Here is a 126,391-nt window from a genome sequence, read left to right on the forward strand (position 1 = left end):
ACGTGTATCACATCTTTCATTTGTACCCTATATCATTTTACCGTTGGGAGCTCTTCTCCACCACAAGGAAAACTCTCTTCTGCCCCCTTTGCTCCATCCATTGGTATGTTGGTCAATAATGTTTTTATAGTTTTAAATAATTCAATCATTTTTAAAGTATATGAATTATGTTTATTATTTTTTAGTTTTAAATATTAAATTTTTAATTTTTTTAATAAAATAATATTTTTATTTAAAATTTTGAATTATTTTATTATCATTTTGTTAAAATAAATATTTATTGGTTAACATTAATTTATCAATGCTTTTTCTAATTTATTTTGGATATAAAAATTAGTCATTTATGATCAACCATATAGATCACTTTATAAATTATATATAAAATGCATAGAATCAAAATGTGTGATGAGACAAGTCCATATCACATGGATAGAACACCAATGTGAGTATAGACCTATAGCATAGAGTAATTCACACTTGTCCACAGTTCAAAATAACTATAAACTGTGATATACTCTATGTCGTGGTGTGGTGTTAACCAAAGTCATACCCACCATTTTTTTAATCTGTCGCAGAACAATCCCTTAATAAACTTCTTATACTCTCTTCTCTTAGATGAGAAAAATGGTTGAAAAATGTTTTTTCATCTTGAAAAATTAGGTGCCATTAAACCTCTTTATTGCCATTAGACACCACGTAAGCTGAACAGTGAAAAATGCATGGATAAAACTTTCACATAAATCAAAACAAATATTTATTTGATAAATGATTTTAATAAACAACGTTTGAGGCTTGAGGGAAACGCTTGTGTCACTGAAATGACACCGTTTTTCAGATATACGGTAAAACCAAACACCTAGGGATTTCATGAATCCTTTCCATTCGCATCACAGGCTTAAAAAATTCCTCTACGGGATTTCCACTTCCCGAGGATCTTACGATTTACGATCCATCCCTGGTCAAGGGAGAAAAGTCTGAACTCTGCACGCAGACTATGATTTTCCTTTTTAGGAGTAAGGGCCAGGCGGAGTCAGTCACCACCTGGTCAACCTCACCATTAATACCAAAAGACCCAGAAGCAAAGCCCACGTGGCTTCCAATCCTTTCATCACGTGCCCCAATCGATGAAAGCACCAAAATTGAAATTCTTTTCTCTTTCTTTTCTCTTTGGGACCACGCTATTGATGGACACTTGCTTTTTAAACAAGTGATTGAATACCCAACCCCCTTTGCTTCATTATATTATCATTTTTATCACTTTCATCACATGTCATGCCCTTCCAAATTGTAGAATGGCCAATTAGTTCAGGGCCCATCCAAATGCTATACTAGGGCCCACTAGACAACCACTTCCCACCTAATTGTGGGTTCATTCCTTCAGCAATGGATGTAGGGCTAAGTCAGATTAATGAAACCCATCTGTCCTAATCTCATTGGTTAAATTCTTTGGATGGTGGGGCCAACTTAATTTTTGTTAAATTCATGCCGTCATGTGATGAGTTTTCTAAATTTCTCTGGTATGATTATGAAATCCTGATCAGGCCTTGGACCAGGAGGGTCAGATACAGATAGTCCTATACCAGTGTCTCTCATCCATGGTATTCCAATCCAATGGTTAAAGCAGTGAAACTACTGGTTCCTGTCTTGGAGCCAAATCTGCCCTAAAAATTGGGCTGACATCCCATCTGGGTTCTAGTTAAATATTGTTTTCCCTCAGTGGTATGTGGTCATCCTTCCATCGGAGTTGAGGCTTACTGGTCTTCCACTCAAGCTATAAAAGTGCTAAACTGCCCGTGTAGGAAATCATCTCCTTCCAAGTTTTCTCAAGTGCAAATCAATATCATGAAAGAAAGCACAAAATCAGTTGGTTTGGGCCATAGAGATCTTCGAAATGAGAAGTAGCTACAAGATTAAGATCTTCACCATGTCAAAGAATAGATTCACTCAATAATTTTAAACACTTTGTGTACATAGAAATATCAATCTATCAGCATGCCAGCACGTTCGATTAGAATCCGAGGGGATTCATGCCACTATAATGTGGGGTATTGTGTCCCATGAATTCTAGTCTGATAGTTGACAGCAAATGGCTAGTGCCCTTTGTGCCTTTCGAGTCATTTTCCTTGCACCGCACCAAAAATAGTGTAGGGCTTAGATAGTAATCACTAATTCCTTGATACACAAATGGAGTCAGTTGACTCAGTTCTTTGCTACGGGATCTCCTGCAACTAAAATGCACTTATAAGCATGCAGTCACACACTGGGAATATCTCCCTATGAATTTAATATACACATTGGAAACATCTCCCCAAGTATACATGAAGTAGTCTCTATTAATAAAAAATAGTAATCTATCACTGATTCTATTAGGGCTAAAATCCAACATAATCCAAGGAAAATAAGATTAATCTATCACTGATTCCTTTGTTTGTTTCTTTCTCAAATCTCAAGAGTAAGTTCTCATAGTATCACCGGCTTTCTTTGGCGACAACGACTGGAAGGGGATTGATGGGCGACCTGTAATACATCGCCTACTGGTTAGAATTAAAAAGAGAGGATGGGTTTAGATTTTTAGAGGAGGCTTCAGCAAAGAGTTTGTCGTTCACTTTTTCTCTTATTTTCCTTTGTCTGTCTGTACTCGCTATCAAAGGCTGTAAAAATGACCTTACACAAAGGCTGTGAAGGTGTCAAAACTCAAAAGTAAGGCTATCCATCGACAACCTCAACTTTATGCTTGGCCATTTGGGCACTCTTGGAGTCTTGGGTTTAGTTCTCTTCCAGTATTTGGCAGGTTCAAGCCCGCTTTTGGAGCTTGACTTGTCAGTTGTCAAGGAAGAAAAATTTTATGAATGCAATTTGTTTTCGTCTACTCTTGCAAACAAATCCACCATGATTCATGAACCATACGTATGGAATATTGTGTAGGTTCCACCAGATTGGGCACCCACTTGATGACATGGCATAATGCAGTGTTTTCAATTCATCCTTGATCCGGTCGGTTGAACCGCTCAAACCGTTATCCAATCAAGATTCTGGGTTCTATTTGAGTAAAGCCCGGAAAAAGGTCCAAACCTGCTGATTTGGTCAAAAACCATCCGACCCAGATGATTCGATCATTGAATCGGTTGACTCGGTGATTGGGTCACGGGTTGCATACTAATTATGTATGCAAACTTTGGAAGGCCGTAATTTTGTGTTCCGATGTCTGATTGATATCATCATTTTTTATTTTAGGTAACTTTTTGAAATCTATGCATCTCAAGGCGTCGCCCCATTACACACACATAATATTATACATACATAGCACAGTTTGACCCGTTCGACCTGGATGGTTGAACTGGTGACCCATGGCCTCCAGGTCAGTTTTTAAAACACTAGCATAATGTTCCAATTGTTTAGTGTAGTATAAGATTCAAAGTTTTGATACAATACATCTATTTTAAGGTGTTTTTAAGAATATTTTTTTTTAATTATTAAAACCAAGGTTTGAAATTCCATTACGTATCAGGCTGTATCGGTCGATATGTATCGCTTCGGGGCCTTCCCGATACACCCCTATAGGGGGTGTTTTGGGTCAATGAGTGGTTCAGAGGGTAGACTGTCCTTAAACAGGCCCCTCTAAACCAGGTTTGAGAAAAAAAATGAAAAAAAAAATAAAGAAAACATTACCAATACAGGTCGATATCAACGTATCACCCTGTATCGATAATTTAAACCTTGATTAAAACACATAAAAATAGGACCCCTCTAAAATTTCAAAAATAAAAAATCTAAAATATAAAAATGCAATGTTCAAAGCATTGATACACCCCTTTTGGCATATCAGGGTGTGTCGATATTTTGAACCTTGGTATACAATCCCATTAGATAGGGCTACAAGAAAACAAATTGGTCTTTGTTCATTTAAGAGGCGTTCCACAATGTGTATTGTTTTTCTTGTTACTGGTTCCAAAAATCAAATTAAAACCATCTGATTTGAAAACAGATTGTTTCTCAAAAACAAAAGTACAAAAAACATGTTATTGAATTTTTTGTTTCAAAAATATGTTTTCATCTAATTATATCATATTAGGTTACAAATATCATATAATTTCTATATTAGAAATGTTGTTTTTGTTTTAAAAACCATTGTTTTGATGGTTCCAAAACTATGCATTATTTTTTGAAACAAAAACCATCTTGTTTTTCCCTTTGAAAACAAAAATAGATTTCAAGAACGTGCTTTTGTTTTTTGCTGATGTGATAATTCCGAAAAAAAATATGGAAACAAACACATTCATATTGAAGCAAGGTTGGAAATTTTGTTACGTATTAGGCCGTATCGGCCGATATGTATCATTTCAAAGCCTTCCTGATACACTCATACAGGGAATGTTTCAGGTCAATGAATAGTTCAGAAGGTAGACCGACCTTAAACAAATCCCTCTTAACCAAATTTAAAAAACAAAGAAAACAATACCAATACAGGCAAATACGCCTTACCGATGTATTGCCCCATATCAATATTTTAAACCTTGTGTTGTAGAATGCCCCCTCAAGGACCAGAAATCTCATTATTCAAAGTTTAGGGTCCAAAATTAACAAATTGAAAAGAAATTAATTAATAACAAAAGTTGGTGTATATGTAGATTCATTTTAGGGCGATTATTTGGGTACATCCCAATTTTTATAACGGGGAATATATGCTGAAAAAACAATAAATTAAATCCCTCACATATAACAATAATAAAGTTGTTCTACGGGATTTTTTATCCTTTCTTAATTATTTTTTGGGTTAATTGGAGAATCTGCCCTTCTCCAAACCATCACTATTACTTCATTAATATTTTTATTATTATATAAAATAATTATTAAATACATACATATGATATCGAAACAAGTCAAACTACCCTAAAATAATCCAACCCGCTTAGATTACTTCTAAGTTCTGATTCATTCGGCTAAAATGAGCTAGCCATGATATGAATGGGCTTCTACCAAAGTTAAAATGTTGAGCTTTGGGGCATGATTATTGGAAATCTAATCTCACCAATCAACTCTCTGTTTTCTTTTCTTTTCATTTTATTTTATTTAATAGACACTCTAATTACCACTGTTTTCAAAATCGGATCGGACTGAAAAAACTGGGAACCAGTCATTTGACTGGTTTCGTTTTCTTTTAAAACCGTTTTTTCCTCAAAATTGTTGATTTTGGTCAATAAACTGCTGAATCATCTGGTTAACGGTTCGAACGATTTTGACCATTTTCCAATTATTTATTTATTTATTTATTTTTTGTCAAAAAGAGCTGGCCGTTTGGGTCAAACAATCAGACCGTTCGAAACGATAACCAAACCCCTAACCAATTCAATCACCGGTTCATTTTCAAAAACCATGTTAACTACTATCCTCGTAAGGATTTGGTGAATAGTTTCAATGACTTAGTATCGAAAATTTTGTGGTTTCATCATATTATGGACCTAAACGGATTTGGGTGCTGGTGCTGTCTATTTGTGCTCCCAGCTCCAAATAGTTAGGATAAGGTTGTCATCAATCAAGATGATGAGGATCACGACCATTAAATTAGAAAATTGCATAATGCTTTCCCCAAACGTCTCTCTCAATGAATTTGTATTTCCCTAAACGTCTCTCTCAGTGTGTTTATATTTTGCAATTTAGTCATTTGGTGAAGTGTTGCAAGGAATTCTATGGAATGAAAGCCAAAGGAATCTAGTAAACATTAAAAATAACAAAAAAATAAAATAAATAATACTACCATAGGCATGAATTCTATAATTTTTAGGTTTTAAAAATAGAAACCCTTTTCAGTTGGAGATAAAATAGTTCCATTTCTAGGGGCAACTTAGAATCTAATAAGGACTCTACCACTGAAGAAAAGAAGAGAAATGAACCTTGAGGCAAATGGGTCCGGACTGCAGCCATACATGGAGAACATCTCATCCTCTGCATAGTATTATGCAGGGGGAGATGTTCCCAATTCACAAGGGGTAGTGTATTGTGGGTAGGTGTGGGCAGGAGATCCTGACTCGAGGCGAATACCTTGTTCTTGTGGGCATTGTTTGGAAGAGTATATTCTCTTTCAAAACCTAGATTCACATTTGCCTGTTCCTATAATTATAAATAAGATGGATATTTAATATTTTCCTTTACAATAATAGCATTTAATATTGAAGTTTCTTTAAAATAAGGAAACATCCCCTACACTTGTAAAAGGAAAACTTCTACAAAAAATTAAAAAAAGAAATCTCCGATACTCTTTGAGGCGTGCAATCAAGTTCTAACTTTCTAACCAATCGAATTTAAAAATTATTCATGTTTTTTTTTTTAATTTGAGCAGGAGAAAAGTATATTAATGAACTAGAATATTAATGGAGAAAATTTCATCCTTGGCACAAGAAATGGGACTCTTTCTCCATTCATAAGATCATATCCACATATGCATTGATGCCTCCTCTTTGAGGACTATGGAGGGATGTAAATGGGGGGAGGGGAGGAGTTCATCAATTTTTGGGAAACTTTTAGTTTACCCACCTTGCTAATTTAATGAGACAAAAATGCTCATCTAACATGCTTTAAAAATAATAGGTACAAGGGTAAAGATGGTAATAAAAAAACTTATCTATCAATATATATAGATAGATAGATAGATAGATAGATAGATAGATAGAGCAAAACAGTCCACGTCGCCATGCCTCTCCTTGCTCCAATACCCCCTTCCTAATTTCCTGTTTTTTTGAATTTTTTAATTCCACATAATTACCCATTAAACCAATAAGGAAATAACATAGAATTAACTATTTCTAACAACCATAAAAAAAAGAGGGATTTGCTTTTCTAATGTTTAGCCAAGTGGCACCACTTTCCCCCACTTTCTCCTAAATTGTCTCTAATTCCTATGTATCTCTTAAATTATCTCTAACTCCTATTTATCTCTTAATTTTTCTCTAATTTAATAGAGAGATTCCTTCCTAAACTATCTAAAGAAAGTTTCAATTAAAAAAATTCAGAATTATTTAAATATTATAATGAAATTATATACTAACTTTAAAACATTTAATCAAAACACAAAAATTAATTATAATATATCTAATAATTCATATTATTAATAATTCTATATTTTTACAAAGTTCATCATGAAATTATGTAGTAACAATATAAATTATACTTTTACAAATTATTCAATTTAAATGTTATTCAAATAAAAAAAATTTAACATTAAAAAACAAAACATTATTTGAATATTTCAATAACTAAATATATTAAATAACAAAGAATTAAAATAGCTAAATAAGTATATAATAAAATATTTAATTTTATGCAATAATATAAAAATAAAAATTCAAATAATTAAAAAATTAAAAAAAAATATATATTATTTAAATATTTAAATAATAAAATCTTTAACATGACTAAATTTTGAATAGTTAAAATAAAGAAATTATGTAATAAATTAAAAAAGTCTTAAAAGTATAAAAATAATTATAATAGATTTCATGATATTCATATTAATCAAAAGTTAATATTTTACAAAATTAATAACGAATTATGTAATAACGGTACTAATTATAATTTTATAGATTATTAAATTCAATAAATAATTATTATTTTAAAAATTTAAATAACAACATTATTCAAATAACTAAATAATATTGTAAATAACTAAATTCACTTATATAAATTAATAATTATAGAAAATAAATTTCAAAAAAATATTTATTAGTAATTATTTTACAATAATATTGTATATTCATTATATATATACTGAAATTAATATTTATTTATTTATTTTCAGTAATTATTTATTGTATTTTTTGATAAATATGTTTTCAATAATTGCTTATAAATCTATTTTTGTTTTGTTATTTAACAGTAATTGTCAATAATTTTTGGATATTAAACAACTATTATTTAACTTTTGAAATTTAATTTATCGTATTTATTTTATTTTTGTTATAAATTTATTTTTATTAATTATGTATTATTTATAATTTATTGATTAATATTTATTAGAGATTAGACTATTATTTGAGATTATACCATTTATTGACTAATTTAATATATTTTTAGTATTTATTGTATTTTTATAAGATATCTATTGTATATTCATTATAAATTTATTTTAAATAATTGTGTAGTTTTGCTATAAAATTTCAATAATTATTGGAGATTAAGCTACTATTATTTATTAGAAATTAGCCTATTAATTTAGCTGAAATTATGAGTGTTCAAGGATTGGTTCAATTCGGTTGTAGGCTCTTCCGTCAACCAAATTGGTGTGGTTAGGTCGGGAGTTTGTCACCTAAAACAATTGACCATTAGTGAAAATCCAACAACTCAGGTTGTATTAGTTTGGGTCTATTTTCAGTTTGGTTTGTTTGTTCAGAAGATTTAAACTTAAAAATTTATTTAAAATCCATTAAATAATTATTAAAAATTATTGGAATATTTTCTAAATTTTAGAAAAAATTATTACACTTGATAGATTTTGGAAAACTATTGAAAAATTATGTAATTTTCATTGTAAACTATTAAAAATTATTAAAGGTAAATAAGTATGGAAAATGGAAACTTTAATTTGAACCAATAATTACGCAAATTATTAAGTAAGTTAGTATAATATTGAAAAAAGGAAATTATTGATTATTTTATATTAGAAAATATAAGATAAATTAGTTTAATTATGTCAATAAACCATTTAAAAAGAAAATAAATTATTTAACAACAATTCAAAAATAAAATTGAATAAATTTTTAAAATTACACAAATGTAATAAATTTTTCAAAATTTTCATAAAATTATATTTTTGAAAATTAAAGACAATTTAGTGTACTTTTAGAAATTTATCTTGTGACTGATAACCAATATATTCGTTTGATCATTTTTGTTATCATAATGAACATTGGGTTAATAGGGAGTGAGTGCCTTGCCTTGAGCCACCTGGCACTGAGGATGAAGTGGGGAAAATTCAAGAATTCACCATCCTTAATGAGGAGTGGGTGCCTTAATCTGAACTCGCCCAACATTGAGAACAAGGTGGGGAAATTTGAAGATTCGCCATCCCTAACAGGGAGTGGGTATTGCCCTAAATTTGCCTGACACTTGGGATGGGGCAGGGATGGGGTAGAGGTTGAGTAGAGGTTTAACTTTCTTCTTATTAACCTTAAAGCTCGGCTTTTTCAACTTTGACTCCTTGTTCCTTTCATCTTACTATTGGTATTAAAGCTTGCAAAGTGCCTGAGAATTTGTTGGTCACTCCTTTTTCACTCTTGGTAAAAATAAATGGAAATAAAGAAGAAAAATAGTAATGAGAGAGATGGCGGGAAAGAAAGGGGTGAAAGAAGTGTTCTACCAAAAAAGAAAAAAAAAAGAACATGAGAAGGGAAACCATGGGCACATTATCTTCTATTTTACAAAGCAAGCTCACTAAAAAAAGCCTATCATTTAGATTGTTTGGATATAGGAACAGAATGGATTTTACTTTTGAATCTTCCCCGATTCCATGGAATTGAAATTTGAAATGACTAGCCCTCTAAGAGGAAATTGAACTATAGCAAAGCATGGAAGTGACTGGCCTTTTTCTTTTTATTTCCTTTTGGTGCTTCTTCAAATATTAGTATATTACAACACCCAATAAAAGAATGCTCAAATAGTTGAATCATAATATTTTATGAAATATTTCACATAGGGGTGTCAATGGTATTTGAAAATCCGATTTCAAATTCAAGATTTGACATAATCAAATCGAATTCGAGTAATTTGAATATTGTAATTGATCGAATTCAGATATGACCTGATTTGATTCGATAAATATTCAAATTCGATTGATTATTTAATTCTTATATATAATAAATAAAATATTTAAATGTTTTATATAATATATTTAATTAAATTTTATGAATAATTTATATATGTATCTATTTTATACAAATAAAATATTTATTTTATATATTTATTAATTATCTAAAATAATTAATTGATTGAATTCGAATCAAGTCAAATATTCAAATATTTAATTGAGTTTGAATTCAGATATTGCCTGATTCAATTCATTTACACCCTTAATTCTAAATCCACCTATACCCAAATGGACAAATGGAACCTGAGCAACTAAAATAAGGAGGATGTACCTTTGAGTACAACTATTATCATGTGCTTTAAGTGCAACTTTACCTAAAAAAATACCCATAATTTCATTGGTAATGTAATCACTATAGGAACAGACAACTATGCTCATAAAACTTAATCAATAAAACCGACAAATCCAAGAATACCACAATCATTGATTTGGCCTAAACAACATTGATAACAGATCTAGACCACTATAATTTAAAATTTATAATTCGTATTTTATTTTTTATTTTTTGCTCTTGTTATCAATTACAAACCATCTGATTCATATTTAATGAACACATAAGAACGTCTTGAACCTGGATTTTAAAATAAGTCCAAAAAGATGAACTGCATGACTAATTCTTACAATCACATTAGAAAATGTGTCTAACAACATTTAAAACCTTTTCAACTTGAACACAAGGGCCGCTAGATAAAAATTGAAGATAAAAACCTAAATATGACTAATTCATATTTAGGTCTCTTTCATTTTTCTATACCTGGGTAATACGCTTATTTGGACAAGTGATTCCTGAACAAAAATTGTCCGAAAAACTTTGGTGCTAGTGTTTTTTCATGCTTTCACTTATTCACCCTCTACGAGAGTGAGGCAATTGGGTATCATAAGGGTGAGGTGTAAGCCTCAAGGCATTTTAAGGCCTATGCCTCAAGCAAAAAACATAAAATTAAGATGTTATATCGATTGTTTAATATACTAGGCATAAATTCAAATCTTATCAATATAGGTTTTCCCCTAAAATCTAAATACCATATGAATATCTAATTGTTCAGATAAGGATATGTAGTAATAATTTTTAAAAGCAAAGTATTCTTGTTTCTTTTTTATTTTTATCTTTATTTTTTGCATTTGTATCCATAAGCGAATAGTAACCATGTATGTGATGCATCTGCTTTAAAAAATATATATTATCAACAACTGAATAAATGGGAAAGGAGTCATAGGGCATGCCTCATACTGACTTCATAGCATGTTCTCGCTGCACATCGGAAACATCTCCCATACTTATATTTATTATTCATGGGGAGATGTTCCTAATACAAGGTGAGATTTGGTTGTGAGGCGCTCTGTGAGGAGAAGATCCCAATTCATGGGAAAGTAGGTAAGAACAAAGCATGAAAATAAAGAATGTAAACAACAAAGCAAACTATTTTTATATGTATTTATTTATTTGTGCATATACCAACACAAAATAAGTTATTATTTTTTGCCTTAAATTTCTATTTTGCCCTTGTATAAACTTCCGTTCAACATTAGTGTGCCAAATTCTTGACGCTCAAGCCCTTAACATTAAGAGGCCCAAAGGCCAAAGGTGTAAGCCTCAAACAACACATGGCCTAAGCCTTACTAGTGGGGTTTGAGGTTATTGAGGTCAGGCTTTTTTCTCTAGCATCGACTTTAGGCTTAGGCATTTGGCCTTGCCTTATTAGCCTTTTAAAACAATAAGATCCATTATAGTGGCAGGAGAATGTGAGGAAATTAGTTGATTGCCCGGTTGACTAATTTACCCCTTGCAAGATACCGGTAAACGAATGTGGCCTTAGTATAAGTTTTTAAGGAGGTTGTGGGTTCTTTAGGCCATGTTTGGTTCAACTCTCATTCTTTCTCATTCTTACTCAAGATTAAATTCTAAAATGGAAAAGAATGGATAAAAATAGGCAGAATGAGAAAAATATTGCTATGAACTAAACACTTTTTCTAAAAATGAATTCTTTTCAGACTGGCCAATATTCATAAACTACTAGCCTAGGTCTCCAAATCCAGTCCAAATCCATACAAACCAAGTCTAATACAGTCCAAATAAAATGCAAATGGATTGCATTGGGTCTAATCCAATCCAAATTGAATCAAATACCAAAATAACATGAGAAATCCATGGTAGCCAATGTTTGTCGAGGTGAGTTTCCATGGTAGTTTGCTAGTAAATATCTATGGCAATAGTTTTGTAGGAAGAGTTTCCTCGAGGAATGAAAATGAATAAGATGGCACATGATTATTTTTCATGTTGCAGGCTACCTCGACTTTTAGGCTATGAGTTGATTTTCATTTTAAAAAGAATGTGGCCCATGCACAAGAATTTTGTAACCAAACACTCTAATGTTATTGCCTATAATGAGCAAGAATTAAAAGAATAAGACCTAGAGCAGTGAACCAAACATGGTCTAATAAACACCCCTTAGTTTCACTATGTAGGAAATTACAATCAAATAGTTTCATGTGATCATGTCTCAAATCTCAATGGGATAGAGATCTTACAATGGTTAAATGTAGCCTAGGTTTCACTCCATATTTCCACATTACTTGCTTTGAATGTCCTAGTTTTGGCTCAAGATTTCTTCTTTTTTTTTTTTTTTTTTTTTTTTTCGCTTCATGGGGCTACACAACAGGGGGTAGCCCATCCCCTTTCCCTTAACCCCCCCAACCCCTGGTGGCAGCGGGATTTGATCCTAGTTTTGGCTCAAGATTTCTTCATTGTGTGGCCAAAAAAGTCCTTTTGTTTTAGAAACCCTTTAATTAGAAATATATTTTTATAAAAGAATTAATTGAAAAACTACTATAATTACCATGGCAAGAAAGAGCCTAATTTCATCTTATGAATGAAATATTATGATTTCGACATGGGATAGGAATAATCCACAAGATTTCAGCATAGAAGATGTGAAATTGCACTGTTTGTTTGGTATTATGGAAGGAGGTCCTATTTCCATTTAAAGCAGAGACAACAATAACAAAGTGAGATTCGATAATCACTTTTATATTCTGAAAGCAAGCAAAACAGCTTTGAATATTGTCATAAGCTCCGTTTCAAGAATTCCATTTCTAGAAGCAAAAAATACCACTTGAAGACAATAAGAAAACACCTTGATAAGCTATACAAATTAGACCAAAAGAGAAATTATTTGTGGTAATTGTCCCTGCATCACATTTAGTCTTGATCACTCTAAAAAAAGAGGGGATTGCCAGATACTTTCTCTTTTATGCTCTAAGATTATGCAAAGTATTTAGTGAAATTGTTTTCACAATACTTGTTCTTCCATTTTTCGGTGTGCAATTGGGTGCCATGCTCTTTAAAGTCTTCGCTTTATTTGCTTTCAAGAAATCTCATGTAACAAATAAGAAAATATAACCTTAAGCAATATTTGCCTTGTCTTTTGTGTAGGTTATATCGCATCCCACCGGAATGACTTTATCTTTTCTTCATTATTTAATGAACAAAGTTACTAAAATATACCTTTGGACAATCTTATTGGCAAAGATAAAAAGATAGTGCATCTAATGAGGGGCCAATATGGCATTCATTTGAAGGAATGCATAGGCCATATTTATGGATGGATTTGAACAAATTTTAATCGAATATATAGCTATTTAAACTCAACAAAAAAACATGAACTCAAATTTGACTTCACTAAAAGCTCATTTGTTTGAAATTAGCTTGGTTCAAGTTTGATATAGAGCTAAATTAAAAATTATACATATAAAATCTAAGCTCAATTAGGCTAGCTTGTGACTTGTGAGCTTCATGAATGAAACTTTATTGGGCTCAAATTCAATTCAATTAACAAATTGACTTATATATTGAACTTGAGTTTAGCTCGAAACCCGGTTTAAATCAAATCAAATTGAACTTTTCATGAGCCAAACTCAAAAAACTCATGAAATACTTTATATCCATCCTTCCCTAACAACGCTAAAAATGAATAGATTTTTTTTTCTTTAAGGCTAAGTTTGATAAGAGTACAAATAGAAATATGTAAAGTGCAAATATATACAAAATACAAGATTTTGCACCGTACAAATTTGTATTTACACTCCTTCCAAACTCAGCATAAGTAAATAATAATAAATAAAACAAAAAAAATCTAAAATGTCTAAATGTCTAATTCTTGATGAACCTCTCTTTATATGATCCCCACTGTATTATGGTCCCAAGTGAAACTGAAAGAATTTCTATTTTTCCTACGTAAAAGGTTTCCATCAAATCAAGTGATTTGTGAACAAAAAGATTACCTTAGCTACCATGGGGGTTATTCCATCCCATCTCATCGAAACATGTCTTAGAGAGTAAAACCCCTAAAAATTCATCACTATCTCACAACTCTACATGTTGTTGTAGTCATGAAGACTGCTAGAATGGTGAAGCATGTTTCGCCTCACGAGTTCGTGAAGGCGTATGTTGTTTATCTTAAACGATTGAGGAAGATAGAGCTTCCTTGCTCATTGGATTAATATTGTGAAACACCATCCGACTTATGCAATGCCGAATGGTATGTAACTTTGTAAAACACCATTTAGTTTCCACTATACCAGATGGTCTATACACTTTTGAGAATCATATGGACCCTTGTGGTTTATTGGGTTCTAGGTGCATTTGATAATGTAACTACAACCAAATCATTTGGGGGATAGATGTTTGTAACTATAAATGACGTTCCAGAATTGCAAACAATCATCCACTCTTTTCAATGTCGGATGGGTTTTAAGCTTAGTACACTATTCGGTCTTCTCCATATCAGATGGCTTGTATACCTATAAGAATCATATACTACCATGTGGTTTGTTTGGTTTTAAAGGAATTTGAATGTGTTAGATAACCTATGTAATTAATTATTGTAATTATAATTGATGATTCAAAATTATAAGCAACCATTCGACCTATGTAATGCCGTATGGTTTCTAAGTCTATAAAACACCATCAAATCTCCACCATATCAGATGGTTTGTGTAGTTGTAAGAATCATATAAAACCTTGTGGTCTGTTGGGTTTTACATGAATTTGATAGTGTAAATAATATTTTGTCACCTGAATGATAGATATTTGTGATCACAATTGATGATCCAAAACTACAAGGAACTATTTATTTGTTGTAAGATGATACCTAAATTTGTTGAACACCATCCGGTCTATTGTATATCAAATAGTCTAGACACTTACAAGATTCATATACAATTTGGTCCTCTCATAATTTACTTCCATGGTGGAGGTTTCATATTCTTTAGTATTACAATTTTGTCATTTCATCACTCATGTCGGGTGATTCTTTCCTAGGGGTGCAAATGGATCGGATCATGATTTGATCCAATACTATTTAATGGAATTCAGATTACTCCCTTGTTTGAATCGGAATGGATAATAGGATCCGATCAAAAATCAGATTGGATTCGAATCACCCCTATTTGATCTGATAAGATTTGATATGATATATATTATATATTTATAAAAATAAATATATAATAAATATATATGTTATTTATTTAGCTATAGATATATTTTTATAAATTTGGTATATTATTTATTTATTTAATAAAAAACATGTATTTATATAATGAAAATAATTAAAAATACTTATATTTTTGTTTTTACTTTATTTAAATTAATATATTTTAATTTTCTTTTAATAATTTATTAATTTGTAAAGAAAATAAGTCGAATTGAATCAGATTCAAAGATCCAATTTACCAATAAGATTGGAATTCAAATTGAGTTCTATTAGATCCCACATGAATAGTGCGGGATCGGATTCAAATACACCCTGATTTGAACCCGACCCGATCCGTTGCATCCCTATTCATTCCTTTTGCTATCCCAATGGGTGATGGGTCCTGGTCCTGTGTCCTGTGTCCTGGATCTTAGGCCAGCGCGTGCTTCTAGAAACGCAACGCGTTCAACGTGAACCCCACCAAACCGCGTGTGGCGCGAGCAACGTCACCTACTCGAATAAAGCCCCCTCCGTTTTCCGCTCCAGACCGTGCGGAAGGAACGGCGTTCTGCCCTTTTTAACAATTGAAGTATTGTGACAGCCGATATCCCGTTAAAGAATTCCTTTTCTTCGTACGGCCACGAAATATTAAAATGTTTCAAAATTCAAAATCAGTCCTTGTCCTTCACGGAAATTTTAACAAAATTCAAGGGCTTTTTTCAGAGCCACTGATTCCCTTATATGGTACTTGACCCAGTTTATCCATAACTCAGAACCCTATCCACTCCACTTTTTGTAGTTTCATTTCGAAAAACGGTTTAGAAAAATTAAAATTCGAAACGACAAACTGAAAATAAATAAAAAAATTGGGGCGCCATTCTTTCAGGCTACTGTAGATGCATCCATGAACCAACCTGTCTAATCTCCTCTCTATCTAGCTTTCTCCTCTCTCCTCTGAGAACTGACATTCTTTTAGACATTCTGTTTGAGCTTCTGTGAGCTACAGTCGTGGAAGACGAATTTAGCCTTGGACCTTTGTGGAAATATCTAATTTCTCCTTTCTAGATTCTCTCAACCGTCAAAGATCCTTTGTGGGTGTCGCTGACCGATTTCCGATCTTCATTTCTCTGTTCCATCTCTTTCTTGTTAAATCTTTTTTTCGGTGAAAATAATATTCAGAATCGGTTTCTTCAGCTTTTGTCAGATTTTGCTATTGTGATTCTGCTTTTGGTGATGAGGGGATTGTTTTAGTTTGATCTGAAGAAACAGAGGGAGAAAGTGATAAGAGATATGGAGTTTATTGAAGGGGTTGGGGAGAGCTCTTCGCCTCAGCGTAGTAGTTTCGGGGGTTTCAGTGGGTATGATGTAAGGACGGATGTGTATAACCGCTTGATGGAGTGCGGGAATGAGGAAGCGACGTGTAATCCCGAGTTTCGTGAGCTGTTGGATGCTCATTTTAATCGCTTGCCTTCTAGGTATCAGTCATTTACACCACATCTTTAGTGTTTTGATTCAGTTTGGTTTGTTTTGTTTAGTGATTTGAGCTCTGGGTTGGCTTTGAATTTTGCACTTAAGGTGCAGTTCTTCATTCTGTACTGTACTGGTTTTGAGTTGGTGGAGATTGAAATTTGTTGCTCCTTGTTATTTTTGGGACTATTTTTGTTTAGAGTTTCAGAATCCGGATGATATGGAAAAGCTAGGCAATGTGTCGACTGATGTATGAAGTAGTGACACTGGTTTGAACGGGAAAAAAAAGTGAACTTGCACTTTCTAATGTGTTTTCTTGATTTAAATTGGTCTTCGGGTTGTTGTTTCTTTTTTGGGTCATTAGATATAGATGCTTCTATTATGTTTTCCATTATCCTTCTTGCTGGTTCTTTGAATTACTGTTGGAAGGACCCTTGAGTTTTTGATGGGGAGACTTATTGTCATGTTCTTTGTGTTTTAGATATGCACTGGATGTGAATATGGATAGAGTGGAAGATGTTTTGTTACATCAAAAGCTTCTTGCTATGGCAAAGGACCCAGAAAAGCGACCTGTCTTCCATATCCGATCCTTGGAGGTACTACTCATTAGTTTGATTTTCTGATGGCCAAATTTTTGTCTAATTTGAATTTGAATATAACAGGGAGACCTATGTGCTTTGGTACGATTTAAAGTTGACAGTTGAGTGCAACATCATCATATCCTATCAATGAATTTGCATTCAACCTCAGAATATTACAAGAGAAGAATGAAATATATAGTTAAAATCACTTGTATCCAGATAAATGTAAGATTTTTGTGTATTCCTCCTTGGATAAGGATTACCACTGTAGACCTTATCTCTCAAAGAATGTGGCAAGACGTTCTTCAATGTCATTTAGTCTCTCATTCTTGATGTATTAAGAACATTTTCCAGGTCCAGCATTCAGGTGATATACGTACATCATGGTTTTCATTCCAGAAAAATGGAAATAGGAGACATCCAATGTTATGTAAGAGAAGGTGCCATAACCAGATAGCATGGCATTATTTTGCAGATTTGATTTTGAAACTCATTTCTAAGTTTCTGGATTGTAAATTTGTATTTATTCCTAATTTTGATGGAATCTTTTGTTTATTGATAAAAAACATTGCTAAGTTGAATCTGTGAAATATTGTCTCCAATGTAGGAAAATAAGGGAAACAGAAATAGAAAAATTCAATCAAATGGTGAAAGAACTTACTAAATAAACTTTTATGGTATTATTATAGTACCAATTAGTCAGGAAGAATTTCAACTATCATGAGCATAGCATTGCACCATTCACAATATACATCTGATAGAAAATCCTCAATTTTAATCTATTTTTTAATAAATCTTCAATATTAATCTTCGAATGCCACCTAAGAAAGAAATATTCAGCATATGTACATATACAGTTTGTAATCTCAGATTGCCTAAACCCATATAACCATTTTTGTGCTTGAGTGTATCTAAATTCTAAATCAAAGTAGAGACATAATGAAAAAGTCATAGGAGGGTTATTTGGCTATCTTTTGATTGTATTAAATTCATCTTCTCCCATTATTAATAAAACTTCTTTGATCAGTTACTGATAAAAATATTTGTTGGTTAGAGAACAAGGAATTGCCTAGGTAGTAGGCCTACTGATCCAAAAAGGGTAGGCCTAGACTGACAGCTGGGTCTTGGCTAACCAAGCCACAGCCTTCAAGAACTAAAACTGAATTGCATGGAAAGATGAGGGTCATGTAATAATTTGAACTAGAGGTTGCACTTTTGTCCAAGGGCATTGGAGAAGGAATTAGCTGCCTTTGGCATTAATTGGAATGTGATTCTAAATTAGCTTCTATATTTTGAACCTTTCACATTAAATGTGTGAATCTCCATTGACTATCTTTTAAAACTTTGGAGCCATGCTATCATTATAGAAGAGCAATCCTTCATCACCATCATCTCAAGGCTAGGAAAATAGCCTAGGTCCCTGTTGAATCTCTGGTCATCTAATTTGATACCTTATTGAAAATCAATAACTTACACTTGTGAGAATGTAATATACACTTATGCACATCTGTGGAAGTTCCATATCTAGGTCTCTGCTGAATGTCTGACCATCTAATTTGATACCCTATTGAAAATCAATAACTTATGCTTGTGAGAAAGTAATATGCACTTATGCACATCTGTGGAAGTTCCATATATAGGTCTTTAATTAATGTCTGATCATCTAATCTGATACCTTATTGAAAACTAATAACTTATGCTTGTAAGAAAGTAATATGCATGTTATCCAGAAGAGAAGGAGAAAGGAAGAGAGAAGAGAGAGCAGAGAAGAGAGATTGAGAGTCAAAAAAGATGCTGGCGGTGCCGGCTTTTTTGTATTTATACTAGGGCGACAACATAAAATAAAAGATGTGGAAAATACAATAGTACCCCTGCGATACTAAACTTAAAGAATAACAGACTTTTAACACTCCCCGTCAAGTTGGGACGTAGATGTCAATCATGCCCAACTTGTCACATAACTCATAATGTCGTAAGTAATGTAACCCTTTTGTGAAGAAGCCTGCAAGTTGGTCTTCAAAACTGACAGAGGGAGTACACACTTTCCCTGTGACAACCTTTTATCTAATAAAATGTTTATTGATTTCAATATGTTTAGTTTTATCATGCTGCACAAGATTAGCAACAATGTTTGTGGCTGCTTTGTTATCATAGTATAGAGTCAAGGTCCATCAACTGTAAATCTCAACTCACTACAAATTTTTTATCCATATAATTTCAGCCTCTCCATGAGACATTGCCCTATATTCAGCTTCAACACTAGACCTAGCCACCACATTTAGTTTTTTTGCTTCTCCAGGTAACTAGGTTCCTTCCCACAAAGGTATAGTAGCCACTGGTCGACTTCCTATCACTTAGGGATCTTGCCCAATCTACATCGGTATGCACTTCAACTTTCAAATGCCTGTGCTTTTGAAACAATAAACCTGCACTTGGAAGCTTCTTAAGATATCTGAGAACTCTTTCAGCTACTTCAAGGTGGGTGGTTTTAGGGGCATGCATAAATTAGCTAAGAACACCCACTGCATAAGCAATGTCTGGTCGGGTTATAGAAAGATATAACAATCTTTCTACAAGTCTCTGAAATTGTTTCACATCCTTGATGAATTCACATCGATAGTCACCTAATTTGTGATTATGATCAATAGGAGAATCAACAGGCTTCACTCCCAATTTTCTTGTATCTCGGAGCAGATCTAGGATATACTTTCTCCAGGAAATGAAGATACCCTTTTTTGAGCGAGCAACTTCAATCCCAAGGAAGTACCTTAAAGGACCTAAATCTTTCACTTCAAACTGGGTAGTAAGAAATCTCTTCAACTTTTGAATTTCATTTTTCCAATCACTATTGATAATTATATCATCAACATATACTATCAGGGCTGCAATTTTTCCTTCCCCTTTTTTCACAAATAATGTGTGATCAGATTGACACTACTTGTATCCTCTTTGATGAACAACTACATGAAACCTGTTGAACCAGGTTTTCGGTGATTGTTTCAGGCCATATAATGATTTTTTTAACCTGTACACTTTCTGTTCATTACCTTGAGCTCGGAAATCAGGGGGTTGTGCCATGTACACTTCCTTTTCAAGGTCACCATTTAGAAAGGCATTCTTGATATCTAGTTGAAGAAGGTCCCAATCAAGATTAGTAGCTAAAGAGAAAAGGATTCTAATGGAGTTCATCTTAGCAACATGTGCAAAAGTTTTTGCATAATCCACTCCATACACTTGTGTAAACCCTTTTGCCACTAAACGAGCTTTATACTGCTCCACTGTGCCATTAGCCCTATGTTTTATTGTGAAAACCCATTTACATCCAACTAGTTCCATCCCCTCAAGAAGATCTATCAATTTCCATGTGTCATTTTTATGCAAAGCATTAATGTATTCCTTCATGGCATCTGTTCATTCAGGCACCAAAAGAGCTTTTGCCACATTCTTAGGAATGTGAATACTGTCAATGGAAGAAAGGAAGGCCCGAAAGGAAGAGGTGAAATGTTCTCATAGGAAACAAAATGGGAAATGGGGTGTTTAGTGGTGCAAGACTTAACACCATTCCAGTGAGCAATAGGAAGGTCAAGATCATCAACAATAGAGGTGTCAATGGCAATAGGGTCAGGAACATCAATGGGAACCAAGGTACCTAGTTGGTGGTACAACTTCTAGGTACTCCACAACTCTCGAACATGGCTGGCTTTTGTGATGACGAAAGAAAACACAAAAGGGAGGAGGATTAGGAAGAGGAGGGAGTTGAACCAGTTTTTCCTCATTCCTATACTCCCCCTAAGGAGAAACAGGGAAGAAAGGCTCACTCTCAAAGAAAGAGATATCCATAGAAACATAATACCTTCGAGAGACGGGATCAAAGCACCAGTATCCCTTTTGAGTGATGGAGTACCTCAAGAATATGCAAGGAATATCACGAGGATACCATTTTCCACAGGTGGGTGACAGGTTTTGAATAAAACAACAACCAAACACATGAGGAGGAATAGAAAGAAGAGGAGCCTTAGGAAAAAGAAGTTGATGTTGGGCTTTGCACTCTAATCAGTGAAAGGACATCCAATTAATGAGGTAAGTAGCACAAAGGATAGCCTCAAGCCAAAAATGTTTCGGGACATTCATATGAATTAGTAACCCCTAGGCCACTTCAAGAAGGTGTCAGTTCTTTCTCTCAGCAACACCATTTTGTTGTGGTGTTCGGGCACATGAGCTATGGTGAAATGATCCACGTAAAGCGAAGAACTCCATGAGATCATTATGAAAATATTCTTTGGCATTATCGGATTGAAAAACTTGGATTTCAGTTTGAAATTGGGTGAAGATCATTCGGTGGAAATCTTGGATAATTTTTGGTACTTCATTCCTGGTTCGCATGGGATACACCCATGTGTATCTGGAATAATCATCAATAAAGGTAATAAAATACTTGTAGTCACTCTTAGATGGTAAAGTAACAGGACCCCAAACATCAGAATGAACAATATGGAAAGGAAATTCAGATTTATTATTCTTTGAAGGAAAATGAGTTCTACAATGCTTACTCAATTGACAAGTTTGACATGTAAACTTTGACACTGACACTGAATTAAACAACTCTGGAAACATCATTTTTAAAGACTCAAAAGATAAATGACCAAGACGATTGTGCCATAAATAGACCTGACTCTTACTAGACTAACTCTGAGACTTTGTGACTGTAAGACTAGCCTTATTCTCCAGTATGTAGAGCCCATCCACCATATGTCCTCTACCAATCGTCTTCCTTGAGGCCAAATCCTAAATCACACAATAAGAAGGGAAAAAGGTCACTGAGCTGTTTAAAGAATTAGTGATACTACTAATAGAGAACAAATTAATAGAGAATTTTGGAACACGTAAAACATTAGACAGGGTGAGGCCAAAGGGAAGAGAAATGGTTCCTTGACCAGCTATGGTAGAGTATGAACCATTAGCTAGTCTCACCTTGTCTCTTCTAGAGAGGAGGTGATAGGTATGAAAATAAGTGGATTTACCAGTCATATGTTTTGACGCTCCATAATCAATTATCCAAGGAGAGTTATGGGAATGAGACGATACATGGAAAGCTATGGTAGAATTACCTGATGTAGACGCAAATGAAGTTGAGGGAGGAGGAGGATCCATCTGAGGAATTGCTCTATCATAGAGTTTTAAATGGTCATGGTAGGAATTAATAATATTCTCCCTTGGGTCAGAACCAGAGGTATGTGTTTGAGTCACAGTAGTAGTTGGGGGCTGATTCTCCTAAGTAGCCATGTTTGCTATAGTGGGCTTTCTTGGACATTGCTATCCTGACTTCTTATTCAGATCTGAACCTTGCTTCTTAGTTAATTCATTAGCCCATTTTGGCTTCTCATGAAGATCCTAGCATGTATCACGGGTGTGTTGAGGTTTCCGGCAATGGGTGCACCATAGTTTGTCTTTGTCATCCACCATTTTGAAAGTCCTTTCTTAAAGAGATTTCCCCCACCTGTAGTAACATTCCCTTTTGTTGCCAATACAATTGCATCCCCTCCAGAACTATTCATTAAATTTCTTCTACTTCCCTCTAATTGTACTAATGCATAAACCTCCTGGACAGATGGAAGATCCTTGCTACCTAGGATATGGACTCTAATGGATTCAAACACAGGGTTCAAGCCACGGAGAGATGCAAATACTCTTTGTTGGGAAACAAATTTCTTGTACGCTTTTGCATCTTCATCACACTTCCAGTTCACACTCTGATAGTGATCTAACTCCTTCTAGACGGAGGTCAAGTCTGAATAGTATACAAAAAGATTCTTCTGTCATACTCAGCACTCCTAGAATTAGGTTGCATAGACACTAAAAGTTAGGAATATACAAAAAGATTCCTTCTCACCTGAGGTCGCATAGACACTAAAAGTTAGGACATAACCATGCTGGTTTCCTAATTCCATCCGTCATACTCAGCACTCCCAGAATTAGGTTCTTTAATTCTCCCATTTATATATCCTGTATTTCCCCTTGCAGTAATGTATAACCTGATCCCCTTCAACCATTCTAAACAATTAAACCCATCCAGGGGTATGACAGCCATAGGGAAGGATAAATCCATACCCCCACTCATTCCATTTTGCATTGAGGAAACACCAGATGTGGCAGAATCTTCACCACTCATAATCACAGCTTCAGGTTATACTCAAAGTGAGCAAAAAAAACCTTAAAAAGAGCAGTCTAACACCCCCAAAAAAAACTTTTTGCACCAGGAGACTAGAGACAACCACTCCCTTCCTTTTCCATTTTGAAACTCAGTTCTTCAAACAAAAAATAGTCACCATTACAGTACTAACAGGTTATCACGGGCCTACAAAATCAGATATGTCTGCTGTCGCAGCACATACAGGTCATCTCTTGACCTACAAATCAGATATGTCTGCTGTCGTAGCATATACAGGTCATCCCCTGACCTACAAATCTATCATAAGGCTGCTGTCGCAGCATATAAAGGTCATCACCGACCTACAGTCCATCACAAGGATCGGCCGATCCCACAAAAGAGGGAAGAAAGAGGTGCTGATCACTTAACATCAAACAAGTGAACCTATTACAGGTTCTGTCTTGGCACATGACCAAAAAAAGAAAAAAGGAGGAAGGGAGAGAGGGTACTTCAGTCTGATGCAGAAGAAAAAATATTCTGGATCTTCGATAAACCAAACTGTAGCTAGTGAAGGGAGAAGACATAAAAGAAGCTTGCTCGATCTCTCCTTTCAGATCTGACAGTCCCACTCTGATACCATGTTATCCAGAAGAGAAGGAGAAAGGAAGAGAGAAGAGAGAAGAGAGATTGAGAGTCAAAAAAGATGTTGACGGCACCAGCTTTTTTGTATTTATATTAGGGTGACACAACATAAAATAAAAGATGTGGAAAATACAATAGTACCCCTACGGTACGAAACTTAAAGAATAACAGACTTTTAACAATGCACCTATGCACATCTGTGAAAGTTTCATATCTCTATCAATAAATTGATCATGCATTTATATATATATCATTCAAAATTTTTGATGGCCTCATATTTAGTTGAAAGACACTGGATTTTGACCAGATAAATAGAATTTTCAAGTTGATAGGTATGGTAGGAGAGTTGAAGCTTTTGTTTTCAATGTTTTTTTGATAGGAAACGGTAACGTTCATTAGCTTAAAAACAGAAATTCAACTGCCACCTATAGAGATATAAGGTTACCCCTGAACATAAAATCAAATTACAACACAACCCAAAACAAAGACTCCCGATTCACTCCTTGCTTTGCTAGAATGTTAGCTAAAGCATTTGTTGACCTCCTAGTCCAAATAACATGTGCACCCAGCTCCCTTGTGAGGTTCAATAATTCCCTTACAGGTTGTCTAAGGGACCACGTTCCCAAATTATTTGTTTGCAACCATCTTACTACCATGAGTTTTCCTCCACTTTTAGCTGTTGAAAGCCTAACTGCTTAGCCAAATTGAGCCCCTAGAGGAGGGCCATTACTTCTGCTTTAAGCAAGTCCCCTAATCCTATTGCACTAGAATACATAGCTAGGATTCTTCCTCCCGCATCTCTAAACACACCCCCAATTCCAGAGAGTCCAGGGTTTCCAACAAAGTTGCAATCAAAGCTTAGTTTCACAAAACACTGCAAAGGAGGGGACCAAACTGTTTAAATGGTAGAGGATGGAATGGAAGACCTAGCTATTATACTCCAACCTCTAATTAAGTCATCTACAAAGACATCCTTAAGCAAGTCTAGAGTTTTCAACCAATGTAAGGCCTTGATGGTGATCCCTTCTATAAGTTCGGGAACTGATTTTTCTTTCCCTTGGAAAATCTTGTTGTTTCTCTCTTTCCAAACTGCCCACAAGATAGCTACCCTTGTGTTCTCCACATCACCCTTCCCCTCTTCTTTGGATGCCAGAAGAAGCTAGGGTCAAAGAGATCTGCTACACTTGAGGGAGGATTCCACATGCAACCAAAGAGAGAAGAGAACCATTCTATATAATAGCAACAAAAGGGCAAGATATTAATAGGTGATTCACCATCTCACCATTCCTCAAGCAAAAGCTATAGACGTGGGGACAAGCACCAATTTGGTCTTTTTCTTTGAAGCACTTCCAAAGTATTAATTATTTGGAGAACCATTTCCCAACAAAAAGCCCTTACCTTTGGAGGTACCAAATCACTCCAAACTTCTTTAATAGGAAAGGAGGTAACCAAGCTAGTAGGGAGCACCAAAGCATTGAAAAAGGTAGAACAAGAGAAACAACTTGAAGAGGTTTCAGCCCAAATTCTACTATTAGGACAAGATTGGTCCAAAAAAATTGAGTTGAGAAGGGAAAAAAGTTCATTTGCCAATCCCACTTCTGGGTCGCTCAAACCTCTCCTTAGCCCCAGATACCAAGAATCCTTAGAGACACAAAAAGAAGAAATAACTTGAAATTTTTCAAAGAGAGGGAATAGATGATCTGGAATCTATCCAAGTGTCCTCCCTCCGAAAGAACCTTGTTACCCAAGCAAGCATCATACCTGATGAAAGGTGAGAAAACGGGCATGACACCAATAGTGTCTTTCCCCATAGAAGAATGAGAAGCCCTAAGGTCGATACCAACATCCCATCCATTTTCTACCAATCCATGAATACTTTTTATCACCTTATGTCATAAACTTTCTTGCTCCTTAGGATATCTTCACAACCATTTATGTAACAATGTTGTGTTTCTTAATCTGATATTTTCGATCCCTAACCCCCCTTTGTCTTTCTTTCTAGACACCACTTCCCACTTTACCTGGTGGTCTTTTTAGAATCACTAGGTTCCCAAAGAAAATCTCTCATTATTTTTTCAATCTGGTCTACAATCTTTATAGACAATTTGAAGGTAGACAAGAAATCCACTAACAAGTTTTCTAGTGTTGACTTAATTAAAGTGATTATACCCCCTAAAGAGATGTAGTTTCTTTTCCATCCTGCTAATCTTTTGGAGATTCTCTCCAAAACCGGGTACCAAAAGCTTTCTGACCTCGGGTTTTCTCCCAACGATAAGCCTAGATACTTTAGACTTAGAGGCCAATCACTAACCTCACTACCTAGAGGTGTAAAGTGGGCCGTACTAGGCTGGCAAGGGCCGTGTCGTCCTCCCTAGTGGAAATTTGGGGGTCAGCTTGGTACGGCTCACGGCCCAGGCCCAAGGCAAGCGGGCCCATGTCGGACTAGGCCCACAGGGCTGGCCTTGGGCCTAGGACGAACCAGGCTGCACAGTTTTTTTATTTTTTATTTATTTTTGAAAAATTTGATTTATTTTCTAAGTAAAATTGTAAAACTAAAATATTTGACTTTCCTATGAACTTTGGGAATTGGGAACTATTTAAAAAATTAAGAAATGAGAAATCTAAGTTATTTAATACATAAATGAAAAAAACACTTAACCAATTTGAAATAAGAATGATGGAATAACAAATTGGAAGAAAAATAGGAATTTTATTTCATTTAAATTTGAATGGTACAAATTAGTGAATTGCAAATACAATGATTGGATCATTGCATACTTGGATGAATGAAATATAAAAATGGAATAAATTAATAAAATATAAAAAATACAATATGGTTACAAATTGAAAATACAAAATTACATTGTTAAAAAATTAAAAAAATATGTCAAATAAATTAAATAAAATTTAGAAATTTTACAATAATTTGAAAAAATGAAAAATTCTACAAGTAGTCAAATTCATGAGTCATCATTCATGACTTTCATCATCTGCTTCAGGTGAAATATCCGGTGTTGTATCATGCCCTCCCTTGTCTTGTAATCTATCTTTTGCATCTAGCCAATCCTTAAAGTAGATACACATCTCTATGCTCTCATCGTTCATGCAGCTTCTTTTGTCATCTAGCACCCTAGTACCTGCACTAAAACAAGATTCCGATGGAATTGTAGACATTGGAGGGGTTAGTAGATCATGTGCCATGGTAGCGAGAACCAGATAATTTTTGGAGTGTTCACTCCATCGGGCTAAAATATCAAAATTATTTGATACTTCACCTAAATTAGAAAAATTTGCTTGCAAATAAAAATTAAGTTTAGTAAATGAACTTGTTGCAGAACTAGTAGATTTCTGCCTTCTACTTATTAAATAAAATAAATTTTATCTTCTACTACTGGGTTCAAAGCCAGAAGGAGAAGAAGAAGAAGATGAACAAGTTGTAGGAATAAATTATTAATTTCCCAGATTCATACAAACTGTACATTTCAAATAATAAATTATTAATTTCTTCTTTTTTATTTCCTATATCAATATTCATATTTTCATAATATGTTTCAAGTAAAATATTTAAACCATCTTTCCTAATCCTAGGGTCTAATATTGTAGCTAAACAATAAAGGGACCATTAATTGATACGGTAAATTACAAATAGTTGGATAATAAATTCCAGATAATTCATTTGTTGCATCATAAAAATGTTTTAAAAAATCTCTTGTACAGACTGTCATTTCCCAAACTTCCCCAAATATCATATCATTAGGCATTTTTAAATTATAAAAATCAAAAGGTATTTGTTTATGAGATATACAACTTTTTAAAATAGCATAGGTAGAAGTCCACCTATGTTTTACATCTAATATAAAATGTGTATATTTTAAACCATAATTTTGGCATAAATATTTAAAATCTTGTTTTCTTGCCCCTGAACTTTTTATATATATATAATACAATTTCTAATTTTTGAAATATGATTTGAAATAATATTCAAGGCATCTTGAATACATAAATTTAAGATGTGACATGCACATCTAATATGAAATAATTTACCATTTAAGCATGGTTTTAATTGAGATTTTAAAATATTTATTGCAGAATCATTATTGCTAGCATTATCAAAACTAATAGAAGCATGCAAAGTATTTAAAATACTTGCAACAATAGCTGGGCCACTATGTTGCCATTCAAGCCTAGTAAAACTTAAAATTCTTTTTTCAAAAGCCAATTTTCATCAATGAAATGGCTGGTAAAACAAATATAACTAATATTAAATTTGGATGTCCAAACATCCGAAGTAATTGCAACTTTAGAATTAAAATTTGCTAACAAAGAAATTAAAATTTGTTTATATGAATAAAAAATTTTTAAAACATCAGTTCTTATAGTATTCCTAGAAACTTTTTTATATTGTGGGTTTATAGAACTACACAACCATTTTTCTAGCTTTGGATCTTCAGCTAACATAAATGGTTGTTCTACATGTACAATATACTTAACAAGTTCTTGTCTCATTTTTTCTTGTGAATATCTAAAAGTACCATGACTAGTCCCCCTCCCAATCTGTGTTTGGGTTGTTTCTCTCCCTTCATCTTCCTTTCGCTCATGTGTGAGCAGATGCTTACTTAAATGACCTGTACCACCCTTGCTACAATAACTAAAGTCTTTCCTACTTTTTGGAAAACGACCATTTTCCCCTTCCCCTCAATATCCTCTACTTTGAAAACTTTCCAAACTGGGCTACTCAGCTTAGAAGCCCTCCTTTTTCCCCTAGTACCACTGCTACCGGGGGTGAAAGTTCCACTTCCATTGACATCAAACGCATCAGTGCTAACACTAATACTATCGTGATGCGATTGAATGCCATCCATGGTGAACATGTTGGGGAATCGGTTTTGAGAAGGGTCGACCATTTTTTTTTAATTCTAAAAAGATAAAAATTAATCTACTTCGACTTACTCGGATTGCCAGTTCAAAATCCCAACTTGATTTCAACGGTTGAAGCCTTTCAATGTTCAAGCCTCCCGAATTGAGATACTTGAGCTGGTTGAGCAAGCCTTCTTCTTGTTGAAAGTTGAAACTTCAATAAAGTTGAGACTTGAGAATTGGAGAATGCAGAATCAGACAATCAGCTAATCAGAATTTCTCAGATTGTAGATAATTGAGAATGTATGAGTATGAGAGAGAGAGAGAGAACTAAGAGAATAGTTGAATTGGTGTGATGAGAATGAAGGATAGGGCTATTTATAGGAATTGAACATAACTCAACTGCCCAAAATACCTAAAAAACTATTTGTTATTCAGTTGTTGGGAGGGGTATTTTGGTCATTGTAAAGTTACTTATAACTTTACCCAAAATGCCCCCCTAAACTAGTTGTTATATAGTTGTTGGGGGGCATTTATGTAATTTTTTCAACCCCTCATAAGCAAAATATAGAAATACCCCCCTAATATGGCTGTTTATAGCTGTTGGGGGGGTATTTTTGTAAACACCCCCCCAAAAGCTGAAACTAGCCATTGGGCCCCTTTGGGAGGGGCGACTGATGGCTATATTCCCGAGTGGGCTGAGCGCGGCCTGTTACGGGCTTGGCGGGCCGTGCCGCGGGTTGGGCCGTGCTGGCACGCGGGCCATGGGCGGCACGACACGTGCTGTCGTGCCGTGTTGTGCCGGCCCATGGGCCTCGAACTCCCAGCCCAGCACGACACAGACCTCCTTGCCGGGCTTGGCATGGTTCGTTAGCAGTTGTGCCATGCTTGGCCGTGCGGCCCAGCCCGATTTACACCTCTATCACTACCTAGAGATTTAGCCAAAGATGCCACCTCTGATTCTTGCCTATTGACTCCAACTACACTACGTTTATTCCAATTTACTCTCATGTTGGAGATCTTTTGATTTCAATTGTCTAATTCTTGCCTATTGACTCCAGCTATATGACTTCTATTCCAATTTACTCTCAAGTTGGAGGATCTTTTCAAAATCCTCTACTAACACCTTTAGGTTTTCCATCTCCTTTGGATCTCCTTCACAAAACGGAATCAAGTCATCAGCAAATTGAAGCTTTTGTTTTCAATTGTCAAATCCAATGCAGGATTTGTTATAGAACAAGCTAACTTTGCATTCTAAGATACCAACTGATTTAGTGTGAAAAAAATTAGGCTATTTTGGTTTGATAGAAAATAAGATAGAAACAGAAAATCGAAGGAAAGTTCTTAACAAATTTTATGGAATTTCTTAAGAACTTTCCACTATCAAATCAAACATAGGGTTAGGGATTGATAATTTGTTTCAAGCATGAAGGTTTAGGGTTTTCATACTCAAATGGTTCTTAAATTTGGATGAACGCAATAGTAAAAAAAGGATCCTTTTCTAGTGAGTAACATGTGTTCTTCCCAAACTTCAAAGACTAGTAGAAGGTTGTAAGAAGATGTTAATAATAAAAACCAAGAAATAAATAGGATGAATTGGAAGGACATGTAAAATTAAGGGTTATTTCAAAAAGAGGAAGCAGGAGAAGCCCACCACTATGCATGGTTTCAAATGTCGCCAAATGTCGCTAATGTCGCCGGACATATGTCGATGTCGAGGCTCTCCGACATGAAAATGGATGGTAATATAAAAATTACATTGTGTCGGTCGACATTTCCTATATTTTGGAAATGTTGACCAAATCGGTCCAAATAACCAAAAAAAATACAGTTTTTCCTATTATGTAGATAGGATGTCGACTAATGTACATTAAAAATATAATATATTAGTATATTATATTAATATAATACAGTATGTTAATATAGATTATTCCATTAATATTTCAATTAAAATATTTATAAAAAGAATTAACAAAATATAAAAACAAAAGAATAAATTAACTACTTTATAATATAAAACATAAAATATTAACTAGTTAGTATTTTTTAAAATATTTATTAAAATAAAAAAATGTTTATTAAATTTTATAATAAACCATATTCTACATTTAATATAAAAAATCAGAATAAATTTTATAAATTTTATACTAAATCATAATTTATTATAAATTTAGTATTAAAAATCATAATAAATTCATTAAGTTTTATAAGAAATCAGAATTTATCATAATATTAATACTACACAAAGGAGAATCAGTTTATTAAATTTATAATAAAACATAATGTATTATAACTTTAATATTTAAAAAATCAGAATAAATGTATTTCTATTTACTAGTGTGAAATAAATATATTAGAATTTATAATAAATCAGAATTAAAAATAAGAAAAGAAAATATCAGATAACCTTGTAAAAACATCAAAATGCATAATAAATCAGTAAATTGTCATTTACTAATTTGTTATTGATCTTAGTTTCTTAGCTTTATATAATGGTTGGGAATAAGATAATAGTCTAGAAATATGTATTAATGCTTCTTTTATCATTTTACAAAATATCTTTGCATATTTCCACATATTTCATAATATTTCCACAATGTCTCTAATTTTTACAATATTTACCCTCGACATTTTCGACATTTGTCCTATATTTTGGTAAGCGACATTTCCATCGACATCGACATTTTAAACCTTGCCACTACGATACCTGGATACCTGTACATGGGTTCCATATCGTGTTGGATAGTTAAATTTTTAGTTTAAATTCTGTATCCAACAGGGGTAATGGCAGTGGTGGAGATAATAGGATCAAAATGGTGATGATCTGTGATGAAGTGAGTCATCTCTGATCATGATGGATTGTTTTTGAAAATAGTAAAATACTGTATCAATGAAATAAAAACATTAGCCTAGATTTCATGGTATGGAATTTAAACAGAAAGTTAGTCCACGATGATCCATCCTCTCATGGGTCATCATGGATTATTCACAGCCAATTGCCACTTCTCCAACTGGAAAAATGAACCAGAATCTCAAAATTATACCATCTTTTTTGACTGAATCCTATTAACATTTCCATCATCACCGTCTTTATTTGTGATGAATGAGGAAGACTTCTATTCATGCAAATTATAGGGACACAAACTGACCTTTTTATTTTCTCATTTTCTGTATTCTTGTTTCTTTCATTCCCATGGTTTTGCTGTCTCTTGTCCAGTATGCTTCTGTTTGAGGTGGTTATTTCTTAGAATGTTTATGACAGTGGTAAGTTCCACTGGATTTGTCCAAGCTTAATTATGAAACATGAGTGGTTATTCAGCTTTCATAATTGGCCTCTTGTGGTTTCTATTTTTGAGAAATTTCTATTATGTATTAACATTTTTGTTGTTGTAACACTTCATTCTTTCTGTCAGTGTATATAGCCTGTGATATTGGTAGCATATGACACATTTTGACTGTTCACCAAGTTGTATTAATAACTTGCTACTTTGCTAGCAGAACTCTCTATCAAAGAATATATGCTGACATTCAAGCTGTGTTTGCTTTCAAGGAAAAGGTAGGGAAAGGAAGAGAAGATAAGGGAAACCTGTACGAACCTTGTATAGATTTCCCTACCTTTCCCTGCCTTTTCCTTCAAATGAAACACAGCGGCACAGCCTCAGGGAGCAAGCCCCCCCACCCACCCACCCACACACACAACCTCCAATTGGAGCCTTCTCTTATAGCGTTGCTTCATTTTTCTTCTTTTTTACCCATGCCCACACTCTCTCCAAGCAACATTGCTTTTCTGTACTATCTTGTACAGTTTTCTTTTTGAGATATCTTATTAATATATGTATATATTTTTTTTTCTTCTGGGAAGACTATACGGAACAGAGGAGATGAGACTGATGACCTAGACCCATCTCCAAGAGATCTTTCTACTTCGAAGGCATGTGATAATGCTGAACATGAAGAAGATGGACCACTGCATGACAAGTATGCTACCTACAAGAAATATTAATCTAACTACTTTTTATTGGTCCTTTCTATGAAATATGTAGAATGGAGTTGTTAAAGCATCAATATCGTATTGCTGTGTCTCTAAAGTTTCCAGTGGGTTGGTTGCATTTCCCACTCATTGATTTCCTTCTTTTTTCTTCACCTTATTTTTTGTTTTTTTGGAGTAGCACTTCTGTAAGCAGAAACAGGAAATGTGAGGCTGAATTTGAACCTTGTTCAATGCTTGGGGACTTAAATTTGGATGTTAGAAGGAATGGAAATATAGATGGGAATTATCTCACAGAGAGTCTTTCTGGAAGGTACCTTTTTCAGAAATTCTCCCCCTTCTTCTCATATGAGCTGTTATGAACTATTATTATTGACTGATGCAAATTTTCTTTTCATTTCTTTCTTTTTGAGGGTAGAAGTAATTACATTTCTTATCTGGTGAAGCTGACTTGGGTGTATGTGCTTGATTTTCAACGAGATTTTTACAAGATTTGTGTGTGGGGGGAGGGGGTGCAAGGGTTCCTAGGGCTGAGTTTAGTAAGCGCACATGAATATCATAGTTTTTCTTCTTGCTGATCTTTGTTGTGGTATTCTTATTCAGGACCGAGGGTTCACTCTCCTATGTTTCTGGGTGCAAGGGTTCCTAGGGCTGAGTTTAGTGAACGCACATGAATATAATAGTGTTTCTTCTTGCTGATCTTTGTTGTGGTATTCTTATTCAGGACCGAGGGTTCACTCTCCTATGTTTCTGGGTGATGGGTCCATGTTTACGCCTATAAGGGATGGGTTCATAGTTTTGTAGGATTTAGTGTATAATAGTTAGGGGTTATCTCAATCAAGTTGTATCTCTCGGGGATGTTCCTTCTCTGAAGGTGTTTGTTTTCACATTCTTTGATCAATAAAATTTTCCTGTTGAAAAGGGAAAAAGATGCATAAATTTTCTTTTCTTTTTTATATTATATATAATTTCCATCATTTTAAACCTAGCCTTTTTTTTGGGGGAGGGAGCAGAGTTGTCTTACCTTGGCAATAACCAGGCCGACAACTTACTTGGGTAGACAACTTTGTACTTTATGGTTTTTGTTGTGTAATACTAAATTATATGAGTCATTGCTTGGTATAATGGTAAAATCTTGGCTGTTGTGCATGAAAAAGTGGGTTGGAACCCGTGAGCGGCCACTTTGTGCAGAAAAAAAAGGCAAAGGTTAGGTCTGTATCCAGTGCACCTCTTCCAAGACCCAAGGTTTTTTGAGAAAAGGTAAGGTAATATTTTGTATTATCAGTATACTGTAAACTGTAAAATTCAGATTACAAAGTGTCTCATATATGCAACATGTACAGCCAGAAACTATACACCAGTTTTCAGTGAGGCCTCAAGAAATGAGCTTTCCCAAAAAGAATGTTAAGAAGCAGGTCAAATTTATTTGACTAGCCAAATAGAATACTGTTATCAAAAAACTGAGTATGTGGAATTCTGCTGAAGTGGTCATTGACTGACAACTAGGAATGAAGAAATGCCATTGCCTGCTGGACCACCTTATCCAATCCCCAACTCTTCCTTTCAAAAATCCTCCTATTCCTTTCTTTCCACCGCACTCAACATTTTGCATTTGGTACTGTGCTCCAAAGTAGCTTGCCTTTTTGATTTAACCCCGGCTGCTTCCAGAACTGCATGAGCTCAAACAAGACTCCTTGGCTGACACCAACTTGCATTCAGCAACCCACAAAAATGGTTAAATAAGAGACTGGTTACCTTTCAGCGCAGATGAAGATGATCAATGGATTCTGGGACCAACATTGGTAATGGCCTTACTTTGTGTAATACTGAGTTACAACCCAGATATGGGTACCAGCATGGAGGTGGCTATGGGAAACGAGGATACTACACTTCCTAAAATCTTGGAGAAAAAATTCTTAAGACTTTTGTCTTGCCAATGTAATTGCATTTTTAACATATGTGGATTTTTTTAATGGTATGGTTTGCTAAAACATACCATTTTACATTTTTTTTAGAAGTGTTGATGCTATGGAGTATATCTAGAAGTGTTCATGCAACATCTGATGTTGTGTTGGGTACATATCATGTCCAACATTGGTAAACTAGGCATGCACAAATATCTGGGTGTTATAGGTGTTGAGGTGTTGGCCTGGAATACCATGAAAGATGGCATTTTCATTTGTCATTATAAATTAAATAGGTGGTTAGTGCTCCACCACTTTTTTGCTCTTTTGGTTGGGGTAGGGGGGGGTTTTACATTATATGCTTCTTATCTTGACTTCCACTCTATTCTTGTTTTCTATTTACTACCATGATCACACTTTATTAGTTACCAACATGAGATGTTATCAGGGTTATTGGACCATCTGAAGGATATCTTCCACCTTCCTTATTTTTGGTTTCTGGTCGTTAGAATAGTTGTGTTCACTTAGTTGATCCAAAAGGGTCCTTCGCTTTGGGATGCACCATTTGAAACATGACATATATTTATTGGGAATTTTGGATAACCCTATTGGTGGCTTGTACCTAGAGCATCATCACATGACACACTTAAATCCTGGTTATTGAAAGGCTTGAAAAGCAGTTGGCAAGCTACAAATGTACATACCCCTTGGAGGAAGGGTTATGCTCAACAAAATTGCTTTAGCAAGTTCTATTTATCACTTCTGGCTATCAGGGGGCTAAAGTAGGAAAATCCATAGAGGTTTCTTATGGGAAGGGACTTCCATTTTGTGTAGTTATGGAATGGGAATGGGCTAACATATCTGAGTCTGCTAGTGGAATTCCATTTTATGTAGGAAGAGGATGGATGGTAACAGAAAGTTCAGAACAGTAGGAAGATGGAGACCTCAGTTGGATGTTGAAGCCAAGAGTTTCAGGTTCGAGCAGGGTTGTTCTGGAGGGAAGACAGTTCTGAAAATCAGGGAAGGGAGTAGAGTGACAGTGCTCTTGCCGGAGGAGGTAACTTTATGGGTGAAAGGATTTGTCGATGGTGTTCTGAACTCTGTTAGGGAGGAAGGTTGGAAGAACTCTATTGTCCACTCTGGGAAGAACTTTGCAGTGGAACTGAGAAGAAACAGGAAAGGATGGTATATCACTATTACAGAACTCTTTGGCAACAATAAAAGGCAAATGGTGTGTGTGCCGGAAGGGAAGAAGGGGAAGGGATGGGTGGCCTTTTCCGATAAGCCTTACCTCTTCCTTACTACTGTTGAGAGGAGGGAGAACGAAGAAGAGGGGATAATCAACAAAGGCAAAGAAAAACAGAGCTAAGAGACCCAGAAGGATTTCAGCGAGAATGAAGCAGTTGAGAACACTGAGGAACAGAGCTTGCCTCGGCAGGGAAATATGTATGCTTTGTTCGACAAAACATTGCAGATTGATGGTTGATGCTGGGCGTGGCAACTGCAGTTAGAGAATGATTCTGACGGCCGCGAAGGATGTAAAGGATTGGACCAAAATATTGGATGCAGTTGCTCGGAAGTTGTAATTTCCCTTAGTGCCGCAGGGGCACTCTTGTAATTTCCCTTATTTTTATTATTAGTTGGGTCGCCCTAACATAAAGCTAATAGCTGGCGCTGCCAGCCATAAGTTTGAATCCAAAATTTTTCTTCTCTCTTCTCCCTTCCTCCTCTCTTCCTCTCCTTCTTTGATATCTCTAGCCTGGAAAACAATATCATAGGGCACCTTATACAAAAACAACTAGGTGCTTGGGCAGGGGGTGCGTAGATGATACCTTGAGAACTATGCAAGTGATATGCTTCTGTTTTGTACCTAGAAATGGAGTCTGAGAGCCATTCTGTATTCATTGTCTATTCTCTTTTGAGATGTTCAATATTTTATCCCCCTCTTTGGGGTCATTGTTCATTCTGAGGCTATGCTTATATTGTCTTGGATTTCACCATTTTCTTCCCTTTTCAATGGGACTTGTGGATATGTGAATTTCCTGCTTGCATTTTCATGGACAGTTTCATGTTTTATACGCCGTCATCAACTTTATCACTATTAGAGTTCCATTTATTGTTGACATTAGGAAAATATATGTAGGATCAATCATCAGGGGCTGGCAGGTGATTTCAATGTTATTCTCTATTGCGTAGCCAATGGAGCATGTTTGGTCTTTCTCTACAAATAAGTGTTGTACAGATCATTGGTCAACTTCAAAGGTTGCTCCCCTGCAATCCAAGGCCTTGTCAGTATTTTTATTATTTTTTTGAGAAGGAATTGTATTAATATAAAAAAGGTGAGGAGCAACTATAGACTGTGTTCACCCATTTGAGTATAGGCCTATACAATGTCAAAAGGGTGCCAAGGCCTTGTCATTATTGTTGGCATTGTCAGGAAAATTGACAGAGATTCTGCTTTCCTATTTCAACCTAGTGGATGCTGTTGGTTCTGTTAGAGCTGAGACATTGGTCCTTCCCCAAGGGCTTGCACTCATGTCCTCATAGATTTGAATTTTGAAGAGGATAGTGGTAGATGGAGTCTTAGATTGTTGTTGGCTGGATGAGAGGTAAACTCTGGTGGGAGTTGGAGGTCAAATATACCGTAATAGAGAGATAGATCCATAACTCCTAGAATGAACATTTCATTAGATGGATGCAATGTTTTTCATCCTCATGGATGGCTTTCTCAGAGCCCAGGAGCTAGGTTTGTATTGATCAAAAGGAAAAGTTTCTGATTTTCTTCCTTGTGTATCAGACAAGGAAACTTTCTGCTCGGGAAAAGGAAACAGAAAACAAAAAAACTACTAATGCTTTAATAGTTCCATGTCTTCAGGTTTTAACTAGAACTAGTTCATTTCATAAAAATTGTGTAATCTTCTTTGTCTTCTTGAGAATCTGCTCATGTAAGACCTTCTGTCAGTAACACAACTAATGTGTTCAGGCAATTCTTGGTGGTTACATTTCTGTAGCAGTTCACTTTCTGTTGACAATAAAATGCGGATGTGCTGAAATATGTTTTAAAATGAACTGTACTTGTATTATCCCTAATTTTAATTATAGTTGATAACTAAAATTGCTTCACCTTTGTTCTGTTTCCCTCTTTGCTGGGTTTATATTTGTATACAAAATTTATATAAACTTTTATGCTGTTGAAAAATCTCAGAAATTTCAATTATAACAACAACAGTAAAGATACTTAATGCATATTGCATTTGCTTACATGGAGTGAATTATGGTGCAGGCAGGAACTTGTACTTACTCCGGTTCATGAAATTATATTCTCATCCATAGACAAGCCAAAGCTTCTTAGCCAGGTATTTAAGAGAATATTGCATCTGCTCTTATCATGCAGATAAGATTTTTTAAATGCCTCGTGGATCTATTTCACTTCTTGTAATTTGATAGTTTTCTTGTCATAACTCCCTCCAAAACTAGAAAGTAACACCAAGTATAGTGGAAGTAGAAATGTGTTAAATCACATGTCAAGTCAAGACCTGGAAAACCCATTTCAAATCCTTTTGACTGTCCTCCTTTAGCATTTTCCAGGACCTCTATTTTTATACTCTGCAAAATCTTGTGAATTCTATTTTTTATAAAATTTGATTGCTTTCATGAGTGTTTTCACTTAAATACTTCATTACCATCTGAATGTCGGTTTGTTAATTTTAAAGAGCATTACATTGTAGAGTGCAGCATTTCTCATTAGTAGTTGTTTTGTAATTTGGAGATCTGGTCAAAGTCTTGTTGTTTTTATTTAAGCCTTTTTGGGGACTATTTATGATGCCTCTAACTTTGCTGCATGGTCTCCTAGTTCTCTGCTTTGCTTTCTGATATAGGGCTAAACATCCGTGAAGCACATGTTTTCTCAACAACTGATGGCTACTCTTTGGATGTGTTCGTGGTGGATGGATGGCCTGTTGAGGTAATTTCTTCCTTATATATTTTCCAACATAATATATACTTTTTGCTGTTTGTACTAAATTGGATCTTTTGTTTGACATCATGTTTTCATTAAAAGAAATCATATTTCTGTATAATCATTCCTAATAATCTTCATCTTTTCCTTACAATTTCTGCTAGATTTTCCAAGTTGGTTTGTTTGACCATGTTGGCCAATTATTAAGTTTTGATATCTTTAATTCTTTATCCATAACAGTGAAGTATTCAAGTTTTAGCTTAAATCATAACTTGTTCCTTGGATGTTCTCAATAAAACTAATGAATATAAATCAAAATGATCTAAACACCCCTACCATCCAAAAATACAAAAGTTATGTAGAGGATTAGATAATTTCATTTTTGACTTGTTTGCTCCTACATCATGCATTATTCTTTCAATTTTATGGAGCATTTTGGAATAGAAACATAAGAATGTTTGGAGATAACTTTAACCACATCTAATCAGTTATGTCCTCTTTTTTATTTTTTTTTAGTAGCTATTAAAAATTTCTAGATTCTAGTAAGAATAAGGTATTTATAAGATGACAAGCATCCCTAGCTGCAGGCTAGGGATTAGACACCTAATCTAGTTTTTCTATTTACATTAAATTTGATCCCCAAAAAGTTGACCCTATTTACCCTTGTAAAGCATCAGACAAAGTATTTTTTGATCTTTTTTTTTATTGATAAATGAGTGAAATTTTATTAAACCAGCAAATAAGAGTTACACACAACCCGTGGAAAGGCACGAGATGCGACCTTTCCTTTAAAGCTAATTATAGAATTATAAGTACAAAAGAAATTACACTGAATCCCAAAATAAAGTATCCCAAGAAACTCATTGTTTTACAAGTGAGTCAGCCAATGAGTTTGCTGATCTGCCTACCCACTGAACTCTGATTGTCATATTCCTTGTTAACCATTTAACCTTTTTGAGAAGATCTCTTGTTTCGACTGGTGCTATAGTAGTCCGAACCAAAAAGAGAAGAAGAAGAAGAAGAGAAGAAGGAGAAGAAGGGTCTGTCGAAATCTGATGGATTACCCATACAGTCGACCCCCTTAATCCATATTAGACTCTAATAATCTTTACAAAGACAAAAATGCCCTTACTTAAGTGTGGGGCATAGTAACTCTAATAACATTGCCACATAAGCAAGTTACTTAACAAACATAAGAAGACTAAACTACCCCTATTCGGCACACTTTAACACTCCCCCTCAAGTTGGAGAATATATGTCATATAATCCCAGCTTGTTACATAGATAGTTCACTTTCCCTGAGCTTAGAGCTTTTGTAAACAAATCTGCCCACTGATCATTCGAGCCCACATGTTCTGTATTTATCTCTCCAGCAAGAACATTCTCTCTCACAAAGTGGCAATCAACCTCTATGTGCTTTGTTCTCTCATGAAAGATAGGATTGGAAGAAATATGGAGTGCAGCTTGGTTGTCATAGTACAATCTCATAGGTTTATCCATGTGAACCAAATTTCTTATAGGAGATTCCTCAACCACACTAATTCACAGGTGGTGTGGGCCATGCACCTATATTCGGCTTCAGCACTGCTTTTGGCCACAACCGTTTGCTTTTTACTCTTCCATGTCACAAGATTAACTCCAAGAAATGTGCAATAGCCTGTAGTAGATCTTCTGTCATTCACTGAGCCTGCCTAGTCTGCATCTGTATACCCAACTACTTCAAGTTTTCCCCCTAGTTTATACAATAGCCCATGGTTTGGAGCTCCTTTTAGATTCCTCACAATTCTAAGGATTGCATCCCAGTGAGGTATACGAGGGTTCTCATGAATTGGCTCACCACACTGACTGCAAAGGAGATGTCGGGTCTCGTGATAGTCAGATAGTTCAGCTTTCCCACTAGTCGTCTATACCTTCCAGGATCTTCAAATACTTCTCCTGTATCACTGCTTAACTTAACATTTGGTTCCATAGGGGTCTCAGTCGGTTTTGCACCTAACAATCCTGTTTCTTCCAATAGATCAAGGACATATTTCCTTTGGCATAGATTTACACATTGTTTTGACCTGGCAACTTCTATTCCCAAGAAATACTTTAATGTTCCAAGGTCTTTTGTTTGAAAATGATTTTGCAGAAATACCTTTAGTTTTCCAATCCCCAATTTATCACTACCAGTGATGACAATATCATCCACATAGACCACTAATAAAATCTTCCCAGCTTCTGAGTCATAGCTGAACACTGAGTGATCAACCTGGCATTGCTTCATTCCAAAACTCTTCACCACTTCGCTGAACTTCCCAAACCAAGCACGTGGAGATTGCTTCAACCCATAAATTGCCTTCTTCAGTTTGCACACCTTACCAACCTCCCCCTGAGAAACAAACCCAGGTGGTTGCTCCGTATATACCTCCTCCACCAAATCACCATGGAGGAAGGCATTCTTTATGTCAAATTGAAAGAGAGGCCAATCATACATAACTGCCAAGGAAATGAGTACACGAACAGGACCAATTTTAGCCATCGGAGAGAATGTCTCCATGTAGTCCACTCCATACAACTGTGAGTAACCTTTAGCAACAAGTCTGGCCTTCAGACGCTCCACACTACCATATGGCAAGTATTCCACAGTATACACCCATTTACAGCCCACAACATGCTTACCAGGTGGGAGAGTAGTAAGTTCCCACGTTTGAGTATGTTGAAGAGCAGAAAGTTCCTCCTCCATTGCTCGCCGCCATCTAGGTGAACTAAGAGCTTCTTGAACATTGTTAGGTATGGAAATAGAGGACAAAAGTGAAACAAACTGGCGATGTGAGGTAGAAAGACGAGATAATGAAACAAAATTGGAAATGGGATGGAGGGTAGAACTACGTTTATCTTTCCGTAAGGCAATGGGTAGGTCAAGGTCTGAAGATTCAGCAATAGGAGCCATGAGAGGATCTGCAGATGAGGTAGAAGCCGGAGGAGGGGCCGGTGTCGTTCGACGTGTATACACATGTCGGATCGGTGGTTGTTCAGTGGTGACCTGCACTGGATGAGGTGATGAGTCTACTCCAACAACAACCTCTGGAACTGGATCACTGACAGGAAGAGGAAGAGGAGGTAAGGGTGAAGACAAGGGTGCTTCATGACTGGAGAAGAAGGGTATAGACTAAAAAAAGGTGACATCAGGGCAGACATAGCACTTTCGGGTAATGGGATTATAACACTTGTACCCTTTTTGAGTCCGAGAGTAGCCAAGGAAGACACATTACATGAGCGTGCATCTAGCTTGTCTATTCCAGGACTCAGATTGTGGACAAAGCACACACAACCAAAGACACGAGGAGTTAATGGAAACGGAGATGAAGTGGGAAACAAGATAGAGAAGGGGGACCGACCATGAAGAATAAAAGAGGGCATCCGATTAATGAGAAAACATGCAGTGAGTACAACATCACTTCAAAACCGTTTAGGAACATTCATGTGGTGAAGCATAGACCGAGCAGTTTCAAGAAGCTGACGATTCTTCCGTTTAGCCACCCCATTTTGTTGAGGGGTGAAAGCACATGAGGTCTGATGAATAATGCCATGCTGTTCTAAATATTGTTGAAATGAAGTAAGAAAGTATTCACAACCATTATCTGAACGGAGAACTTTGATTGGAACACCAAATTGTGTGCATATTTCAGCATGGAATTTTTGAAAAATGGAAAATAATTCACTTCTTTCTTTCATTAAGTAAGTCCATGTCATTCTTGAATAGTCATCAATAAAGGAGACAAAATACTTATACCCATTATAAGACTCTATTTTGATTGGACTCCAAACATCTGAATGAACCAAAGAAAAAGGACTCAACATAAAACTCTCAACTCTTGGACTGAAGGACACACAACGGTGTTTACCAAACTGACATGACTCACATTGTAAAACTGACAATTGACACAATGACGGAACCAACATCTTGAGAACCTTGAGAGATGGATGTCCTAGTCGGCAATGCCATTGTAGAGGAGTAAGGGAAGTCTGAAGTGTAATTGAAGATCCACCACCGTCAAGGTAATACAATCCACTAGCTTCATGCCCCCCACCAATCTTCTTCCCCGTCTTGAGATCCTGAAAAACACAAGTGGAAGGAAAGAAGGTAACATAACAGTTAAGAGCCTTGGTTATTTTACTAACAGACATAAGATTGAATGGAAACTTAGGTACATATAAAACAAATGATAAGGGGACAGAAGCCATGTCAACATTACCAACACCACAGATGGGAGATGAGGACCCATTAGCAAGTGTAACAGTTTGTGATGTGGAGGTTTTAGAAAGAGAAGAGAACACATCTGGAGTCCGGTCATATGATTTGAGGCTCCAGAGTCAATAATCCAGGAAGGAGTTTTAGATGACATGCAAGCAATACCTGATTGGGCAAGTGTGGCAGTGGTATGTTGTGAAGTAGTTTAAAGGAACCGTTCATACTCATTACGCGGTACACTCACGATCTCCCTCCCAGAAGTAGATGTAGATGTGGGAGGAGTTCGTCCTGCCAGTTTACTGTCACTGATATCAACCTCGCCTGCTATAGCATGATTAGCCCATTTAGAGGGAGGGCCATGTAGGTCATAACAGAAATTCACTGTGTGTCCTTCCCTACCACAATGAATACACTTCCTTGTAGAGTTATTTTTTCCTCTGCCATTACCTCCCCCTGAGTCTCAGCCACCCCGACCAATCATGGAATTGCCATGGCCTCCTCTGGGAGCATGACCACCCCCTCTTGTACTATGTCCACCTCCTCTAGCTGTCACGAGTGCTGATCTATCAGACTGTGTGGGGTTCTCAGTCTGTCCCAAAGAAATTCTACGAAGCCTTGAGAATACCTTCTCAAGTGTAGGAAGAGTAGAGTCCCCTAGTATTTGGGCTCTAACTGGTTCATATTCCGGCTTCAGCCCCACTAAAATTCTTGTAACATCTAGTTGTTCCATTTGCTGTTGTTGAACTATAATATCTGGAGTGAGGGGATGATAGACATTGAGTTCATTCCTTATATTCTTCATGCAGGCATAGTACTCTTCTAGTGTTTTGGTTCCTTGTTGTAAATCAAAGTACTCATGATAAAGCTGATATACTCTTGTTGTGTTATCTTGTCCAGAATATAGCTTCTTAGCATGCTCCCATATATCCTTAGCCGTATCAAGGAACATGAAGTTGGCACTAATTTTGGGCTTCATACTATTCCACAGCCAAGTCATGATTTGAGCATCTTCTTGTTCCCAATCATCAAACCCTGGAGAGTCAACCGGTGGCTTCACATCTCTTACATGCTTTACTTTCTTCTTTGCCTTGAGAAAAACTTCCACTGATTTAGCCCATGGAACATAGTTCTCCCTATTCAGCTTAATTGAGGTCATTTGTACCCCTAGGTAGTTGGGGGAAATAACCACACTAGGTTTCTGATCATTGTACCCATCTCCTATTTGCTGCCATTGTACTCTTTTACAGTTGCCTCTAACCTTACTTCTCAGCTACAAGCTGATTGATGTTGTTCACAGTTTGATACTTCAGCACCTATTGCAGCCCCTAAACACAACGGTGGAAGCACACACTTGTTCTTATTCACACTACTGCTGACTTCACACACCTACGACCCACATAAGCATCAAATTACCACTCACTAATCACAGATAGGCCCTCTTACAACCACTCAATAAAAAAATTGTGCATCACAAGCACCATAACACAGTCAAAACTGCTACACCCAATTCAGACTTGTTTAGCACACTTAAGAGGGCATTACACAACCACATAGAGCTTGGCAAGGTCACTGCATTCCACCTTATACCACTTGGTCACTTACAGCAGCCCTAACACCATTCAACAACTCACAGCAGCCCTACACCATTTGGCTATTGCACACACAGCCCTTTCTAGGGCAACAATGAACCTAGTTCTCTAGGTTCCAATCAATACTAACAGCTTCTTGTAGGGTTTCTACCCAGAAATATCAGTAACACTAGAAGAAGAGAAAACCGACCTTCCTTTGAGAATATCAACCAACCATTCACTGCTGAAGTCACTTTCCTTGCTGAAGAAGGTTATGCGCATTAGAGAGAGACGAGCTGTGATGTTTCTGACCTAGGGCGAACCAGTTCTCTCCATTGACTGACCAGAAACGAAGGAGAAGAGTCACGAACACTGCTGAGTCGCTTTACCAACTGAAGTAGGTCAAGAGCATGGCTCTGATACCATGTTTCGACTGGTGCTATAGTAGTCCGAACCAGAAAGAGAAGAAGAAGAAGAAGAAGAGAAGAAGGAGAAGGGTCTGTCGAAATCTGATGGATTACCCATACAGTCGACCCCCTTAATCTATATTAGACTCTAATAATCTTTACAAAGACAAAAATGCCCTTACTTAAGTGTGGGGCATAGTAACTCTAATAACACTGCCACATAAGCAAGTTACTTAACAAACATAAGAAGACTAAACTACCCCTATTCGGCACACTTTAACATCTCTAAAACCCCAAATCACAGTGGCTGGATCCTTCAGCCAACCCACTATCACCTGGGAATCCCAAGCTGGATTCCTTGTACAGCAGCCAGTAATTCGGCCCTTAAAGAGTCTCCCACACCCGCAGGACCTGAGTACAAAGATATTATGTTACTATCTTTGTTTCTCAGCACTCCTATGCCTGAAGGTCCTGGATTTCCTCAGTTACATCCATCGAAGTTCAGCTTGATAAACTCCTCCCCTGGTGGCATCCAATCAACTCCATGTCTGTCCTTCCTGGTAGAAGTATTTTCTGATCTTTGTACCCCCAAAAAAGTGGAATCTAGCTGCTCTGACAAGTGTCTTATCTTTGTTATGATGTGTCAATACTGCCATAATCCTTGGCTGTTGCTTCTCATCCAATGCACTTCCACCTTTTGAGTCCCCTTTCACTATTACATTTTTGAACCCTAATGATCTGGCCTCCCTCAAACCTTGCAATCTCGGGGTGTGATATGAGGCATTTCACTTTCTTGAAGCATGTAAAGTGAAAAGGAAGTTACTGCACACCTCTATGCTAGAGGCATGCCTCCAGGAGTATGTTTCCTGTGCCTTTTAAAACACTGGTTCAATCATCATCCCTACACATCCCCACCTACTTTTGATGGTCCCATGTTCCCAATGATACATCCATCAAAATTCATCTTCATTTGGTTAATCCTTGGTGGATTCCATTGTACTTGAGCCATACCCTTTGCACTTACAAATTAGCCACCCATTTCCATCCTCTAAGAATGTTGTCTATGGAAAATAGGGCAAATGTGTTACCCTATGTGCTACTTTCACAGTTCAACTGTGCTATTTTCAACTAATACTTCTTTGGTTCTTACCTTTCCCTTGAAAATTTTCTCATTTCTTTCTTCACTTACTGACCATAGTATTGCTGCCCTGATGCATCTCCACATGATTTTCCCTCTCCTTGGCAGAGTAAAGATAGTGAAATTGCTAACTACATCATTTGGGGGATTCCTACAAGCCTATATTAATTTTGGACTTCAATTATTTAGAGAGAATTGATTGATAAGTTTTTGGTTGCACTATACTAATGCAGCCTGCTTCAGTTTTTTGTTCTTTTGCCCACTTAAAGCATCTCTTTATACCTTCTTCCAGTCCTTTTTAATATAATTTATCTGATCAAGAGAAAATGCCATCATTAAGGATGGATTAATGTTAGCAGAATGTTTACATTGTCTCATTACTGGTGGTCTTGAAGCCATGTATTTCCTTAGTGCTTGTCTTTATGATGCTTTTTTGAGTAAGGGCCTATCACTTTAGTATATGCTATCATCTTGGGGCTGGTCATTTATTCAAAGTAGTCACACTCTTCCTCATTTTCTGTGCAAATAAATTTATCTTGCAAATATATTTGCACATACACAGACATAAAGCAGTTATTTTGACGACTTAGAATAAATAGAGGGCATTCACTTTGTCATGTTGTATACACTTCTCGTATTTGTGGACTGATAATTCACTTTATCAGCTGCATTTAGTATGAACAGCTTATGCATTATCCTACAAGGATGGAAACCTTATAGTTTATTAAGGGGCATTGTGATTCTATTTTCCTTTATGACAGGGATCTTTGACAAGCCCAAATGTTGCTGACTTTGCAATGATTTGGTCAGGACACAGATGGTTTGCACGAGGAGATGGAGAAAGCAATTGCTAGAAGTGAGGTAACTTTTCTCTCTGTTTCTGTATGATCTGGTTTCTCATCTTTCCTTGTTGGTGGTTTGTTCATGGTGCTGAGAATGAACTTTTTTGCCAATATTGTAGTGATGAGAGTAGATGCCATGTTAGGAAATTAATTGTTGTCCTACCAAGCATTATTAATAAATTTCAAACTGGTTGTCCATTAAGATTTCTAACATGTTATCTTACCACAAGCTACAAATATGATGCAGAAGCAGTGCAAAATTCCCCCAAAGTGTACAATAGTTGTCCTTATTTTCTAAAGAATTGTTTACAAAAAGTCAAAACATTGGAGGAAATACAGAAGTATTTTTGATCTATAGAGAGAAATCTGAGCAGTTCAAGAAGGAAAGAGAGTTTTAGGTCACAAATCTACCAGTGCATAATTTTATGTTCTATGATCTGATATATCAAATATGTTTCATGTGGTATTTCTGGGCGTCAATATTTAAGTGTATTTAAGTGCAAAAGAAGTTTGTTATATATATATATATATATGAAAAAGAAGTCATGTATGTATGTATGTATATGTATATATAATAGCTCCTATCTCTTGTATAAGCTGTGTAGAGCTAGGTTTCTTTCTTGGCACAGTGACAAGCCTTTGGGCAACTATCAATATGTTCTTATAGTCTTTCTCTCTCTCTCTCTCTCGTGCTCTCATGTTGTCAAGTTGGCAACAAAAATTATGAGGTGGGTGTTTTATTGTATTATTACTGTTGTTGCATCTTGTTAGTTTATTGTTGAGACATCCTTTCATATGCTGTGTCACTAACATTTTATTTTAGAGTAAGGTTTTAATATAGAAACCATAGTTGTCAAGGTGATGCCTGGATAACAAGGTGCCCATGGAGGGTTGCCTTGCTAAAGCACCTAGGTGTTTTTTTTTTTTTGACACTGTTATATATTTTTTTATATTATTCACAAATTATAAGTTTGCAACTTTATATGGTTTGTACTAGTTGGGTAAAGTTCCAGCGCAAGGGTCCCCTACTTGATGTATGGTTCATATGGGCCATAGAATTCCTCCATGTGGCAAAAGTAGGTGGGGTCATCTAGGGATCTTTAATAATCGAACTTATTAGGAAACCTTTCTTATAAATATGGTTGAAACATTTATAGAAAAGTAGGAACAATGAGATAGACCTATTATCAAGTTTTTGGAAACTTGATAAACCAATTTTTGCATTTCAAAATAGTCTATAGTCTACATCTAACTATTGACATAGGTCATAGGTAGGAGTAAATAAAAATTGACTTGAACAAGTCAAAGGAGTTATTGGAGTCCATTGTTTGATCTAAAGGAGTCATATGCAGGAATCTCTACCATGACTTGGCTCCCCATACTTGGGAGTGAGTAGTTGATCAAGACTACAATCAGTCTTGAATCTGAAAGTAAAAGAAAAGATTTCAGAAGGAGAAAAGAAGAGGAAAAGAGGGAGAAAAGCAGAAGCACACGTAGGGTTTTAGAAAAGGAGAGAGAGAGGGTCGAAACATCTGATTTTCCGACCCACTCTTAATATTTATATGTTTACTAATTGTAAAAAAGGCTGAATTGCCCTTATTGCTTACATGGCAAATAAACTAATAATAAAGCTGAAATAACAACAAAACTGAAATAACTACCAACTAACACCAACATAACTAACAAAGAATACATGCTGTGCTGCCATACGAACACAGTGGAGACCACAGCCGTGGGGTCCACATCAATGTTCTCTACACTCCCCCTCAAGTTGAGAATAGATATTTGTCATTCCCAACTTGCATAGGCCTGTCTCTAACTTCTTCCTTGAAACAGCCTTGGTGAGAAGATCTGCGAGCTGCATGTTGGAGGTGATATACAGGAGACACACTTTTTGAGATGAAATTCTTTCTCTGACAAAATGTCGATCAACTTTGATATGCTTAGTTCTGTCATGCTGTACCGGATTGTGGGCTATATTGATAGCAGCCTGATTATCACAATACAACATTAAGGGCTTCTCATAATCAATACCCAACTCTTCAAGTAATGACTTCAGCCATAGGATTTTAGCCACACCATTAGCCATCGATCTATATTCAGCTTCGGCACTAGAACGAGAAACAACATTTTGTTTCTTACTCCTCCAGGAGACAAGGTTACCTCCTACAAAGGCACAATATCCAGAGGTAGACCTCTTGTCATCAACACACCTAGCCCAATCAGCATCTGTATAGACGTCTATCTTCGTGTGATCATTATTCTTGAATAATATACCTTTGCCTGGACATCTCTTCAAGTATGTTAATATTCTCTCAACTGCAAGGAGGTGAGTAGATGTATTGACTAACAACACTGACTGCATAACTGATGTCTGGTCGTGTGAGACAAAGATAGAGGAGTTTTCCAACTAACCATTGGAACATAGCTTTGTCCTCAAGAGGCTCTCCACCCTCTGCATTGATCTTGTGATTCTGTTCAATGGGTGTATCTGCAGGCTTAACACCCAACTTTCCAGTTTCTGCTAATAAATCTAGAACATACTTCCTTTGAGAAATAAAGATCCCGTGTTTAGATCTAGCAACCTCAATACCCAAGAAGTATCGTAGCTCACTTAGATCTTTCACCTCAAACTCTTGATGAAGGAGTTGTTTAAGGGACTCAATCTCACTGTTATCATTCCCTGTCACCACAATATCATCAACATATACAGCGAGCAAGGTCAAAGAAGAGTCCACTCTTTTAATGAACAATGTATGGTTTGACTGGGCCTGTACTTAGCCGAATTTTCCAAGGGCTTGTCTGAATCTATCAAACCAAGCTTTGGGGGATTGCTTTAGTCCATACAGGGCTTTATTCAGCTGACCAACCTTCTTACTTGTCTCTGCATCATAAAATCCAGGAGGTAATTGCATGTAGACTTCTTCCTGTAAGTCTCTATTTAGGAAGGTATTTTTAACATCCATCTGGAACAAGGGTAAAAAATAATTGGTTGCAAAGGCTAACAGAACTCGAATAGTGGTCATCTTTTCCACTAGAGCAAAAGTCTCCAAGTAGTCTATAGCATAAGTCGGAGTAAATCGTTTTTCAACTAACCGGGCTTTATACCTTTCAATGGAACCATCAGCATTATGTTTCACGGTAAATACCCATCTACATCCAACTGGTTTCTTTCATTTGGGCTGGTCAACTAACTCCCAAGTATTATTCCTCAAAAGGGCATCCATTTCAACCTTCATTGCATCTTTCCACTCAGGAACTGACAAGGCTTCCTACACTATTATGGGAATAGGAATATCAACAATGGATGTGAGAAAGAACTTGTAAGAGGGAGACAAGCGATCATAGGATAGAAACGGGGAAATGCAGTGAGCTGTGGATGTGGTGCAAGGCCGTTTCCCTTTACGAACTGCAATAGGGAGGTCAAGGTCATCCAAAGGAGGTGAAGTAGCAACAGTGGAAGGAATCTCAGTGGAACCTGGATTTGATACAGGGACTATAGTACCTGGATCTGGATCTGCAGAAGGAACTAGGGCTGGCCAGGACTACTGATGACCAAAATCAACCTGTCTCCACCGTTTGTGATAGACTTTCAACTCTTGACACCTCTGACAACCCTCCCCATTACATCCCTAATAACTCAAGGGAATGGGTAACGGGACTTCTGATGAGTTAACCCCACTCTCACAAACCCCATTCTCACTATTCTCTCCCCTGAGGAGAAACCCTAGGGTAATAGGGTACCTCCTCAAAGAAAGTAACTTCCATCGAGACAAATCTCCTCCCGGAAGTAGGTCCATAGCAGCAAAAACCCTTTTGAGTTTGTGCATAACCAAGAAAAATGCATTTGGAGGCCTTATGGTCAAATTTGGAACAATGAGGACCAAGAATCTGAATAAAGCAAGTGCAACCAAAGGTTTTAAGGGGAACAGTAAATAATTCTTCATCAGGGTATAGAAGGGTAAACGGATGCTTCAAGTCAAGAACCCGTGAAGGAACTCGATTAATGAGATACACTGCTGTAAGAATAGCATCGCCCTAGAAACGAATAGGCACATTGGAGGTAAACATAATGCTTCTAGCCACCTCCAATATGTGCCTATTCTTCCTCTCGGCGACCCCATTCTGCTGTGGTGTATAAGGACAAGTAATCTGGTGAATAATCCCATGATCAAGTAGATAAGAGGCCAGTGGCTTTGTAAAGTATTCTTTAGCATTATCAGATCTAAGGATTTTGATTTTGACCCCAAATTGGGTTAAAATCATCTGATGAAAGGTTTGGGTCAGAGCAGGAACCTCATATCGAGAACGCATAAGGTAAACCCAAGAAAAACGGGTATAGTCATCAACAAACAACAGGAAATATTTGTACCCCCCTAGAAGGGATGTAATACGGGCCCCAAACATCGGTGTGCACAATATCAAAAGAATTAATACTTCTTTTATTACTCAAGGAATAAGATGTTCTACAATGCTTTGCAAGCTCACAACTCTCACATCTCAAATTTTCCATCTGAACAGACTCAAACAAATTAGGAAACAAACTCTTCAAAGACCGAAAGGATAAGTGACCTAATCGATTATGCCAAAGCATAACCGGACTAACAGACTGAGAAACAAAAGACTTCTTATCTTCATGATCTTTCCAATGAGAACTCTCTCCAAGCAGATAGATCCCATTCGTCTCACGGCCAGTCCCAATCACCTTCCTTGTCTCCAAGTCCTGAAAAACACATCGGTCAGGGAAGAAAGTTACTGAATAGTTCTAATGTTTTGTAATACTACTGACTGAAAGCAAGTTAGTATCAAGCTTAGGAACATGCAAAACTAAGGATAAGGAAATGGTATTAGACAACTTGATGTCTCCCTTTCCAGAAATGGGAACAAGGGAACCATCAGCAATGGACACTTTATCTCTACTAGAAGATAAGTGATAGGTAGTGGACAGTGATGGCAAGCTAGTCATATGGTCAGATGCACCTGAGTCTATTACCCAACAATGTTCAGTGTTACCTGGAGCTGAAGCATGGTAAGCTGAGGCCCGAGTACCTGAATGAGCAAAAGTTGATGTGGAAGGAGCTGATGATGACTGAGATGATTGAGCTGAATTCCCAACTTCCTTTTCCAACTGTGTTAGGGCAGCCCAAACAGCAGCTAAGGTGTCTAGAGGTGTGCCTTTTGTGCCCGATGAGGATGTAGAATCGGTATTAACAGCCATATGGGAATTACTCCTTTTGTTTCTCAGTTTTGCTGGGACTAGATGAGGGTGCAGCTTCCAACATGTGTCTTTAGTATGTTTAGGTTTCTTGCAGTGTTCACACACTAGATCCCGCTTATCTTCCTTCTTTATATCCCTTTCTATATCACCCCCAGACTTAGGTTTAACTGCTGCCAAGGTTGGTGGGAAGGGCTGATGCTGCATCATAACCTTTCTCCTAGTCTCTTCACTATGCACCAATGAGTAGGCTTTAGATAAGGTCACACTGTCCCTTATTAGTATCTGCCGTCTCACAATATCATAATCAGAACTCAGACCAGCTAGGAATTCAAAAACCCTATTAGTCTCCACTTGCTTTCTATGAGTCTGTGCATCCTTCTGACTTTCCCACTCAAGTGTTTCTAGATGGTCAATTTCATGCCACAAGGATTTCAAAGTAGAGAACTAAACGAAGACTGGTTTCTCTCCTTTCTTGAGGTTATTAACCTCACACTTCAATTCATAGGCCCTAGCAACATTAAGGGTTGGGAGTAGGTCTCTTTCATGACATCCCAAATTTCCTTGGCTGTTTTTGCCCACAAATAGTTTCGGCTGATATGTGGCTGCATAAGTTGCACAGCCATGTCATAACAAAGTAGTTCTCCTAAACCCATTTGGTATACATTTGGTCCTCCTTAGATGGTCCTTTCTCATCTCCCAATAGGTAGCTAAGTTTTCCTCTACCCCCAATAGCCATCATGGCCGATTGGGCCCATTCTAAGTAATTGGATCCATCAAACCTCACGGTTGTAATCTGAAATGCATTCTCAGACATATAACCAGAATTGCTAGTCCCAAAAGCACTCTCCCCCTGATTCTTGAACTCCATTCTTGGTTAAGAATCAGCAATCAAAACCTTTTAAAGCTACTGTAATAGGAAACAACACCTAAGCAACTGATAACAGCTGGCCTAGGTCTTCCACAAACAAAAGGAAACAGAATTCTGTATGAACTCAGAGCAGATCTGATCTGAAACCAATCGACAATTCTGAATGTTTAGGGTGAACCCAGTTCAGATCTGATCTGAAACCAATCGACAGGTCTGAATTTTAGGGTTCTCTCAAAACCCTAAAGAGAAAAAAAAAGTTTCAGCCGCACCTCTCAGAATAGACCAAGATGGTTCTTTCAAGGTTGTTCTCAAGCAAAAAACTTTGTGAAAGAAGATCTCTGGCTGCCACCTTCTGTCTGATGTGAAACCCTAATCTTGGGGATCCAAAGCCTTTTCTAATTCTTCCTGACTACTAGAACTCTCCCAGCCTTCTACAATCTTTTTAGTAGTAGCCGCACACTACCAGTAGCCTCCAAGAATCAGCCGATCCTCCTTAGTCTCCCAGCCCTAGGCAACTCTCATGTGGTTGGCTGGGTCAGACTCACATGAGAAACCCTAATCCTTGCTCTGATACCAAGTAGTCGATCAAGACTACAATCGGTCTTGAATCTGAAAGTAAAAGAATAGATTTCAGAAGGAGAAAAGATGAGGAAAAGAGGGAGAAAAGCAGAAGCACACGTAGGGTTTTAGAAAAGGAGAGAGAGGGTCGAATCATCTGATCTGCCGACCCACTCTTAATATTTATATGTTTACTAATTGTAAAAAAGGCTGAATTGCCCTTATTGCTTACATGGCAAATAAACTAATAATAAAGCTGAAATAACAATAAAACTGAAATAACTACCAACTAACACTGACATAACTAACAAAGAATACATGCTGTGCTGCCATACGAACACAGTGGGGACCACAGACGTGGGGTCCACATCAATGTTCTCTACAGAGTGGAGTCAACTCGAGAGTATTGGAGTCAACTTAGGAGATGACAATCTATGATGGATGGAAATATAATAAGAGAAAAGGGGAGTTCCAAGTTCAATGCAGACCATGATTACATTTTGTGGTGCCCAACTATACCTCTTGAATTAATGAAAGAGATAATGAACTTTTCTTAAATGTGTGATCCGTTGTACGTACATTATTTTTAAAACTCTCTTACACAATTTAAAGTTACATGCTGAAAATATACCCAAGCTTATTTCTGCATGTTTGGTCAAAAACTTCAATTGTAACATGTGTAAGATTGTAGGCGATGGATTGTTTCTAGATGTAAAGACAACTAAGTTTTATTGTTTGACAAGTTTTTTTTTTTTTTTTTGATCAATAACTGTGAATTGAATTAAGATTATGAAAAATTACAAAGCAAGGGAGCTAAACAATCTTAACTCCCGAGTACAACCATTGAACACAAAAAAAACAATTACAATACAGCCCAAAATATAGAGTTTTTGTTCACCCCTTGCCTAGCTAGACCATCTGCCAATGAGTTTGCACTTCTCTTTACCCATGTTTATTGAATTTCAATGTCCTTAGTCAGCCACTTAAATTTTCTATTTTAGATGTAAATCAGTCCTAAAAAATTAGGTGTAAATTTGAAAATTAGAGAGAAAAAGGAAGAAGAAAAGTAAGAGCAGCAGTGCAAGAGAAGAAGATGGCGAAAAGAGGAGGAAGAAGAAGAAATTCAATGTAACATGTGTAAGATTGCAACATGTGTAAGATTGCCTTCATTATAGAACTCTTATGAATCTAGTTGTAAAGACAACTAAGTTTTATTGTTTGACAAGGTTTTTTTTTTTTTTTTTGATCAATAACTGTGAATTGAATTAAGATTATGAAAAATTACAAAGCAAGGGAGATAAACAATCTTAACTCCCGAGTACAAATGAACACCAAAAAAACAATTACAATACAGCCCAAAATATAGAGTTTCTGTTCACCCCTTGCCTAGCTAGACCATCTGCCAAAGAGTTTGCACTTCTCTTTACCCATGTGCATTGAATTTCAATGTCCTTAGTTGGCCACTTACATTTTCTCTTTTAGATGTAAATCAGTCCTCAAAAATTAGGTGTAAATTTGAAAATTAGAGAGAAAAAGGAAGAAGAAAAGTAAGAGCAGCAGTACAAGAGAAGAAGATGGCGAAAAGAGGAGGAAGAAGAAGAAAGGTTTGAATTTTTCTTCCCTTTCTTCTCTAATCCCTTTTATTAAGAATTAATGTTAAAGTAATTACAAGTATGCATTTAAGTGGGCGGCCATCTAGGCAGCAACATAAAGAGATCAAACAAAAATAAATAACATGCCCATTAAGAGAGGCCCATTAGCTAACAAGAAAAAGAAAAGATATTACAAGAGAGGATACTAGGACCCATTCGGCCCAGTCTCTTTACACTCCCCTTCAAGCTGAGCATAGATGTCAATCATGCCCAGCTTGCTTATATAGTGTGTCATTTTCCCTCTCGGAACTCCCTTGGTCAAGATATCAGCCAATTGTTCATCTGATGTGATGAATGGCAAGCAAACTTCGCCTGAGGAAACTCTTTCCTTTATAAAATGTCTATCAACCTCAGTGTGCTTAGTTCTGTCATGTTGAATAGGATTATGTGCAATATTGATAGCTTCTTGATTGTCACAGTAGAGCATCATTGGATTCTCGTAGTCAACCCCCAATTCTTCTAAAAGGGATCGCAGCCACAGTAATTCTGACACACCATGTGCCATTGCCCTGTATTCTGCTTCAGTTGAGGATCTAGCAACTACAAACTATTTCTTACTCCTCCATGACACAATGTTCCCAGCGACCAGAGCACAATAACCTGAGGTGGATCTCCTATCATTAATACATCTTGCCCAATCAGCATCAGTGAAAGCTTCCAGCTTCATGTGTCCATGTTTGGCAAATAAAGTACCTTTCCCTAGAGTACCTTTCAAGCAATACAGAACCCTTTCTGTAGCAGCTAAATGAGTATCTCTGGGAGAATGCATAAATTGACTAATAACACTTACTGCATAGGAAATGTCTGGCCGAGTCATGCAAAGATATAACAACTTCACAAGCAGTCTCTGAAACACCCCCTTATCAGATAAAAGGTCACCATCTATAGTAGAAAGCTTATGATCGGGATCAATAGGAGTGGAGATTGGTTTAGCTCCAAGTTTACCAGTCTTAGCAAGGAGGTCAAGGACACATTTACGCTGAGAAATGAAGATACCGTCCTTAGATCTAGCAACTTCAATGCCCCCAAAATACCGAAGATCTCCCAAATCTTTGATCTTAAATTCAGAGTTAAGAAATCTTTTTAGTTTACTGACCTCTTGAGTGTCATTACCCTGACCACAATATCATCAACATAAACTATCAAGAAGGTCACTAGAGAGCCATTTCTCTTCAAGAACAGGGTATGATCAGATTGAGTTTGTGTGTAACCAAAGGAGACAAGAGCAGCCCTGAACCTCTCAAACCAGGCCCGAGGAGACTATTTGAGATCATAAATATATTTCTGCAGTTTACACACCTTGCTTTGCATTTCCTACCCATACACCCCTGGAGGCAAAGACATATAGACCTCTTCATGTAGGTCTCCATTCAAGAAGGCATTTTTAACATCAAACTGGTGTAGGGGCTAATCAAAAGTAGCGGCTAGAGATAACAAAATCCGGACTGAGGTCATCTTAGTTACATGAGCAAATGTCTTAAGATAGTCAATACCATACATCTGAGTGTAGCCTTTAGCAACCAGTCTAGCCTTAAACCTCTCAATAGATCCATCAGAGTGATATTTAATGGTAAACATCCATTTACAACCCACTGGTTCCTTCCCTTCAAGCAAGTCAACAATATCCTAGGTATGGTTCTTATGCAAAGCATCCAGTTCAGCCATCATAGCATCCCTCCATTTAGGTTTAGATAAGGCTTCCGGTACGGACTTGGGTATCACATGGGAAGAAACTGAAGCAAGAAAAGAGTAGTAGGAAGGAGAGAGAAGGCTGTAAGACAGGCGTTTGGAGATACAATGGGCTGTACACTTCCGCTTACCCTTGCGGAGAGCAATAGGAAGGTCAAGGTCTGGGAAAGATGTAGATGGGTCAGAAGAAGGCTGACCTGTTACCTCAGTAATGATGGGAGGAACAAGAGGCTCTTTTGTAGGAGTGAAAACAGCATGCCCATGTCTGAATCTGTGCCTTTAGTACCACCTTTGGAGAACAGGATGAGGAGGAATTATAGGAGAATGAGGTGGAGGTGGAGGAGGAGGAATAGGAATATCGGAGGGAGGTCCAGTGGGAGAAGTAGACACCTCATGAGAGGACTCAAGAGGAATGGGAAGAGGAATAGCTGGAGACATAGCAAAGGGCTCTTCAGATTTCTCCCCCTCAGGAGAAATACTAAAGAAAGGAGTCAACTTAGCAAATGTGACATCCCGAGATACAAAGCGGGTGCCACTAACTGGATCAGAACAACAATATCCCTTCTGTGTAGAAGCATATCCCAGAAAAACACATTTATGAGACTTAGGTTCAAATTTGTTCCTTTGATGGCTATGAACATGCACATAGCAAGTGCACCCAAACACACGGAGAGGAAGAGAAAAAATATCCTCATCCGGGAAGAGAAGGCTAAAGGGGGTTTTGAAGTTAAGAACCCGGAAGGGCATACGGTTGATCAAAAAGGTAGCAGTAAGAACAACATCTCCCCAAAATTTTATAGGAACATGGGATGCAAACAGGAGGGATCTGGCAACTTCAACCACATGTCTGTTCTTCCTTTCCACCACTCTGTTCTGTTGTGGAGTGTAGGAACAAGAACTTTGATGAATAACCCCAAAAGTTTCAAGATAGGCGGAGAGGGTTTTCTCAAAATACTCCTTAGCATTATCAGAATGGATTATTTTGATCCGAGTGTTAAACTAGGTGAGGATGAGTTCATGAAATTTTTGCACAATAGCTGGTACTTCATCATTGGCTTTCATGAGATAAATTCAAGTGTAATGAGAGTAGTCATCAATAAAAAGGATAAAGTACCTGTAACCCCCCGAGTTGGCAAATGATATGGCCCCCACACGTCAGAGTGAACAATATGAAAAGGAGAAGGAGATCTTTTATTGCTTATTGAATAACAATGTCTACAATGCTTTGCCAGTTCACACGACTCACAATGAAGACTCGATAAAGACACTCCCTTAAACATATCTGGATATTGTGCCCTCGTAGGAGGTAACCTTGTCTCTTGGAAGAGTAAGAAACAAAGTGTTGTTTCCCACTCTAATGCCGAAGCTGAATACAGGTCAATGGTTAATGGAGTGGCTGAAATCCTATGGTTGAAATCACTACTTGAAGAGTTGGGTATTGATTATGAGAAGCCCTTGATGCTGTATTGTGATAATCAGGCGGCTATTTATATAGCTCACAATCCGGTGCAGCATGACAGAACTAAACATATCGAAGTTGATCGACATTTTGTCAGAGAAAGGGTCTCATCACAAGAAGTGTGTCTACCTCCAACATACTACTCGCAGATCTTCTCACCAAGGCTGTTCCAAGGAAGAAGTTAGAGGCAGACCTATTCAAGTTGGGAATGACAAATATCTATTCCCAACTTGAGGGGGAGAACACTGATGTTGGCCCCATGGTTGTGGTCCCCATTGTGGTCGTATGACAGCACATGTAACCTTTGTTAGTTATGTTAGTGTTAGTTGGTAGTTATCTTAGACAGCTTGTTATTTCAATTTATTATTTGTTTTATTTTCCATGTAAGCATTAAGGGAAATTCTGTCCTTTCCTACATTTAGTGGACATAATCTATAAATATTGAGAGAGTGGCGGCGGCAGATTCATTCGATCTGTCCTCCTTTCAAAACCCTTGTGTACTTCTGCTTTCTTCTCCTTTCTTCTCCCTCTTTCTCTACTTTCCTCAATCCGAAATCTTTTGGAATTCAAGACAAATTGTAGTCTTGGTCGACTATTGGCTTTATTCTTGCATGTGCAAAGTATTCTGTAGGTGGACTCTGTAGCTGAACCTGCCGCCTACTCTCCTCACTACTTATCATAGCGTATGCCTGGGAAAGAGTAACCTCATCTTTGGCCAGGATATTTTGCCTAATGATGTCAAATGCAGGGTTGAGTCCAGTGAGAAATTCAAACACCCTATTTCTCTCCACCAACTTCCTATACATTTCAGCATCATTCTTACTCTCCCATACAACTGTCTCCATAACATCAATTTCTTGCCATAGGATTTCAGTATGGAGTAGTAGATTGCTACACTCTTCTCCCCCTGTCTTAGGTTCTTCACGTGACTTTTCAACTTGTAGACTCTGGCTACATTCAACTTCTGTGAATAGGTCTCAGTAACACTGTCCCATATCTCCTTAGTCGAAGACATCCAAAGATAATGCTGACTTATATGAGGTTGCATAGAGTTGACCAACCATCCAATGATAGTATATTCTCCTGCATCCATTTCTCAAATTTAGGGTCTGTCTCTTTGGGTTTCACTTTACTACTCGTGAGATACCCGAGTTTTCCTCTATTACAGACATAAATTCTTATAGACTGTGCCCAAGCAAGATAATTTGTCCCATCTAGCTTGATTGTGGTCACACCAGTCAAAACGGAATCTACCAAGGCCGAAAACTAGCACTTGCTTGAACTCACTTCCGTATGGCTCCATTAATCAAACGAATATCAAAGAATCAGAAATTTGGTCTATATAAACTTATTTGAAGTCAAACCAGAACCCAGATGCTTGAAAACTTGGGTTTTACTCCATCCAACTGTTGGGGAGGAAGAGAGAAGATGCAGCCGCTCCTACGAGAGCTTCCCAATCTCTTCCAAATCTGAACCACCCTCCTTTAGGAGTCAAAAGACACCTCTCAAGCACAGAGTGCCACACCCAAAGCTTCACCTTTACCTGTACCTTCGAAAATCTCTAGTCGGCTAGGGTTTTGGGCAGCAACAGAACAACACCACTTCTTGGCAATATCCAACCAGATTTAAACTCTCCAAACCCTATAGCAACTAGGCCAGAGATCCTTTGAGCTATAGAGAACCTATCTCTCTATACACTCTCTTAATCTAAGGGTGTATGGGGAGAAAGGAAGAAAGAGGCCTGCTCTGATACCAAGATGTAAATCAGTCCTCAAAAATTTGGTGTAAATTTGAAAATTAGAGAGAAAAAGGAAGAAGAAAAGTAAGAGCAGCAGTACAAGAGAAGAAGATGGTGAAAAGAGGAGGAAGAAGAAGAAATGTTCGAATTATTCTTCCCTTTCTTCTCTAATCCCTTTTATTAAGAATTAATGTTAAAGTAATTACAAGTATGCCTTTAAGTGGGCGGCCAGCTAGGCAGTAACAGAAAGAGATCAAACAAAAAGAAATAGCAGGCCCATTAAGAAAGGCCCATTAGCTAACAAGAAAAAGAAAAGATATTACAAGAGCAGATACTAGGACCCATTCAGCCCAGTCTCTTTACACTTTTCATTGCTGTAATCCATAGCTGCAAGTATCTCAACCCTTAAGGAATCTCCCACCCCTATTGGTCCATTAAAACATAGCTAACAGGTTCCCTTGTTCATCTCTTATTGCTCTTCCTATTCCGGATGGCCCTGGACTGCCCATACTGGTGCCATCAAAATTCAGTTTAGTAAAGCCATGAGGTGGAGGAATCCAGCAAGAGCTTGAGGCCTTATTAGCTGAAGCTAATTCTGTGATCTCCTTCCAGTTTCTTAGCAACTCATCAACTGAGAATTCTGCAAACAATGCCAAAGTTTTCAACCAATGCATCACCCTAATATGGATGACCTCCAATATTACTTCCAAGCTTCTCTCCTTTTTTGAAAAGATCCGTGAATTCCTCTCCTCTCAAACAGTTCAACAAACTGCAGCCCTAATACATCTCCACATAATCTTGGCCCTTTTTGTTGCCCAATTCGGCATGAAAGTGAATAAGCTTTGCACATTCAAAGGGGGGGTCCACCTGCACCCAAACAAAGAAGTAAACCATTCCCAAATGACTTTAGTAAAACGACAGGAAATTAGTAAATGGTATCCAGACTCACCATCAGCTTTCAGAGAGCACACCAGTGAGGAGACAAACAACTACTGGGTCTTTTTCTTGAAGTAAATCTCCTGTATAAACTAGTGAGGAGACAAACAACTGTTTGACAAGTTTTCAATGTAGGCATATCCTAGTGTTTCAAATTAATGAATATCATTTTTTGCATCCAATATTTTGATCTGACCCAACTGGTGCTTCTGATATTTATGTCATCAAAATAAAAAAAGGGTGAAAGAACTATAACATAGCCCTGAAAATCAATAGACTTGGCTTAATTTTCACTCAGTTGATATTGTGCAGCGGTGCCTTTCAACTAATCATATTTTTGGTTGCTCCAAGAAAGAACATATCTGATACTCTTATTGTTTTTCTTTCTTTGCCTATGTATTCTTTGCCTATCTTCCAAAATTTCTTCTTCAGTTAGCATCTGGGAAAAGAAATTGTGTTAGCATTTGGTTTTCCTGTACACCATAATGTCTACATTTCATGTATTGTTTCTATCACCGAGAAACATGTTCTCTTTGGGACACAATGTTTATCTTTCTCCCAATTCATTGGTCAAGAATACATTTATTGTTTCTTCTTTCTATTTTATTGCCTGAAGTTCCATTACATGCACCTCTTAAAAACACTGAAGCTACATTCTTCTTTCCACTTCTTATCCATGTGGTGGTGTCCCTTGATGGTTTCTTAGCTAAGTTTATAGAAGGCATAAATAGAAATAATATTACCTCAGTCCTTTCTTCTAAACCATAGGGCTCGTGGTCTGGTTCATCACCTTCCAATTCAGTCATAGAGAAGCCGTTAGCAAACCAACCAAAGTCCGGTGAATGGGAGATTGATAAAAGATTTTTAAAGCTAGGAGAAAAAATCGCTTCTGGATCTTGTGGAGATTTGTAAGTTCAGACTGATATTATTATGATTTGCTGCTTCTGCTGATTTCTGTTGCTAACATCACCTTAACATTGATGCAAGATATTGTGGAGTTTACTCGGGTGAGGATGTTGCTGTTAAAGTGCTTAGATCTGGACATCTAAATGAAACTTTGGAGATAGAGTTTGATCAAGAAGTACGGATCCTAAGGTAAAAAATAAATAAAAATTATCAAGTTACTAAGTTTTCTTTCTTATTAATTAGTTCTCCGTTCTAATAACTGTTGTGCTTTCAGAGAACATGTGAAATTCTATCAAGTTTTTAATGCACAACTATCCAATAAGTTTCTTTTTTATCAGCAGCAGTCAAGAGAATTTTATTAATACTTATAAATAGAATTTACAGATTACAAGAAGGTTGGGAAGTCCGGGATGGGTGATAGATCACCCTGCCCTCAATCAATTAATACATTACAATTCAGCCCAGTAAAGTCTTTCCTACTTGCACCCTATTTTGCAAAAGCATCAGAGAACCCATTGGCTGATCTATGAACCCAACAGAAATTTGAATTCAGGTCCATTTCCAGCTGTCTGATTTCTCTCATGTAGATCCTGAATTGCCAATATTCTTTGTTTTTTTTTTGTGTCATCCAGCCCACCGCTATCTTAGTCACCTTCCACCACAATGTTCATTAGATTCAGCCACCCTCCACTGTAGCCAACAATTCTTCTATCACCTCCTTGACCTCGTGGGCCTGAATATAACATCATGATAGACCCATTATGCTCTCTCAAAACCCCTCCAAAACTTGTCAACTCCAAATACCTTAAGCAGCAGCCATCAAAATTTAATTTTATCTCGAAGTCGAAGGCGAAGCTATCCAATACCACTCTCTACACTGATTTGGATTAGCTGAATTGTGTAGTGGGCTGTGGAACCTTTGCTCAATGCACTGTTTGATCTCTTCCTTAAGCAGAAACCTTTGCTTAATGCACTGTTTGATCTCTTCCTTCTTTTTTCTTTGTAAACTTTCAGATGTTTGACGGGAATTTTTCTTGACACCTTACATTCTTCCAATAAAGCCTAAGAAGTCAAAAAATTTAACTTTATATGAGGATTCCCCTGTAGAAAAATTCTCCTGGAAACATGATCTTAGATTATGGATTGCCCTCACTGTCTTGCTATAATTAAATGAATTAAGTCAAACTAGTTATTAGTCCACTCAATTGAGTTTTTTTTTTTTTTTTCCTCCGTTTTTCTGGTCAGTAGCTAAGCCATTTCTTGATGGTTTCTAATATGCAATTGGAGAAGATTGACAACTAAAATCATTAAAACCTTTAGTCATCTTTTTTGTCCCAAATACTCAATTGTTGCCAAAAACCTTTAATTTGGATTAAAGGTGGTTGACAAAGGACATGGAAGTGAGGCTCCATTGGGTCAAAAGAAGTGCTAATTCTTTAGCTGATGCTTTAGCCAAACAAGGGGTGGGGAGAGATCAACTCTTTTGGGCTGGCACAATTGTAAGAAAAAAGGAAGAGCTTTTTGAGAGAGAGAGAGAGAGAGAGAGAGAGAGAGAGAGAGAGAGAAGCAGTTTTATCTCTCTTTGTTTGTATTTTCTATCTGTACTCACTGTTTATATTTCTTTATTAATAAAACTCACTGTTATTGATCAACCAAAAAAAATATGGATTTTGTATTCCATCTGATATATTAACTATTCCTTGTTTTTCCCCTATGTAAATGTCACAGGGAGGTTCAGCATAGGAATGTTGTTCGGTTTATTGGAGCATGCACAAAACGTCCAGAACTGTGCATAGTGACAGGTACAGAACTTTGTTTGGCATAATTAAGGTTTTCTATTTTGTCTTGACGGTTTCATATGGAAATCTCCCCACCCTCAACAAAGGTTTCCTAGAATTAGGCACACTATTTGAATGTTTGAATGTTTCTTTTCTGTCTTTATGATGGAATTTGTTGAACCTTAATCCACATAAATTGAGATTGGTATTTCAAAAATGTGGTTTTCTGTGATGTAGATTATGTATGCGTAATAATCTCAACTAAAACTCAAATTAAGACCAATTCTTTGTGCAACTGATTTCAATTTACGTAACATAAATGAGACTTATCTATGCAAGTTTCTAGCTTTGGAGCATTTCATTTAGGGCACATCTGTAGGATGCAGTCCTATAGGGGTTCCAAATGGATCAGGTAAGGGTTGAAGCTTTTTAGCCATATAGTTTAAGAAAGCAGAAAGAAAGGGGGAATTTAGAGGGGAAAAAAACTTTATAGAGTGAGAAAGACCTTTTAGGGCTGCTTGGTTTGGTGGCAGCTCTTTTATGGACTATTTGGGAGGAAAGAAATGCCTGAATCTTTCAAGGAAAGGAAAAGAATCTCTCTGAAGTAAAAGGGTGCATCTTGACAAGGGCAATCCTTTGGCTGAAAACTTCAGCACTTTTTGAGAATTACTCCCATGATGATTTCAGGATTAATTGGGCAGCAGTGGCTTCCACTTCTTCTCAAAAGAGTAGAATACAAGTTAGTTGGATACCCCCTCTGGAGGGTGCTGTGAAATTGAACTTAGATGGGAGTAGTCAAGGGAACCCATGACCCTTGGGCATAGGAGGGATTTTGAGAGATGAGGATAGCAACATTCTTTCCTTATTCTCAGGACCAGTGGGAGTTGGAGACACTACAGGGCTGAGATACTAGAAGCAGTATAAGGAATATGGCTTGCTAACCAGCTTGGAGTGGAGAATTTGTTAGTTGAGGGAGACTCTAAGGTGGTTGTGAGTTGGTTGTCGAATCCGGATACTGTTAATTAGGATTTTACGGATCTCTTATGAAGAGTTGGATGGCTTACAAGAAACATGTCAGTTAGTTTTCAGTGGGTTAGCAGGTCAGCAAATATTTTGGCTGATTCTCTTGCTATACAAGGGGTTTCAAGGGCTTCTTTGTATTGGGCTACTTTGTAAACTGATTTCTATTTAGTGTGAGTTTTTGCTTTCATCCTTAAAGAGGAGGTTGCAACTCATGCCTCTTCTTAGGTGTTTGTATGCTCACTTTTTCTCTATTAAAGATAATTTCATTCATTTATCAAAAAAAAAAAAAAGAATGTAAGAGATTCTAGGGCATACGAAGACACTTAAAGAATATAATTATTAGGCTGTACAACCAATACTATCCAAGGTGAAAAACCAGAATATTTACTAAGAAAATAAGCAAAGCACTCAGAGCATGGATCCTTTCATTGCTTGTGAGGCTAAAATTTGCTTCTTTGCTTTTTCCTTGGGCTACATGTCATTGGATGTGGAAGATAATTTCCAAATGGTGATAAGGTTGTTAAGAGGAGGTGATGGGCTTTAGGTTTTTTGACATCATGCTAGAGAGGTTAGGACCCTAGCTTCAAAATTGTTATTCCTTCCGCTGGGATCATACAACTGCTAACTCAGAGTTAGATGTCTATGGAAGGGGTCACTCGAAGTTGTAGAGCGATTGGGCCAAATGGGCCTTAGTTTTTATTTATTTATTAGTAGCTTTATTTCTACTGTACTGGGCCTTCTTTATGGGCCTCAATACTTATTCTTTTTTATGTTCTTTGAGTCATCCACCCAACTAGGGCCACTCATGTAACTTTACATCTTTTATTATTCAGCACATCCTCTTCCCTTTTCTTCCATTCTCTCTTCCTCTAAATCTCCATCAGAACTTCTCTTTCATTCATTCTTAATTCTTCTTTCTTCTATGTTTCAGATTTATTGCTGGTGTGATTTGCAACTTGGTATCAGTTCCCATCTTCTTTAATTTCTTTTTTTATTCCCATACATAGTGTGTATGGAGAATTGATTGGCAGCTTATAGAGCCCAGTTTGGGAGGGTTTTTGGGAAGGAATTTACCCTTAGTTTGAGGCCAAGACAGGTTCTTAGGAAATTTCTCGAAACCCTAGATAACTAGAGAATCTGAATTAAGGGTTCTAGAGACACTTTGAAGTTGGTGCTTGGGGCTTGAAGGGAAGCTTTTTGATCTTCTTTGAGATCAGTCTAGGTTGGAAAGAGTTTTGGAGTCCTTGGTAGGAGTGGCTAGACGCTCTCTCCTCCTGGGTTATCGGGTCCTATGAAACCCTTGTTTTGGGTGGTTGAGTAGTAGTTTTGGCTTCATGTCAGTAATTCTTGATTAGTAATATCCTATTTTAATTTTCATTTGTTTCCATTTAGGGCCTCCTTGTTTGCTCTGATGTTTGACATCTAAAAGTGCAATAATTACATTAATATATATTGATATTGGTGAACTTTTCTTTCCTCTGAACTCTGAATGCAAATAATGTTGTTCTGAATTCTGAAATCTGAACTTTGAAAATTGTCAAAAATTCATTTTAACCCCATATATGAGAATTTTTGTTTGTCTATGCAATTCAATAAAAAAATAATTATTATTATCATGATTAATAATTAGTAAATAATAAATAATAAATAATAAATAAAATTATTATTATTATTTAATAATTGATAATTATTAATTAATAATCATTAATATAATATTTGATAATTAATATTTAATTAATAATTAATTTATAACTAATACTAATTTTTATAATAATTAATTACAATAATTATTATTCATTGAAATTAATTAATAGTAATTAATAATAATTATTATTAATGAATTATTAATTATTGTGAAATAGTAATTAATAATTAATTATAATATTAATTATTTAATAATTAATTATTATAATACTAATTATTATCATAATTCATTAAAAATTAAAAATTAATAATTATGACTTAATAATTTTTATTAATTAATTATTAAATTTTCATAATTCAATAAAGAAATAATATTAAAAATTGTTATAATGATTAATAGATAATTAATATTTAATAATAACGATTTTAATAATTAATAAATATTAATTAATACTAATGAATAGAATAGTTAATGATTAATTGACAACTAATATCTAATAATTAATAATTAATTAAAATTTAATTTATAACTAATACTAATTATTAGATTAACTAATTAAGAATTAAAATTAGTAATTATGAATTAATAATTAATTATAATGAATTAATAGTAATTAATAATTCATAATTATGGTTATCATTAAATAATTGTTAACTTTTTGTAATTGAATAAAGAAATAATATTAAAATTTGTTCTATTGATTAATAATTAATTAATCTTTAATAATAATGATTATAGTAATTAATAATTATGCTTTATTTAATAATAATTACTAATTATGAATAACAATAACAATAACAATAACAATTATTATTATTGCATATGAGGTCCTTGAGTTATAAGGAAGGAGAAGTGTTTTGTATTTTGGGGGTAACATTGGAAAACAAAAAAATGTAAGATTCCCCTTTAAGAGATAAGAGGAAATGAACAACCATTTTCCTCTTAAAGTTGTAAGATTCCTCTTAAGAGGTAAGAGTTAAGAGGAAACAAACAGGTAGCCAATGGAGCAAATAGGAGGTGAGACAAAATATCCCATAGTAAAGCTGGATGGAACAAATTTTTTGGTATGGTCTCAGTCTACAAAGATTCATGTCTATTGTAAAGGGAATTGAGGGTACATCACCGGGAGCAAGAAGAAACCTAAGGAGGATGGCGATGCCTATAAGAGGTGGATGTTGGAAAATTACGCAGTAGTAAGCTGGTTAGTAAGTTCCATGCAACCTCATATTAGCTAGCATTTCTTGTGGATGGATACTGTGAAGGAGGTGTGGGATAGTGTTACGGAAACCTATTCCTAGAAGTTGAATGTTGCTAGGGCCTACAAACTAAAGAATGATGTGAACAATCTAAGACAAAGGGAGAAGCCCTTAGTTGTTTACTTGTCCATGCTAAAATCTCTTTGGTAAGAGATTGACCTTATGGAGACTTTTGTGTGGGGGTGCACAAAAGATGTTGAGACATATAGGAAGTTAGTGGAGAGAAATTGGGTCTTTGAGTTATTCACTAGACTTAATCCTGAATATGATATTGTGGGACAAAACGTTTTAACAAAAGATGAGGTGACCCTGTCTCAAGCCTATGCTATGATTAGTAGTGAGGAGAGTAGGAGACTGGTTCAGTTTGTGGAACCTCAAGTTGACCACTATGCTAATGCCAAGATGAAACCAAAGGTTAATATTGGGAAGAAGGATGTTGTGTGTGAGTACTGTGAGAAGCCTAGGCACACTAAGTACACATGCTGGAAGTTGCATCTAGAGCTCGTGCCTTATGTAGCCACTTCTTCACAGTGTGAACATGGACCAAGTGTTGAGAAATCTGTGGGGGAATTGCTTGCAGCTACTAGGGCTAAATATGAGAAATATGGCCGAATAATCAATGATTTGGAGTCTATGGCTGTAGCACCTACTTCTTTAAAGACCAATTCCTCTTCTGCTTATGCACACTTAGGTATTTGTGCCACTACAAATCATGCTATTGTTTCAGGTAATTGTAAAATCCCTTCAATAATAAACTTTGGTGCTTTTGAGCATATTACTAGTGTTTTCCATTTATTCACTACCTACCAACTTCTATCTAGTTGAAATAAAATATCCCTTGCTGATGACCCTCTTGCTCTTATCACAGGCAAGGGAGACATCAAAACCTCACACTCCCTTATCCTTTGTTCATCATGTACCTAGGCTTAATACCAATTTACTTTCAAACAGTAATTTGACTAAATCCTTGAATTGTAGCGTAACCTTTTCCCTTCTCATTATGTTTTTCAAGACATGAAATCTCAAAAGGTGATTGGGAGTGGTCATGAGGAGAATAGGATATACTTGTTAGACATGTCTAAGCAAAGTCAAGTACAACCTCAAAGAACATCCTTTGTTTCAGTCTTTTAGAGCCAATTAGTTGTATTATGTTATGTCATTATCATTTGGGTCATCTGTCGTTTTCTTCATTAAGTTTGTTATTTCCAACATTGTTTAAGGAATAAGTCTATCAAGTTTACATTGCGAGTTTTGCGAGTCTATATTGTTCACTTTGATGTGTGGAGGCTCTACCAATTTCCTTGTATGGGTGGCTATAAATGTTTCATTCTGTTTATTGATGATTTCTCACGGTATACCTAGATCTATCTTATGTGCTCTAGTGCTGAGATGCCTAAAATTGTGCAAAAGTTCCATGAATATATTATTCACCCAGTTTGATACCTGATCAAACAATGCAAGGAATATTTTGAGAAGGATCTTACCTCCTATTTTGAAAAGTTTGAAGTTGTTCATTAAAGCTTTTGTGCTTGTACTCCACAACAAAATGGAGTAGCAGAGAGGAAAAATAGACATATTGTGGAAGTTGTGAGGAGTATTTTTTTCACTACCCATGTCACTATGAGATTTTGGGGTGATGCAGTCATAACAACCACCTCTCATTAACCACATGCCTTCTCAAGTCTTCTTTTGGTGACCTCTTTCTAGATGTGAATATCTTTTCCATTCCTTTGTTTATCTTTAGTTGCACGTGCTATGTACACATTCCTAGTTCCAAGAGACACTTGTTTGAACATAAGACTCGGAAGTGTATCTTCCTTGGTTATGCCTCCACATAGAAGGGTTATTGTTGTTTACATCACATAAGTGGGACCCGATTTGTTTCTATGGGTGTCACTTTTGTAGAGACTTGGAGTTATTGCTATTAGCAGAACATATTTAGAATGACAAATAATCTAAGAAAAGAAGAAGAAGAAGAGAAGAAAGGAAGAAGAAGAAGAGAAATAACAGAAGTACAAAGGGGGCTGTGTATTATGTTAGTGCTACCTTAAACAATATCATTTATATGTGCTAACATCACATGAAGCAAAAAGACTAAAATGCCTTGTTGCCTACAATAGTACACTAACATCTAGAAAAGAAAACAAGAAAATAACACAATAGGTAACAAAATAAATCAATGAGTGGGATCACAAGTAGAAGTATCAAGTCTGCTCCATTGTATCACTATACTCCCCCGCAAGTTGGGAATAGATGTTGATCATTCCCAACTTGCACAAATCTGATTCCAATTTGACTTTGATGACTGCTTTGATAAAGAGATCAACAAGTTGCATATCGGAGGCAACATATGGCAATCATACATCTTGGAAGGAAACTCTCTTGGATGAAGTGACAGCCAACCTCAATATGCTTAGCTCTATCATGTTGGATTTGGTTGTGGGCAATATTAGTGGCATCCCGTTTATCAGGATACAACCTCAATGGCTTCTCATACTCAATTCCAAGTTCCTCAAGGAGAGATCTCAGCCATAACACTTCAACCATGCCATGAGCCATAGATCTATACTCTGCCTCAGCACTTGAGTGAGCAACAACATTTTGTTTCTTGCTTCGCCATGACACTAAGTTACCTCCAACAAAAGCACAACACCTTGAAGTTGATCTCCAATCATCAAACATCTAGCCCTATGAGCATCAATGTACACCTCTATCTCCATATGACCATTATTCTTAAAGAGTATTCCATGACCTGGACATTTGTTCAAGTAAGCAAGGATTCTTTCCACAACAAGCATATGATTGGTTCTAGGAGAATGCATGTATTGGATGACAACACTAACAACATAAGAGATGCCAGGACATGTGAGACACAAAAGAGCTTTCCTACCAGTCATTGGTACATGGCTTTGTCTTCAAGAGGCTCACCCCCTTTTGCACTTATCTTTATGATTCAACTTAATGGGTGTGTTTGCTAGTTTAACTCTTAGTTTTTAATGTCCTTAAGGAGATCAAAGACATATTTCCTCTAGGAGATGAAGATACCATGTCTAGAGCAGGCCACCTCAATTCTCAAGAAATATCGTAGGTCACCTAAGTCTTTCACTTCAAATTCCTTACTAAGCAATTGCTTAAGTGAACCAATCTCATAAATACCATTGCCTGTCACTACAATGTCATCAACATACACTACGAGAAGAGTTAAGCAAGCTTCACTTCTCCTAATGAAGAGAGTATGATTGGAGTGGGCTTGTACATAACTAAAGCTTTTTAGATCCAATCTAAATCTATCAAACCAGGCTCTTGGAAATTGCTTTAAACCATATAAAGCTTTCCATAATTTGCAGACTTTCTTCCCTACATCTTAATTATAAAATCTAGGAGGTAACTCCATATACACCTCCTCCTACAAATCACCATTAAGGAAAGCATTCTTGACATCTAGTTGGAACAAAGGACATGAAAATTTGTTGTAATTGATAACAAAACTCTAATGGTATTCATCTTGGCTACAAGTGCAAAGGTTTTTAGATAGTCAATGCCATAAATTTAGGTATACCCATTTGCAACCAGTTGGTCTACCTTTTAGCCAAACCATCTTTATTATGCTTCACAATAAACACCCATTTGCACCCAACCGATTTCTTCCCTTTGGTTTGTTTATTACCTCTCAGGTCTCATTCTTAATGAGGGCATCCATCTCTTCCTTCATTGCATTCTTCCACTCAGGTACAACAAGAGCTACCTGGATAGTTCTAGGAATAGGTACAATAGAAATAGATTCCAAATAGGAGTTATAGGATGGTGAGAGATGGTCATAGGTGATGAACTAAGAGATGCAATGGGAAGTAGATGAAGTGCATCAGCGCTTCCCTTTGCAAATTGCAATGGGAAGATCGAGGCCATCTAGAAGTGGAGGAGGTAAGGAATCAGAAGGTGAGAGTGATCGGTAATGTATCAATAGGCAAGGAGGTGGAAGTACTTGAATCCGAAATTGCAATAGTGGCAGGAACTGGCCCTAACTGATTATAAGCACCAAAATCAACCCGCCTCCACCTTCTATGATAGACCCTCAACTCCTTACACCTTTGATAAGCACCCCCATTACACAACTCTCCTTCAAGAATAGGAATAGGCAAAGAAACTTGAAGACTAGGAGCATCCCTCTCACTACTCTCCTCCTGAGAAGAAACTCCTTGGTAATAAGGTACTTAAAGATAGTAACATCCATGGACACAAACCAAGAGCTAGAACGAAGATCATAGTAGCAATATCGTTTTTGATTTTGTGTATAATCGATGAATATACATTTAGTAGCCTTAGGATCAAACTTAGAATGATGGGGTCCCAAACTTAAACAAAACATGTGCACCCAGAGACTTCAAGAGGGATGGTGAACAAATCTTTATTAGGATTCAATAATGTAAAAGGAGCTTTAATATCCAAAACATGAGAAGGAACTCGGTTGATGAGATGCATAATTGTATAAATAGCAATCCCCCAAGAACGAATACGGAGATTAAAATTCAACATAATGCTTCTTACAACTTCCAAGATATGTCTATTTTTTCTCTCAACCACCCCATTTTGCTGAGGTGTAGGAGGACAAGTACTAAATAGCAATCCCCCAAGAACGAATACGGAGATTAAAATTCAACATAATGCTTCTTACAACTTCCAAGATATGTCTATTTTTTCTCTCAACCACCCCATTTTGCTGAGGTGTATGAAGACAAGTACTCTGGTGAATAACCCCATACTCAAGGAAATATGGATTCAAGTGTTTAGTGAAAAATTCCTTGGCATAATCAGATCTGAAAATTTTGATTCTAACTCCAAATTAAGTGAGAATCATTTGATGAAAAGAACAGGTCAAAGTGAGAACCTCATTATGAGAATGCATAAGGTAAACCCATGAGAAATGAGAGTAATCATCAACAAACGGTAAGAAGCACTTATATCCCCCCATAGCCGAAATATGATATGGGCCTCGCACATCAGTATGCACAATTTCAAAAGGAACAATACTTCTTTATTACTCAAAAATTAGGTGATCTACAATGCTTTGCAAGTTCACAACTCTCACACCTTAAATTAGACATTTGAACTGACTTAAACAAAGTAGGAAATAAACTTTTCAAAGACCTAAATGATTATGTCGAAGCATAAACTAACTCACAGGCTAAGAAACAAAGGACGTTGCAACTCTTATATCACCTCCAGGTGGGTGCTCAAGCAGGTAGATTCCATTCGTCTTAGGTCCAGTCCCAATCACCTTCCTAGTCACAAAATCTTGGAAAATACAATGGTCAGGTAAGAAAGTTGTTGAAAAATTCTGATTTTTAGCAATGCCACTAATTGAAAGTAAATTAGTGCTAAGTTTAGGTACATGTAAAACTAAGGACAAGGTAATGGCATCGAATACTCTGATATTTCCCTTGCCAGAAATTAGAACAAGAGAGCCATCGACTATAGATGCTTTATCTGCCTAAGGACAAATTATATGAAGTGAATAATGAAGACAAGTTGGTCATATGATCTAATGCACTGGAGTCCATAATCCAACTGGGATTAGTGTTACTTGGAGTTGAAGCATGATAAGTAGTAGCTCTTGTACTTGAGTGGGCAAAAGCTAAAGTAGAGGATGGCGGAATAGTGGTGGTAAAGGTAGGCTGAGATGATCCTATAATTCTAGCTTCATTCTCCAACTATGTCAAAGTTTCCCTAATTGTAGCTAAGGCCTCCAGAGAGGTAAATCTAGGTCCAAAAAGGGAAGAACCATCTGATGTAATAGCTGCATTTGCATTTCCCTTCTTATTCTTAAGTCTTTCTAGTATTAGATTAGGGTGAAGCTTCCAACAAGTGTCTTTAGTGTGTGTAGGTTTCTTGGAGAGCTTACAAAACACCCTTTTTTTTTCTTTATTCTTCATCTCTTTCTCCCTATCACCACCATGCTTTTGTCTTGCAGTTGTTAATGTTACCTGCATAACTTTCCTCCTACTCTCTTCACTATGCACTAGGGAGTAGGCTTAGGACAAGGTAACACTTTCTTTAGTGAGAAGTTGCTGTCTAACAATGTCAAAATTAGAATTCAGACCCGCATGAAATTCATAAACTTTGTTCCTTTCCACCAACTTGTTATAAGTTGCTGCATCCTTATTGCTTTCCCACTCAATTGTCTCAAGATGATCCATCTCACGCCATAAAGATTTTAGTGTATAGAAATAAATTGAAACAAGTTTCTCCCCCTGCTTTAGATTGTTCACTTCAGTTTTCAGATCGTAAGCCCTAGCCACGTCAATTGGTTGTGGGTAAGTTTCTTTCATATTATCCCAAATATCTTTGGCTGTCTTTGCCCAAAGATAATTCCTGCTAATATGAGGTTGCATTGAATTGCACAACTATGTCATCACAAGGCAATTTTCCTAAACCCATTTTGCATAGGTGTCTTCCTTGGCTGGCTTCTTAATATCACTAGTGACATAACCTAATTGTCCTCTTCCCCCAGTAGCCATCATGGCCGATTGAGCCCACTCCAAGTAATTTGAACCAGCAAATCTAATTGTAGTAACCTGAAAGGAGTTGTTATCAGTCATACTACCAGCCCCTTCAACACCATATCCAGAAGATTTTTGTTCATTTCCCAAAACCTCCATGCTGGACACAACAAAGAGAAGAAAAGAAACTCAATCGGCTCCCTTTTGAATAAAAAATTTCCTCCCAAGACTGAGAATAGAGTCAACAGTTCAGTAGATTGACTGTTTTCAAGAAAAAACCCTAAAAAAGCCCTAGAGAGTTTTAAACCCTACCTCCTTCTGTAAAGATTCAAGAAAGTTGAAAAACCACCTAGAAATTTCTGAGCGCCACCTTCAATCTAAGATTTAAACCCTAAATCTCAACCGAACTTAATATCTCTGATTCTTCCTGACTGTTGGGCAATCTCCATGTACAGAATAGTCTTGGGCAAGCTTCAACATCCACCAATCTCCAAGAATCAGGCCATGGGAAGAACTAGAACTCCAGTCCTAAGAAAATCTCATGCAGCCAGTTGGGAAAAGCTTACTTAAGGTTTAAAAGCAGACCTAAACCTGCTCTGATACCAACTTGGAGTTACTACTGTTAGCAGAACAGATTTAGAATGAAAAATAATCCAAGAAAAGAAGAAGAAGAGAAAAAAGGAAGAAGAGAAAGAATATAAGTAAAAAGGGGGTTGTGTTTTATGTTACTGCCTCCCTAAACAATATCATTTATATGTGCTAACATAACATGAAGCAAAAAGACTAAAATGCCCTGCCGCATAATAACTCAATGAGCGGAATCACAAGTAGAAGTATCAAGTCTGGTCCACTGTATCACTACATAGGTTTATTCCTTTTTATAGTCATTCTTCTGAGGGGGAGCATTCTCTTGAACGATTTAGTTCACCCCATCCCTTTCTAGCTCCTGTTGAACCTTGTGTCCAGTCCTCTACAGTTTCCTTTTATTCTTGTGGATCTCTTCTCCTCCTAGTTCTTCCATTCCTATTCCTCTCCTCCTACTAGTCCTGTTTTTATCACTCATCATATTATTCAGAAGTGGTGCCAATGTCAAAGGCTGAGGCATACATAGGTTGTTCCTACATGGGCCACACCTCTAGTGGAGCCTCCGGTGCTTCTAGTCACCTAAGAGAGGACAGGTCTGACATCACCATCTCCAGTACCTTCCTTCCTATACCTTGGCCTACCCATTACTATGAGGAAAGGTAAGAGGAAATACACAACTCTTTACATTTCCAAACAACTTTCTCACAGATTATTGTCATCTTCCTACTATTCTTTCCTAGCCTCTATTTTTTCTCAACCCATTTCCAAGTTTGTAACTAAAGGCTTGGTCAAACCAGAGTAAGGGAATGACTTGTTGCCAAGGGATATACCCAGGTGTATGGGATAGATTATATGGAGACCTTCTCTCCAGTAGCTAAAAGGACTTATGTGAGGGTTCTATTGTCTTTGGTAGTAAGTTGTGATTAGCCACTTTATCAATTTGATGTTAAGAATGCATTCTTGAATGGTGATCTAACTGAAGAAGTATATATGTAACTTCCCCTTGGTATGTATGGTAAGGAGATGTAGAGTAATGTATGCAAACTAAAGAAGCCACTTTATGGCTTAAAGCAATCTCCAAGTGCTTGGTTTAAGAGGAAAGATAGTTGGGTCACCTTCATTATTGCTTTTGTTGATGATATTATTGTTACTGGTAGTTACACATAGGAAGTTAATGATCTCAAGAGGTTCCTTAATTCTAAGTTTGAAATTTTTAGAATGCTCGAGTCAGGGGTATTTGGGTCATTCTGGATTATCTGCTTGAGAGTGAAAGGTCTATTGTATCTGAGTTTAAGTTATGTGCCCCATCTTCTATGAGGGGCAAAATGGTCTTTCTTGTAACTCTATGTTTTTGAATAAATACAAGTGGGTCAGCTAGGGGAGGGTGATTTTGACTCTCTTCTAGTTTGGCCGAACCTTTCTTCTTCTATACTTCAACCTAGAATCCGCTAGGGTTTACTTACATGGTATAAGAGTTGTAAGGTCGTATCCTCATTTCTTTCTTGCTGCTGTTCTCTTTCTGGGTTCGCCGCCAACTTTCATAGTCATCTTCTTCTTTTTCGATTGACCTGAGTGGAGGTTCGATAATGGGCTGGAAAGGAGCTGTCGTTTTGTGGGCCTGGAGGTGAGAATGCCTCCGGTTGTTGTTGTTGTGGTCGTTGGAGTGGTATACTAAACCCTCTATTCAGTATCGAAGAGGGCTGAATGTGGACAGGTATGAACACTACTGTTGTTTGTCCAAGTAAGGGACTGTGAATGTTTTTTTTTTTGTTTCAAAAGTTGGTTGTGGTGATGCTCAGTGTGACTGGTATGCATTTCAGTCGTGTTCCTCTGCATTTCTCTTCATATGTATGTTGAAAGAAGAGTTGTCGACTGCTGAAGTTCACAACAGCAGTAGATTGGTGGTGGTTGTGTCGTGGTGATTGGTGTATCTATGTTTCAAAATATTTAAAAGTGATCTCCTATACCTTGTGTGTAATCAGTTCTGCAGTGTGCATCCCAAGTGTTTGATGTGAGGACTGAGTGATTTCAGTCTTAGTGTGTTGATGGTGAATGGTTCTGCAGTGTGCAGCCTAGGTGTTTGATGCGAAGACTGAGTGATTTCAGCCTTAGCGTGTGGTGTGTAATGTGTATTTAAAGAAGCTGGAATTGGTGGTGTTATAAGTGAGAAGTCTTGTGAAAGAGTGTGAGGTTGTGTTGTATATTTGAAGGTGAAATAATTAAGATGGCTTCATTTGAAAATGGGAATGATTACAAAACAGGTGTCATGCTTTCTCCAGACTATCTAAGTGTTCAAATGACATCCATCAAGCTGAATGGTGAGAATTATGTACCATGGGCAAAATCTGTGGAGGTGTTCTTGAAGGCCAAGAGGAAGGTAAAACATGTAAGAGAGGAGAAACCTCCCTCTGATTCCCCTGGGTTCAGTGACTGGGAACAAGAAGATGCACAGATAATGACATGGCTCTGGAACAGCATGGAACCAAAGATTAGCATGAACTTCATGTTCCTAGATACAACTAAGGAAATCTGGGATCGTGCTAAGAAGTTGTACTCTGGACAAGACAATACAACTAGGGTGTATCAGTTGTACCAAGAGTATTTCAATTTGAAGCAAGGGAGTCAAAGCTTAGAAGAGTACTATGCAAGTTTGAGGAACATTCGTAATGAGCTCAATGTGTATCATCCTCTAACATCGAATGTTCAGATCCAACAACAACAACGTGAGCAACTTGATGTGACAAGGTTTCTTGTGGGGTTGAAAGCTGAGTGTGAGCCTGTCAGAGCACAAATATTGGGAGGATCTGCTCTTCCCTCACTTGAAGAAGTTTTTGCTCGTCTTAAGAGGACATCCATTGAGTCGGTAGAACATTCTTCTCTTTGACAGATCTGGTTCGGTAGTGACTAAAGGGGGTGGTCGTGGAAATAGAAGTGGTGGTGTCAAGAGTGGACTCCCAAGCAACCGTGGTGCTCACATGTTTAGCAGGGCTAAGGGTCGGACTGGAGGCCGAGACTCAAGGGGAGGCCAAGGAAGAGGAAGGAGTAATACTCAGAGAAAGTGTACACATTGTGGTTTAGAGGGGCACACAGTTAATTTCTGCTATGATTTGCGTAGTGCACCCAACACTTGGGCTAACCATGCTATGACTAAGGGTAGTGACCCAATCCCCTCCACATCTACTTGTGCTTCTGAGAAGGAAATGGTGAGTGTACCACGTGCAGTATATGAGCAGTTCATTCAAACATCTCAGCAGAACACCGCTACACTTGCCCATTCAGGTATGGCTTGCTTAGCTTCCAAAGACTCACACTGGATCATTGACTCTGGGGCCTCAGACCATATGTCTGGGACTCATAATGTATTTTCTTCCCTTACCCACTCCTCCACACCTCAAACAGTTACACTTGCTAATGGTTCTACATCTCCTATCTGTGGTGTTGGTGATGTTCATCTCTCCTCCTTGCCTTTATCATTTGTTTTATATGTTCCTAAGTTTCCTTTTAACCTTATGTCTATCAGCAGATTAACCAAGTCTCTTAATTGTTCTATAACCTTTTATCCTTCCTCTTGTGTGTTTTAGGATCTCAAGACGGGGAGGAAGATTGGTGGAGGGCATGAAGCAGGTGGATTATATTACCTTGATGGTGGTGGTCCTCCGGTAGCTTTTCAGTCATCTCTTACTCCTCTTCAATGGCACTGCAGACTTGGTCATCCTTCTCTCAAGGCCTTGGACTTGGTCATCCTTCTCTCAAGGCCTTGAAGTTACTGGTTCCTTCCTTGAGTCATCTTTCATCGTTAGATTGTGAGTCATGTCAATTAGGTAAACATCATAGAGTCTCGTTTAGTCCAAGAGTTGATAGTTGTGTCTCAAGTCCTTTTTCTTTAGTTCATTCTGATGTATGGGGTCCAATTAAAGTGGTGTCATACAATGGGTATAAGTATTTTGTAATCTTTGTTGATGACTTTTCAAGGATGACATGGATTTATCTTATGAAAGATCGTAGTGAGTTGTTCCCTATTTTTCAAAAATTTTATGCTGAAATACACACTCAATTTGGTGTTCATATTAAAATTCTTCGCTCTGATAATGCCAAAGAATACAACTCCTCACCATTTCAGCAATACCTAGAACATCTTGGGATCATTCATCAAACTTCTTGTGCCTACACCCCACAACAGAACGGTGTAGCTGAACAAAAAAATCGACATCTTCTTGAAACTGCTCGATCCTTGATGATTAATATGAATGTCCCAAAACATTTTTGGAGTGGTGCTGTTCTCACATCCTGTTTTCTGATCAATCGGATGCCCATGTCAATCATTGTAAGTCAATCCCCTTTCTCCGTGTTGTTTCCCACTTTATCTCCATTTCCTCTTACCCCAAGAATCTTTGGCTGTGTTTGTTTTGTTCAACACTTGGGGCCTGGGTTAGACAAGCGAGATGCTCGCGCTACTAAGTGTATCTTTCTTGGCTACTCAAGGACTCAGAAAGGGTATAAGTGTTATAACCCAAAATCCCATAAATCATTTGTGTGCTCTGATGTCACATTCTTTGAGTCAGTTTCGTTCTTCTCAGATGCTGGGGGTCTCTTCCTCTCCCTCTGTGGTTCCCCTTCCTGTACCTATTGTGGACATCCTTCCAGTAGCTCCTGTTTCTACTGCAGATGCACATCCTATGCCTATTACTACTAAGAAGCCGCCAATCACTCAAGTGTATACTCGCAGAAGTACATCGGGCCCTCCTCCACTTCAGCCCCTGTCGACAGATCCTGCTACTGCTCCTTCTCCTTCAGATCCTGATCTTCCTATTGCTCTGCGAAAAGGTAAACGTACTTGTACTTCTCACCCCATTTCACACTATGTTTCTACTGCTTACCTTTCTGCTTCTCATTGCAAATTTATATCATTACTCTCATTTGCTCCCATTCCCAAGACTGTCCAGGAAGCTCTTGCCTCCCCAGGGTGGCGGCAAGCCATGGAAGAAGAACTCTCTGCCCTACAACATAATCACACATGGGAACTCACCGCTCTTCCTTCCGGTAAGCACACAATTGGGTGTAAATGGGTCTACACAGTGAAGTATCTTCCTGATGGCAGTATGGAGCGATTGAAAGTGAGGTTGGTGGCCAAGGGTTATTCTCAGATGTATGGTGTGGACTATATGAACACATTTTCCCTTGTGGCTAAGATTGGTTCAGTTCGGGTGTTGATTTCATTAGCTGCTATGTATGATTGGCCTCTTGTACAACTTGACATAAAAAATGCCTTCCTGCATGGTGATCTCATTGAGGAGGTGTATATGGAGCAACCACTAGGGTTTGTTGCTCAGGGGGAATCTGGCAAGGTGTGTAGGCTCAAAAAGGCAATTTATGGACTGAAACCATCTCCGCGTGCTTGGTTTGGTAGGTTCAGTGAAGTGATGAAAGCCTTTGGGATGAAACAATGTCAGGTTGATCATTCTATGTTCAGCTATAACTCAAAGGATGGGAAAATCTTACTAGTCGTGTACGTGGATGATATTGTCATAATTGGGAGTGATAGCAATGGAATCAATAAGTTGAAATTCTTACAGGATCACTTCAATACGAAAGATCTGGGGAAGCTGAAATATTTCTTGGGAATAGAGGTTGCGAGGTCAAAACATGGGATCAACCTATGTCAGAGAAAATATGTTCTTGATCTACTTGAAGAAACAAGGTTGTTAGGTGCTAAACCAGCAAAGACTCCTATGGAACTCAATGCCAAGCTGAGTGTTGATGCAGGTGAATAGTTTGATGATCCTAGAAGATACAGAAGGTTGGTGGGCAAATTGAACTACTTGACCATTACCCGGCTAGATATATCATTTGCTGTGAGTGTGGTGAGCCAGTTTATGTAACATCTCGGGTTCCTCACTGGGAAGTTGTTCTGAGAATTGTTAGGTACCTAAAAGGTGCTCTAGGTCGTGGTTTGTTATACCAAAGTGGAGGAACTCTTGAGATAGTAGGGTACATAGATGCTGATTGGGCTAGTTCTATATCAAATAGGAGATCAACTACAGGGTATTGTACCTTCCTCGGTGGCAATCTTGTAACTTGGAAGAGCAAGAAACAAACAGTGGTGGCAAGAAGTAGTGTAGAAGCAGAATACAAGGCTATGGCTCATACCACATGTGAGCTAGTATGGCTGAAGAACTTGCTTCAAGAGATGGGATTCTCAATTGACAAACCCATGAAACTATACTGTGATATCCAAGCTACTGTTCACACGAGAGAACTAAGCATATTGAGGTTGATTATCACTTTGTAAGAGAGAAAGTGATAAGGAAATCAGTGGGCAGGTCTCTTCACAAAGGGATTGTTTCGGGGAAGATTAGATTACATTTCTAACAAGCTGGGACTATATGATATATACTCTCCAGCTTGAGGGGGAGTGTTAGAATGCTCGAGTCAGGGGTATTTTGGTCATTCTGGATTATCTGCTTGAGAGTGAAAGGTCTATTGTATCTGAGTTTAATATGTGTCCCATCTTCTATGAGGGACAAAATGGTCTTTCTTGTAACTCTATGTTTTTGAATAATTACAAGTGGGTCAGCTAGGGGAGGGTGATTTTGACTCTCTTCTAGTTTGGCCGAACCTTTCTTCTTCTATACTTCAACCTAGAATCTGCTAGGGTTTACTTACAGAAATTAAAGACTTAAAAGGAGTTTGATATTTTTCTTTGGTGTTGAAGTTGCTAGATTCAAAGAAGGAATCTTCATCTCCTAGTAGAAGTGTGTGCTGGACCTCACTAAGATTGGGAAGCTTGGTGCCAAACCTACCTTCACTCCTATTGATATGAATCATAAGCTCTCAGTTGATGATGGAAAGCTCTTGATTGATAGGGGAGTGTTTCAGAGATTGTTGGGGAAACTTCTATACCTCTTAGGAATGGCAACAGGGCAGGACACCCCCTCCCCATCCTTGCCTTGTAGCCAAAGTACCCTACCCCATCCCCAGTGGCGGGGCAGGGCACCCACTCCCCATCGGGAACGGGGTATCCCCAAATTTTCCCCTTCCGATGCAACCACCTAAAAATACATCTAATTTTGAGGTATTTCAGAAATAAGATTATGGGAATTTGGGGTATTTTAGGAATTGAATTATGGCAATTTGGGGGTATTATAAAAATGGAATTATGGGATCTTAGGGTTTTAAGAATTTGGGCGAAACTTAGAGGTATTTTAGAAATTAATATTAAACCTAGGGATATTTTACTAGTTTACCATTGGGTTCGGGGAATTATATGCAAACCTCGTCCCCGCCCCATCCCCGTTTAAGATTAGGGAAAATCTGTTGTATGACGCATCTAAACATTTCATATGCTATTAGTATGATTAGCCAGCTTATGGGTGCTCCCAAAGATACACATATAACCATTATAGAAAGGGTGCTATGTTATCTTAAAGGAACTTCTGCGAAGGGCATGCTGTGACAAGCATGATCATATGAAGTTAGAGGCCTATATAGATACTAATTGGGCAGGTTATATAGATGACAGGAGATCCACGTCCGATTATTGTGCTATGATAGATAGTAATATTGTTTCTTGGAGAAGTAGCAGTCAGCTGTAGCTAGATCTTCAGCTGAGGTAGTGTATAAGGTTATGGCCCATGGGGTTTCAGAGTTGTTGTGGCTTAGATCTCTCATAAATGAGATGGATATTTCTTATGATAAACCCCTGATATTGTATTATCATAATTAGGCTGCCATTAACATTATAACCTAATTCAGCATGACAGAACTAAGTACATTGAGGTAGACAAACACTTCATATGAGAAAGAGTGGTTTCAAGGGAAGTGTGTCTTCCTTTCATTGCTTCAGAAGAACAGTTAGCAGATATTTTGACGAAGGGAGTTCCTAAGGCGAAGCTACAGCACTATGTAAGCAAGTTGGGCAGATTTGACATCTATGCTCAGCTTGAGGGTGGTGTTGAGAGATTAGGCGAAGCTACAGCACTATGTAAGCAAGTTGGGCAGATTTGACATCTATGCTCAGCTTGAGGGTGGTGTTGAGAGATTAGGCCGAACAAGCCTTAGTTTTTATTTATTTATTAGTAGCTTTATTTCTACTGTAGTGGGTCTTCTTTATGGGTCTCAATACTTATTCTTTTTTATTTTCTTTGAGTCAGCTGCCCAACTAGAGGCACTCATGTAACTTTACATCTTTTATTGTTCAGCACATATTTAATCCAATTGAGGGATAAAGAGAAAGATTCGATTAGCTCTCTTCCTCTTTCCTTTTCTTCCATTCTCTCTTCCTTCTTCTAATCTTTATCAGAACTTCTCTTTCTTTTTTCATTCTTCTTTATTCTATTTTACAGATTTATTGCTGGTATGATTTGCAAGACCTGCTGTCTCAAGGCACAAAGGTGGGTTATGGTTTAGAAGAAAAGGTTATTTGGAGGATTGGTTTGTTGACTGGTCATTAGGTGTGCTAAAGTTCAGCTATGATGTATTACTTAATATTTTTTTTTGTAATAATTAATAGGCTTTCTGATTTTTTTGGGAACTATTAATGGTTCGTTAGCACTGGTTCAGTTCTAGATCTGGAATAAGGAAGACAGAATAGAATAGAAGAGGAAGGAAAGACGAAGAGAATAGAGAGTACGGCTGGAGAAAATCAACCTCTCTCAGCCAACTACCTTCTTATTTATATGTTATGTGTCTTGGTGTACAAAAATTATTATGTCCCTGGTTAAGTATGGGACACATAACTTAAACAAAGATAAAAAGGACAATCTGATTTTAATAACATAGAAAAAAGACCAAACTACCCTTATGTCTGCTGACTCTAACACTCACCCTCAAGATGGTGAGTATATGTCATATAATCCCACCTTGTTTCATATGTAATCTACTCTCCCCGACTCAACCCTTTTGTAAACAAATTTTCCCACTATTTCCTGAATTCACGTGTTGTACTTGTCACTCCACTTAGCACCTTTTCTCTTACAAAGTGGCATACTTGACAAGATGCCTAAATACTTGAGGAATAAGGGACTATCACTCCTCCTCAAGTTGGAGCACATTACCATACAGAGCCAGCTTTCTGCAAATGTAGTCCATCTGTCTTTTACAGAGACCTTTAGTAAACAAATTTTCCAATTGATCTTCTAATTTCACGTAGGGTGTTACAATCTCTCCATTTAGAACCTTCTTTCGTACAAAATGACAATCTATCCCAATATGCTTTGTTCTTTCATGGAAGACAGGATTGAGGAGGTTATGTGAACAGCAGCTTGATTATCACAGAGCAATCTAATGGGGGTACTAACAGAAATACCAATCTCTTGGAGAAAGCGTTTCAGCCATAGTAACTCACAAGTGGTGTTAGCTATTGCTTGATACTTTACTTCAACACTACTTCTTGCAACCACACTTTGTTTCTTACCTTTGCAAGAGACAAGTTACTCTGTTAATGTGTTGGAGAGTTAGGTTAAAATATAATAACAAGAATTTATCTCCTTTTCCAACAAAACAATGGTATATCATTTAAACTTTTAACATCAGAAATGAAAAAGTTGGGCCTGGACAGTTGCATTAGAGTAAATGAAATGTTGCAGTAGAAGTGCACAAAATAAAAAAAAAAAGCTCCTTTGTGAGATCATGTTGGGATGTCCTTGAATTTGTTTGTAATACTTTATAGAGTTTACTTTCTTATACAATTTAATCTTCTATATATAGGGTATTACCTCTATATCTCATGTACATCTTCATCCTCTCTAAAACTTTTTGTTCCCTATGAAAAACATCATAATGGAAATAGAAGTAAGGAGGAATGGAAGTAATCTATATATATAATAGAAAGAGGAAAGAGGGGTCCTCTCACCACAGAGCTCACATGTACCTCCTCCTCTCATTTCTCATACATGTGCACATTTATTTTTAAATTAAATCATTAAAAATTCTAACAAGTCAAAATTAAAACCCTCATGGGTCTTCATTGTCTCTCATAAAATCCATATTTATTCTTTTTCACAAGATCAGTTTTAAACTCTCTCTGGAGTTCAAATCAGCCCCCCACAAGATTGCCCCCCACAACGTATCACAGTACATCCTTGCTGTGTACTGGGAACATCTCCCAATAATGACGTTATCATTTCTGGGATTATCATCGGGAGATGTTCCCAATACACGGTGGAGATATGCTGTGGGACGTTGTGGGGGGCAATCTTGTGGGGGGCTGATTTGCTCTCTCTCTCTCTCTCTCACACACACACACACACACACCCACCTTAATAGTTAATGTTTGTAACATCTCCCCTCCCCATTAATTCCCTCGTTTCCTCTTAAATCTCTCTTAATCCCTTTTGGCTCTCTCTAATAAAGTAGGAGTGTAAATTAGATGGGTTGGGTTAGGTTAGGGGCCAATCCTAAATATGAATCCTAACTTGGACCCAAACATAATGTCAAAACCCAAATTTGCCCACCCAATACATGGGGTGAACTAATCTTTTTCTTTTATAAAAGTTAAATGAAATCATTGCTCCTTTTCATGGGTTATCAAGTTTTCCTCTCTCTTTTTATTAATTTAATGTAGATTCGTTTCATAGATTGGTTATTGATCCCATGCTAAGCACATTTTTTGGCTTTATAGGGCCACACAACCGGGTACCCATCTCCCAAAACCTTAAACCCAAACCTTGGTGGCAGTGGGATTTGATTCTAGGTCTCCACTACTACTAGTTAGAGAACCTACCAATTGAGCCACCATTAGTTGGTTCTCATACTACGTAGTTGACTATTGTACTTCTCATGATATATAAGCTATATAAAAAGGAATAAGTTTGAAGTTCAATAACTCAAAAAAAGAAAGAAAAAAATATTTTTTTCTACTATCTTATATGTAAAGAACTAGAAATATATAATAACTTCAGTGAATCACTATTACTTCATTTTTTCCCTTGAAAATACACTTTAAAACAGAAGCCCGTGCATTGCACGGGTCACGGCTAGTTGATAAAGAGAAGAGAGAAGAGCCACATAACTGCTCTTACATGTCTGAAAAGAATCAAGCTTCAATGTTTTGTATAGAAAGAGTAACTACTACAAATACAATTCACTGGACCATGTATTTGTACTTAAATTTCTCTCTAAAACTTATAGAACCTTTTATGCTCCTTATCCTATAAAACTTAAGGGTTCTCTATTATAACATTCACATCTGCTCTTTTTGAGCAAACATGCTATGTGCATCATTCAATCGTTCAATTTCTTTATGAATAAGATGTCATGTATTGTTAGAGTTAACACCAAGTATTTTATATATTCCAACCCAATAGCAGCCCTTTGGACCTGGTTTGACAATATGGTTTAATCTTTCTGCTTGCAGAGTTTATGCCAGGAGGGAGTCTATATGATTTTCTACACAAGCATCATAATGTCTTGGAACTCTCTCAATTGTTGAAGTTTGCCGTTGATGTCTGTAAAGGAATGGAGTATTTACACCATAAAAACATAATCCATAGGGACCTGAAGACAGCTAATCTGCTTATGGACACTAACAAGGTATGTTGCATTTAGGAATGCTAATAATGAGATTTTATCAGGAACCGTGTTTTCTGTTTAATTGCAAGTCTTTAAATCTTTTCTTGCCACTTCAGCCCACATTTTATTTTCTTTGGCCTTCCTCTTGCTTTTTCAGACCCTTCTACTTGGACCAAGTGACTCCCCTCTAGTGTAGTCATTTGTCATGTAACACACACAGCCAAACCATCTCAGTTGACTTTCCTCATCTTGTTACCTATTGGGGCTACTCTTAAGTTCTCTCTATTGCACTTGTTTCTATTTCTATCCTTTCTAGTCCAAGGTTTAAAATGACCGTTTTGGCAGAAGTATCAGCCATCAAAACATAGGAAACATGTTGAAAATGTCAGAAACATTGTATGGAAATGGTTTAAAAACTATAGGCATATGGAAACATTATGATATATATATATATATATATATATATAGGATGCTATTTTATGTAATGATAAAAGATGCATATGTAGATCCTTTTAAATTATCTTGTTCCAAATCATCAAAACTGCATGATAGAGTGAGTTCAAGCAAAATATAAACTCATAGAATTGCAAATGGTTCTAATAGATCAACCAAATAATTTGTTATACAATAAAAACTAAGATTTAACTTCATGTTCGAGGTGGCTCAATATGATATTCATGTTCATTAGGTGGACAATAATACCTGCTACTCCACATATCTAAAACATTATCACCAATATGTTACAATACCATGTTTTGTACTTAACATAACACCAGTAGCTTTCATTGGGGAAAATGTTGATTCTAGTAATGTATCGTGTTGGTACCCATGGGGATGGAAATATGTCATGAAAGTATTAGGAAATTTATGGACAGTTCAAACCATGTTCTAGTCTCACCACTCATCCATCTTAGTATATCTTGTCTTATACTGTCAATCTGAAGCTTTGATAAAGGAAGGGCTTTTTAGGTTGGAAACTTGCTAAAAAACCCTTCAGTCAAACCAATATGAACATGAATTCTGAATAATGTGATTTAGTGGCAACATGCTAAAAATATTACTTTACTTACCTTTTGTTGAATCACCTTTAATTTCTTTGAAGTTGACTTGCAACATGCTAAAAATATTACTTTACTCACCAATGATGAAATTGTTTATCAATTTATCCTACTTTACTGTTGCACTCCGGCCAAGGCAACATCTAATGTTGGATAATGGACCCATATGTCTTTCCTCACCACTACAACTCACTTCCTCTTTGGTTGTCTTTTAACGTCTCCAACTTGAATCACCTTTAATTTCATGTTACCCAACCAACTAAGTTGATGTTCCTCATTTTAAAAGAAGTTCCAATGGATGCATTTATCCTTTTTTTTATGTCCTAATCTTCTGATGGTCTTCTTAGGAGGAATTTGTACTATAACAATCTCAACTCTGTGAGGTGCTTATCTAACTGTTGTGTTTCCATTCTTTGATGAAAGAATCCATGCTTATTACCAAATGAATCACTTTGGTGGTCAATCTCAATGACTGCCCTGAAAATTTAGTACTATATCATGGGCTTTCTCTCTTCATATGGAAGATATATCAGAATTCTCCTCTAACGCATGTTTTTTTGCACAATGTTGTTTGTTTGTTTTGAAATACTTAGTTTTCAATTTTCAATGCAATGTGCACCATGTTGGAAGATGAATATTGTCCTTGATAGAGTGGAATAAAAAAAAGAAAAAGAAAAAACAGTTTTCATGTAGCAAATCTCATCTAGTAGGGAAGTAGGGAAAAAAGGCTTTTCTTAGTTGAGTTGAAGGAAGCTAATTGGTAATGATTATTGGTTGATATTCCCTTTTTTGTGTTTTAAGGTGCATTAGATGGAAGCACTTAGAATTCAGAAAATTTTCTCACTGCTCTAGTGCCCCTCTTGCAATATTCTCAGCTAAGCTGTTGTTCTGCCATGGGTTTCTTTTAACTTTGAGAATAACTTCATGCATTTTTGGACATATGGGATGCAAACCCTAGTTTGAGACTTGTTGCAGGCCACAAATTGCAGGGTTGAGGGATTTAGGTTATAAGTCAGAAAAGATCAGGGTTTAAGCTAGCCAAAGTGACTTAGGTTTTGAGGAAATAAAAGAAATAAGGGTTACATCGAACCAACTACCAAGAAACACGAAGTTCAGGGAAGGAATTAATTCTGACTGGATAGGATCGATAGAGATTTTATTGAAAAATACTGAAAAAAGTGGAGGTAAAAAGAAAGAAGAGAGTTTCAAAAACTTGAGGCATGTTTGTAATTTTGCCTTTAGACAATAGTTGGCCCTTCCAGTAGTAACCGTGAATACAAACAAGGCTATGCAAACCTCTCCCCAGGATACAAGTTTCAGAACATTAGTGATCAATTTCTGGATTTTGATTATGCACTGCCATAATTAACCAAGAACACCAACAAAAGCCCAGCTGAGAATATTGTAAGAGCACTAGGGGAGTAAGAGGATTATCTGAATTCTGACAGTGTTTCCATCTCATAGACCACCACTATCTTATGGGTAGCGAAGTGACTTCTCTTGCAAAGTAACAGCTCTTTCATTTTTTACCCTTTAGATTACATTTTGTAAAGACACTGTCACTCCTAGGGACATATCATTTGTCTTGTGACTTGGTCAAGACATCTTTTCATATTTGCTGATGTCCCATTATTTTGCTAGTTGTCTAGCCAATCTTGAAATGCCATGAGTATCTGTAGTCTGAACAACCATCAAATCCAATATCTCTCTCAAGAAGTCTCCTAACAAGTTCAAGAAAATTGGCCAACATCCCCCAAGCAACTGAAATTTCTTTAATTTGAAAATCGAAGAGTTTACTTCACAAGCAATAAGTTTTGAACCTAAGACTTCTTACTAGATAAAAAGGACTTAACCATTGAGATTTCTAAGAATTGTTGAAGACATTTTAGAATCAGTAAACATAAAATATATTTATACTATTATAAATATATTATTTGAAATATTCCAACAGATTTAACAGGAAAGGAAAGGATAAACCATTCAAAGAAAAAATGATCAGGTTGTGGGAAGTGAGAAGTTCAGATTCTACCATCTTGAGCTAGAGATATATGATGTTTTCTTAGTGTTGTCCTGCAAGAAAAGATAGAATTATAAACAAGATTCAAGAAGCTTAACCATGGACTGGCAAAAATTCAAAGACGTTTGCATACAGAGTGCTGGTAAGAGTAATAATCAGAATGCATTTTCTATAAAAATACCTGAGTAGCTGTTTTGGTTGTTCCACTGCCTATAGATCTTAAGAGTTAAGACATCACTCCTATCTATTGATAACAGTTCTTTAAGACTGAGAAACACATCTGTCAGCCAATCAAGTGTAAGTCTCCTAAGTTATATATGGTTCAAGATATCTTGGATGGTTAATCATTTGAGTTTTTGACAGATAATATTACAAAACGATATGGGAAAAACTTTGCACCTAAACATTAATGTATGAATAAAACCATAAGGTACAATCCTAAACCAATCATATATTCCTATTTCAGTTGTCCTGTACTTTTATCCTTGTGGTAATGTAAAAAATAGAGAATACTAAATAATTTTTTTTTTTGATCAATGAGAATACTAAATAAATTTTGACCACATTGAAAGTTAAGAATTGAGTTTGGTGCCCTGAATCACCGTGCCATGGCCTATTCATTTGATGAATATAGAATGGGTTTCTGTTGCTTGGTGGATTCTGGTATCAACTTGTAACTCTCTCTTAAAACAATAGTGCTAACTAATTGACTTGTTGGCTCTTCTTAAACTTGTGTGTTGGAAGTTGATTTTCTCTAATTGAATACATGGAGTGTATTTCTGGTCTTTCTAATAAATATAAGAAATTATGTTGTTTTATTTTTCTCAAGGTTGTAAAGGTGGCAGATTTTGGTGTTGCTCGGTTCCAAAACCAAGAGGGTGTAATGACAGCAGAGACTGGGACTTACAGATGGATGGCTCCTGAGGTGATACTCCACATAATTTGCAACATATCTATTGCTTGGGCTTGATGTACTATAGTGTTGGGCACTGAGTGATGGGTTTCTATATGATGGTTATGGCTATCAAACTTTCCATCAGCTTCCTATACCTGGGTCTTTATGTGCTGGGTTTAGAGTGGTCAATGAGGTCTGAGGCTGTGGTCAAACTCATGACTACCTTTCACAATAATTAACATATTGGATAATTGCTAGATAAATGGGAAGAATGGAACCTTATACTGTTTCTTTAGTTTCCTTTTGTGTGTTGGTCCACATGTGAGTATGTCCTACAATGCTGTGCATAAGCTAAAACCTTCCTCCCCCTCCCCCTTTTGTAGCATGAACATCTAGGTCCCCCTTTTCTAGCAATTATTTTTTAAATCCTTATATATTATATTTCAATTAATTGATATGATTTAGGGAGCCATTCTAATTAACACTCTTTTGATCTTGGACAAGGTTATAAACCATCAACCATATGATCAGAAAGCTGATGTGTTCAGCTTTGCAATAGTACTATGGGAGTTGACAACAGGCAAGGTACTTCTTGAAGTTGCAGCATATGCTATATGGTGATTAAGAAAAATTTAGAATGAAGAACGCTGTCATTTTGAAGACAATCCTATTAAATGCAAGTACTTTTCTCATTGCAGGTGCCTTATGATACCATGACCCCCTTACAAGCTGCCCTAGGAGTGAGACAGGTTTGCAATTTTATTTATTTGTGTTACATAATTTACATAGTATAATGCTGTTGCATTATGAAAAAACCTTTCCCCGAACCATACATCAGAATCTCAACTTCAAAATTGTGAAATAGATTACTCACACAAATGGATTGTATCCATCTAACTTTTCTTGGGTAACATTTTATCTTATGAAACTTTCTGCTGATAAAAGTTTTTGTGGATCAAAAGAGAGCCTCTGGTTTCAATTTTTTATATAATCTTTACCAATGTTACTTTTCCATGAACATGGTGTTGTGGAGGTTGTGACCATTTATTGTATGTAACTTAATCTTTGAAGTTGTTAGAAAGCATCATGTTACGGGTCTCAAAATCATGGATTAAAATAAAAAGGAGAAATAAAATGAATAGTAAAATTTTGGTTTCAGTATCCAGCCTTATGGAGGCTTATTCTGGTATGACCATTAATCCTAGTTGGTTAATTTGTTGGATTTAGGCTGACATGTGTTTTCTTGCACTAAATATGTTTATAAAGTGGATCGTTTTGTTGATCCACATCCTTGCTTGAGAATACCATCCGCCACTTGCAGGACCTGGTGAAATCTCTATAATAGATAAATTTAATTTTTGTCATGGTCTTTATCCTTTCTATTTCTGAAAAATGTGGCCCTTAGACAGAATTATGACATATGATACCCGTTTACCTGTATACGTCTAGCATACTGGTGTTGGACATGATACATATCTGATACTGCAACTAATATGCATGGAACTTCTATGGTATACCTTATAGCATTGGAACTTTAAAATATTTAAAATGGTATTTTCAAATAGTCATACTATAAAACTCTGTATGCAGTAGAAGTTCTATTAAATTTGGAAAGATACAAGCATTAAAAAATGACACCTAGCTTCAAAAACTACATGTAACAGAATAATATAAGCATAGTAAACTGGATGCTAGTAGAGCCATTTCCCTTTGTCATATTTTCATATCCATACCCTTCTGTGGATTCTTGGTATCTATATCTATCTTCGTCTTGGTATTATATCTGGGCATCATGGATGAGAGCCAATGGCATTTTTTTATTAGCTATAAGAACCAAGTTAATTAATATTCCATGTGAAACACAATTCTCCTAACACAAAGGCTACTTTGTAGAACCCCCTATCAGGCCTTAAAATCAAAAGAAGATACGATCTCAAAGGGATTAGTAAAGTGCCAACTACACTGTCAACCTGAAAAAGTTAAACTTTCCTCTTAAGGTGTTGCTTTGGATCACTTATTTCTTCACAATGGCCACTTGATTTTCTTGAGGTTGTGCTTGAGAAATAAGTTACATGTTTACTTTGCCTGAACCAGTTGCTCTAGACCAACTGAGAGGTGGCTCAATTGGTATGTTAGCTGGTTCGCTCCAGCATAGGCACGGATTCGATTCCCACAACCACTGATATTGAGGAAGGGGGGTTGGTGCATATCACCAAATACCAAACAAAAAACCAGTTGCTTTAGGCTCTAGACACATGGACACTTGTATTTGTGTGTTGGAATCTGATTCAGGTATAGCAGAAGCATAAAATGAATCCAGGAGCGTCAAGCAACATTATGCTAAATTTTGTCATAATCCATGGCATTGTATTAAATTGACAAGTATTAGAAATTAATCATATATTTGAATTTCACAAAGATCAGAAGAGTCCCCTCTAGGTGTCATGTTGGTTTTGGTGTATCCACAAATCTCAAGTGGATAAGGCCACCATTTTGAAGTGTCCATGTAAAACAGGCTTGCCTAAACTAACACCCCAATCTCAACCGTTATTGGTCAGCATACTCTTTTTAGGGGATTCTGTCCAAAACAAATCTTTTCTTTTTTTTTTTTTTTTTGGTAATTGACTTGTTAGGTCATGTACCTTGTGATATTATAGAAAACTTTGCATCTATCTTAAGTCTTCTTCTAACATCCATATCCATCAATTCACTGGTCTCTTCTGTGTATGTCAGGGTCTTCGACCAGCTCTTCCCGAGAAGACACATCCAAAACTATTAGACTTGATGCAGAGGTGTTGGGAAGCAGTTCCCTCTAAGCGGCCTTCCTTCTCAGAAATAGCTGTTGAACTGGAAGAATTTGCCCAAGAGATTCAGGTAGATCACTTTTTCATCACTAATATTTCTTATAAACAATATCTAAGTAGCCCTGTTATTGACAGGAAAGTTCAAGCAGCAACCGATGAGCAAGTTGGTTTGTAACATTTCTAGCGGCATGTCCCCCTTGATTTAGGGAGATTCCTTTCCCCATTTTGTTATCTTTTCTTTTCTTGCCATTTTCTTCAATAGGTTCAGTAAATTATAGAGGTCAAGGAATCGGAGGATGGAAATATGTGAAAGGTTTGTATCATGAATTGGATTGTATTAGCTGTTAGTCTTGACTTGGTGGTACTTCATAGTTCATATACCCAGAGGTCCCCTGTAAATTGCCTTGTGTAACGTGATCCATTTTCTTTTCCACAGAAATGCAAATGTAGAACTTAGTCATTCAACACATTAGAAAACACGTCTACCATTTAGAGGGGCATTATTTGATGGATTTGACGTTCATTGGGCTCATTGGGAAAATTCCAGTGCAGAAGGAACCAATTGACTGAAATCTCAACCATTTCAAGCTGAAGTTAATCCTTCAGCGTTTTACCTCAAATCAACATCTTAAAATTTTTACTTCCAAATTTCAAAGATATTATTGATATCTGGAAAGATGTTTAGCTTTGTGATCAACCAAACCACAATTTGTTTGCTACTCTAACCTCCTCACAACGAAAGCCTTTGTTCCATAAAAGGTAAACAGAAGACAGGCACGATTTGCAGTTCTCTAGGGAAGTCAAACGAGGAGACAACTCACATTGACATAATGATTTGTTCTATGTGCGATGCTATCATGCTAGTGCAATTAGATATTTTGACGTTCCGCCTCTTTTTGTTTGCAACTTTGCACTCTTTTATGGGAAGAGTGCACAGAATCGAAAGGGTCTGTTTGTTTGCGTTTAGAATTGAAATCAAAATCTATCAGAATTAGGGAGGGGAGGGAATGGCATTCCACCAAGAATGAGAGTGGGGTTTCGTTCCGCCCAACCAAACAGTTGGAACCGAGATGGACCATTCTAATTCCCATTCTAGACCTCTATTCCTACATATCAAACACACCCTAAATTCATTATGCATGTATCCATTGCCTGACATGACTTGAGTGGGATATACACCAATAACCTAAAAATTGGGAATAAAAAACTGATTCAACATGTATAGTTGCATGAGATACCTTAGAGTTAGCACAAAAAATGGTTTCACGTTGACCCCTTGCATTTTACAGAGAAATAAAACCTTTGTGTGAAAAGACATTACACATGGTCAAGGTGCATTGTTTCCATTGTCACTGCACTAGGAACTCGAGGGAGCAGTTGCTATTGGTCAGTAGTCACCATGCTAGAGCAATGACCTCTTTAAGTCGTTGATCTTTTATGACGGTTTTGTCTCTTTAACAGGCTTGTAAAGTGTAGTAACTATGCGGTTGCTCAGGAACGTGGTAGATGGGAAAAAGGGGGTGAATATTTATTTGCTTCTGCAAAACTCTGGGCGTAGAGGGTGGTGACACGCATTCATCATAAATAGGAGGTGATGGCAATGTTGGGTTTTTGTCTTTGTGAAATTTGGGGGGTGGAGGAGATTTGTAGAAGAAAACAGATATCACCAGAAACTTGTGGTGTACTTGTGAGAGCTAGTAGAGGAGGAGGTGGTTGGTATATGTAGTCAAATGGGGGGTGGAGGTCCAAGCTGAGGTTGTATTGGTGGTGGATTTGGCCCTGGTGGAAAAGCAGGATAATTGTGATGTTTTAGAAAATGTGTATTCTTTGGTGGTGGGTAGCGATGGTGGTGTGGAGGAGGTTTCAGAAGTGAGCATTTTGGTGGGTTATGGATGGTATTGGGTAGCATTACACTTGACCGACAAGATCACCAATAAAACCATGCAGAGCATATAGCCCATGGACCGACTATAGGTCCCAAACCACAGTCTTCTCATCCATTCTAAGGCCACTAGGCCAGTTTATTTACAGCAGGAGAGATGGTGAGCTAGTAGTTTACCTGTACCCTTTTTACAGGAGCCTTATCCTCTTCTACATTCACTCAGCATTCATCCCTAAACCAACTTCACATGGAAACATGGAACCCAGGTTCTCAATGCTCTCCTCTGTTGTTCACCTCAAAAGCAACACTTTTGAGTCTACTTTGATGGGTTATATCTGAAACAAAATGATGCTGGTGAAGCCAGGGGAATTTGTCATCTAAAACTATTCAAAGTGACGGAAATCAAATGGGGAGCATTTGAATGGTGAAGCATGAAAATACATAATAGAGTTACAAATCACTTGATAATAACTGACTTCTCCTGTGGGTGTTGATGTTAAGTGCCTGGAACTAAGTGTGTCAATGGACCAGTTTTGGATTGGATTCCTCCTATCTTGGTTCTCTCTTGCACAATGTAAAGGCCTTCACAAGTTGCATGGAAATGGTTGCACCAAACTTTGCACCTTCATAGGTTCATGGGCTCTAGAAACTTTCTCTTTCTACCTTGGGTCTCTCAGCGCTACCTACTAAAGGTAAGTTAATGAAATTAAATGCGTGTGGGGTATCCAGAGAAAATCCCAGAACCAAGTGGGAATTAAATAAGCTTTTCTTGTGATCATTGAAGGCAGTGGTATATTTTTCTTACGAGTCAAATTAAATTAAATCAGCTTAGCTTATTTGGGTGCATCAGGCTTCTAGCTAGCTGTGTATATGAGGTTATGACCCCTTTTATAATTTTTTCAAGAGGTTAGATTTTTAATTTACATCCCCTCCAAGTCACCTTCTCTATGATTTAATAAAATTCAACAGTGACCACCCCTCTAGCACGAACGAGTAAATTTTGCAATTTAAAAAACAAAAAGAAAAATGTAGAGAACCGCAGCATTGTATTTTCTATATATATATTTTTTTCAAATAAAAAAAAACGATGACAAATAACATATCTTATGGAATTATTGGAGAATATGCCAAAGCTAAACCACTGATACTCTACATGATAACAAATAAATATAATAATAGAGGAGAATCTGGTGGATACGTCAGTGAATACCCGAGTCATGAGTGATGACTTCTCCAGAGTCTGAACAGTGAATAATACACGGCCCAGAATCTGGTGGATATGCCAAAGATATTTACTCTTGTAGGGTGGGAGCCATGGATTTTGCCTTTCAGACAGGGCAAGGAGATATTGCCAAAGCTAGAATGAATGGGTAGCACTTAGCAGTGGTGAAGTGTTACCACCAAATGTTGTTATTAATACAAGTCCCAGGTGCAAGGAGATATTGCCAATTTAGTACTATCTGTAGCTGGCTGGCCACTTAAATGATATGACGACACATTTTTTGTTTCCTAGTCCAGAGGGCCCAGAAGGCCACAAGCCCACAACTATTCCCTTTGGATTTTAGACAGACTCGTACGTTGTACCATCACAACTCTAATTACTCTCTAACGTCAATCCGATGGTTGCAAATGTGCCATTTCATTTGAGAGGGATTAGCACTTGGCACGTAACAGGCAAAGCAACTACATCATCTTTTCTTATGTCCTACCAACGTTATGACTTGTGGGCCATACAAGTTGATGTCTTCTATCTCATTCTCATCTACTCTTTTATTATAGCACGTTTGGTAATACATGGCAAAGAAAGACGCCTGCTAAATTCCAATATTGCTTTATCATTGGAGTTGTTTTCTTTTTACCAAAAATTAGGATTCGTTTGGTTTACAGTTGAAATCAGAGGAATTGAAATTCATTGGAACCGGAATGGGAATGGCCAATTCCCCTATCTATTTGGTTATTGGTTAAGAAGGGAATTGGAATTGAAATTGGGTAGAATAGAATTCTCATTTCTAAGGAAAGGAGAGGAAATGGCCACTCTACCAAGAATGAGAATCATATTCAATCAAACGGTTGAAATCAGAATGGGCCATTTTGATTTCAACTCCAAGCTCCTATTCCCATGAATTAAATGAACTCTAAAATTTATGATAAAATTCAGTCAAAAAATTAAATTAAATATTATATTTATACTTTTTTGGTATCGGTAAATGAATTATACAAATATATTTATGATCAAGGTGCCAACTAACTTGATCATGAAACCTCTAGTTCTAGGCTTGTAGCTGGTTTTTTGAAGCCAGATATTCATATTTACCAAATATGTACTACACACGCATGAGTTTTATGATTCATGGATGGTACTACACCCCATCCCATATGAATTTGTTCCCCACATACATTGAATTAAAAGCAAGCTAATTAAGCAAATGTACCGGCTCCTACACCGCTAGACATGATGGATGGCCCCGAAGAAAAAGACTCGACGCATCATCAAATTTTATGATTCTCACTATCGAATTCTGGTCTAAATTCAAAATTACAGAGTTTATGCTTTTGCTAGCAACTTCATCACCCTATTATCCCTTGCAGTACACGCTACAAGACAAATTGTCCACACTCCTCTGGGTTTCAGATTCAACTTTGAAAAGTCTTACTTCCACCCTAATATTTGTTGTCTTGTTCCACTGCTGAATTCTGGGGCAGGCATTAAATTATTAATCATGCAAAATAAAAAACGATATCAAACAAGTATCCAAATGGAGTTTAGTATAATCCTTTTTCCTTCTTTTTCTTTTCTGGTTTCTTGTTTGGGTCCCACACCCTGTCTCGTTTCTACGCTGTTGAGAGAAAGAATCCCACGTTCATTCTGTCCTTCGCTCTTTATCACAAGCAATGGTATTCCTACGTACATTTGTGATCACAGAGAGAAAACCCGAAATCTCATAATCTTATTTTGTAGTTTTTGAGACAATGACCACTGAACTGACTCATGTATAAAACCAAAGGGGACATAAGACTTTTTATTATTTTGGAAATCAGGGTGAAAGCATATAATATATATACACATAGAGGTGGCTTAGCTGTTCTCACTACGACACCAATAATTTCAACCCCTCGGATTAAGGCCTTCACTTGCTCCTCTGTTTGTGTCCTTTGTTCCTCCTCTTTCTCACTTTTTTCCTCTATGATCTCGGGCTTTGTATGCTGGCCGCCCAGGTTCAAATTGAGAGACTGGTCTTCATCATTTATTTATTTTTTAATTAATGTCGTTTATCAATATCATACTTTTCAAAGAGAAAAACTCGATTTTTCTCTTCTCATGTCCTTGTCTAGGCTCCATCCATTTTGCGATTATTCTAAAGTATCAACAAATCTAAGCTAATTAATTTAATATCCTCACAATAAATTCAATATATAGATTGAATTGTATATTTGCATGGGCTGTGATCAAATTTGACTGCATGAGATGAAATGATCAGCACCATACGATATCTAATTCATCCATGGATCATCTAGAAGAAATGTAGTCAAAAGAAGAAAAGAAAGATGCTATACAGAGAGGATGGAAGAGATAATGAAATTTCTACATGGGCGCAAAATTTCAAAGCCTACAAGTTTGGTCCTTGTAATATTCAGAGTAAAGGAGTTGCGCTTATTCTTTCTTTTCATTGTTAATTTGAATCGCATGCTTTCTTTTACTAGATGATACAGAGAATCAAATAAAGGCGTAGCCCCCATGGATTACCTAATCCTTAATTAGTAGAGGCGGAATAAAAATAATTAATACATTTGATGAATATTTGTGTTGAAGCAGAGAAGTTGCTTCTACTAATTGATGGCAACCAAACCCACTTAAGACACAAATTGAGCTAATTTATACATATAAGGGTATTTTTAATTAATTAATTTGTCTGTTAAATATACAGGGACACAACCAGTCGTCGTTTTATGGAATTAATTAGCTAATTCATGTCTTTAATTTGGAATTAATTAGCTAATTCTCTGTGTTTTCTAGAAATTGGCCTTGTGTGGGAGAAGAGGGGTTAGTAGGATTCTTTTCAATGTGTGTTTTGTTCTATTCTTTGTCTTTTCATTACGTGTGGATGATGGATAAAGGAGTCCCCCACATCTCCTTTTCTTTTAATTCATTTCCACCTATACTATACTATATATATGGATCAATGGATGGAGCCCATCCCCCACTATAACAACACTGTCGTTTTCAAATGTCCACGTACGGTGCAACTTGTCTATAAAGACTACACCATTTGCATAAGTCATAAATGTTGATGCCGTCGAGGCTGAAATAACCACTCATTGGGCCTCAATCTTTGAACAAAAAAAATCTAATACATACATGTTTTTTTAACCGTCTTCAATTCACACCCTTTACTCGAGATGACCCTTCAAAACCATAGCTACTGGTTAGTGGCTGCAGCGCGCACAAAAGAAGAAGAGGATGGTGATTATTCTATATTATGCTCTTTTTTTTAGCATCTTATGCTGCTCTTTATACCTGCACCTCAACTGCATAAGGTGCAAACCAAACAGCATAAAGCATGAAGGTACATGTTGGGATATCAATTTCTACCCTATTGGCACCTACCCATTGCCATCCCAATATACAAGGTACAATCTTGGGCAATACAACGTCAATAAGGGGTTGAGACGTTTTTCTTATTGGTAATTAGACATGTTCATGGGCTGGGTTTGGGTCGGGCTTTTACTATTCATTAATGAAAATTTGTTAGGCCCAAGCCCGAGCCCGAGCCCAGCCCAACCAACAAGCCTACAACTTGGGCCCGAGCCTGGCCCTGATAAAATGCCTCAAGCTTGAGCCCGAGCCCGAAGCCCAAGGACTCACCACCGGTGATTGTGTTCACGGTGACTGTGAGCTGCGACCTGCGATTTTAACAGTGATCAGTTCGCGTCTGAGCAAGAGAGAGAGAGAGAGAGAGAGAGAGAGAGAGAGAGAAAGAGAGAGAGAGAGAGAGAGAGAGAGGGAGAGAACTCATTGCAGCTGCCGGTGCCTATATTCGTCGCCTCGATGTTGTCGGTGTCTGAGATTTGAGAAGAGGAACGAGAGAGAGAAAGAAAGAGAGAGAATGAGAGAGAGAGAGAGAGAGAAGGAGAGGACTCATCGCTAGACCTGAGCTTGAACGTAGTTATAGGTCCGCAGGCTTAAACTCGGGCCAAAAAGCCTGGTCCGCAATAAATTCGAGCCGGGCTCAAGTTTTGTCAAAATAGCCCGGCCTGACCTAATATTAGACTTAAAGTGAGTAATGTGATTATGTCCATTTGAATAAATTTTTTGACTTAAGAATGTAAAATTGTGTTTTAAAATACAAAAGAAAGGGGAAAAAAACCATCTTGTAGGCCCATTGTTCATTTAAATAGGAAAAAAAACTATCTTAATTTTTAATTCTAATTTGAATAGGGAAAATTGTTTTTTTATTAGGTTGGGCCGGGCTCGAGCTCGGGCCTAGCATATTTCCCTTAATGACAAGTGAAAGCCCGGCCACAGCTCGGCCCAGCACCGCCCATGAACAGGTCTACTCACCGCTGGAGTTGTTGTGCCGGTGAACGTTTGCCGCTTTGCCGGTTGTGTGGCTGCTTGAGAGTGTGAGGACTGAGAACTCTGGAGGATGTGGAGAAGAAATGTTCGATTGGAAAAAGAGGTGAAAGAAAGAAGGGTATTCGACTATGATTTTTAGCTTTAATTATAGGTCGGGCCGGGCCGAGCTCAAACCGGGTTATTTCGGCAAATCCCAAGCCCGGCTCGAATTTATTACGAGCCAAGTTTTTTGGCCTGAGATTAAGTCCACAGACCCATTTGTGTGTTCAAGCCTGTCCGGGGGCGGGGCTGGGCCAGGCCGGCCCTTGAAGTGTAATTCTATGAGCAAAGACTATGCTACGAGATGAGAGCTCGTGCAAGAGTAAAAGTGCATCAGAGAGAATACCCGAATTGATGAAGTTTGTAACAGTTCCCATGTCAATCTCTATTAACCGTCTGTCTCATTTACAATGAACACCATGTGGCTAAATTAATGTTTCTCACATTTAATGAACTAGAGTGTTTGATCAAGGTCGTAACGGTTAGAAACGAGGTCGTCATTAAGCCTAGAGGTGAAATCTCACAATTGCCCTCCAAGGCATGTAAAAGGATAATGTTACCCTCCAAAGTTGCCACGTGTCTCAAATCAATGGGGCCAAAATATTTGGCAACCGTACTGGGTCCAGTTCCTGTGTTGAATGGTCCAACCGTTCACTCCAAATAGATGGCCCACTCTGATAAAAACATAAAAAATAAAAAAAAAAGCCTAAAAATGGTTGTTCGGGAAAATGGTTTGATGGCTCGATAGTTTGACTATTCAGGTCAGCGGTTCACTGACCAAATCAATGGTTTTTGGCCAAAAAGCAATTTTGGGGTAAAATGAAACTGATCAGGTGATTGATTCCTAGTTTTTTGGTCCAATCGTCTGGTCCAGTGTAGTTTTGAAAACCATGAATTAGAGTCCAAATTTGTTACTCGTCACACCGTGTGTAATGGGCTACATAACCAATCATGAGTAAACATGACAGTAGGGATGACAATTTTCTCCATTCTCAATGGGAATCCAACTTCCCCGACCCCATCGTGTCGGGGATGGGGATTGAGGTCCCCGCCCTGACCCCAAATATAAATATATATATATTCCTGCTCCAAAACCCCTTAACTGCAGTACTTTGAAGACAAAATACCCGTGATGCATATCATATGATACATATTGATTTTTGAACTTTTGATACCCTATTTAAAAGGAGGGCCTTTAAGTTTTAAGCATTAGGCCCTTTTTATCTTTCATAATCCAAAACATCATGAATCCAGATTTTTTCCCAACTAAAAAACGATTTCAACATGATTTATATCTACACATCTCATAGAGGGTGGGTCTCAGTCTTATGGTGAGATGCGTAAAAATAGATTATGTTGGAACAGTTTTTCTTCGGAGGAGATCCACACACTCAAACATATATAGTCAAAAAATTAATAATTGAATCGAGTATGATACAGTTTAAATGTTGAAACTTCTAACACTTTGAACCTTGATATAAACTAGCTTTATTAGTTCTCCTTATGTCTGGTTTGAAGGAAAAAATAGAAAAAGATAGGAAAACTTGTTGAAGGTTTGTAAAAGTTTTCCCACCTTTTTCCTTCCTTTCTTTACTTTTTCCTTCAATAACCAAACACAGACTTAGGGAATTACTGACTGCATTATGATCTATCCACATCCACTGAACCGGATTTTGATCAAACAGAAAATGAGAACTAGGCTAGTAAATGTTTAGGAGTTTGATTGATAAAGCAAAAGAACAGTTGAAGTATAGTAAATAACTAAATGGCTGCAGGGGTCCACGCTTGGGCACGCACAATTAATAGCCCATGTGTTCATTCATTACTCATAAGTGAGAAAAAATGATCTAATTTAGAAATGTAGAAGAAAAGTGACAGAGAGTGACAATAATATTACCTTATTCATTGTGTCCATGAATCATGAGTGAGAAGGTTAGGCACTTAAGAACTGTTGGAAACGTAAGTTTTGTTAGTCACCCAATTTGCAGAGAATCAGAGCACCTAACACGGGGCCCACTAAATCAGATCCATACTTTGATGGATTCTTGTAAACCACGTTCTTCTTCTATTAACGTTCTCTCTTTCTAATGTTCCAAATATATGCTAATTGCGACATGTTACCGAAAACATAGAAAATTCAAACCCCAAGTAGGATCTAGCTTTATCGCAAATGATCTTTTGATATAAAAATCAAAACCCAAGTAGTTGCTTTCATTTTAGACGTTGATTATAAAAAGGAATTTGCATTCATGTAATTAATCAGTCGTCTTGAGCATAGTTTAGTTTACGACCATCTTGTGGAGAACAGGACCGACACTAGTCCCATTCCCAACGTTTTACGGAGATTGGGAACTTGGGATCATTACTTTCGATATAGAAAAGACAAACAGAAAAGAGAGAGGACTGACACTGTCGCGAGTCGCGAGTCGCGCCCCAACATACATCTGCTTGCATACAGTTGGCTTTCGTGGAGCATCATCACCAACTTCTGATACAGAGACAGACAGAAAGCACAAGCATGAGTCCAGGACTCCAGGCTCCAGAGGACCAGACCTAACCTTCTCGTACGCATAGACTGGAAAAACCAAAATTTTTCACCCTTCACTAATCATTGCTTACCATTTTTAAGGAATGACTGCGTGATGATCAACTTCTGTTCACTTTTTTATTCCTGAGAGAACGTAGTATTTATTGTACAATACTGCACTACAGAGTATTGATTATTGAATTGAATTTTATGTCATTACCAGAGAAAACAACAAGCATACTTCTGGAAGTAATTAATGTTTCTAAATTCGTGAGCTCTATTCCTGTCCAATGGCAGATTTGTTCAGTTTTTGTGGTATTGAAGATTGGGCTCTTCCACGTGCTTCTTGTTGTATCTCTTCTTCGAAGCATTTTCAATGAAATTTTCACAACCCATGTAATATCAAAGTATTTAGATGCAACCCATGTACGCCTTTACAAGTTTTAATTTCTGGTTATTCTTAGAATTTAGAACTTGTATGTATGGAGTTTAAGCATTGCACTCGAGCTTTTTCTGAGAAATCTATTATTTCTAATAATCAAACTTCTCGGTTGCCAAAGGATCGTAGACAAACTTACACAAACGAGGATTGCCTTGCCCCGCTGACAGACATGTACCGTTACACTACACTTTAATTAATATTACAAACAATACTCAAGCATCCTTCCTTTCTTTTTCTTTCCCATCGTTATTGTACACTACTTCATAAAAGAACCGCACCAGGAGAATCGCCTTCCTTCCATCACAGAAAAGATCTGGGCCCTCCATCTTATTTGATCCTATCCATCTTAGAATAACTTCCTTTCCTGCAAGAAGGAAAAACAACACAAAATTTGTAGATAAAATTAGAAATTTTGCTGTCAACGTGCGTAAATATGTAATGCATTGACCTACGTGCTCTTTAGCCCATTTCTGAAATGCCGCCTACGATGGTATTTAAAAGGTTTTGACATTAAAATAACTTAATTAAAAAGAATATAATGTGTTTAATTACCGTTTTCTGGAAATGCCCCTCTTAGTAGTGGTGTGGAGGAGGAGGGGAAGCATAATAGTAGACATGTGGTGGCGAGTAGACGGGAGGAGGAGGTGGTGGAGACTTGTACTTGTACACTGGTGTTGGAGGTGGCGGAGACTTGTACTTGTACACTGGCGTTGGAGGTGGCGGAGACTTGTACTTGTACACTGGCGTTGGAGGTGGCGGAGACTTGTACTTGTACACTGGAGTTGGAGGTGGCGGAGACTTGTACTTGTACACTGGAGTTGGAGGTGGTGGAGACTTGTACTTGTACACTGGGGTCGGAGGAGGTGGTGGAGATTTGTACTTGTAAACTGGGGTCGGAGGAGGTGGTGGAGATTTGTACTTGTAAACTGGGGTAGGTGGAGGTGGCGGGGACTTGTACTTGTACACCGGGGTGGGAGGCGGTGGAGATTTGTACTTGTAGGGATGTGGATGCGGGTGCTTGGGTGGTGGTGGGGGAGATTTGTACTTGTAAACTGGGTGTGGTGGAGGTGGTGAATATACGGGAGGTGGTGGTGGTGGGGACTTGTACTTGTATACTGGGTGTGGTGGAGGTGGAGGTGGAGACTTGTATTTGTATACTGGGTGAGGTGGAGGTGGTGGTGGAGACTTGTATTTGTAAACCGGGTGAGGTGGAGGTGGTGGTGATTTGTACTTGTAATGGTAAGGAGGATGCGGGTGATGATGTTTAGGAGGTGGTGGTGGAGGAGACTTGTACTTGTAAACTGGGTGAGGTGGAGGTGGTGGAGATTTGTACTTGTAAACTGGGTGAGGTGGTGGTGGTGGTGGAGACTTGTATTTGTAAACTGGGTGAGGTGGAGGTGGTGGGGATTTGTACTTGTAAACTGGGTGAGGTGGTGGTGGTGAGTAGACAGGAGGAGGAGGTGGTGGGGATTTATACTTGTACACTGGGTGAGGTGGTGGTGGTGGTGGCGACTTGTACTTGTAAACTGGGTGAGGTGGAGGTGGTGAATAGACCGGAGGAGGAGGCGGTGGTGATTTGTACTTGTAGACTGGGTGAGGTGGTGGTGGAGGTGGCGATTTGTATTTGTAGACTGGATGAGGTGGAGGAGGCGAGTAAACTGGAGGTGGTGGGGACTTGTACTTGTAGGGATGAGGATGGGGGTGCTTAGGTGGTGGAGGTGGTGATTTGTAGTAGTAATGAGGAGGCGGTGGTGGTGGAGATGAATAAGAGTAGGTCGCTGTAGTCTCTGACGGCAAACTTAGAGAAACCAACACCGCTAAAGCAGCGATTACGTAGGAGGCCATTGAGGCCCTCCCGCTTCCTTTTCTTCCCATCTTCACTACCAAATGGGGTTTGGTTATGTCCTGAGGTAGCCCTTCTCACCCCTTTATATAGCTTACCGATTTACCTCTCCTACACCTCTCAACATAACATAGTAAAATCAAATTAAGATTATAACCATTGATCTCTCTCTCTCTCTCTCTCTCTTGAATCTTAATATATTGAATGCTTTTATTGACTAACTACTTCATTTACTTTTCCATAATTGTGATTCCTATAATTCCAAGAGACATGAGGCTGCAAGCTCAGCAACAAATAATTAAATAATATTAGATTATTTCTCTTGTGAAGCAAAAGTCTTCCTTGTGTTCAGTATTTTTGTAGGGACCTTGGAAACCCTGTCTCTACCTCTAATTCAATATTAACACCAGTCTACTAGATCTCTCTCTCTCTCTCGCTCTCATTCACATTTTTCCGGGTTTGGGTATCCAATATGAAACTGGTGGATACAATGTAGGCAGAACCCAACACCCATGCACATAGCCATTATTCGAGTTGCATACGTGTTGAATAATCTGAACAGGAACCTGGTCACGCAGTCCGGGTCCGGATGAAGCTTCCGTGAAGTCTTTCCATCCATACTTGTATTATTCAATTCCTTCTACCCAGCTTTTCCACTGTTGAATTTCCGTGGGCCCATTTGCCTTTTTCTTTTCGTCCCTCTCTCCTCTTTTTATTTTTTCTCCTTTTCCTTTTTATTTCTTTTTTTTTTTTTCTAAATTTGAGACGACACCTCACACCTTCTTAAACCTTTTGTTTCTTCTTATTACTAAATTTAGCAAAATTAACTTTTCCTTTTAACAATCAGAAATTAATTAGTAATAATATACATAAATTAATCGATTGATATAAATAATTTTATGGAAGTAATTAAATCATGCACTTAACTACTCCCGAGCCCACAACGTTGCATGTTTGATGCAAGGAGGCCAAACATTCATACGCCATAATTGAATATATATACATATTAAGACTAATCTGGACTGTAGCAAATACTAATAAAAAAAATAGGGTCATTCACTAGAAAAATGAAATGGGGGGAGAGAATGAGTTAAAGCCGGCCGGCTGCTAGCTGTGGGATCTGTAGCTACGCTAGTCATTGTTCCAAAAGCTTGTCCTTTGCATGGTCCAGACGTGGCAATGATAGAGAATTTTGAAGGGAGTAGGTATAGAGTTAAAAAAGGTAATTTTCAACATTAATGGCTGCAGAAACGCCATGCACGGATGGAGACTGGAGAGGTAAACTAAAGCGGGCGGGCTTTAGTTCTCTCAACTTTCAACTTTCAAACCTGAAAAGCTTTTCTCCTCATCCAGACAGCTCTAGATAGTTACTCTAGTTTAAGAAAAAAGTCACGGTGAATTTTAAACAATTTCGCTTACTTATAAGCTAGTAGCCAGCTATCACCACTAGTTTATCTCATCACACGGCAGTTTACTTCCAAACGGACAAAGTCTAGATCATTGATTGCATGACGTACGTAGTTGCATGTTAGTCAGTCACGTATAGCAGCAAGTAGCAAGGTTAGGTGGTAACAGTGTTTAAGGGTTTTTGTTTTCTCTTCATCTTCTTTCTCATCCAATCATACAAATCGGTATCAGAAGAAATATCAATTTGGGCTTACATATGTGTCATGTTCTCTCACTCCTCGGAGCATGTTACCCTTAGACTTGAAAAAGCTTTTTAAATTTTAATGCATTCAAAGCCCAAACATAAATAATTCTTCCACTATTATTTTAGAATTCACCGACACTACTCTATGCGCTTATAGGTAGAGACAGAGGTTTGAGTTGGTTAATCACTTCATTTCGGGTCGGGTCGGGTCTGGTTTGATAAATACCGGTACTATAGGGAATGCAGAACCGAACCCAGGTCTAGATAAGGTTGATAAAATAAACCTGATCTAGAAGCTACTGAGAAGCTGCAAGGGTCTTCTTATTAAGGAAACAAATTAAATGAAAAAACTAATTAAGTGACTGGTTACAGACAGTCAGACATATAATCTCCATAATTTCTGCACCAAGAGACTAATAAGGTCAGAGTCAGACATGAACCCATGTTCTCGTGCTTATTAACAGAGCAAGTAACCGCTCCTGCTATTAGGGTATTCTTAAAATAATCTTATAGTTCTGATATTGAGAGAAGGCTCTTACTTATATGAAATGGCTAACATATTTTGGGCTATATTGTATTGATATTGATGGAAGAAGATTTGATCCGATCCCATGACTATACGACACGTGGAAGCAATTAAGAGTGACTTGGCAGAAGCGTCAGCTCGGTACGATAGCAGGCCCACAATCTGAGCTCTAAGAAAAGAAATCCCGAGTTCTTCAAGGAGGAACACGAGCTCTCCCTTCGAGGTCTTGAGCCTTACAAAAAGCACAAAAGGCAAAGACCTGAACTACCCACCTAGAGGCAGTTCGGGCCACACTTCTATCCGAGCTCAAGACTTCACCTCACACGCTACTTCGGCTCTAATTGTCCTGACTGAACAACCGTACCTGGAGCCCAGGAGACCCGTACACGGAGGCGGCACACCTGACTAATTAAGGGTCTGACACATGACAGCCGCCATCCAATGGCCACCTGCCACCACCATCTCAGACAGACAGAGGCGGCCCTGGCAGCTGGCAATGGGGGTTATGACACCCGAACTAGAAATTGGCAGAAGAAATGACACCCGATCTGGCAGAGGAAATGACACCCGATTTGGTAGAGGTAATGATACCCGAACTAGCAGAGGTATGGAAGTAAGTGTACAGGGTGATTATAAAAGGCCCCCATCTCACAAAGAAGAGGGTATGCGATTCTTGCGCTTCCTGGTCTTAGAATTCCTCATTTCCTTTGCCTTCTGAAGAGCACTAACTTGAGCTTCAGAGTGTTCCAAACGAGTTCCTCCCCGGAAGTCTCCATTTTCTTCCTTGTTTTAGGCACCTCCAATCTCGTCAGAAGCGAGGTAACCGATAGCTAGGATGGACCGGATTGCGCATCATCATTTGGTGTCGTCTTTGAGAAACTTTCAAAAGGCCTCCCCAATCCTTTAACTCTCTCTCTCTCAAACAAACTTTAGCTTCCATGGGTTCCTCCAGCAGCAACAGGCACAACGTCGACTTGAATGTTGTAGGGGAACACCGTCAGCCCGCCACCGTATGCATCGGATAGTTCATCGTCCCCCTCTCAACGGACGGAATCCCTAGCCTCAATGTACCAAGCATGGTGGCACCTGTGAATGTTCCCCTTCCCCTCCCTATCGAGACAAGTTTCGCTGAACCTACTGTTATCCCTCTAGCGACTAGCCAAAACCAATTCAATGACTTGATGCAGTGCATGCGGGCAATGCAAGCTCAAATGCAGCAATTCCAGCAACATCAGCTCCATCAGCAGCAAGTACTGCACCACATTTCTCAGTATCACTATCAACAGCAGTTCCCCCAACTGCCTCTGAACCAACCACAACTCCCACCTCGGCACCCTGCTCCGAAGCTGGCCAAGCCCTCCCCTCAGGGCGGGCGCCTTCACCGAGGAGGAGCCTCCTGACTCCAAGACCCCTCCAAGAAACAGGCCTCATCCTCGGGCAGGAGGGAAAGACTAATCACCCCCGCCTCGCAGCTCACCGGTGGATCGGGAACCTCCTTGCCAGTCAAGTCAACGCCTCAGCACTCTCAGTTCGAGCTCCCGCTCATAGAGAACCAGTTCAGCATCCTGGCAGCGGACTACCAGCAGTCCGGGCTGATCAACCTTGGCAACACTGAGGTAAGTAGCGCCAACACCAGGCCCTCTAAGCAGCAACAAAGGCGCCGACGAAGTCGCCGAACAACCACCCGCATCCTACCCGAGCTCCGAGGTAAAGAAGAAACAAGCTCGGACGAGGTAAAGTTGCCCCTATTCTTTCAGTTCCTTCCCCCTATCATCGAAACTCCTTGTAGTCCCCATGCCCAAGGATTTCAAACTCCCTCCTCTAGACAAGTATGACGGGTCTTTTGACCCTAATGACCATGTTGATGCTTTCTAGTCCCAAATGCACCTAGCAAGGGCCAGTGAGTCTTGTATGTGTGTGGCGTTCACCACAACCTTCAGGGGAGTAGCCCGCACCTAGTACAGGAACCTGGCCCCCGGGTCGATAAGAAGCTGGAACCAGTTCGTGCAGGTCTCCACCGCACACTTTGTTACCAGCAAGCAGTGCCCCCACACCGAGGAGAGCATCATCGGAATAGTCCAGAAGGAAGAAGAATCCATCTGGGGCTATATCAAATGGTTCAATGATGCATGCTTGCAGATACCGCGCCTAGACCCCGCGGTACAGCTTGCGATAGCCAAGAGGGGCATGACACACAAGGAGTTCAGGTGGCACATGGTAGTCAACCAGCCCGCGACCGTAGCCAAACTCCTCAAGCTCGCGGACAAATTCATAAGACCAGAGGAGGAGATCAACCAAAGGACTGAAGGCAGGATCGGAAAAAGGAAGAGGGAAGGCAAGCCCTCCAACTCAGATGACAGGAGGAAGAGAGACTCAACTCGGGGGCCGAAGCCAAGCCAGTCGTTCAGAGCTCCCTTAGCAGGCCGGGCGGACTACATGGCCTTAAACGGGAAGCAGACCGAGATCTTAATGACGATCAAAGACGCCCCATATGTGAAGTGGCCGCCTCGTCTGAAGGGAAACCCGAACGAGAGGAATAAAAACTTGTACTACAGCTTCCATAGGAACCACGGTCATAGCACCGAGCATTGTAATAATCTCTGCGACGAGATAGAGGAGCTTATTCATCGTGGGTACCTACGAAATTTTGTACAGCATAATAATAATAATAATAGTAATAAGATAGGTCGGTAGGGAGAGCACAGCAAAGATGCTCCCGAGTCTAGTAGCCAACAAGTCGAACCGTAGAAGCAGCCCCTAGAGGAAAGACTAGTTCAGGGAACAATCCACGTGATCGTCGGAGGATCAATCATAGCAGGATGCACCTCAGTAGCAGCTCGGGCATCAACTTGGGAGGCCTCTAGAGAAGAACAAAATCCCCCAAAGCAGCATAGGACAGAAGACCCCATATTCTTCACCGAAAGCTTAAGATCAACGACTTCGAAGTCCGACGGGTACTCATTGACTCTGGCAGTTTGGCAGACATCCTCTTTAAAGCGGCCTTTGACAAGCTCCAGTTCTGAGAGAGTGACTTGAAGCCCGCGAACACCTTGCTGGTCGGCTTCAGCGGAGAAGAGGTCAGACCCCTGGGAAAGGTCATAGTACCTGTGGAAGTTGGCACATGGCCTAGCACGGTAAGACTCAGTCACAATTTCTTGGTGGTCGCAACCCCATCCCCCTACAATGCCATAGTAGGTCGGCTGATCACACACACTTTAAAAGTTGTGGTGTCTACTTACTATTTGGCCATGAAGTTCCCAATGAACTTCGGCATCGGGTTAATGAAGGGCGACCAGCTCGAGTCCCGCAAATGCTACGTTGCCGTCCTCAAGGGAAAGGCCAAGGTAACCAGCGACCTCGAACTGGAGCGACCTACGAAACAGAACGAGGAGCGAGCTACACCAACAGAGGAAACTGTTCTCATCTCTGTCTCGGCAGAGGACCCCACCAGATTACTTCAGGTCGGAGCATCCCTTGAAGAACCCCTACGATCCGAACTGGTATGCTTCTTACTCAGTAACTTAGATGTTTTCGCTTGATCCGCGGCAGAAATGCCCAGCATAGACCCTATGCTCATAACTCACAAGCTCAATATTGACCCCGTAGTTAGACCCATTAGACAGAAGAAATGCAACTTAGCCTCAGAACATTGGAGGGCGGTCGATGAGGAGGTTGAGAAGCTCCTCGCAGCAGACTTCATAAGGGAAGTTCATTACCCGAGCTGGGTAGTCAACCCAGTTCTAGTAAAAAAAGGCAAACGGCAAGTGGCGCATGTGCGTCGATTACACCGACCTAAACTGAGCTTGCCGGAAAGATTGCTTCCCCTCCCCAAGATCGATCGCCTAGTGGACGCCACCTCGAGACTCGAGTTGCTAAGCTTCCTGGATGCCTACTCAGGCTACAACCAAATCAGGATGGACCCGTCCGATGAGGAAAAAACCACCTTCATAAATGAGTTCGACCTGTACTACTACAAGGTTATGCCCTTCGGACTGAAAAATGCTAGGGTGACCTTCCAAAGGCTTGTGAACAAGCTGCTTCGGCCCTTAATTAGCATGAAGATAGAATGTTATGTAGATGACATGGTTGTCAAGACACAGTTTTTGCATGAATTAATACAAGACTTGCATTTCATTTTTCAAATTCTGTGTCAATTTAACATGAAACTAAACCCAAACAAGTGTGTCTTCGGTGTCACATCGGGTAAGTTCCTAGAGTACATCGTCAACCGGTGTGGTATTGAGGCCAACCCAGACAAAATAAAGGCCATCCTAGATATGAGACCACCCCGAAAAGTAAAAGAGGGTCAGAGGCTAAATGGCAGGATAGCCGCTCTGAGTCGTTTCATGTCTAAATTAGCAGACCGTTGCTTGGCCTTCTTCAAGGCAATAAAAGGCAAAGGGTTCGAGTGGAACCCAAACTGCTAGCTTGCATTTGACGAGCTCAAGAAATACCTTGCCAGTATCTCAGTGTTGTCCCGGCCTGAAGAGGGCGATGTTTTAGAACTGTACCTCTCAGCAAGCAACGAAGTGGTAAGTTCGGTACTAATAAAGGAAGTAGATTGGGTCCAACGACCCATCTGCTATGTTAGTAAGATATTGTAGGAAGTAGAAACAAGATATCTAGAGATAGAAAAGCTATCCTATGCACTGGTCATTGCGGCCCACAAACTCCACTCGTATTTCCAAGCTCATACCATCATTGTCATCACCGACAAACCCTTGAGGTAAGTGTTACTCTGGCCTGAGGTCTTTGAATGATTGACGAAGTGGGCCATCGAACTCTGATTTTGTTGTAGAATGCACGTTCAGCTCCGAGGTCCTCAGCCCGGTTCAGCACGAGGCTCCTAGTTCGGGTGAGCTCGGTGCTCCCGAGCCGGTTGAGTTCGAGACCTGTGAGATCACATCCAGTTCGGTATCTCTCCTGGTTAGACCGAGAGCGAACTGGGATGAAGAGCCCTGGATCCTTCACGTAGATGGCTCCTCAAATCAGTAGGGCAGCGAAGCCGGTGTAGTTCTTCGCGGACCGAGTGGCACGAAACTGGAATACGCGCTACGCTTCGAGTTTGCAGCATCCAACAATGAGGCAGAATATGAGGCATTGATAGCAGGGCTAGCTATGGCGCAAGAGGTAAAGGCAAAACACATAGTTATCTGTAGTGATTCCCAGCTTGTGGTCAACCAAGTTACAGAGGAATACGAAGCTCGCAAGGCAGCTATGATCACCTACTTGGCAAAGGTAAAAGAGGCATTGCTTAGCTTCCAGTCACACTTCATCAAGAAAATCTCGAGGTCAGAGAACACTGAGGCTGATGCCCTGTCCCGGCTAACCAGCACTAGTGACAACACCATGAGAACTATGTACATAGAGGAGTTACCTCGGCCTAGCATTCTTCGGGGGGCAGAGGAGGTCGCTCCTGTCGCCCAAGCAGAACCGAGCTGGATTGATACACTCGCAAGCTTCCTACTACATGGAACCCTCCCTGCAGAACACAATGCCGCCAGGAGGGTAGAGCATCAGGCAGCCAAGTACGTCATGATAGATGGGCGGTTGTACCGAAGATCCTACACGCTCCCCTACCTGCACTGCTTGCGACCTCCCGAAGCAAGGTCCGTCGCTCAGAAGGCCTATGTGGCGAACACTTGGGGGGGCAAGGCCGTCACTCAGAAGGCACTACGATAGGGGTACTATTGGCCAACAATGAAAGCAGACGCCATCGGGTGAATCAGGAAGTGCGAGAAGTGCCAAAAAAATGCCAATATTCACCATCAGCCCGCCGCCGACCTCAAGTACCTCACCAGCCCATGGCCCTTTGTACAATGGGGTATCGGCCTACTCAGGCCATTCTCGCCAGCAACAGGAGGAAGGAAGTTCCTAGTAGTGGCAGGAGACTACTTCACCAAGTGGGTTGAAGCTAAAACTCTCGTAACCATCACAACTCGAAACGTCCAAAACTTCTTCTAGAAGAACATAGTGTGCCACTTCAGGCTACCTCGAGTGTTGATCTCCAACAACGGCAAGCAGTTCGAAGACATCAAATTCCAAGAGTGGTGCCAAGGCATGGGGATCCGGCAAAACTTCATGTCGGTTGTGCACCCACAAGCAAACGGTTAGGCAGAAGTCACGAACAGAACTATCCTTCGCGGACCAAAATCCAGGCTAGACCGAGCTAAAGGGTTATGGGCAGACGAGCTGCCCAACGTCCTATGGGCATACCGAACTACAGAGAAGACCGCCACTGGAGAAACCCCCTTCAACCTCACCTACGGAACAGAGGCAATCATCCCATTAGAAATCGAAATCCCCTCACTTCGGTTGGAAGCATACAACGACAATACTAATAACAATGAGCTATGTACCAACCTCGACCTACTTGACGAGGTGAGGGACCTTGCATACATCAGAACCGCAGCATACCAGCAAAGGGTATCTCGGTACTACAACGCCAGAGTTAAGAAACGAAACTTTCGGGTCGGCGACCTGGTCCTCCGCAAAATCATGGTACCTGAGCCCAGCGTTGGCAAACTCAGGCTGAACTAGGAAGGACCCTACCGAGTGAAGAGAGTACTTGGGGGAGCATACGAGCTCGAGACCCTGGAAGGTAAACAGATACCCCGGGTATGGAACATCGTCAACTTAAGACGATTTTACCTATAAACTATCAAACTAAGCAGGCCATGAGCCACTACCAGAGCCTAAGGGCCAGAATGCCGAGCTAGCAAAGACCTCGGCACCCTAAGGCCCAGAATGCCGAGCTAACAAGGACCTCGGCACCGAAAGGGGCAGAATACCGAGCTAAAGATGGCCTCGACACCTCATCAATGAAAGCAATCTGCACAAGTATGGATCCCGAGGTGCATAGCCCAGGGCCCAATACAGCCTATGTTAATTAATCCGAGCGGAGAACAGATCGGGCACATAGCTTTACTATGTTAGCCCGCCTCGAGGCTTAAGTCTAGCAGCTCGAGTATATGGTCACTTTGGCAAAAGGAGAATACTTGCACAACACTTTTGGACAGAAAAAGTACTTCATTGCTAAATGTTTGCTTTACAATGTTTAAAAAGAAAAAGCAAAAACAAACAAAAACACAAACGAGCTCACAAGCCCGGAGGCACATCTTCCTCGCCTTCAGAAGGGACTTCGATAATACCTGAAGGTCCCACTTCATCTTCGGAATCCGGGTCGTCATCAGCTATGGCAGTCATCTCCTGAGTGATGCGCGAAGTGGTTATGGCACTAATATCGGGCTCGGGGTATGTGTTCCTTATCATCTAGTGGCTCAACTTGAAACCCCGTCTGTACGAGCCCACCATCATATCGTCGAAACGCGGCGAAGCGATGTATTCCTCGACCGCTTTCACCTTCGCCTCCTCAACGGCCTGAGAAAAGATTTGAGTCTTCTCCCTAATATCTTCTTGAAGGTACTCGACCTGATGCTCCAGGTCCAATTTCAGGTCGGCCATATGTCTCACCACCATTCCTAAGGCCTCTTTGTCCCTTCGAGACCTCGATAGCTCGGCCCGCGCAGCACGGGAAGCCACTTCGGCAGCTTCTGCTCGCTTCAAGCCCCTCTCCGCCTGAATTTCCAAAGCATGGATAGAGGAGTTCACCTGCCAGAATGAGGACAAATCAGCTCAGTAAAAAAAAAAGAGAGAGAGAAGAAAGGAAACAAACACTACTCTGACTTACCACCATGGCGTGAGTTGCTGCACGAGCGCCTATGAGATTTGTAGGAAGATAGGCCCACTGCATGACCTCCTCAGGGCAAATGGCCTTCTTGCTTTTTCAGAGAGCATAGCTCGGCGTCAGCACGCTCCCAACCTCCTCGTGACTTCCCAAGCCCAAAGGCACAGCCCAGGTATAGGCAACATCGGCATAGGAAGCCTTGGCATAGGGATCCCCTGCTGCTTCCTGAACTGAAGGGGCCACCTCGGGCTCCCTAGGAGGTTCCATTCTCGGTGCATCGGGCTTCGCAACCCGGGAAGGATCGGCACGGACCCGCTTGGCAACTCGCTTCCTCCTTTTCATGCCATTGAATATACTTGCACCTCGAGCCTTCTCTACCTCCATAACACCTGCAAAAAGGAGCTCGGCGTCAAAAGACGGGAATAAAAGCAAAAGCAAGAGTATCTTCATCTGAGCAAGAAACCTACCCGAACTCAGACCGGCCTGAATAAGCTTGTCCTCCGTCAGGTAGACTTCGCATTTGAGCCCTTGCCGGGCCCAGTTCTGGAGGCCCTTCACCGTATCTTCGTCTAATGCAACACCGGGGTCAGGAGCGACCAAACCTCACTTAGTAAGAAACGGCCACCCCGTAGCACTTCGAACCACAAAGTAGTCCCGCTTCCATGCCAGGACCTCATTTGGGAGATCGTGTAAGAGCTTGAAGCTCAGGCGAGGTGACAAGTAGTACGCCCTCCTACGCTCGAGTGGGGGATCCACTTGTTTCTTAAGCATAAGAATAGCGGAAAATTTTTCCAAGTCCAAAGGAAGGCAGTGCTCACAGCAAAGGGAGATGGTCCCGACAAGGTTGCGGATAGAGTTCGGGTGAAGTTGACCTACAGTGACACCGAAGTGGTTCATGACCTCGATGATTAGGGGATGGAAGGGAAGGCGCAGCCCGGTAACAAGCTGCTCCCGGAATATCACGATCTCATCCGAACCGTGCTCCCAAGGAAAGTCGCTCGAGGGTAAAAAGTAAGTATACTCCCCAAGCAGGTTGTACTGGACGATAAGGGACCAAAGCCTTTCGGACGTCATAGTGGAGGGTCCGAACTAATCTGGCACCCGACCTCGGCGGGAGGTGGTTGCCAAACTACCCAAGGTGACTCGGCCTACGAACTCAAACTCGAGCTCTTCCTCGAGCTCTACCTCGGGCCCTGCCTCGGACTCACTAAGGCTATTGGGGGCATCAGCTCGGTTCGTAGAACCAGCATCAGACCCCTAGGAGACTACCTAAACTACCCGAGCTAGACATCGAAACAAAGAGAGATGAGGACTCACGAGGAAAAGCTACCGGACTACGAACAAGTGATGCGAGCTGACAGGCTTGGGTGCGAGCTCAAGGAACAAATGCCGAAGGATGACAGAGGAAAGTGACAAGGGGCTCCCCCACTATTTATAGCCACTGTACCCACACATCAACGGCCAAAATCGAAACCATCCAACGGTTCCCTATGAGATCAGTTGTGCACTCCCCGAGGAAAAGACACTTTGGCGCGCATTGTTTACATTCAAAAATTTGAAATCGTTTACGTGTGTGAGCTACACGCAGCCCGTGGCTGACCCCTGGTCGAACCAAGCCAACCCCGGCTGAGCCAAGAACACGAACAGGTCAGACCAGAGAAGTCCTAGACCGAAGCCAAAGTGTCCTGAGGCAAATCCACCTGTCACCCCGTGAACTCCCTATGCCGGGTCAAGACCTCGAGTATGGGGAGTGGGCGGCAATTGATGGAGGAAGATTTGACCCAACCCCTTGGCCATACGATACGTGGAAGCAACCAAGAGAGACCTGGTAGAAGCGCCAACTCGGCACGACAGCGGGCCCACAACCCGAGCTCTGAGAAAAGAAGTCCCGAGCTCCCTAAGGAGGAACCCAAGCTCTCCCTTCAAGGTCCTGAGCCTTACAAAAAGCACAAAAGGCAAAGGCCCGAACTGCCCACCCAGAGGCAGTTCGGGCCACACTTCTATCTGAGCTCAAGACTTCACCTCACACGCCACTTCGGCTCCAAGTGTCCTGATGCCCAGGAGACCCGTACACAGAGGCGGCACACCTGACTGATTAAGGGTCACACACATGACAACTGCCATCCAACGGCTACCTGCCACCGCCATCTTAGACGGACAGAGGCGGCCCTGGCAGCTGGTAGTAGGGGTTATGACACCCGAACTGGTAATTGGCAGAAGAAATGACACCCGATCTGGCAGAGGAAATGACACCCGATCTGGCAGAGGTAATGATACCCGAACTGGCAGAGGTATGGAAGTAAGTGTACAAGGTGATTATAAAAGGCCCCCATTTCACAAAGAAGAGGGTATGCGATTCTTGCACTTTCTGGTCTTAAAATTCCTCATTTCCCTTGCCTTCTAAAGAGCACTAACTTGAGCTTCGGAGTGTTCCAACTGAGTTCCTCCCCACTCCAATCTCGTCAAAAGTGAGGTAACTAGCAACTAGGACGAATTGGATTGCACATCATCACATATCATTTTGTTTATTGGTTTTGATATAAGAAGAGATAACAACCTTATTATTTTGGGAGGATATATCTGTTTAAATGTTTAATAATAAATAAATAAACAGTAGAAATTGAAGTATATATATATATATATATATACATATAATAATAATAAGAAATGACACTTAACCATATATGTTAATGTTATATAGAGGAAACTAAAGAGGGAGGCTAGAGTCTTCTCACCTCAATTAATGTTCACACAAACCTCAATCTCCTCTCCATTTTTATATATGTGGTCTATTTATTTTTAAATTATAGTGTAAAAAATCACAATAAATGCTCTTTCTAATAAAATCATTTCTCTCACTCTCCCAAATCTCTCTCAATCTCCCTTAGCTCTCTCTAGTACTAAAGGGGAAATGATTTTTATAAATCTAAGGTCCTGTTTGATTCATTGGAATAAGGGTCTAGAATAGGAGTTGGAACGGGCTATTTCGATTCCAACTGTTTGGTTGGATGGGATCGAAATCCCATTCCCATTCCTGCTGGAATGGCATTCCCCCATTTGAGGGATTGGCCATTCCTTGCCCCTTCCTTGGGAATGAAATCCTATTTCTGTTGATTCCAATTCTCAATCAATTTTTGTCTAAACCAAACAGACTATGACTATTGGAATAGATCATTCCGATTCCCATTCCAAAGAATTTTGTTTCTGATTCCAGCTGTGAACTTAATGTGACCCTAAGTTGAATTGCATAAACTCAATTAGAAAAAAAATGCTTTTTTCAATTACCAAATTTCTTTAACCAAATGAAATTCATGGTAATTTCTATGTTTAAACACCTATTCATGAGAGGATGATGGTCTAAATAAAGCATAGACGACAATAACACATTTTTCAAAAATAGGAAAAGTTGGGCTAGCTTTTTGAAAACATGGGGGTGGTAAGTAAAGTTTATCCTTTTTTATTAAGTTAGATTTGGTTAGGTAAACAGATAGAGGTATATATATATATATATATATATATATCCTTTTTTATTAATTTATTTCATTTATTTGTTCCAATTAGGCGATTTCTTTGACAAATTGGGAACCACCCATTTATTTGTTCCTGTTTAGTCCTACCCCTATATGCTAGATAGTGAAGGTTTGGCAAACACAATCTGATGAATTACGGGTCGGATCAAGAGTTCACATATCCCATCAATTTGATTAATCAGTGTATCATAAATAATGCTAGGATGAACAAATTTTCTAGGTAGCTAGCTAGTAGGGAATGATTTGGATGAACGTACGGGAGAGGTAATATCATATATGGCTTGATGGATCAATATCTTATACCAAAATTTTATTCTTCTTTTTGTACCAGTGAAGCCAGTAAGATCAGGAAAAGAGCTTAACATTGCTAATTGATGTTAAATAAGGCCTGATGAGACATCTAATCCAAGTACGTAAGGTATAGTATTTGCCTGTGCTTACGTTTGATCAAATATTTTGCTAGTAGAATTGATATGCATGCAAGTATATATTGATGGTGGTGAAGTCATGAGTCAACAATGAAATATGTTACCTCACCTTTCTAAGGTCATTTTAATAAAGTTCTAATCCGCCGAACACGAGCAAGAGTGAACAGGGTTTTACGAGTGTGATTGACAGAGACAATGACACCATGTGAAGTGGGAAAGAATCACAAAAATAAATATAATGTACCAGACTTAAATTTAAATAGCATATAAAATGAGCTCTGACCATTTGACTGAGTCACAAATTTGGACCAAAGAAGCCCATCCATTGAACCGGTCCCTAAACTAATATCCCAATGTCCAAAAATACCGGATGATTCATTACCCATGTAGCCAGCCAAGTTCATTGGGTGCTAATAACCAACATCTTGTGGGGTGATTGATGATACTTTTTGGTTGTGTTGCTGGGTAGGCCCGGGTCGACCCCACCGGGTCCGGTCCAGATTTTAAGACGTACGGTACAATTGATAAAGCTAGTCAATATTTCATTTCATCTCAGTTCGAAGTTTAACAATGAGAAGCAGAGTTTAATAGCTGCCAAGTGTTCGAATAAAGTCCCATAAAGACGACTTGGGAAGAGAGAGAGAGAGAAAAAATACAAGCCTCTTATGATTGGCTCGGCATTCAATGCCTTATCGCAATCTCGTTAGAGCCATCGCTACGAGGCAAGCTGTTGGGCTTGCAATGCATGCGCCCTTGGACCACTCAAGTCGACGATCCCATTTTATTGCAGAAAAGCATGGAGAAGGCCAGGTTTTCAAATCACAGCAGGCAGGCAGATGCCATGCGCCGATCGTGCAGACAACTCTGATGGCAACAATTAATTTGGATCTCTGACTAAGTTAGACAGCCATTAATATGCATAATATCTAACATTCCGAGACGAGTTTTCAGGCCGTCGACAGACCAGAGCAGATCTTTATGCCCCGTCTCGCCCCTTCGGTGTGGTTAGCAGTCAGGGCCAAACTCCATGTGTCTAGCTACCAGCCACTGGATGGAGGATCAAACTGGGATATGGACCACCCAATTTTACTCCATAAGTTCATATTATTAGAGAAATACGTTAATGAGTTGTGGGAGAAAAAGACGAGATAGAAACCCAAATAAAAGCTCCGAAAGCACATTACGATACACTTTGCTAGCCAATCAAAAACTGCTGCCTTATATTCTCTGTGTCTGTTCTTTTCTGCTTCGTTTTTAATTGTTATCTTTTAACCATTTATGAGTTCAAACTTCAAACCCCTCTTGATATTTGGGTTTCTCTTATTTTGGTGTGCCCTAAAACATTTTTTTCTCAACAATCAGAGAGAATTCTCATCTGCGGTATATTAATTAATATTGAAGGTGGTGATGAAGATAGAAAGAAATCCAAATAGAAAAGTTACGGGAGTGATAAAGTAATAGAAGCACTAATCTAGCCATGTCGTCATGTTCATGACATTTAACTTGACATTCTTTTCTCGTTTACTTTACCATTTTAACTCTTTTTATGCCTTTGAATTTTAGTGATCTGTATTTTTCTTTAATGATCTCATGTGGGGCTTCACTTTCTTCATGGGTTCTTTAACAAGTAGCAATAGGATTCTCAACCCCTTATAAGTCAATACTCGCTACCCATTAAGAAATCACATGGATGACAGAAAATAAAGAGGCGAAATGGTTAATCATTGAGGCTTTTCTTTGGGCCCTCGTGGGGCCTTTGACAACAATGGCATATTCCACCCAAGGCTAGGCGCCAGCAGACGTTTGTCAACCTTACTAGAAAATTCTTCCTGAGAGAATTGAAGATTCATCTTCAAGACTTCAACCCCCTGATCTACATCTATTGAGCAGATTTAACCCCTTGATCTCTATGCCTAAGGGGAGGTATAGCACTGGTTAAAACATTTCATGGGCTGAGCAGGGGGGGAAAAGAAAATTTTATAGTTGTTAATTTGCTGCCTCATTAATGAGAGAGGATTGAAGGCCCGTGTGGGAGGTCGAGGGCTGTAGCTTGGGTTGAGCTGTTTAGGAAGAGGAGGAGAAACCAGTAAAAGAAATGTAAATTTGTCTTTTTTTTTTTTTTTTTTCTGATTTGGTTGAATGCCAGCGAATTTATGGAGTGGATATAATTTGAATTTTTCACGAGTCATTCAAGCTCAAGTCGAGATCAAATATATGAGCATTTGAGTTGAGCTGAATTCGAGTTCATGTTTCTAGCTCAAATTGAACTCCAACCCAAACTTGAGCTTCATATTTCTCTACTGAGTTGAGCTTCAAAAGCCAAATATTCGATTTGGCTTGGTTCAAACCTACCCATATTTTTCAAGATCTCCACCACATATTGCTTATAGGTTGCCTAAATGAGGCCTACCTTATAAAAGTAAAACCAAAAGCCACCACCAAAAGGTCCTCCCAAATAAGTATTCAATCAAATTTCTTTCAACTATATAGGATGATTTTCAGAAATTAAGTGACACAACTGATTCCTGTAATTTGATTTAGGGTAAATTGCTGAAACCTCCATGAATTTTGATAATTGCAATCACCTCCCCTGAACTTTCAGACATAATTGCAAGTAGACCCCCCTCTGTTAGACTCTCTGAAAAGAAGCATGAAAATATTCAAAATAATCATACATTTACTTTGACCAAAATGTTTATCTTCCAATTCTATCTACATATGAATTGTTACCCCAAATCCTTCAAATCTCTTTTTTGAAATTGATTTATTTTCTAAATTTGCCCTTCATATCAATCGTTCAAAGGTAAAGCTGCAACTTTATTTATTTATTTATTTTTTGTTTTCATAAAGTTGGTATTGTTGTTTCTGTTGAAACCTGCCTCAATAGCAGATGCATGGATATTTTGGACATTTTCATGCCTCTTAGAGGATTCTAATAGATGGGTTTACTTGCAACTGTATCATAAAATTCAGGAGAGGTGATTGCAATTACCAAACTTTAGGAAAGGTTTTATGAATGGGCCAGAACTTCAGGGAAGGTTTTAGCAATTTACCTTTGATTTATATTGATAAATACATTAAGAGAAATTATTAAACTTTGGCCAAAGTTTCAAGAACATGTGACCATGACGATGGAGATAGATATTTGAGTGGCAAAACAGCGAGGGTTCACTTTTGCTATCAGAGCACCCTAGTTCTCACACTGCTGATTTTGTTGTTTAAAATGACGAAGACACAATATATTAAGACTTTTGCTTTTATGATTCAATCTTCCACTAAACATGTTAATAAGATAATCATCATCATTATCATCTAAGCCTTGTCCCAACTAGATGGAGTCGGTGCCTTCATAAATCCTGTTTTACTATTCTGTTCTGTTCAGTATTATATTCATTAAAAATAAAATTAAACTAGAATTTGTATAAATAAAACTGTTCTATAGACAAATGCAATTTGGGAAGAATATAAATACAAATATGTACAATACAAAACCTTATAATAACGGTATTTCTAAACCTTACATTTACACTACATATTTGCATTTGTACTCCTACCAAATTAACTGAGCCTCATATAAATACAGATTTGTACAGTGCAAATAATGCAAAATATAAGGTTTTGTACTCTATATATTTGTACTTGTATTTCTTCCAAACTGAGACTTAATTACATAAAACCTTGTCTTGCGGTTTACAATTCAGGGATTGAACCCAAAACAAACAAGAAATTTTAGCGTTCTTAACGTCACTTTCATTCTTTTCCCTCCAGAGTTCATTTCTCTTTCACCTGCCTCCGCTACTTAGCTGTTTGTGTTTTCTTTCTTTGTTTCCCTCCATGGACCAATATATCAACAGATAAATAATTGGCAGAATACTAGAGATTCAGCTGCAAGGATACCTGCCAGGCTGCCACTCTGCCAGTCTGATCTTACAAGATATGTATGGACCCAATTAGAGTCCGGCCCATAATATCTGGTGGGTGGCCCATTAATTAACACCATTTATTAGCAGGCAGGAGCAGAGGGGCACCCTTTCTTCTTAGGTGCTAAACCCCATGCATGCCCCATTGCTCATCATGAGCTTCAAGCAATTACTCAAGGATTAGGATCTAAATATTTCTATTGGGCCTTCACAGAATATATTCGAGTCAATTTCTAATCAACAATTAATATGCATTTTTTTTTTTTGGCTCAGTTTGCCAAGAAAAAAAAAAAGAAAGCAATTTTATCAAACCTTGCCCCAGTTACGTTTTAATTTTTTTTTAAATAAAAAATAAAAAATAAAAAATTCAAATATATAGATATAGATTCTTATACAGATGTAAAGCCAAAACAAAATTAGTGCCCATTTAAGAGGGATTTAGAGACAGTTTCTGGCTTTCCCAACTGGGCCTCACACAAAAATACCAGAAGTTGTGTTTAGTGAAAATCTGAAAACCAGTATGGGCTTTTCGAACTTGGTCTCACTCTGAGTAACTTCTTAGTAGAGAGCAGAAACCTGGCATCAAGGCAAAAATGCCGATACAGACCTTGTTATCGATGGTGGGTGAAGGGTCGACGTCCAACATCCTGGCCGGAACACACAAAACTGGCTGATTGTTTGACTTATTTGAACCTCTTAACAGAAATTACATGTTTGGGTCACTGCAAATATGCTATTTACGTTTACTTAACTCCATAGAAATTCTTGTGGATGTACAATCGGATTTTAATTTTTCTATTTTTTATTAAAACCTTAAAAAGGTGTAGTACTAGTTTGAGACGACCCAACTCAAGTCCGACTTTTGCTATCAAAGATGAGACAAATTCTTATGGACCATTTCGAAAATCTATACCTTTTATGCCCTGTTTGGAAGCCATGTGGAAAGAAGTTACCTCATTATCTTCTTTTCTGTTGGCATTTTAGAGCATAAATTCACAAACCCAAAATCTCTCTCTCTCTCACAGACACACACGTACACACAAAGTTAACCAAGGGAAATTGAACTCGGTTCTAGATGTGGAACACAGTGATTAGGCAGAAATCTGTTGATCATATATCATTCTAAGGCCATGTTTGGGAGTGCTTAAATTAAAAATAAGTGCTTATTCGAATAAGCATTTATTTGCATTTGGCACCCAACATTGTCAAGAGCTTATTTTTTAAAATAAGCACTTATTTTATATTGGGTGTTTGATAGTTTTTTCTCTAATAAGCACTTAAGTAATCATTTGTGATTATTTTGTCTTTTATTTTCTTTCAAATTTTCAAATTATACCCTTTGAAAGCAGTTTTATTAAATTACTTTTATAAAACCACTTTTGTGAAAATACTTTTAAGAAAGTACTTTTATGAAAGCACTTTTATTCTAATGGTTTGAACGGGTGAACCGCCTGGTTAACCAGTTACACCATGAGTGAAAATGAGAATTCCAGTTTGATATCCGGTCCGAGTCTTGTTGCAACATTGCATGTGTGATGTGTCTATATGCTTGATCCACACGGCCTTCTTTTCATGTTGAAATTCCATCCTAGTAAACATTGATTTTGATGTGGGAATTTGATCATTTTCAAAAAAAGAAAAAGCAAAAAGGATAGACTTTAGCTTAAGTAAGGAAGAAAAGGAGAAAAATAAAGTTGTGAGTTGTCATTCATTCATACAAGAAAATGTTAAACATGTTTGAAACTTTGAATAGGAAACACACCATGGCAAGAAAGCACATTGCATCCCTTGTGATCCGGCCCCCCATTCAAACATTGACAAACCAATGTTAATGGTTCATCAGAAATTTTGAATTCATTTTCTTTGCGGGTTGGACTATAAAGAAAAAATTATAACCAATCAATCAGTATTATAAAAGAGGTGATCAATCAAAATTCACAGGGGTGCTTAAATAAAATCTCCATGTAATTTATGGTCTACTACATTACCCTATATAATAATTCCACTGAAAACCATTTTTATTGACATCCAAAAATGGTCATATGACCCCCTAAATCGAGTGGAACATGCTTAAGGGCATGATTTTATCCTGAAAATACCCCTGCAGCACTTCATATCAAGCATTTGATTGAAGTTTCACATTTCAGCTAAAAACGTCAATCATGATAATTTCCTTCATTCTCCATGTGATCTATGTTTACATGATATGATTGATTTGTATTAATTAAGGGGGCGTTCTATTACATGAATGTTTTTGTTTTCATTTGTTTTTGAAATCACCACATCAGCAAAAAAAAAATAAAAATATGTTCATGATCAATTCAGTTATTGTTTTCAAAGGGAAAAAACAAGTTAGTTTTGTTTTTTTTTTTTTTAACAATACATTTTTTTGAAATTAACAAAATAAATGGTTTTCTAAAACAAAAACATTTTTTTTAGTATAGAAATTATATGATTTATGAAATATGATGTTAAATAATTAGATGAAAACATGTTTTTAAAACCAGATTCAAGAACATGATTTTGGTTTTAGTTTCAAAAACAAAAAACATACAACCAAAAACATCTTTTTCGTGTTTTTGCTTTAAGAAACAATCTGTTTTAAAATCAGGTGGTTTTAATTTGTTTATGAAACTGGCAAGAAAAAAAAAGCAATTCACGCCCCTAAAACTTTAACCTCATTGACGTGACAATGGAGACAATGATATATAGCAAATAGTACAAAATGCTTGTAGAAAATGGCTCTTATTTCACATCAAGTAATCAATTTCTCCAATGCAAAATACATAATAACCTTTGCTATGATTATATATATATATATAAATTACTCCTGTAGTAATTAAAGTTAAATGAACCGGTAATAATAATAAAAAGGGTTCAATTATGATACCTGAAAGACATAATATCCAGAAAAACTTGTGACCAATCAATTGGTTTCATAAATGTGGTAACAAATCCGGTGGTGTTTATCAAACTTCATGGGTGGGTTTTGATTGGTCAAAGCTCTTCCTATACCATATTTTTCCGGCATTATAGATTTACCCTAAGAAAAAATGAATAGTAAGAAACTTAACCGTTTTTTAGTGCTTTTTAAAATCTTTTTTGTCAAATAAGTGATTTTTTTAAGTAAACCAACATAAATGGGCTTATGTTGATACTTGATAGGTTTTGGTAGGAGATATTGTGGATC

General features: G+C 38.1%; 2 protein-coding genes across 3 annotated transcripts; one reads left to right on the forward strand and one right to left on the reverse strand.

Moving 5' to 3' along the window:
• Positions 1–16,211: 16,211 nt before the first annotated feature.
• On the forward strand, positions 16,212–93,616 carry LOC148851624 (serine/threonine-protein kinase STY8-like). 2 transcript variants are annotated; one of them, XM_088947890.1, is made up of 17 exons: positions 16,286–16,418; positions 16,522–16,802; positions 17,276–17,390; positions 32,885–33,000; positions 33,192–33,323; positions 38,198–38,270; positions 38,768–38,878; positions 47,030–47,080; positions 61,948–62,087; positions 62,167–62,274; positions 63,814–63,887; positions 86,223–86,398; positions 90,282–90,377; positions 90,852–90,932; positions 91,046–91,096; positions 93,081–93,221; positions 93,292–93,590. In XM_088947890.1, the coding sequence occupies exons 2-17, from the start codon at positions 16,618–16,620 to the stop codon at positions 93,355–93,357; spliced, it is 1,716 nt and encodes a 571-aa protein (XP_088804016.1). In that variant the 5' UTR covers positions 16,286–16,418; positions 16,522–16,617; the 3' UTR covers positions 93,358–93,590. The 2 variants fall into 2 exon arrangements, with proteins under 2 accessions (XP_088804017.1, XP_088804016.1); XM_088947891.1 differs by having other exon boundaries at positions 16,212–16,802; positions 93,287–93,616.
• A 10,066-nt stretch (positions 93,617–103,682) lies between these two features.
• LOC148851625 (uncharacterized) lies at positions 103,683–105,521 on the reverse strand. The gene is made up of 2 exons (XM_088946626.1): positions 104,169–105,521; positions 103,683–103,980 (listed from the first exon to the last, which is right to left on the reverse strand). Exon 1 carries the CDS (start codon positions 105,489–105,491, stop codon positions 104,190–104,192), a length of 1,302 nt encoding a protein of 433 aa, XP_088802752.1. The 5' UTR covers positions 105,492–105,521; the 3' UTR covers positions 103,683–103,980; positions 104,169–104,189.
• Between the last annotated feature and the right edge of the window lie 20,870 nt (positions 105,522–126,391).

This window comes from Nelumbo lutea, chromosome 5 (genome assembly GCF_056320005.1).
Source record: "Nelumbo lutea isolate HS-2025 chromosome 5, American lotus-T2T, whole genome shotgun sequence".
Taxonomy (NCBI): Eukaryota; Viridiplantae; Streptophyta; class Magnoliopsida; order Proteales; family Nelumbonaceae; genus Nelumbo; species Nelumbo lutea.

What these genes read in the sequence shown, in the direction of transcription:
- LOC148851624 (XM_088947890.1), top strand. Translation starts at nt 16,618, where the DNA reads ATGGAGTTTATTGAAGGGGTTGGGGAGAGCTCTTCGCCTCAGCGTAGT. An exon ending in AAGCAATTGCTAGAAGTGAG is followed by an intron (nt 47,081 to 61,947) that starts GTAACTTTTCTC and finishes TCTAAACCATAG; the next exon opens with GGCTCGTGGTCTGGTTCATC. An exon ending in TCTGGATCTTGTGGAGATTT is followed by an intron (nt 62,088 to 62,166) that starts GTAAGTTCAGAC and finishes CATTGATGCAAG; the next exon opens with ATATTGTGGAGTTTACTCGG.
- LOC148851625 (XM_088946626.1), bottom strand. Translation starts at nt 105,491, where the DNA reads ATGGGAAGAAAAGGAAGCGGGAGGGCCTCAATGGCCTCCTACGTAATC.